Genomic DNA, 144,179 nt, shown 5'->3' with positions numbered 1-144,179 from the left:
TTTTTCCCTTGTTGCTTTCAATAATTTTTCTTTTTGTTTAATTTTTGTCAGTTTGGTTACTATGTGTCTCAGCATTTTTCTCCTTTGGTTTATCCTGCCTGGGACTTTCTGTGCTTCATAGACTTTGGTGGCTATTTCTTTTCCCATGCTAGGAAAGATTTTGACTATAATCTCTTCAAATATTTTCTTGGGTCCTTTCTCTCTCTTCTCCATCTGGGACCCCTATAATGTGAATGTTGTTGCATTTAATGTTGTCCCAGAGGTCTCGTAGGGTGTCTTCATTTATTTTCTTTCTTTCTTTCTTTTTTTTTTTTTTTTTTTTCTTTTGCGGTACGCGGGCCTCTCACTGTTGTGGCCTCTCCCGTTGCGGAGCACAGGCTCCAGACGTGCAGGCGCAGCGGCCATGGCTCACGGGCCCAGCCGCTCCGTGGCATGTGGGATCTTCCCAGACCGGGACACAAACCCGCATCCCCTGCATCGGCAGGTGGACTCTCAACCACTGCGCCACCAGGGAAGCCCCTTCATTTATTTTCATTCTTTTTCTTTATTCTGTTCCATGGTAGCGATTTCCACCTTTCTGTCTTCCAGGTCACTTATCCATTCTTCTGCCACAGTTATTCTGCTACTGATTCCTTCTAGTGTATTTTTCATTTCAGTTATTGTATTGTTCATCTCTGTTTGTTCTTTAATTCTTCTAGGTGTTTGTTCCTTAATTCTTCTAAGTCTTTGTTAAGCATTTCTTGCATATTCTCGATCTTTGCCTCCATTCTTTTTTCAAGGTCTTGGATCATCTTCACTATCATTATTCCGTATTCTTTTTCTGGAATGTTTCCTATCCCCACCTCATTTTGTTGTTTGTTTCTGGGGCTTTATCTTGTTCCTTGATCTGGTATAATGTCCTCTGCCTTTTCATTTTATCTATCTTTCTGTGAATGTGGTTTTTCTTCCACAGGCTTCAGAATTGTAGTTCTTCTTGCTTCTGCTGTCTGCTCTCTGGTGGATGAGTCTATCTTAGAGGCTTGTGCAAGCTTCCTGATGGGAAGGACTGGTGCTGGTAGAGCTGGGTTTTTGCTCTGGTGGGCAGAGCTTTTATCTGCGTGTCTGTGGATTAAATACAACTTTAATAAAAAGTTTAATCCACTTGTCTGCTGATGCATGGAGCTGGGTTCCCTCCCTGCTGGTTGTTTGGCCTGAGGTGACCCAGCACTGGAGCATACCTTGCTCTTGGTGGGGCTAATGGCGAACTCTGGGAGGGCTCATGCCAAGGAGTATTTCCCAGAACTTCTGCTGCCAGTGTCATTGTCCCCATAGTGTGCCACAGCCACTCCCCGCCTTTGCAGGAGACCCTCTAAAACTAGCAGGTAGATCTGGTCATTTGCCTACAGGGTCACTGCTCCTTCCCCTGGGTCCTGATGTGCACACTTGTTTGTGTGTGCCCTCCAAGAGTGGAAGCTCTGAGTGCAGTTGAGACCCTGAGACTCTGAGTGGAGTCACACAGACACTGGGTCCTGTGAAGCTTTGATGCTTTGTGGTTCTAGAAATCCTATAGGAGACAGTCCACAGCAGGTGAAGCTAATGCTGCCAGTGAAGGTGGTGAAGCCAAAGATCTGCAGTTCTGACTAGAGGTGCCGATGTACATACAGGACAAAATCATCTCACGTGAATGTAATTCAGGCACGTTTAAGATGAATGCAGTCATGTTAATGCCTAGCATATTCTATCTTTTGCCTCTCCACAGGGACCCCCTCTTCAGTTCCTGAGGCTCCTGTAAGTCATGTACACGGGAATGGAGAGTGGGCTCTGTCCAGTCTGAGCACTTAGTTACCATGTGTGTATCTTAGGATACTTTGTATTTTTGTGGTGGCTATTGTAACATCATCTCTTTCATTTCTGATTTATATGGGCCCTCTCTTTTTTAAAAAAACATACTACTGTTGTCTTTTATTCTTTACAGGAATTTAATAAATGTTTGATCTACTACCTTTACCCTATGTATACTTTTTGCAATGAGATTTTTACTTTTGTTTGTTTTCTTGTTACTGTCAATAACTAGTGAGACTTCTTTTAAGCTATCTTCAACATTGCTTATAAAGCTGCTTTATTAGTGATGACAGAGCTTTAATGGAAGTCATGTTCTGGTTGGAAATTAGAATGCAATGTGCCAGCAAAAAGCCCCTTTTAAGTTTATGTCTCATTACTTCGTGTTCTTTTTTTAAATTTAATTTTTATTTTTTATTGAGAAAATTTGAAATGTTTTGTTTGTTCTAAGTGTGCAGGATGTGGTTTTTTTACACTTATACATGTGTCTATACTTCTTCAGATCGTTTTCTCATGTAGGTTATGACATAATGTTGGGTAGTCTTCTCTTGGTATTCCATAGGTCTTTGGTGATTATATATTTCACATGTGTTTCTATATCTCTGTTAATCCCAATATCCTAATGTATCTAATCCTCACACCTTTCCATTTGGTGAACCATAAGTTTTTTAATGAATCTGTGACTGAATTTCTCTGTGGAAATATCTTCATTCGTTTCAATTTTTAACTAACACCTATAAGTGATATTATAGGATATGTGTCTTTTGCTGTCTGACTTAGTACAATTTGCCCAATTACGTCTAGAATCATCTATGGTGCTGCAAATGGGATTGTATCATTTTTTTCCCTAGCTAATATTCCATCTGTACAGGTACCAGTTCTTCTTTGTTCACTCACCTCTTGATGGATTTTTTGGTTGCCTCCATGTCTTGTCTATTGTAATACTGCTGCAATGCACATTTGCTTGCCTATGTCTTTCCAATTCTGTCTTCTTATGTTATAGGCCCAGGTGTGGGCCTCCTGTATCATATGGTAGCTCAGGATTTACCTTTTAAAGGCACCAGCATTCTGTTCTCATTAGTGGCTCTTTCCCGGTTACATCCCACTTAAAATAGAGGGTATGCATTTCTCCACCACACCTTCAACATTTATTGTTTGTAGTTTTCTTGCTGATGGATATTCTAACTGGTGTTAGGTGATACCTCTTTTTGGTTGAATTTGCATGTGACTCATAATACGTTGAAACTGAGCTTTAAGGCATGTCCTTTTTACTTTTTCAAACTGTGATTACAGCTTAGTTCTTCAAAGTGTTTTCTTTATTTCTTTCTTTTTTTGTTGTTATTGTTTCTATTGTATGCGGGCTTCTCATGGTTGTGGCTTCTCCCGTTGTGGAGCACAGGCTCCGGACGCACAGGCTCAGTGACCATGGCTCACAGGCCCAGCCGCTTCACGACATGTGGGATCTTCTCGGACCAGGGCATGAACCCATTTCCCCTGCATCGGCAGGGGATTCTCAACCACTGCACCACCAGGGAAGTCCCTTCAAAGTGTTTTCTAAAAGTATGTGTCACATTTTGAAATTTTTTGGCCATTATTTCCCTCAAGACATTTTGAGGGCAGGTTTCGATTACAGCCCTGTAGTATTGTTCACATGAAGTGACCATTAGTACAGGCTTTAAAGCTGCTTTTGCAGGTAAAGGCTAGGGTGTGGCAGCTGTTCTTCGTTCCCCACGCTGGTACTAGGGAAACAGACCTTCCGGCCAGTAGTCTTCTTCCGTTATAAATTAGAGTGGAATGTGCCCAGATAAACCCACAAAAGCTGATGTCTCCTTACTTTTGTTTGTTTTTTAAATTTAATTTATATTTTTATTGGAGTAACAGTCCATTGTGTACATGGACCACTTCTTCTTGGTGCATTCCTCTGCTGATGGACATTTTCATTGTTTCCAAGTGTTGGCTATGTTAAATATTGCTGGAGTGCAAGATTGTCAGCCTGTGACTTTTTGATTCTCATTTTCTCAGGTGATAGGCCCAGCAGTGGGTGTGACTGATAGACTAGTAGCTCAATGTTTACCTTTTCAAAGCACCTCCATTGTATTTTCATTAGTGGCTCTTACCATGTCCCGCTTAGAACCGAGGGTACACATTTCTCCACAAACCCTTCAGCATTTATTGTTTGCAGAATTTTTGCTAATGGCCATTCTGACTGCTGTGCTGTGACTGGATAGGTTTTTGTAATTTGGGTTTGCATGTCTTTAAAAATTCCTAAAATTCATCATTTTTCCACATCTTTTACTTTTCTGGTACAAAAAAAAGAAAAAAAGTGTGAGTACAATATAACTTTTGAAATTGTCATCTTGGAAGTTTGCCCTCGTTTGAATTTTTGTCAGTATTAGACCCCAGGATTTTTTTAGAGGGCAGGTGTCATTACAGAACTGCAAGTTTCGTGAATATTTAGTGACAATTAGCACTGGGATTAAAGCTGCTGTTGTGCGAAACGGCCACAAGGCGGCAACATTTCTCCATTCCCAAATCTGGGTACTAGGGCAGCAGAGCCTTTCTGGAAGTCGTGTTCCTAGGTTGTAAGTTAGAATGCAATGTGCCAGGAGAAAAGCCCATAAGTTTATGTCTCATTGCTTCTTTTTGGTTCAAAAATTTTTTTTCATCGGGGTAATTATTAGAATATTGTTTGTCCAGGTGTACACAATCTGGTTCATTTGTACAAGATATATGTCTATTCATGTACAGATCCTCTTCCCATGTAAAATATTACAGTACTGTTCCTTAGACCTCCCTTGCTATATAGTCAGTCTTTTTGATATATGCATATAATGTGTATTTGTATACATATGGTAACTTTAATCTTAATTTATCCATTCTGCCCACCTTTCCTTTTAGATAAGCATAGTTTACTTCTAAGTCTGTGAGTGTCTTTCTCTGTGGAAATATGTTTATTTGTGTTAGTTATTAGATAACACCTGTAAGTGGTATCATAGGATATAGGTCTTTTGCTTTCTCACTTACCTCATGTTCTGTGATTATCTCCAAGCTCATCTATGGTGCCTCAAGTAGCAGTGTTTCGTTGTTTTCCATGGCTAATATTCCACTGTGTACATGGACCAGTTCTTCTTATCCATTCATCTGTTGATGGATATTTTGGTAGCTTCCGTGTCTTGGCTATTGTGAAAATTCCTGTAGTGCAGCTGTTGCAGCTTGTCTTCTCGACTCTGGTCTTTTCAGGTGAGAGGCTCAGCAGTGGGTCTGCTGGATGGAATGGTGGCTCAATTTTTACTTTTAAACGCACCTCCATACTGTTCTCATTATTGGCTGTTACCACTTTACATCTCACCAGCAGCTAGAGGGTACACAGTTCTCTAAAACCCCTTCAGCATTTGTTGTTTATAGACTTTTGCTGATGGTCAGTCGACTGGTGTGAGTTGAAACCTTTTGTATATTATATTTGCATGAGTCTAATAATTCCTGAGATTGAGCTTTTACCCATTGTCCTTTTGTTTTAAAAGAGAGTGAGTCAAACATACCTCTTCATACTATCTTCTTGAAAAATTTGCCAGGTTTGAATTTTTTTGTCCATTCCTTACCTCAGCACAATTTTTCAGGGCAGGTGTCCTTTACAGCCCTGAGTCCTTGTGAATGTTAAGTGACCATTAGCTGTGGGTTTAAAGCCGCTCTTGTGGGAAACGGCCACAAGACGGCCGAATTTCTACATTTCCAACTCTGGGTTTTTGGGCAGAAGAGGCTTCCTAGAAATCGTGTTAGTAGGCTGAAAGTTAGAATAGAATGTGCCAGGGCACAACCCAAAGAGCTTATATCTCCTTACTTCTTGTTTGTTTTGTAAATTTAATTTTTATTAATTATCAGAGCAAATTTGATAAAAAATATTTTGTTTCTCCTAGGTGTACAGAATCTGGTTCATTATATAAATGTATCTGTCTATTCATCTTTTGATCCTTTACCGTGTAGATTATTACACAGTGTTTAGTAGACCTCTCTTGGTAATCCATAGGTATTTTGTGATTATATATTTTATATGTGTTAGTACATGTCTGTTAACCCCCATATCCTAATTCATCCATTCCTTACACATTTCCATTTCATTAAACATAATTTTGTTTTCTCAGCCCATACTTTTCTTTCTCTTGGAAATAACTTCATGGGTATCAATTTTAGGTAACATCTAGAATTGATGTCATAGGATATCTGTCTTTCAGTTTCTTTCTTCCTTCAAGTTGTGTGATTATCTCTAGGTCCTTATATGGTGGTGCAAGTGGCACTATTTCATTGTTTTCCATGGCTAATATTCCATTGTGAACATAGACCACTTCTTCTTTGTGCATTTTTCTGTTGATGGACATTTTGGTTTCTTCCAAGTCTTGGCTATGTTAAATGTTGCTGCAGTGCAGGATTGCCAGCCTGTGTCTTTTTGATTCTGGTCTGCTTAGGTGATAGGCCCATCAAAGGACCTACCAGATCACATGGTAGCTCAATTTTTAACTTTAAACACGTGGCCATTCGCTTCTCACTACTGGCTGTTACCAGTTTATCTCCCACCAGCGACTAGAGGGTACACATTTCTCTAAAACCCTTTCAGCATTCATTCTTTGTAGACTATTTTCCTGATGATCATTCTGACGGCTGTGAGGTGAACACTTCTGTAGATTGGACTTGCATGGCTTTATTAATTGCTGCTGTTGAGCATTTTTCCATTCTCTTTTACTTTTTAAAGAAAAAAAGCAAGAAAGGACAAAATGTGCATAAACTATGCCTATTGAAATTGTCTTCTTGAAATGTTGACCTGGTTTGAATTTTCTGGTCGCTTTACGACCCCAGGATTTTTTTTTGATGGCTGGTGTCATTTACAGGCCTGCAATTATTTTGAATATTAAGTGACCATTAGTGCTGCGTTTAAAGCTGCTGTTATGTGAAACGGACAGAAGGTGGCAGCATTTTTTCTTAACAAATCAGGTTACTAGGGCAACAGAGCCATACTGGAAGTTGTGTTGTAGGTTGTAAATTAGAACGGAATGTGCCAGGAAAAGCCCCTTAAGATTATGTTTCATTACTTCTTGTTCTTTTTTTAATTTAATTTTTATTTTTTATCACAGAAAATTAGATTACAATTTTTTTTTTGTTCTAGGTGTGCAAGATGTTCTTTTACACACACACACACACACACACACACACACACACACACACATATATATATTCTTCTTCAGATCCTTTTCCCATGTAGGTTATGACACAATGTTGAGTAGTTTTCTCTTGGTATGCTGTAGGTCTTTGGTGATTATATATTTTACATGTGTTTGTATATCTCTGTTAACCCCAATATTGTAATGTATCCAATCCACACAACTTTCCATTTGGTGAAACATAAGCATGTTTAATGAATCTGTGATTGCATTTCTCTGTGGAAATATCTTCATTGGTATCAATTTTTAGGTAACATCTATAAGTGATGTTAGACCTGAACGGTCTCTGAGGGGTCCCAGCTCGCCCAAGAACCGCCAAGAGTCGAGAGTCGCTGCAACACGCAAGAGGTTTATTAGGAGCCGGTGCACCGGGGTTCCTTGGTCCTCACGCAGGAGGCCGAAGAGGAACCCCCCCAAGCGGAATTACATACATTTTATAGTTTTCATTATGCAAAGTGTGGATATATCAAGGGTTTTTTCCTCATTGGTTTGTTTGTTCCTGGACCGGAGTGGGGACTTGGCTCTAGTTCCTTGATTGGTTAGCTGTTGGATGCCTGCTTTACATTTACCGGAGTGGGGGTCTTGGCTCTAGTTCCTTGATTGGTTAGCTGTTGGATGCCTACTTTACATTTACCGGAGTGGGGGTTGAGTCACATGAGTTATGGTTGGCTAGGGCGACCTTTAAACTCTGGCTTAATCATTCTTATCACCCGCCATACTGGTTTGCTGAGGTTTCATCCCCCGCCATACTTGTTTGCTCGGAGCGGTTTCTGCCCAGGGCGGGGACATTCCATTATCTTATTGCCAGCGAAAAAGCTTAAAGCTCAAAAGTATCGATAGGGAAGTAGGGGTGTAAGTATAGTTGAGGCCCTACAGTGATATGATAGGATATGTGTATTTTGCTGTCCTACTTACTACAAGTTGCATGATTACCTGTAGACCATCTATGGTGCTGCAAATGGCATTGTTGCATTTCTTTCCTTGGCTAATATTCCATCTGTACATGTACCAGTTCTTCTTTGTCCACTCATCTCTTGATGGATGTTTTGGTAGCTTCCATGTCTTGGCTGTTGTAATACTGCTAGAGTGCAAATTTGCCTGCCTGTGTCTTTCCAATTCTGTATTCTTAGGATATAGGCTGAGTACTGGGCCTCCTGGCTCATATAGTAGCTCAACGTTTACCTTTTAAAGGCACCTCCATTCTGTTCCCATTAGTGGCTCTTACCGGGTTATGTCCCACTTCAAATTGAGGGTATGCATTTCTCCACAACCTCATCAGTATTGATCGTTTGTAGTTTTTTTGCTGATGGTTATTCTGAGTGGTGTGAACTGATACTTCCTTGTGGTTGGATTTGCATGTGTCTCATAATCCCTTGAAATTGAACTTTCAGGCATGTCCTTTTATTTTTCAAACTGTTATTACAGCTGACTTCCTCAAATTGTTATCTTGAAGTATGCGCAACATTGTAAAATTTTTTGGCCTTTACATTCATCAAGACATTTTAAGGGCAGGTTTCGTTTGCAGCCCTGCAGTATTTATGCATATGAAGTGACCATTAGCACAGAATTCAAAGCTGCTGTTGCAGGTATTGTCCAGATGGTGACAGCATTTCTACATTCCCCACTCTGGTACCTAGGGAAACAGACCTTCCTTCCAGTGGTGTTCCTCAGTTATATATTAGAGTGCAGTGTGCCCTGATAAACCCCCAAAAGCTTACGTCTCCTTACTTATGTTTGGATTTTAAATTTAATTTATATTTTTTAATGGAGTAATATTCCATTGTGTACATGGACCACTTCTTCTTTGTGTATTCCTCTGTTGATGAACATTTTCGTTGCTTCCAAGTGTTGGCTATGGTAAATATAGCTGGAATGCAGTATTGCCAGCCTGTGACTTTTGATTCTTACTTTCTCAGGTGATAGGCCCAGCAGTGGGTATGCTTCATTGACTGGTAGCTCAATGTTTACCTGTTCAAAGCAACTCCATTGTGTTTTCATTAGTGGCTCTTACCACGTCCCAATTAGCACCGAGGGTATGCATTTCTCCACAACCACTTCAGCATTTATTGTTTGAAGAATTCTTGCTTATGGCCATTCTGACTGGTGTGAGCTGATAGGTTTTTGTAATTATGATTTGCATGTCTTTAATAATTCCTAATGTTCAGCATTTTTCTGTACCTTTCTCTTTTCTTTAGAAAAAAAGTGTGAGTACAATATACCTCTTGACATCCTTCTTCAAAAAAGGATGCCCTCTTTTGAATTTTTTGGCCGATTTTCGACCCCAGGATATTTTTTGAGAGCAGGTGTCATTTACATGCCTGCAATGATTGTGAATATTTCGTGACCATTAGAACTGGGTTTAAAGCTGGTGTTGTGGGAAATGGCCAAAAGGAGGCAGCATTTCTCCATTCCCAAATCTGGTTACTAGGGCAGCAGAGCCTTTCTGGAAGTCGTGTTACTAGGTTGTAAATTAGAATGGAATGTGTCAGGAAAAAGCTGCTGAATTCTCATTATGTCTCATTACTTCTTGTTCGTTGTTTTAACTTTTTTAATCGGGGTAATGATTAGAATATTTTTTGTGCTAGGTATAAACAATCTGGTTCATTTCTACATCATATATATCTATTCATGTACAGATCTTTTTCCCATCTAAAGGATTACAGACTGTTCTGTAGACCTCCCTTGCTATGTGCTCGGGTTTTTTGATATATGTACTTAATCTGTATTTGTATAGGTATGGTAAACCTAATCATAATTTATCCATTGCCACCACCTTTCCTTTTAGATATGCATATTTTGTTTTATAAGTCTGTGTGTGTTTCTCTGTGGAAATATGTCTATTTTTGTTAGTTGTTAGGTAACACCTCTAAGTGATATAGGATATATGTCTTTTGCTTTCCAACTTACCTCATGTTCTCTGATTATCTCTAGGCTCGTATATGGTACCTCAAAAAGCAGTGTTTCATTGTTTTCTATGGCTAATATTCTATTGTGTACATGGACCACTTCTTTATCTATTCATCTGTTGATGGACATTTAGGTTGCTTCCATGTCTTGGCTATTGTGAATAAGGTTGCAGTGCAGCTTTTGCAGCCTGTGTCTTCTGAATTCTAATCTTCTCAGGTGAGAATCCCAGTGGTGAGCTTGCTGGATTAAATGGTACCTCCATTTTTCTTTTAAACACAGTTCCTTTCTGTTCTAATTATTGGCTGTTACCACTTTACATCTCACCAGCAGCTAGAGGGTACACAGTTCTCTAAAACCCCTTCAGCATTTATTGTTTGTAGCCTTTTTGCTGATGGTCAGTCGACTGGTGTGATTTGAAACCTTTTTGTAGATTAGATTTCCATGAGTCTAATAATTCCTGATGTTGAGCTTTTATCCATTTTCCTTTTTTCGTAAAGGGAGTGAGTAAAACTTACCTCTTCATATTATCTTCTTGAAAATTTTGCCTCTTTTGAATTTTTTTGGCCATTCCCTACCTCAGGATATTTTTTGAGGGCAGGTGTCCTTTACAGCCCTGAGTCCTTGTGAATGTTAAGTGACCATTAGCTGTTGGTTTAAAACTGCTTTTGTGAGAAACGGCCACAAGGCGGCAGCATTTCTACATTTCCAATCTCGGTTTTTGGGCAACAGAGCCTTCCTGGAAATCATGTTAGTAGGTTGAAAATTAGAGTAGAATGTGCCAGGGCACACTCCCAAAAGCTAATATCTCCTTATCTCTTGTTTGTTTTTTAAATTTATTTTTTATATATTATCAGATCAAATTTGATAAAAATGTTTTGGTTTCAGGTGTACAGAATCTGGTTCATTATATCTATGTATCTATCTATTCATCTTTGGTTCCTTTCCCATATAGGTTATTACAGAGTGTTTAGTAGACCTTTCTTGGTATTCCATAGGCATTTTGTGATTATATATTTCATGTGTTAGTACATGTCTTTTAATCCCCATATCCTAATTCATCCATTCCTTACACCTTTCCACTTGGTTAAAAATAATTTTGTTTTCTTAATCCATGCATGTCCTTCTCTTGGAAATATGTTCGTGGGTATCAATTTTTAGGTAACACCTATAAGTGATGTCATAGGATATCTGTCTTTCGGTTTCTTTCTTACTTCAAGTTGGATGACTATGTCTAGGTCCTTCTATTGTGGTACAAACGGCACTGTTTAATTCTTTCCATGGCTAATATTCCATTGTTCAGATGGACCACTTCTTCTTTGTGTATTCATCTGTTGATGGACATTTTGTTTGCTTCCAAGTCTTGGCTGTGGTAAATATTGCTGTAGTGCAGGATTCCCAGACTGTGTCTTTTTGACTCTGGTGTTCTCAGGTAATAGGCCCAACAGTTGGGCTACCAGATCATATGGTAGCTCGATTTTTAACTTTAAATGCACTGCCATTCTCTTCTCGCTACTGGCTCTTACCAGTTTACGTCCCACCAGCAGCTAGAAGGTAAACAGCTCTCTAAAAGGCTTTCAGCATTCATTCTTTGTAGACTATTTTGCTGATGATCATTCTGACGGCTGTGAGGTGAACGTTTTTGTAGATTGGATTTGCATGGCTTTATTAGTTCCTGATATTGAGCATTGTTGCATGCATTTTTTTAAACAAAAAGAAAAATAAAAGACAAAATGTGCATAAAATATGCCTCTTGATATTGTATTTTTGAAATGTTGATGTCTTTTGAATTTTCTTGTCGATTTTCGACCCCAGGATTTTTTTGGAGGGCAGGTGTCATTACAGAACTGCAAGTTTGGTGAATATTTAGTGACTATTAGCACTAGGTTTAAAGCTGCTGTTGTGTGAAACGGCCACAAGGAGGCAGCATTTCTCCATTGCCCCATCTGACTAACAGGGCAGCAGAGCCTTTCTGGAAGTCGTGTTCCTGGTTGTAAATTAGAATGGAATGTGCCAGGAGAAACCCCCTTAAGTTTGTCTCATTACTTCTTGTTGTTTGTTTTAATTTTTTAATCTGGGTAATGATTAGAATATTGCTTTTCCAAGGTGTACACAATCTGGTTCATTTGTACATTATATATGTCTATTCATGTACAGATCCTCTTCCCATGTAAAATATTAGTGTTCCGTAGATCTCCCTTGTTATATTATCGGTCTTTTTGATATATGTGTATACTATGTATTGGTATACCTATAGTGACACTAATCTTAATTTATCCATTCCCCCCACCTTTCCTTTTAGATAAGCATAGTTTTTTCTAATTCTGTGACGGTCTTTCTGTGGAAATATGTTCATTTGTGTCAGTTGTTAGATACCGCCTATAAGTAATATCATAGGTCTTTTGCTTTCCAACTTACCTCATGTTCCGTGATTATCTCTAGGTTCATCTATGGTGCCTCAAACAGCAGTGTTTCATTGTTTCCCATGGCTAATATTCCATTGTGTAGATGGACCACTTCTTCATAATCTATTCACCTGTTGATGGACATTTTGGTTGCTTCACTGTCTTAGCTATTGTGAATAAGGCTGCAGTGCAGGTTTTGCAGCCTGTGTCTTCTGGATTCTGGTCTTCTCAGGTGAGAGGCTCAGCGGTGGGTCTGCTGGATGGAATGGTACCTCTTTTTTTACTTTTAAATGCAGCTCCTTTCTGTTCTAATTATTGGCTGTTACCACTTTACATCTCACCAGCAGCTAGAGGGTACACAGTTCTCTAAAACCCTTTCAACATTTATTGTTTGTAGACATTTTGCTGATGGTCAGTCGACTGGTGTGAGTTGAAACCTTTTTGTTGATTAGATTTTCATGAGTATAATAATTCCTGAGTTTGAGCTTTTATCCATTTTCCTTTATTTTAAAAGAGGGTGAGTCAAACTTACCTCTTCATATTATCTTCTTGAAAAACTTGCCTCTTTTGAAATTTTTTGTCCATTCCCTACCTCAGCACAATTTTTTACGGCAGGTTTCCTTTACAGCCCTGAGTCCTTGTGAATGTGAAGTGACCATTAGCTGTGGGCTTAAAGCCGCTCTTGCGAGAAACGGCCACAAGGTGGCAGCATTTCTACATTTCCAACTCTGGGTTCTTGGGCAACAGAGCTTTCCTGGAAATCCTGTTAGTAGGCTGCAAATTAGAGTGGAATGTGCCAGGGCAAACCCCCAAGAGCTTGTATCTCCTACTTCTTGTTTGTTTTTTAAATTTAATTTTTATTAATTGTTAGAGAAATTTGATTAAAAAATGTAGTTTCTCCTAGGTGTGTAGAATCTTGTTCATCATATCAATGTATCTGTCTATTCATCTTTGGATCCTTTCCCATGTAGGTTATTATAGAGTGTTGAGTAGACCTCTCTTGGTATTCCATAGGTATTTTGTGGTTATATATTTCATATGTATTAGTACATGTCTGTTAACTCCCATATCCTAATTCATCCATTCGTTACACCTTTCCATTTGGTTACACATAATTTTGTTTTCTTAATCCATGCTTTTCCTTCTCTTGGAAATAAGTTCATGGGTATCAATTTTTAGGTAACACCTATAAGTGATGTCATAGAATACCTGTCTTCCAGTTTCTTTCTTACTTCTAGTTGGGTGATTATGTCTCGGTCCTTATATGGTGGTTCAAATAGCATTGTTTAATTGTTTTCCATGCCTAATATTCCATTTTATACATGGTCCACTTCTTCTTTGTGCATTTTTCTGTTGATGGACATTTTGGTTTCTTCCAAGTCTTGGCGATGGTACATGTTGCTGCAGTACAGAATTGGCAGCCTGTGTCTTTTCCATTCTTCTCTGCTCAGTTGATAGGTGCATCAAAGGACCTACCAGATCACATGATAGCTGAATTTTTACCCTTAAACGCACCTCCATTATGTTCTCACTACTGGCTGTTACCAGTTTACATGCCCCCAGCAGCTAGAGCTTACACAGTTCTCTGAAACCCCTTCAGCATTTAGTCTTTGTAGACTTTTGGCTGAAGAACATTCTGACGGCTGTGAGGTGAACACTTCTGTAATTGAATTTGCATGGTTTATTAATTGCTGATGTTGAGAATTTTTCAATACCCTTTTATTTTAAAGAAGAAAAAGAGAAGACAAAATGTGCATAAAATATGCTTCTTGAATTTGCCTTCTTGAAATGTTGAGGTCTTTTGAATTTTCTTGTCAATTTACGACCCCAGGATTTTTTTTAATGGCAGTTGTCATTTACAGTCCTGCAATTATTTTGAATATTAAGTGACCATTAGCGCTGTTGTGTGAAATGGCCAGAAGGCAGCCGCACTTCTCCTTACCAAATCTGGTTACTAGGGCAACAGAGCCATAAAGGAAGTTGTCTTGTAGGTTGCAAATTAGAATGGAATGTGCCAGGAAAAGCCCCTTAAGTTTATGTCTCATTACTTGCTGTTCTTTTTTTAAATTTAATTTTTATTTTGTATCAGAGAAAATTTGATTACAATGTTTTGTTTGTTCTAGGTGTGCAAGATGTGGTTCTTTTACACATATACATATATCTATTCTATTTCGGATCCTTTTCCCATGTAGGTTATGACACAATGTTGAGTAGTCTTCTCTTGGTGTGCCATAGGTCTTTGGTGATTATATATTTCACATGTGTTTGTATATCTCTGTTAACCCCAATATCGTAATGTATCCAATCCTCACACCTTTCCATTTGGTGAACCATAAGTTTTCTTAATGAATCTGTGATTGCATTTCTCTGTGGAAATATCTTCATTGGTATCAATTTTTAGGTAACACCTATAAGTCATATCATAGGATATGCATCTTTCGCTATCTCACTTACTACCAGTTGCATGATTACCTCTAGACTCATCTATGGTTCTGCAAATGGCATTTATTCATTTTTCTCCTTGACTAATATTCCATCTGCAAATATACCAGTCCTTCTTGTCCACTCATCTCTTGATGGACTTTTTGGTTGTTTCCATGTCTTGGGTTTTGTAATACTGCTGCAATGCAGATTTGCCTGCCTTGTCTTTCCAACTCTGTCTTCTTAGGTTATAGGCCCAGGAGTGGGCCTGCTGGATCATATAGTATACTGCTCAATGTTTACCTTTAAAGGCACCTCCATTGTGTTCCAATTAGTGGCTCTTACCAGGTTATGTCCCACTTCAAATTAAGGGTATTCACTTCTCCACAACCCCTTCAGCATTGGTCGTTTGTACTTTTTTTTTGCTGATGGTTATTCAGAGTGGTGTGAGCTGATATCTCTATGTGGTTGGATTTACATGTGTCTAATGATCTCTGGAAATTCAGCGTTCAGACATGTATTTTTATTTTTCAAACTGTTATTACAGCTTACTTATTCAAATCGTTTTCTTGAAATATGTGTCACATTCTGAAATTGTTTGTCCTTTACCTCCATCAAGACATTATGAGGGCAGGTTTCATTTACATCCCAGCAGTACTTGTTCATATGAAGTTACCATTAGCACAGATTTTAAAGCTGCTTTTGTAGGTAAGAGCCAGAGGGCCGCAGCATTTCATAATTCTATATAATGTAATTAAACACACAATATATATTTTTTTCTTTTAAATTTCCATTGTTACTTTTGTAAAGTACAATTACAATTCAAGTTCTTTGTAATAAGTGAAATTTACAAAGATAAAAGGAAAATATAATATTTTACCATTTGTCATCCTTTCTCATTCCCTGAAATGACCAGCATACTGTGTAGCTTTCTCATTTTATCCACATGTTCTGTACATCTGGAAATTCATGTTTCTCACTGTAGAAAGACAGATTTAGCTCTCACACTTTCTAAAGGCTACATAAGAGTCTCTAGAACAAAAGTACCAAGTATTTCAGAGTTAGAATTTTAAGGGACATTCAGGTTAATTTCTCTTTTATTTTGTTGTTCTGCTAATTTGTTTTAACCCCAGAAAAATATTTTTTTAAATACGAAAAAAAACACCATTATGTTAGGGGTAAGGATTAGGGTTTATGGTACGGGATAGGGTAAGGCTTAGGGTTAGAGTATGGGGTAGGACTAAGGTTCTGGTGAGTGAATGGAATAGGGTTAGAGTTAGATTAGTGTATGGATATGGTTTAGGGTACAGGTTAGGGTACGACTATGGGTTAGGGTTAGGGTATGTATTACAGTACAGTTGAACGTTAGGGTACGGGTTAGGATTAGCGTTAGGGTATGGGTTACTGTCAGGGTACCGGTTAGAATTAAGGAATGGGTTATTGTATGGGATAGGGTTACAGTTATATTAGTGTACGGATACCATTAAGGCTACAGGTTAGGGTATGGCTATGGGTTAGGTTTAGGGTATGTATTAGGGTACGGTTTAGTGTTAAGGTATGTGTTAGGATTAGGTTATGGGTTAGGGCACGGGTTAGGATTAGGGTAAAGATTAGGGTATGGCTACAGGTTACGATTAGTATACAGGTGAGGGAAAGCATTATCGTTAGGGTACAGCTTAGGATTAGGGTACGGGTTAAGAATACGGTTAGGGTTAGTGTTAGCGCATGGGTTAGGATTAAGGTAAATATTAAGGTATGGCTATGGGTTACGGGTAATGTATGAGTGGGGAACGTGTTATTGTGAGGGTACAGGTTAGGATTAGGGTATGGTTTAGGGTTAGGTTTAAGACATACTGTTAGGGTTAGGGTTAGGGCATGGGTTAGGATTAGGGTAAAGTTTGGGTATGGCTACAGGTTACGTTTAGTGTACGGGTTAAGGAAAGGGTTATCATTAGGGTACGGGTTAGAATTAGGGCACGGGTCAGGGTTTGGGTTAAGGCTTAGGGTTAGATTTAGGGTTATGGTTAGGGCAAGGTTTAGGATTAGGGTAAAGTTTAAGGTGTGGCTATGGATTACAGTTAGTGTACGAGTCAGGGAACCTGTTATCGTGAAGGTACAGGTTAGAATTAGGGTATGGTTTAGTGCTAGGTTTAAACGTTAGGGCTCGGGTTAGGGTTAGGGCACCGGTTAGTATTAGGGTAAAGATTAGGGTATGGCTACGGCTTACCGTTAGTGTACGAGTTAGGGAAACAGTTATCGTTAGGGTATGGGTTAGGATTAGAGTACGGGTTAGGGTTAGGGCATGGGTTAGGATTAGGTTAATGATTGGGGTATTACTACATGTTAGATTTAGAGTACGGGTTAGGGTATGGGTTATTGTTAGGGTATGGGTTCGGATTAGGATGAGGGTTAAGGTTAATGTTAAGGGTTAGGGCTAGGGTTAGGGTTAGGGTTAGCACACGGGTTAGGGTTAGGTGTAGGGCACTGGTTAGGATTAGGGTAAAGATTAGGGTATGGCTGCGTGTTAGGGTTAGTGTATATGTTAGGGTATGGGTTATCATTAGGATACGTGTTAGGATTAGGGTACGGTTTAGGGTTAGGGTTAATGTTTAGGGTAGGGTTAGGGTTAGGGCATGGGTTCGGATTTGTGTAAAGATTAGGGTACGATTATGGGTTACAGTTACTGTATGGGTTAGGGAAATGGTTATCATTAGGGTATGGGTTAGGATTAGGGTAAGGGTTAGTGTTAGGGTTAATGGTTATGGTTAGTGTTAGGGTTAGGCTTAGGGCACCAGTTAGGATTAGGGTATGGCTATGGGTTATGGTTAGTGTACTGGTTAGGGAATTGGTTGTTGTTAGGGTATGGGTTAGGATTAGGGTACTGTTTAGGGTTAGGGTTAAGAGTTAGTGTTAAGTGTTAGGGTTAGGCTTAGGGTTAGGGTTAGGGCACAGTTTAGGATTAGGGTAAACATTAGTGTATGGCTACGAGTTAGGATTAGTGTACGTGTTAGCATATTGGTTATATTCTGGTACAGGTTAGGTTTAAGTTACTGGTTAGGGTTATGTTTAAGGGTTAGGGTTCGGGTTAGGGTTAGGGTTAATGGTTAGGGTTAGGGCACCGGTTAGGATTAGGGTAAACGTTAGGGTATGGCTACGGTTTATGTTTAGTGTACAGGTTAAGGAATGGGTTATCATTAGAGTACAGTTTAGGATTAGGTTACGGGTTAGGGCTAATTTTGGGGTTACGGTTAGGGTTAGTGTACAAGTTAAGATTAGGGTAAAGATTGCAGTATCGCTACGTGTTAGGGTTAGTGTACGGGGTAGGGTACTGGTTATCATTAGGGTACAGGTTAGGTTTAGGGTACAGGTTAGGGTTAAGGGTTAGTGTTAGGGTTAGTGTTAGGGTGAGGGTTAGGGTTAGGACACGCGTTACGAGTAGCGTAAAGATTAGGGTATGGCTACAGGTTACGGTTAGTGTACAAGGTAGGGAAAGTGTTATCGTTCAGGTACAGTTTAGGATTAGGTAACGTGTTAGGGTTAGGTTTAATGGTTAGGGTTAGTGTTAGGGCACTAGTTACTATTAAGGTAAAGATTAGGGTCTGGCTATGGGTTATGCTTAGTGTATGGGTTCGGGAATGGGTTATGGTTAGGGTACGGGTAGGTTAAGGGTATGGTTTAGGGTTAGGTTTTAAGGGTTAGGGGTAGGGTTAGTCTTACGCTTAGGGCACCGGTTAGGATTAGCGTAAAGATTAGTGTATGGCTACGTGTTAGGGTTAGTGTAGGTGTTAGGGTACAGGTTATCATTAGGATACAGGTTAGGGTTAGGTTTCGAGTTAGGGTTAAGTTTAATGGTTAGTTTGGGTTCGGGCACGGGTTAGGATTAGGGTAAATATTGGGGTATGGCTATGTGTTAGGGTTAGTGTGCGGGTTAGGGTGCAGTTATCGTTAGGTTAAGAGTTAGGATTAGGGTTCGAGTTAGGTTTACATTTAAGGGTTAAGGTTAGGGTTAGGGTTAGGGTTAGGACACGGGTTAGGATTAGGGTTAAGATTAGGTTATAGCTATGTGTTTTGATTAGTGTATGGGTTAGGGAAAGGGGTATCATTAGGACAAGGGTTAGGATTAGGGTACAGGTTAGTGTTAGGGTTAAGGGTTAGGATTAGCGTTAGGGTTAGAGCACAGGTTAGGATTAGGGTATAGATTAGGTTTATGGTTAGTGTTAGTGCACTGGTGAGATTTTGGGTAAAAATTGGGGTATGGCTACGTGTTAGTGTTAGTGTATGTGTTAGGGTATGGGTTATCGTTAGGGTATGAGTCAGGATTATGCTATGGGTTAGGGTAAAGGGTAATGATTAGTGTTACGTTTAAGGTTAGGGCATGGGTTAGGATTAGGATAAAGTTTAGGGTATCCCTATGGGTTACAATTAGTGTACGGGTTAGGCAACGGGTTATCTAGGGTGCAGGTTAGAATTAGGTTATGGTATAGGGTTAGGTTTAAATGTTAAATTTAGGGTTAGGGTTAGGGCACCGGTTAGGATTAGGGTAGAGATTAGGGTATGGCTACATGTTAGGGTTAGTGTACATCTTAGGCTACATGTTATCATTAGGGTACAGTTTAGGATTAGGGTATGGGTACGGGTTAGGTTTAAGGGTTATGGTTATGGTTAGGTTACAGTTTAGGATTAAGGTAAAGATTAGGGTATGGCTATGGATTACGGTTAGTGTATGGGTTAGGGAAAGGCTTATCGTTAGGGTACAGGTTAAGATTAGGATGCGGGTTAGGGTTCGGGTAAAAAGTTAGCATTAGCGTTAGGGCATGGTTTAGGTTTAGGGTAGAAATTAGGGTATAGCTACGGGTTATGGTTAGTGTATGGGTTAAGGAAAAGCTTATCGTTAGGGTATGGGTTAGGATTAGGGTACGGTTTAGGGTTAGGTTTAAGGGTTAGTGTTTTAAGTTAGGGCACAGTGTAGGATTAGGGTGAAGATTGGGGCAAGGCTACGCGTTATGGTTAGTGTATGGGTCAGGCTACGGGTTATCATTATGGTACGAGTTAGGATTAGGATAGGGGTTAGTGTTAGGGTTAAGGGTTAGGGTTAGGGTGAGGGTTAGGTTTAGGGTAATGGCACGTGTTAGGATTAGTGTAAATATTGTGGTATGGCTACATGTTAGGGTTAGCGTACATGTTAGGGTACATGTTATCTTTAGGCTACATTTTAGGATTAGGATACGGGTTAGGGTTAGGGTTAAGGGTTAGACTTAGGGTTAGGGCACGGGTTAGGATTAGGGTAAAGATTAGTGCATGGGTAGGGGTAATGGTTAGTATACGGGTTATGGAACAGTTTACCATTAGGGTACGGTTTAGGATTAGTGTACGATTTAGGGTTAGGTTTAAGGGTTAGAGTTAGGGTTAGGGTTAGGGCACCAGTTAGGATTAGGGTAAAGATTAGGGATGGCTACAGTTTACGGTTAGTGTACGGGTTAGGGAAAGGGTTATCGTTAGGGTACAGCTTAGGATTAGGGTATAGGTTAGGGTTAGGGTTAGGGTTAAGGCACAGGTTAGGATTAGGGTAAATATTAGGGTATGGCTATGGGTTACAGTTAGTGTACGGGTTACAGAATGGGTTGTTATGAGGGTATGGGTTAGGATTACGGTACGGGTTAGGATTAGGTTTAAAGCTTAGGGTAAGTTTTAGCATTAGGGCACCAGTTAAGATTAGGGTATAGATTAGGTTATGGCTATGTGTTAGGGTTAGTGTGTTAGTGTACATGTTATCTTTAGGGTACGGTTTAGGATTAGAGTATGGTTTAGGGTGAGGTTTAAGGGTTAGGTTTAGGGTTAGGCTTAGGGTTAGGGCACGGTTAGCTTTAAGGTAAAGATTAGTGCATGGGTACAGGTAACGGTTAGTGTACGTTATCACGTTATCATTAGGGTACGGTTTAGGGTTAGGATACGATTTATGGTTAGGTTTAAGGGTAAGGGTTTGGGTCAGGGATAGGGCTAATGCTAGGGATAGGGCATGGGTTAGGATTAGGTTAAAGATTAGGGTATGGCTATGGGTTACGGTTAGTGTACGGGTTAGGGAAAGGGTTATCGTTAGGGTACAGCTTAGGATTAGGATACGGTACGAGTTAGGGTTAGGGTTAAGGCACGGGTTAGGATTAAGGTAAATATTAGTGTATGGCTACAGGTTACGGTTAGTGTACAGGTTACGGAACCAGTTATTGTGAGGGTACGGGTTAGGATTAGGGTTAAGGCTTAGGGTTATGTTTAGGGTCTAGGTTAGGGCTTGGTTTAGGGTTAGGGTAAAGTTTAGGGTATGGCTACGGTTTACCGTTAGTGTACGGGTCAGGGAATTGTTATAGTTAGGGTACAGTTTAGCATTAGGGTACGGTTTAAGATTAGGTTTAAGGCTTAGGGTTAGGTCACCAGTTAGGATAAAGGTAAAGATTAGGGTATGGCTATGTGTTAAGGTTAGTGTACATGTTATGGTAAGGGTTATCTTTAGATATGGTTTGGATTAGGGTTCGGTATATGGTTAGTGTTAATGTTTAGGGTAATGTTAGAGTTAGGGTTAGGGCACTCGTTAGGAATAGTGTAAAGATTGTGATATGGCCGTGTGTTATGTTTAGTGTATGGGTTAGGGAAAGGGTTATCGTTAGGACAAGGGTTAGGATTAGGGAATGGGTTAGGGTTAAGGTTAAGGCTTTGGGTTAGGTTTAGTGTTAGGGTTAGGGTAAAGTTTAGTGTGTGGCTATGGATTACAGTTAGTGTACGGGTCATGGAACCTGTTATTGTTAGGGTATGGGTTAGAATTATGGCACAGTTTAGTGTTAGTTTTAAGGGTTAGGGTGAGAGTTAGTTCACAGGTTAATATTAGAGTAAATATTAGTGTATGGCTATGGCTTACAGTTAGTGTACGTGTTAGCAAAAATGTTATTGTTAAGGTGTGGGTTAGGGTATGGGTTTGGGTTATGGTTAGGGCATGGGTTAGGATTACGGTAATGATTGGGGTATGACTACGTGTTAGTGTTAGAGTATGGGTTAGGGTATGGGTTATCATTAGGGTACGAGTTAGGATTAGGATATGGGTTAGGGTTAGGGTTAATTGTTAGGGTTAGGGTTAGGGTTAGTGTTAGGATATGGATTAGGATTAGGGTAAAGTTTGGGGTATGGTTACGTATTAGGGTTAGCACACGTGTTAGTGTTGGGGTTGGGGTAGTCAGGGTTTGGGTTAGGGTTAGGGTACCGGTTTGGATTAAAGATTAGGATATGGTTATATGTTAAGGTTAGTGTATCGGTTAGGGTACGGGTTATCATTAGGGTATGGGTTAGGATTATTTTACGGTTAGGGTTAAGATTAATGGTTAGTGTTGGGTTAGGGCATGGGTTATGATTAGGGTAAGGAATGGGGTATGGCTATGGCTTACGGTTAGTGTACGGGTTAGGAAATGGGTTATCGTTAGTGTACGGTTTAGGATTAGGTTACAGTTTTTGGTTAAGTTTAAGGGTTAGGGTTAGAGTTAGGGTAAGGGAACTGGTTAAACTGGGGGTAAAGATTAGGGTATGGCTACGTATTAAGGTTACTGTACATGTTATGTTAGGGATTACCATTAGTGTACAGGTTAGGATTAGGGTATGGACTAGGATTAAGTAGTAGGGTTAGGTTTAGGGTATGGGTTAGGATCAGAGTAAAGATTGGGATAGGGCTACGTGTTAGGGTTAGTGTATGGATTAGGGTATGGATTATCGTTAGGCTACGGGTTTGGGGTAGGGTATGGGTTAGGGTTGGGGTTACGGCATGGGTTAAGATTAGGGTAAAGATTAGGGTATGACTATGCATTACGATTACTGTACTGGTTAGGGAAAGTGTTATCGTTACAGCACAGGTTAGAATTAGGGCATGGTTAGGCTTAGGGTTAAGGGCTAGTGTTAGGATTAGGGTTAGGGCACGGGTTAGGATTAGGGTAAAGATTAGTGCATGGGTATGGGTAATGGTTAGTGTATGGGTTACGGAACAGGTTACCATTAGGGTACGGTTTAGGATTAGGTACGATTTAGGGTTAGGTTTAAGAGTTAGGGTTAGGGTTAGGCTTACGCTTAGGGCACCAGTTAGGATTAGCATAAAGATTAGTGTATGGCTACGTGTTAGGGTTAGTGTAGGTGTTAGGGTACAGGTTATCATTAGGTTACAGGTTAGAGTTAGGTTTCTGGTTAGGGTTAGGTTTAATGGTTAGCGTTAGGGTTCGGGCACAGGTTAGGATTAGGGTAAAGATAAGGGTTTGGCTATGTTTTAGGGTTAGTGTACGGATTAGGGTATGGGTTATCGTTTAGTTAAGAGTTAGGATTAGGATTTGGGTTTGGTTTATGTTTAAGGGTTAAGGTTAGGGTTAGGGTTAGGACACGGGGTAGGATTAGGGTTAAGATTAGGTTATGGCTATGTGTTTCGATTAGTGTACGGGTTAGGGAAAGGGGTATCGATAGGACACGGGTTACAATTAGGGTACAGGTTAGTGTTAGGGTTAAGGGTTAGGATTAGCATTAGGGTTAGGGTACGGGTTAGGATTAAGGTATAGATTAGGGTTATGGTTAGTGTTAGTGCACCAGATAGATTTAGGGTAAATATTGGGCTATGGCTACGTGTTAGTGTTAGTGTACATGTTAGAGTATGGGTTATCATTAGGGTACGGGTCAGGATTATGCTACGGGTTACTGTTAAGGGTTAGGGTTAGGGTTACGTTTAAGGTTAGGGCATGGTTAGGATTAGGATAAAGAATAGGGCATTCCTACGGGTTACAGTTAGTGTATGGGTTAGGGAAAGGGTTATCATTAGGGTACGGTTTAGGTTTAGGTTATGGTGTATGGTTAGGTTTAAGTGCTAACATTAAGGTTAGTGTTAGGGCACTGGTTAGGATTAGGGTAGAGTTTAGGGTATGGCTACAGATTAGGGTTAGTGTATGTGTTAGGGTACATGTTATCATTAGGGTACAGTTTAGGATTAGCATATGGGTACGGGTTAGGTTTAAGGGTTATGGTTATGGTTAGGGCATGGTTTAGGATTAGGGTAAATATTATGGTATGGCTATGGATTACAGTTAGTGTATGGGTTAGGGAAAGGCTTATCGTTAGGGTATGGTTTAGGATTAGGGTACAGCTTAGGGTTAGGTTTAAGGGTTAGGGTTAGGTTTAGGGCACAGTGTACGATTAGGGTGAAGATTGGGGCATGGGTACACTTTATGGTTAGTGTATGGGTTAGGCTATGGGTTATCGTTATGGTACGGTTTAGGATTAATATAGGGATTAGGGTTAGGGTTAAGGGTTTGGGTTAAGTTGCGGGTTAGGTTTAGGGTTACGGCACGGGTTGGGATTAGGGTAAATATTGGGGTATGGCTACGTGTTAGGGTTAGCCTACGTGTTAGGCAACGTGTTATCTTTAGTGTACATGTTAGGATTAGGATACAGGTTAGGGTTAGGGTTAAGGGCTAGGGTTAGGTTTAGGGCATGGGTTAGTATTAGGGTAAAGATTAGGGTATGGCTATGGGTTACAGTTAGTATACAGGTTAGGGAAAGGGTTATCATTAGGGTACAGTTTAGGATTAGGGTACGGGTATGGGTTAGGGTTAGAGTTAAGGTACGGGTTAGGATTAGGGTAAAGATTAGGGTATGGTTACGTTTTAGGGTTAGTGTACGTGTTAGGGTAAGGTTTATCTCTAGGGTACGGGTTAGGATTAGGGTTTGGTTTAGCATTAGGGTTAATGTTTAGGATAATGTTAGAGTTACGGTTAGGGCTTGGGTTAGGATTAGTGTAAAGATTGTGGTTTGGCTATGTGTTATGTTTAGTGTATGGGTTAGGGAAAGGTTATCATTAGGGTGCGGGTTAAGGTTAGGGAATGGGTTAGGGTTAAGTTTAAGGCTTAGTGTTAGGTTTAGGGTTAGGGTAGGGCAAGGTTTTTAGGATTATGGTAAAGTTTAGGGTGTGGCTATGGAATACGGTTAGTGTACGAGTCATGGAACCTGTCGTAGTGAGGGTGCGTGTTAGGATTAGGGTACGGTTTAGTGCTAGGTTTAAGGGTTAGGGTTAGGGTTAGGTCACAGGTTAGTATTAGGGTAAATATTAGCATATGGCTACGGTTTACGGTTAGTGTACATGTTAGCGAAACTTATCATTAGAGTACGGGTTAGGGTAGAGTTTAGGGTTATGGTTAGGGCATGGGTTAGGATTAGGGTAATGATTGGGGTATGACTACGTGTTAGGGTCAGAGTATGAGTTAGGGTACAGGTTATCATTAGGGTATGGGTTAGGATTAGGGTATGGGTTAGGGTTAGGTTTAATGTTTAGGGTTAGTGTTAGGACATGGATTAGGATTAGGGTTAAGATTGGGGTATGATTACGTGTTAGGGTTAACAAATAGGTTAGGGTTGGGGTTAGGGGTAGGTTTAGGGTTAGGGTTAGGGTTAGGGCAATGGTTAAGATTAGGGTAAAGATTAGGATATGGCTATATGTTAGGGTCAGTGTATCGGTTTGGGAACAGGTTATCGTTAGGGTATGGGTTACGATTATTTTATGGTTAGGGTTAGGTTTAATGGTTAGTGTTGGGTTAGGGCACAGGTTATGATTAGGGTAAGGAATGGGGTATGGCTATGGCTTACGGTTAGTGTACGGGTTAGGGAATGGGTTATCGTTAGTGTACAGTTTAGGATTAGGGTATGGTTTGTGGTTAAGTTTAAGGGTTAGGGTTAGAGTTAGGGTAAGGGGATGGGTTAAAATGGGGGTAAAGATTAGGGTATGGCTACATGTTATTGTTCGTGTATGGGTCACATTAAGGATAACCATTAGGGTACAGGATAGGATTAGGGTACGGATTAGAGTTAAGTGTTAGGATTAGGGTACAGGTTAGGATTAGAACAAAGATTGGGATATGGCTACATGTTAGGGTTAGTGTATGGGTTAGGGTATGGGTTATCATTAAGGTACGGGTTAGGGTTAGGGTTCGGGTTAGGGTAGGGTTAGGGCACAGGTTAGCATTAGGGTAAAGGTTAAGGTATGGCTATGAGTTATGATTACTGACGGTTTAGGGAAAGTGTTATCATTAGGTTATGGGTTAGAATTAATGCATGGCTTAGGGTTAGAGTTAAGGGTTAGGGTTAGGGTTAGGGTTAGGGTTAGGGTTACGGCACGGGTTAGGATTACATTAAAGTTTAGTGCATGGGTATGGGTAATGGTTACTGTATGGGTTACGGAACAGGTTATCATTATGGTAGGGTTTAGGAGTAGGGTATGGTTTACGGTTAGGTTTAAGGGTTAGGGTTAGGGTTAGGGCACTGGTTAGGATTAGGGTAAAGATTAGTGCATGGGTATAGGTAACAGTTAGTGTACGGGTTATGGAATATGTTATCATTAGGGTACGGTTTAAGGTTATGTTATGGTTTAGGGTTAGGTTTAAGGGTTAGGGTGAGGGTTAGGTATAGGGCATGGGTTAGGATTAGGGTAAAGATTAGGGAATGACTATGGGTTACAGTTAGTTACTGGTTAGGCAAAGGTTTATTGATAGGGTACAGCTTAGGATTAGGGTACGGTTTAGGGTTAGGGTTAGGGTTAAGGCACGGGTTAGGATTAGAGTAAAGATTGGGATATGGCTACATGTTAGGGTTAGTGTATGGGTTAGGGTATGGAGTATCATTAGGGTATGGGTTAGGGTACTAGTTAGGGTTAGGGATTACTGCACAGGTTAAGATTAGGTTAAAGTTTAGAGTATGGCTACAAGTTACGATTACTGTACTGGTTAGGGAAAGTGTTATCATTAGGGCACGGGTTAGGGTTAGGGTTAAGGGTCAGTGTTAGGGTTAGGGCTAGAGTTACGGTTAGGTTTATGGCATGGGTTAGATTTAGGGTAAAGATGGGTGTATGACTATGTGTTAGGGTTAGTGTACAGTTAGGGTATGGGTTATCATTAGGGTACAGGTTAGGATTACTATATTGTTTAGGAATAGTGTTAAGGGTTAGGGTTGGGGTAGGGCATGGGTTACGATTTGGGTAAAGATTAGGGTATGGGTACGGGTTATGGTTAGTGTACGGCTTAGTTAAAGAGTTATCATTAGCGTACAGGTTAGGATTAGGGTAGGGTTTATGGTTAGGTTTAAGGGTTAGGGTTAGGGTTAGGGCACCGGTTAGGATTACGGTAAAGATTAGGGTATGACTACGTGTTAGTGTTAGTGTACAGGTTAGGGTATGGGTTATCATTAGGGTACGGGCTAGGATTAGGTTATGGGTTAGGGTTAGGTTAATGGTTAGGGCTAGGATTAGGGTTAGGGCTAGGGTTAGGGCACGGGTCAGGTTTTGGGTAAAGATTAGGTTATGACTAGGTGTTAGAGTTAGTGTATGGTTAGGGTACGGGTTGTCATTAGGGTACGTATTAGGATACAAGTTAGGAATAAGGTCAAGGGTTAGGATTGAGGTAGGTCATGGGTTAGGATTAGGGTAAAGATTAGGGTATGGCTATGGGTTACGAGTAGTGTATGGCTTAGGGAAAGGTTTATCATTAGAGTACGGGTTAGGATTAAGCTACTGTTTAGGTTTTGGTTTAGGGGTAGGGGTAGGGCACCAGTTAGGATTAGGCTAAATATTAGGGTATGGCTACGTGTTAGGGTTAGTGTACGTGTTAGGGTACAGTATATCGTTAGGGTACTGGTTAGTGTTAAGTTAATGGTTAAGGTTAGGGTCAGGGTAGGGTTAGGGCACGGGTTAGGATTAGTGTAAACATTGAGGTAGGGCTACATGTTAGTGTTAGTGTAAGGGATAGTGTACTGGTTATCGTTAGGGTACGGGTTAGGATTAGGATACGGGCTAGGGTAAGGGTTAAGTGTTAGGACTAGGGTTAAGGTTAGGGCATGGGTTAGGATTAGGTTAAATATTAGTGTATGGCTACAGTTTACGCTTAGTGTACGGGTTAGCGAACATGTTATCTTTAGGATACAGTTTAGGATTACAGTACGGGTTAAGATTAGGGTTAGGGTTAGTGTAAGAGCACGGGTTAGAATTAGGGTAAATATTAGGGTAATGCTATGGGTTACAGTCAGTATACGGGATAGGGAATGTGTTATCGTGAGGGTACTGGTTAGGATTAGAGTACAGTTTAGGGTTAGGTTTAAGGTTTAGGGTTAGGGTTAGGGATAGGGTTAGGGCATGGGTTAGGGTTAGGTTAATGTTTAGGGTATGGCTATGGGTTATGTTTAGTGTACGGGTTAGGGAAAGGGTTATCATTAGGGTATGGGTTAAGGTTAGGGTACGGTTTAGCATTAGAGTTAGGGCAAGGTTTAGGATTAGTATAAAGTTTAAGGTGTTGCTACGGATTACTGTTAGCATATGGGTCAGGGAACCTTTTATCGTGAGGGTACAGGTTAGGATTAGGGTACAGTTTAGTGTTAGGTTTAAGGCTTAGGGTGAGGGCAAGGGTCCTGGTTACTATTAGGGTAAAGATTAGGGTATGGCTATGGCGTGCAGTTAGTGTATGGGTTAGGGAAACTATTATCGTTAGGGTACAGGTTAGGTGTAGGTTTAGGGTTAGGGCACCAGTTAGCATTAGAATAAAGAGTAGGGCATGGCTACATAGTAGGGTTACTGTACATGTTAGGGTATGGGTTATTGTTAGGGTATGGGTTAGGACTAGGGTATGGTTTGGGGTTAGGGTTAATGTTTAGGGTAGGGTTAGGGTTAAGGTTAGGGGATGGTTTAGGATTAGTGTAAAGATTAATGTATGGCTATGGGTTACGGTTATTGTATGGGTTAGGGAAAGGGTTATCATTAGGGTATGGGTTAGGGTTAGGGTTAAGGGTTATGGTTAGTGTACGGTTAGGCTTAGGGCACCGGTTAGCATTAGGGTAAATATTAGGGTTAGGGTTAAGAGTTATGCTTAAGGGTTAGGGTTAGGTTTAGTTTTATGGTTAGGGCATGGGTTAGGATTAGGGTAAATATTAGTGTCTGGCTACGAGTCAGGATTAGTGTACGTGTTAGCGTCCGGGTTATTGTTCAGGTACAAGTTAGGTTTAGGTTATGGCTTAGGGTTATGTTTAAGGGTTATGGTATGGGTTAGGGTTAGGGTTAAGTGTTTGGGTTAGGGTTAGGGCACGGGTTTAGAATTAGGGTAAAGATTGGGATATGGCTATGCATCAGGCTTAATGTACGAATTAGGGTATGGGTTATCATTATGGTATGGGTTAGGGCTAGGGTTAAGTGTTATGGTTAAGGGTTAGGGTTAGGGCAGCGGTTAGGATTAGGGTAGAGATTAGGGTATGGTTACCTGTTAGGGTTATTGTACATGCTAGGGTACATGTTATCTTTAGGGTACAGGTTAGGATTAGTGTATGGTTTAGATTTATGTTTAAGTGTTAAAGTTAGGGCTAGGGCACTGGTTAAGTTTAGGGTAAAGATTAGTATATGGCTATGTGTTAGGGTTAGCGTACATGTTATTGTTACGGTATGGGTTAGGATTAGGGTATGGGTTAGGGTTAATTGTTACGGTTAGGGTTAGGGTTAGGGTTAGGGTTAGGGTTAGTGTTAGGGCATGGATTAGGATTAGGGTAATGATTGGGGTATGGCTACATATTAGGGTTAGTGCCTGTGTTAAGGTACAGGTTATCATTAGGGTACAAGTTAGGATTAGGGTACGGGTTTGGTTTAAGGATTAGAGTTATGGCACCAGTTTAGGATTAGGGTAGGGGTTAGGGTATGGCTATGTATTAGGGTTAGTGTACGTGTTCGGGTATGTTTTATCGTTAGCGTATGGGTTAGGATTAGGGTATGGGTTAGGGTTAGGGTTAAGGGTTAGGGTTATGGTTGGCACATGTGTTAGGATTAGGGTACAGATTAGGGTATGACTAAGAGTTACGGTTAGTGTACGGGTTAGGGAAAGGGTTATTGTTAGGGTACAGGTTAGGATTAGGATACGGGTTAGGGATAGGATAAAATGTTAGGGTTAGGGTTAGGGCATGGTTTAGGATTAGGGTAAAAATTAGGGTAAACCTCTTGGTTATGGTTAGTGTACGGATTCGGAAAGGGTTATCGTTAGGGTATGGGTTAGGATTAGGGTACGATTTAGTGTACGGTTTAAGTGTTAGGGTTAGGGTTAGGATTAGGGCAGGGTTTAGGATTATGGTAAAAATTGGGGTATGGTTACTTTTTAGGGTCACTGTACGTGTTGGGGTACAGGTTATCATTAGGTTATGGGTTAGGGTTAGGTTTAATGGTTAACATTAGGGCTCGGGCACAGGTTAGGATTAGGGTAAAGATTGGGGTATGGGTACATGTTAGGTTTAGTGTAGGTGTTAGGGTACAGGTTATCATTATGTTACGAGTTAGGGTTAGGTTTCCGGTTAGGTTTAATGGTTAGCGTTAGGGTTCTGGCACGAGTTAGGATTATGGTAAAGATTGGGGTATGGCTACACATTAGGGTTAGTGTATGTGTTAGGGTATGGGTTATTGTTAAGGTAAGGGTTAGTGTTAGGTTAATGGTTAGTGTTAGGATTAGGATTAGGGTTCGGTTTAGGGCACAGGTTAGAATTAGGTTAAACATTGGGGTATGGCTATGTGTTCGCGTTAGTGTAGTGGTTAGGGTACAGGTTATCATTAGGGAACGGTTTAGGATTAGGATTTGCACTAGGGTTAGGGTTGAGGGTTAAGGCCGGGGCTAGGGATAGGGCACGAGTTAGGATTAAGGTAAAGATCAGGGTATGGCTACAGGTTACAGTTAGTGTATGTGTTAGGGAATTGGTTATTGTTAGGGTACAGTTTAGGATTATGGTGCGGGTTAAGATTAGTGTTAGGGTTAGTGTTCGGGCACGGGGTAGGATTAGGTTAAATATTAGAGTATGGCTACGAGTTACGGTTAGTGTACGGGTCAGGGAACATGTTATCATGAGGGTACTGGTTAGGATTAGGGTACAGACTAGGGTTAGGTTTAAGGGTTACTGTTAGGGATAGGGTTAGGGCATGGGTTAGGATTAGCGGAAGTTTAGGGTATGGCTACAGGTTACTTTTAGGGTACGGGTTAGGGAAAGTGTTATCTTTAGGGTATGGGTTAAGATTAGGGTACGGGATAGGGTTAGGTTTAGGGTTAGGCTTAGGGCAAGGTTTTGGATTAGGGTAAAGTTTAAGGTGTGGCTACGGATTACAGTTAGTGTACGGGTCAGAGATCGGGTTTTTGTGAGGGCCCAGGTGAGGAATAGGTTACGGTTTAGTGTTAGGTTTAAGGGTTAGGTTTAGGGCACCGGTTAGTATTAGGGTAAAGATTAGGGTTTGGCTATGGCTTATGGTTAGTGTACGGGTTAGGGAAACTGTTATCGTAAGGGTATGGGTTAGGGTTAGGGTACGGCTTAGGGTTATGGTTAGGGCATGGGTAAGGATTAAGGTAATGATTGGGGTATGAGTACGTGTTAGGGTTAGAGTACGTGTTAGGGTATGGTTTATCGTTAGGGCATGGGTTAGAATTAGGGTATGGGTTAGGGTTAGGATTAAATGTTAGGGTTAGTGTTAGGGCATGTATTAGGATTTGGGTAAAGATTGGGGTATGGCTATGTGTTAGGGTTAGTGCTCGTGTTAAGGTATGGGTTACCGTTAGGGTACGGGTTAGGATTGGGATACAGGCTATGGTTAGGGTTAAGTGTGAGGGCTTGGGTTGGGGTTAGGGCATGGGTCAGGATTAGGGTAAAGATTAAGGTATGGCTACAGGTTACGGTTAGTGTACTGGTTAGGGAAAGGGTTATCTTTAGGGTACAGCTTTGGATTAGTGTATGTGTTAAGATTAGGTTTAGGGTTAGTGTTATGGCACGGGTTAGGATTAGGGTAACTAGTAGGGTATGGCTACAGGTTATGGTTAGTGTACGGAATATGGAATGTGTTATCATGAGGGTACGAGTTGGGATCAGGGTATGGTTTAGTGTTAGGTTTAAGGGTTACTGTTAGGTATAGGGTTAGGGTATGGGTTGGGATTAAGGTAATGTTTCTGGTATGGCTACGGGTTTCATTTAGTGTACGGGTTAGGGAAAGGGTTATCGTTAGGGTACGGGTTAAGATTAGGGTATGGTTTAGTGTTAGGGTTAAGGCATAGAGTTACTTTAGGGTTAGGGTTCGGGCAAGGTTTAAGATTACAGTAAGGTTTTGGGTGTGACTACAGATTATAATTAGTGTACGGATTAGGGAAAGTGTTATCAGTAGGGTACAGATTAGGAATAGGATACGAGTTAGGGTTAGGGTAAAAGTTTAGTGTTAGGGTTAGTGCATGATTTAGCATTAGGGTAAAGATTAGGGTATAGCCACGGTTTATGCTTTGTGTACGGGTTCGGGAAAGGGTTATTATTAGGGTATTGGTTAGGATTAGGGTACGGTTTAGGTTTAAGGGTTAGTTTTAGGGTTAGTGATAGGGCACAGTTTAGTATTAGGGTGAAGATTTGGGCATGGCTACGTGTTATGGTTAGCATATGAGTTAGGGTATGGGTTATCATTATGATACAGGTTAGGATTAGGATAGGGGTTAGGGTTAAGTGTTCGGGTTAGTGTGTGTGTTAGGTTTAGAGTTACGGCATGGGTTAGGATTAGGGTAAAGACTGGGGAATGGCTACTTGTTCGTGTTAGTGGTTAGGGTACTCGTTATCATTAGGGTATGGGTTAGGATTAGAATACAGGTTAGGGTTAGGGCATGGCTTAGTATTAGGGTAAAGGTTAGGGTATGGCTATAGATTACTGTTTGTGTACGGGTTAGGGAAAGGGCTATCATTAGGGTACAGGTTAGGGTTTAGGTTTATGGTTAGGGCACAGTTTAGGATTAGGGTAAATATTAGTGTATGGCTACGAGTCAGGATTAGTGTACATGTTAGCGTCTGGGTTATCGTTCAGGTACTAGTTAGGTTTAGGTTACGGGTTAGTGTTATGTTTAAGAGTTATGGGACAGGTTAGGGTTAGGGTTAAGATTTAGAGTTAGGGTTAGAGCATGGGTTTAGAATTAGGGTAAAGATTCGGATATGGCTATGCATCAGGGTTAATGTATGAGTTGGGGTACGGGTTATCGTTATGGTATGGGTTAGGGTTAGGGTTAAGAGTTATGGTTAAGCGTTAGGGTTAGGGTTTGGGCTAGGGCAGTGATTTGGATCTGGGTAGAGATTAGGCTATGGCTACAGCCTACGATTAGTGTATGGGTTAAGAAAACGGTTATTGTTAGGGTACAGGTTAAAATTAGGATATGGGCAGAGGAGCTTCAAGATGGAGGAAGGGTAAGATGCAGAGATCTCCTTCCTCCTCACAGAGACATCAGAAATACATCTACACGTGGAACTTCTCCTATAGAACACCCACCGAACACTGGCAGAAGACCTCACACCTCCCAAAAGGCAAGAAACCCCCCCCCCCACGTAACTGGGAAGGGAAAAATAAAAAAGAATAAACAGAGACAAAGAATAGGGACGGGACCTACACCAATGGGAGGAGCCGTGAAGGAGGAAAGATCCCCACACACTAGAAGCCCCTTCACAGGTGGAGACTGCGGGTGGCGGAGGGGGAAGCTCCAGAGCCGTGGAGGAGAGCACAGTTAACAGGGTGCAGAGGGCAAAGCGGAGAGATTCCCACACATAGAATCGGTGCCAAATGGCACTCACCAGCCCGAGAGGCTTGTCTGCTCACTGGCCGGGGAAGGCGGGGGCTGGGAGCTGAGGCTCGGGCCTCGGAGGATGGATCAAAGGGAGAGGACTTGGGTTGGCAGTGTGAACACAGCCTAAAGGGGGCTAGTGCACCACAGCTAGCCCAGAGGGAGTTGGAGAAAAAGTCTGGAGCTGCCGAAGAGGCAAGAGACTTTTTCTTGCCTCTTTGTCTCCTGGTATGAGAGGAGAGGGGATTAGGCACACCGCGTAAAGGAGGTCCAGAAATGGGCGCGGAGGTGCCAAAGAGACAGGAGACTTTTCCTTGCCTCTTTGCTTCCTTGGACGTGAGGAGAGGGGATTAAGAGCACCACGTAAAGGAACTCCAGAAACAGGCTCGAGCCGCAGCTGTTGGCACAGACAGTAGAGACAGGTGTGGGACGCTAGGATTGCTGCTGGCACCACCAAGAGGCCTGTGTGCGAGCACAGGTCGCTCTCCACACTGCCCCTTCCGGGAGCCCGTGCAGCCCACCACTGCCGGGGTCCTGGGATCCAGGGACAGCTTCCACGGGAGAACGCACGGCGTGCCTCGGGCTGGTGCAGTGTCACGCTGGCCCCTGCCACTGCAGGATCACCCCGCATCCATGCCCCTTCCTCCCCCTGGCCTGTGCCAGAGCCCCCGAATCAGCTGCTCCTTTAACCCCATCCTGTCGCTGTGAAGGGCAGATGCCCTCGGACGACCTACACGCAAAGACGGGGCCAAGTCCAAAGCTGAACCCCAGGAGCTGTGCGAACAAAGAGGAGAGGGGAAGGTCTCTCCCAGCAGCCTCAGAAGCGGCGGATTAAAGCTCCACAATAAACTTGGAGTGCCCTGCATCTGTGGAAAACCTGAATAGACAACGAATCATCCCAAGTTGAGGAGGTGGACTTTGGGAGCAAGATATACTATTATTTTCCCCTTTTTTTCTTTTTGTGAGTGTGTATGTGTGTGCTGCTGTGTGAGATTTTCTCTGTATAGCTTTGCTTTCACCATTTGTCCAAGGGTCAGACCGAACCATTTTTCTTTGTTTTTTTGAATACAATTTTTTCTTCTTAATAATTATTTTTTATTTTAATAACTATACTTTATCCTACTTTATTTTGTCTTCTCCCTTTCTTCCTTCCTTTCTTTGCTCCTTCCCTCCTTTCTTCCTTCCTTCCTCCCGTTTTTCCTCCCTTCCTTCCTCTCTTCCTTCCTCCCTTTCTTCCTCTCCTCCTTCCTTCCTTCCTTTCTTCCTTCCTTCCTTCCCTCCCTCCCTCCTTCCTTCCTTCCTTTTCATCGCTTTCTATTTTTTCTCCCTTTTATTTTGAGCCATGTGGATTAAATGCACTTGGCACGCCAGCCAGGCACCAGGGCTGTGTCTCTGAGGTGGGAGAACCAACCTCAGGACACTGGTCCACAAGAGACCTCCCAGCTCCATGCAATATCAAATGGTGAAAATGTCTCAGAGATCTCCATCTCAAAACCAAGACCCAGGTTCACCCCAGGACCAGCAATGAACAGTGCTGGACACCCTATCCCCAACAAAGAGCAAGAGAGGTCTACAGCCCCATCCATTAGCAGAGAGGCTGCCTAAAATCATAATAAGGCTACCAACATCCCCAAACACACCACCAGACGTGGACCTGCCCACCAGAAAGACAATATCTACCCTCATCCACCAGAACAGAGGCACTAGTCCCCCCAACCAGGTAACCTACCCAACCCACTGAACCAACCTTAGCCACTGGGGACAACCACCAAAAACAAGGGGAACTACGAACCTGCAGCCTGCAAAAAGGAGACCCCAAACACAGTAAGATAAGCGAAATGAGAAGACAGAAAAACACACAGCACGTGAAGGAGCAAGATAAAAACACACCAGACATAACAAATGAAGAGGAAATAGGCAGTCTACCTGAAAAAGAATTCAGAATAATGATAGTAAAGATGATTCAAAATCTTGGAAATAGAATAGACAAATTGCAAGAAACAGTTAACCAGGACCAAGAAGAAATAAAGAGGAAGCAAGCAACGATGAGCAACACAATAAATGAAATGAAAAATACTCTAGATGGGATCAATAGCAGAATAACTGAGGCAGAAGGACGGATAAGTGACCTGGAAGATAAAATAGTGGAAATAACTACTGCAGAGCAGAAGAAAGAAAAAAGAATGAAAAGAACTGAGGACAGTCTCAGAGACCTCTGGGACAACATTAAACGCACCAACATTCGAATTATAGGGGTCCCAGAAGAAGAAGAGAAAAAGAAAGGGACTGAGAAAATATTTGAAGAGATTATAGTGGAAAACTTCCCTAATGTAGGAAAGGAAATAGTCAATCAAGTCCAGAAAACACAGAGAGTCCCATACAGGATAAACCCAAGGATAAAAACGCCAAGACACATAATTATCAAACTCAAAAATTAAATACAAAGAAAACATATTAAAAGCAGCAAGGGAAAAACAACAAATAACACACAAGGGAATCCCCATAAGGCTAACATCTGATCTTTCAGCAGAAACTCTACAAGCCACAAGGGAGTGGCAGGACATATTTAAAGTGATGAAGGAAAAAAAACCTACAACCAAGATTATTCTACCCAGCAAGGATCTCATTCAGATTTGATGGAGAAATTAAAACCTTTACAGACAAGCAAAAGCTGAGAGAGTTCAGCACCACCAAACCAGCTCTACAACAAATCCTAAAGGAACTTCTCTAGGCAAGAAACACAAGAGAAGGAAAAGACCTACAAGAACAACCCGAAACAATTAAGTAAATGATAATAAGAACATACATATCGATAATTACCTTAACTGTAAATGGATTAAATGCTCCCACCAAAAGACACAGATTGGCTGAATGGATACAAAAACAAGACCCATGTATATGCTGTCTACAAGAGAACCACTTCAGACCTAGGGACACATACAGACTGAAAGTCAGGGGATGGAAAAAGATATTCCAGGCAAATGGAAATCAGAAGAAAGCTGGAGTAGTAATTCTCATATCAAACAAAATAGACTTTAAAGTAAAAACTATTACAAGAGACAAAGAAGGATACTACATAATGATCAAGGGATCGATCCATGAAGAAGATATAACAATTGTAAATATTTATGCACCCAACATAGGAGCACCTCAATACATAAGGCAAATACTAACAGTCATAAAAGGGGAAATCAACAGTAACACAATCATAGTAGGGGACTTTAACACCCCACTGTCACCAATGGACAGATCATCCAAAATGAAAATAAATAAGGAAACACAAGCTTTAAATCATATATTACACAAGATGGATTTACTTGATATTTATAGGACATTCCATCCAAAAACAACAGAATACACATTTTTCTCAAGTGCTCATGGAACATTCTCCAGGATCGATCATATATTGGGTCACAAATCTAGCCTTGGCAAATTTAAGAAAATTGAAATTGTATCAAGTATCTTTCCCGACCACAACGCTATGAGACTAGATATCAAGTACAGGAAAAGATCTGTAAAAAATACACACACATGAAGGCTAAACAATACACTACTTAATAACGAAGTGATCACTGAAGAAATCAAAGAGGAAATCAAAAAATACTTGGAAACAAATGACAATGGAGACACGACGACCCAAAACCTATGGGATACAGCAAAAGCAGTTCTAAGAGGGAAGTTTATAGCAATACAATCATACCTTAAGAAACAGGAAACATCTTGAATAAACAACCTAACTTTTCACTTAAAGCAATTAGAGAAAGAAGAACAAAAAACCCCCAAATTTAGCAGAAGGAAAGAAATCATAAAGATCAGATCAGAAATAAATGAAAAAGAAATGAAGAAAACAATAGCAAAGATCAATAAAACTAAAAGCTGGTTCTTTGAGAAGATAAATAAAATTGATAAACCATTAGCCAGACTCATCAAGAATAAAAGGGTGAAGACTCAAATCAATAGAATTAGAAATGAAAAAGGAGATGTAACAACTGACACTACAGAAATACAAAAGATTATTAGAGATTACTACAAGCAACTCGATGCCAATAAAATGGACAACCTGGAAGAAATGGACAAATTCTTAAAAATGCACAACCTGCCAAGACTGAACCAGGACAAAATAGAAAATATGAACAGACCAAACACAAGCACTGAAATTGAAACTGTGCTTTAAAATCTTCCAACAAACAAAAGCCCAGGACCAGATGGCTTCACAGGCGAATTCTATCAAACATTTAGAGAAGAGCTAACACCTATCCTTCTCAAACTCTTCCAAAAGATAGCCGACGGAGGAACACTCCCAAACTCATTCTATGAGGCCACCATCACCCTGATAGCAAAACCAGAGAGAGACATCACAAAGAAAGAAAACTACAGGCCAGTATCACTGATGAACATAGATACAAAAATCCTCAACAAAATATTAGCAAACAGAATGCAACAGCACATTAAAATGTTCATACACCATGATCAAGTGGAGTTTATTCCAGGAATGCAAGGATTATTCAATATATGCAAATCAATCAACGTGATACACCCTATCAACAAACTGAAGGAGAAAAACCATATGATCATCTCAATAGATGCAGAGAAAGCTTTTGACAAAATTCAACACTCATTTATGATAAAAACCCTGCAGAAAGTAGGCATAGAGGGAACTTTCCTCAACATAATAAAGGCCATATATGACAAACCCACAGCCAGCATCGTTCTCAATGGTGAAAAACTGAAACCATTTCCAGTAAGATCAGGAACAAGACAAGGTTGCCCACTCTCACCACTATTATTCAACATAGTTTTGGAAGTTCTAGCCACAGCAATCAGAGAAAATAAAGAAATAAAAGGAATCCAAATAGGAAAAGAAGAAATAAAGCTGTCACTGTTTGCAGATGACATGATACTATACATAGAGAATCCTAAGGATGCTACCAGAAAACTTCTGGAGCTAATCAATGAATTTGGTAAAGTTGCAGGATACAAAATTAATGCACAGAAATCTCTGGCATTCTTATACACTAATGATGAAAATTCTGAGAGTGAAATTAAGAAAACACTCCCATTTGCCATTGCAACAAAAAGAATAAAATATCTAGGAATAAACCTACCTAAGGAGACAAAAGACTTGTATGCAGAAAACTATAAGACACTGATGAAAGAAATTAAAGATGATACAAATACGTGGAGAAATATGCCATGTTCTTGGATTGCAAGAATCAACATTGTGAAAATGACTCTACTACCCAAAGCAATCTACAGATTTGATGTAATCCCTATCAAATTACTACTGGCATTTTTTACAGAACTAGAACAAAAAATTTCACAGTTTGTATGGAAACACAAAAGACCCCGAATAGCCAAAGCAAACTTGAGAATGAAAAATGGAGCTGGAGGAATCAGGCTCCCTAACTTCAGACTATACTACAAGTCTACAGTAATCAAGACAGTATGGTACTGGCACAAAAACAGAAATATAGATCAATGGAACAGGAGCGAAAGCCCAGAGATAAACCCACACACATATGGTCACCTTACCTTTGATAAAGGAGGGAAAGATATACAGTGGAGAAAAGACAGCCTCTTCAATAAGTGGTGCTGGGAAAACTGGACAGCTATCTGTAAAAGTATGAAATTAGAACATTCCCTAACACCACACACAAAAATAAACTCAAAATGGGTTAAAGACCTAAATGTAAGGCCAGACACTATCAAACTCTTAGAGGAAAACATAGGCAGAACACTCTATGACATAAATCACAGCAAGATCCTTTTTGACCCATCTCCTAGAGAAATGGAAATTAAAACAAAAATAAACAAATGGGATCCAATGAAACTTAAAAGCTTTTGCACAGCAAAGGATACCATAAACAAGACCAAAAGACAACCCTCAGAATGGGAGAAAATATTTGCAAATGAAGCAACTGACAAAGGATTAATCTCCAAAATTTATAATCAACACAGCAGCTCAATAACGAAAAAACAAACAACCCAATCCAAAAATGGACAGAAGAACTAAATAGACATTTCTCCAAAGAAGATATACAGATTGCCAACAAACACATGAAAGAATGCTCAACATCATTAATCATTAGAGAAATGCAAATCAAAACTACCATGAGATATCATCTCACACTAGTCAGATTGACCATTATCAAAAACTTTAGAAACAGTAAATGCTGGAGAGGGTGTGGAGAAAAGGGAACCCTCTTGCACTGCTGGTGGGAATGTAAAATGATACAGCCGCTATGGAGAACAGTATGGGGGTTCCTTTAAAAACTACAAATAGAACTACCATACGACCCAGCAATCCCACTACTGAGCATATACCCTGAGAAAACCATAATTCAAAAAGAGTCACGTACCAAAATGTTCATTGCAGCTCTATTTACAATAGCCAGGACACGGCAGCAACCTAAGTGTCCATCAACAGATAAATGGATAAAGAAGATGTGGCACATATATACAATGGAATATTACTCGCCAAAAAAAGAAATGAAATTGAGTTATTTGCAGTGAGGTGGGTGGACTTAGAGTCTGTCATACAGAGTGAAGTAAGTCAGACGGAGAAAAACAAATACCGTATGCTAACACATATATATGGACTCTAAGAAAAAAAATGTCATGAAGAGATTAGTGGTAGGACGGGAATAAAACAGACCTAGAACATGGACTTGAGTATATGGGGAGGGGGAAGGGTAAGTTGTGATGAAGTGAGAGAATGGCAGGGACATATATACACTACCAAATGTAAATTAGATAGCTACTGGGAAGCTGCCGCATAGAACAGGGAGATCACCTCTGTGCTTTGTGACCACCTAGAGGGGTGGGATAGGGAGGGTGGGAGAGAGGGTGATGCAAGAGGGAAGAGGTATGGGAACATATGTATATGTATAACTGATTCACTTTGTTGTAAAGGAGAAACTAACACACTATTGTAAAACAGTTTTACTCCAATAAAGATGTTAAAAAAAAGATTAGGATACTGGTTAGGATTAGAGTAAAAGGTTAGCGTTAGAGTTAGGGCACGGTTGAGTATTAGGGTAAAGATTAGGTTAGAGTTATGGGTTATGGTTAGTGTACCGGTTATGGAAAGGTTTATTGTTAGGGTAGAGTTTAGATTCGGGTAGTTTATGGTTAGGTTTAAGGGTTAGTGTTAGAGTTTGGGCACGGTTTAGGATTAGGGTGAAGATTGGGGCATGGTTACGTGTTACGTTTAGTCTATGGGTTAGGCTAAGGGTTATCGTTATGTTACGGGTTATGATTAGGATAGGGTTTAGGCTTAGGGTTAAGTCTAAGGGTTAGGGTGAGGGTTAGGTTTAGGGTTATAGCACGGGTTAGGATTCGGGTAAATATTGGGGTGTGGCTACGTGTTAGGGTACATGTTAACTTTAGGGTACATGTTAGGATTAGGATATGGGTTAGGATTAGGGTTAATGGCTACGGTTAGGGTTAGCGTTAGCACACAGGTTAGGATTATGGTAAAGATTAGAGTATGGCTACAGGTTATGGTCAGTTTACAGGTTAGGGAAAGGGTTATTATTAAAGTATGGGTTAGGATTAGGACCACTTTAGGGTTAGGTTTAAGTGTTAGTGTTAGTGTTAGGTTTAGGGCACTGGTTAGAATTCGGGTAAAGATTAGCATATGGCTACGTATTAGGGTTAGTGTATGTGTCAGGGTATGCATTATTGTTAGGTTATCGGTTAGGATTAGGGTACGGTTTAGGTTTAGGTTTAAGGGTTAGTTTTAGGGTTAGGGATAGGGCATGGTTTAGTATTATGGTGAAGATTTGGGCATGGCTACATGTTATGGTTAGCATATGAGTTAGGGTATGGGTTATCATTATGGTACAGATTAGGATAGGGGTTAGGGTTAAGTGTTCGGGTTAGGGTGAGGGTTAGGTTTAGAGTTATGGCTCAGATTAGGATTAGGGTAAAGACTGGGGAATAGCTACTTGTTCGTGTTAGTGTATGGGTTAGGGTACTGGTTATTGTTATGGTATGGTTTAGGATTAGAATACGGGTTAGGGTTAGGGATAGGGCATGGCTTAGTATGAGGGTAAAGATTAGGGTATGGCTACAGATTACTGTTAGTGTATGGGTTAGGGAAAGGGCTATCGTTAGGGTACAAATTAGGTTTAGGGTACAGGTTAGGGTTAGCGTTAGTGTTAGGGCATGGGTAGGTGTAGGGTAAATATTAGGGTATGGCTACGGGTTATGTTTGTGTACAGGTTAGGGAAACTGTTATCTTTAGGGTATGGGCTAGGGCTAGGGTTAGGGTAAGGGCACCGGTTAGGATTAGGGTAAAGATTAGGGTATGGCTATGTTTTAGGTTTACTGTACATGTTAGGGTACGGGTTATCGTTAGAGTACGGTTTAGGATTAGGGTACGGTTTAGGGTTAGGGTTAAAGTTTAGGGTAGGGTTAGGGTTAAGGTTAGGGCACAGTTTAGGATTAGTGTAAAGATTAGGGTACGGCTATGGGTTACGGTTATTGTATGGGTTAGGGAAAGAGTTATCATTAGGGTATGGGTTAGGATTAGTGTATGAGTTACTGTTAGGTTAATGGTTAGGGTTAGGGATAGGGTTAGGTTTAGGGCACGGGTTAAGATTAGGGTAAAGACTTGGGTATGTCTATGGCTTACGGTTAGTGTACGGGTTATAGAACTGGTTATCACTAGTGTACGGTTTAGGATTAGGGTACAGGTTAGGGTTAAGTTTAAGGGTTAGGTTTAGAGTTAGGGTAAGGGAACAGGTTAGGAAGGGGATAAAGATTAGGGTATGGCTATGTGTTAGGCTTAGTGTACGGGTTATGTTAGGGATTACTATTACGGTACAGGATAGGATTAGGGTACTGATTAAGGTTAAGTGTTAGGGTTAGGGTATGGGTTAGGATTAGAATAAAGATTGGGATATGGCTATGTGTTAGGGTCAGTGTATGGGTTAGGTTATCATTAGGGTATGGGTTAGAGTTAGCGTTCGGCTTAGTGTAGCGTTAGGGCACGGATTAGGATTAGGGTAAAATTAGGGAATGGCTATGAGTTACAATTACTGTACTGTTTAGGGAAAGTGTTATCGTTAGGTTACAGGTTAGAATTAGGGCACGGGTTAGGGTTAGTGTTAAGGGTTAGGGTTAGGGTTAGGGCACGGGTTAGGATTAGGTTAAAGATTAGTGCACGGGTACCGGTAACAGTTAGTGTATGGGTTACAGAACAGGTTATCTTTATGGTTCGGTTTAGGATTAGGATACAGTTTAGGGTTAGGTTTAAGGTTTAGGGTTAGGGCACAGGTTAGGATTAGGGTAAAGATTAGTGCATGGGACCGGGTATCGGTATGTGTACGGGTTATGGAACAGGTTATCGTTAGGGTACGGTTTAGGGTTAGGATACGATTTAGGTTTAGGTTTAAGGGTTAGGGTTAGGGTTAGGGCTAGGGTTAGGGATAGGGCACGGGTAAGGATTAGGGTAAAGATTAGGGTATGGCTATGGGTTACGGTTAGTGTACGGGTTAGGGAAATGGTTATCATTAGGGTACAGCTTAGGTTTATATTCCGGGTTAGGTTTAGGGTTACGGCATGGGTTAGGATTGGGGTAAATATTAGTGTATGGCTATGGGTTACGGTTAGTGTACAGGTTATGGAATGGGTTATTGTGAGGGTACGGGTTAGGATTTGGGTACGGGTTAGGATTAGGTTTAAGGCTTATTGATATGTTTAGGGTCAGGGTTAGGGCTCGGATACACATTAATGTAAAGTTTAGGGTATGGCTATGGGTTACCGTTAGTGTACGGGTCAGGGAATGGGTTATTGTGAGGCTACGGGTTAGGATTAGTGTACCATTTAGGATTAGGTTTAAGGCTTAAGTTTAGGGTTAAGGTTAGGGCACCAGTTAGGATTAGGGTAAAGATTAGGGTATGGCTACTTGTTAGGGTTAGTGTACGTGTTAGTGTAAGGGTTATTGTAGGGTACAGGTTAGGATTAGGGTTCGGTTTAGGGTTAGGGTTAATGTTTAGGGTAATGTTAGGGTTAGGGTTATGGCATGGGTTAGGATTACTGTAAAGATTGTGGTATGGCTATGGGTTACATTTAGTGTACGGGTTAGGGAAAGGGTTATCATTAGGATGCAGGTTAAGATTAGGGAACGGGTTAGGGTTAAGATTAGGGAATGATTTAGGGTTAATTTTAAGGCTTAGGGTTAGGGTTAGTGTTAGGGTTAGGGCAAGGTTTTAGGATTAGGGTAAAGTTTAGTGTGTGACTATGGATTACGGTTAGTGTATGGGTCAGGGAACCTGTTATTGTGAGGGTACACAGGTTAGTATCAGGGTAAAGATTAGCACATTGCTACTTGATAGTGTTAATGTACGTGTTAGGGTATGGGTTATCATTAGGGTACAGGTTAGGATTAGGGTACGGTTTAGGGTTAGTGTTAAATTTTAGGGTAGGTTTAGGGTTAAGGTTAGGGCACGGTTTAGGATTAGTGTAAAGATTAGGGTACGGCTATGGGTTACGGTTATTGTACAGGTTAAGGAAAGGGTTATCGTTAGGTTATGGGTTAGGATTAGGGTATGGGTTAGGGTTAGGGTTAAGCGTTATGATTAGTGTTAGGGTTAGGCTTAGGGCACTAGTTAGGATTAGCGTCAGTTTTAGGGTTAGGGTTAAGAGTTAGGTTTATGCATTAGGGTTAGGTTTAGGTTTATGGTTAGGGTATGGTTTAGGATTAGGGTAAATATTAGTGTATGGCTATGAGTCAGAATTAGTGTACGTGTTAGTGTACGTGTTATCATTTGGGTACAAGTTAGGTTTAGGTTACGGATTAGGGTTATGTTTAAGGATTATGGTATGGGTTAGGGCTAGGGTTAAGTTTTAGGGTTAGGGTTAGGGCATGAGTGTAGAATTAGGGTAAAGATTGGGATATGGCTATGCGTCAGTGTTAATGTATGAGTTAGGGTATGGGTTATTGTTATGGTACAGGTTAGGGTTAAGAGTTATGGTTAAGGGTTAGGGTTAGGGCAGAGCTTAGGATAAGGTAGAGATTAGGATATGGCTATGTCTTAGGGTTAGTGTACGTGTTAAGGTACATGTTATCATTAGGGTACAGGTTAGGATTAGGGTATGAGTTAGGGTTAGGGTTAAGCATTAGGGTTAGGTTTAGGACACGGGTTAGGATTAGGGTAAAGATTAGAGTTTGGCTACAGGTTATGGTTAGTGTACGTGTTAGAGAAAGGGTTATCGTTAGGTTACAGTTTAGGATTAGGATACAGGTTAGGGTTAGGGTAAAAGTTAGCGTTAGGGTTAGGTCACAATTTAGGATTAGTGTAAAGATTAGGGTATAGCTATGGGTTACGGTTAGTGTAAGGGTTAGGGAAAGTGTTATCGTTAGGGTATGGGTTAAAATTAGCGTACGGTTTAGGGTTAGGTTTAAGGGTTAGGGTTAGGGTTAGGGCACTGGTTAGTATTAGGGTAAAGATTCGGGTATGGTTTCAGGTTACAGTTAGTGTACTGGTTAGGGAACAGGTTAAGATTAGTGTAAAGATTATGGTATAGCAACATGTTAGGGTTAGTGTACGCATTAAGGTACGATTTATCGTTAGTGTATGGTTTAGGATTAGGGTACAGGTTAGTGTTAGGTTTTGGTTTAGGGTTAGGGCATGGGTTACGATTAGGGTAAAGATTGCGGTATGGCTATGGATTTCTGTTTTGTACTGGTTGGGGAAAGTGTTATTGTTAGTGTATGGGTTAGAATTAGGGCACGGGTTAGGGTTAGGTTTAAGGGATAGGGTTATGGTTACGGTTAGGGTTAGAGCACGGGTTAGGATTAGGGCAAAGATAAGGCTATGGCTACGGGTTACGGTTAGTATACAGGTTACGGAATGGGTTATTGTTAAAGTATGTGTTAGGATTAGGGTACGGTTTAGGGTTATGTTTAAGGGTTTAGGTCAGGGATAGATTTAGGGTTAGGGCATGGGTTAGGATTACGGTAAACATTGGGGTATGGCTATGTGTTAATGTTATTGTATGGGTTAGGGTATGGGTTATCGTTGGGGTACGGATTAGGATTAGGGTACGGGTTAGGGTTAGGTTTAAAGGTTAGTTTTAGGGTTAGGGTTAGGACATGCATTAGGAGTAGCATAAAGATTAGGTTATAGCTACAGTTTATGGTTACTGTACAAGTTAGGGAAAGTGTTATCATTCAGGTAGGGGTTTGGATTATGATACGTGTTAGGGTTAGGTTTAAGCATTATGGTTAGGTTTAAGGCACTGGTTAGTTGTAGGGTACAGATTAGGGTATTCCTACGTGTTATAGGTCGTGTATGGGTTAGGGAAAGGATTATCATTAGGGTACGGATTAGGATTAGGGTACGGATTAGGGTTAGGTTTAAGTGTTAAAGTTAGGGTTAGGGTTAGGCCACCAGTTAAGCTTAGGGTAAAAGCGTATGCCTACATGTGAGGGTTAGTGTACGTGTTATCATTAGGGTATGGGTTAGGATTAGGATAGGCATTAAGTTTAAGGGTTTGGGTTAGGGTGAGGGTTAGGTTTAGGTTAATGGCACGAGTGAGGATTAGGGTAAAGATTGGGGAATGGCTACATGTTAGTGTTAGTATATGGGTTTGGGTACGGGTTATTGTTAGGGTATGGGTTAGGATTTGGATACGGGTTAGCATTAGGGTTAAGCATTAGGAGTAGTGTTATGGTTAGGGTAAATATTAGCATATGGCTACGGGTTACGGTTAGTGTATGGTTTAGGGAATGGGTTATTGTGATGGTATGGGTTAGTATAAGTGTACGGTTTAGGGTTAGGTTTAAGGGTTAGGGTTAGGGGGGTTAGGGCACTGGTTAGTAATAGGGTAAAGATTAGGGTATTCCTATGGTTTACAGTTAGTGTACGGGTTAGGGAAAGGGTTATCGTTAGGGTACTGATTAGGATTAGGGCACGGTTAGGGTTAGGGTTAGGGTTAGGGATAGCGCACCAGTTAGGATTCGGGTGAAGGGTAGGGTATGGCTACATGTTAGTGTTAGTGTACGTGTTAGGGTATGGTTTATCTTTAGGATACTGGTTAGGGTTAGGTTTCGGTTTAGGGTTAGGGTTAATGTTTAGGGTAATGTTACAGTTACGGTTAGGGCATGGGTTAGGAATAGTGTAAAGATTGTGGTATAGCTATGTGTTAGGTTTAGTGTACGAGTTAGGGTACAGATTATTGTTAGGATATGCAATAGGATTAAGATAGGAATTAGGGTTGGGTTTAAGGTTTAGAGCTAGTGTTAGGGTTAGGGCATGGGTTAGGATTAGGATAAAGTGTAGGGTATGGCTACAGGTTAGGATTATGTTACGTGTTAGGGCATGAGTTATCATTAGGGTATGGGTTAGGAATAGGGTACTGGTTAGGGTTAGGGTTGATGTTTAGGTTTAGATTAGGGTATAGGATAGGTTTAGGATAAATATTGGGGTATGGCTACGTGTTAGGTTTAGCATACGTTAGGGTACGTTTTATTTTTAGGGTACGGGTTATGATTAGGATACGGGTTAGGGTTAAGGGCCAGTATTATGGTTAGGGATAGGTCACGTGTTAGGATTAGGGTAAAGATTACGGTATGGCTACGGGATAGGTATGGCTATGGATTACTGTTTTGTACTGGTTAGGGAAAGTGTTATCATTAGGGTATGGGTTAGAATTAGGGCACGGTTTAGGGTTAGGGTTAAGGTTATGGTTACGGTTAGGGTTAGAGCATGGGTTAGGATAAGGGTAAATATTAGGGTATGGTTACAGGTTACCTTCAGTGTATGGGTTAGGGAAAGGGTTATCGTTAAAGAATGGGTTAGGATTAAAGTACTATTTAGGGATAGGATTAAGGGTTATGGTCAGGGATAGGGTTAGATTTAGGGCATGTGTTAGGATTATGGTAAACATTGGGGTGTGGCTATGTGTTAAGGTTAGTGTACGGGTTAGGATACAGGTTATCATTAGGGTACAGGTTAGGATTATGGTACGTGTTAGGGTTACGTTTAAGGGTTACGGTTAGGGTTAGGGTTAGGGCACTGGTTAGTATTAGAGTAAAGATGAGGGTATTCCTATGGGTTACAGTTAGTGTACTGGTTAGGGAAAGGGTTATTGTTTGGGTACGGATTAAGATTAGGTTAGGGTTTAGGGTTAGGTTTAAGTGTTAAAGTTAGGGTTAGGGCACTGGTTAAGTTTAGGGTAAAGAATAGTGTATGGCTACGTGTTAGAGTTAGGGTACGTGTTAGGGTATGTTTTATCATTAGTGTACGGTTTAAATTTAGGGTACGGGTTAGGGATAAGTGTTAAGGTTTAGGGTTATCGGTGGTGCATGTGTTAGGATTAGGGTAAATATTATGGTACGGCTATGGGTTATGGTTAGTGTACAGTTTAGGGAAAAGGTTATCGTTTGTTTACAGGTTAGGATTAGGATACAGGTTAGGGAAAGGGTAAAAGGTTAGGGTTATGGCACGGTTTAGGACTAGGGTAAATATTAGGGTATACCTACAGGTTATGGTTAGTGTGTGGGTTTGGAAAATGTTATAGTTAGGGTATGGGTTAGGATTAGGGTACGGTTTAGGGTTAGGTTTAAGGGTTACGGATAGGGGTAGGGCACCATTTAGGATTAGGGTAAAGATTAGTGTATGGCTATATGTTAGGGTCAGTGTACGTGTTAGGGTATGGTTTATCATTAGTGTATGGGTTAGGATTAGGGTACGGGTTACTGTTAGGTTAATAGTTAAGATTAGGTTTAGAGTTAGGGTTAGTGTTAGGGCATGGGTTAGGATTAGTTTAAACATTGGGGTATGGCTAAATATTAGGTTTAGTTCACAGGTTAGGGTACGGGTTATCATTAGGGTATGGGTTAGGATTAGTTTATGGTTAGGGTTAGGTTTAATGGTTAATGTTGGGATAGTTCAATGGTTAGGATTAGGTTAAAGAATGGGGTATGGCTATGGCTTACGGTTAGTGTACGGGTTAGGGAATGGGTTATCGTTAGTTTATGGTTTAGGATTAGGCTACAGTTTAGAGTTAAGGTTAAGGGTTAGAGTTAGGGTAAGGGAACGGGTTAAGATGAGGGTAAAGATTAGGGTATGGCTACGTGTTAGTGTTAGTGTATGGGTTATGTTAGGGATTACCATTACGGTACAGGTGAGGATTATGGGATGGATTAGGGTTAAGTTATAGGGTTAGATTTAGGGTACGGGTTAGGATTAGAGTAAAGATTGGGATATGGCTACATGTTAGAGTTAGTGTATGGGTTAGGGTATGTGTTATCGTTATTGTACGGGTTAGGGTTAGGGCATGGGTTAGGATTATGGTAAACATTAGGGTATGGCTATGAGTTACGATTAGTGTACTGGTTGGGGAAAGCGTTATCGTTAGGGTACAGGTTTGAATTAGGGCATGTGTTAGGGTTAGGTTTAAGGGCTAGTGTTAGGATTAGGGTTAGGACACGGGATAGGATTAGGGTAAAGTCTAGTGCATGGCTACGGGTAGCAGTTAGTGTAGGGGTTACATAACAGGTTATCGTTAGGTTATGGTTTAGGATTAGGGTACGGTTTAGGGATTGGTTTAAGGGTTATGGTTAGGGTTATGGCATCTGTTAGGATTAGGGTAAAGATTAGGGTATGGCTACATGTTATGGTTAGTGTACGTGTTAGGGAAAGGGTTATCATTAGGTTAGAGTTTAACATTAGGATAGGGGTTAGGGTTAGGGTAAAAGTTTAGCGTTAGGGTAAGGGCCTAGTTTAGGATTAGGGTAAAGATTCCGTTATAGCTATGGGTTACGGTTAGTGTATGGGTTAGAGAAAGGGTTATTGTTAGGATATGGGTTAATATTAGTGTACGGTTTAGAGTTAGGTTTAAGGGTTACGATTAGGGTTAGGCTTAGGGCACTGGTTAGTATTAGGGTAAAGATTAGGTTATGGCTTCGGGTTATAGTTAGTATACGAGTTAGGGAATGGGTTAGGGTTAGTGTAAACACTATGGTATAGCTACGTGTTAGGGTTAGTGTACACTTTAAGGTGCGGTTTATCATTAGGGTATGGTTTAGGATTAGGGTACGGGTTAGGTTTAGGTTTAGGGTTAGGGTTAGGATTTGGGTAAAGATTTCAGTATGGCTATGTGTTAGGGTTAGTGTATGTGTTAGCGTATAGGTTATAATTAGGGTACGGGTTAGGATTATGGTAGGGGTTAGGCTTAGGTTTAGGGCCTGTGTTAGCCTTAGGGTAAAGCTGAGGGTATGGCTATTCGTTACTGTTTTGTTCTGCTTAGGGAAAGTGTTATCATTAGGGTATGGGTTAGAATTAGGGCACGGGTTAGGGTTAGGGTTAAGGTTATGGTTATGGCTAGGGTTAGAACACGTGTTGGGATTAGGGTAATGATTAGGGTATAGCTACGGGTTACAGTCAGTGCACGGGTTAGGGAAAGGGTTATCGTTAAGGTACAGATTAGGATTATGGTACGGTTTAGGTATAGGTTTAAGCGTTATGGTAAGGGATAGTGTTAGGGTTAGGGCATGGGTTAGGATTATGGGGTATGGCTACGTGTTAGGGTTAGTGTATGGGTTACGGTATGGGTTATCATTCGGGTACAGGTTAGGATTAGGGTACGGGTTAGGGTTAGGTTTAAGGTTTAGTGCTAGTGTTAGGGTTAGTGCTATTGTTAGGGTTAGGACACGTGTTAGGAGTAGCATAAAGATTAGGGTATAGCTACAGGTTACGGTTACTGTACAAGTTAGGGAAAGTGTTATTGATTGGATAAGGGTTAGGATTATGGTATGTGTTAAGATTAGGTTTAAGGGTTATGGTTATGGTTAGGGTTAGGGTTAGGGCACTGGTTAGTATTAGGGTAAAGTTTAGCATATTCCTATGGGTTACAGTTAGTGTACGGGTTAGGGAAAGGGTTATCATTAGGGTATGGATTAGAATTAGGGTACAGTTTATGGTTAGGTTTAAGTGTTAAAGGTACGGTTAGGGTTAGGGCACCGATTATTTTTAGGGTAAAGATTAGTGTATGGCTACGTGTTTGGGTTATTGTACATGTTATCGTTAGGGTACGGGTTTGAATTAGGGCACGTGTTAGGGCTAGGCTTAAGGGCTAGTGTTAGGATTAGGGTTAGGGCACGGGTTAGGATTAGGGTAAAGATCAGTGCATGGGTACGGGTAACAGTTACTGTAAGGGTTACATAACAGGTTATCGTTAGGTTTCGGTTTAGGATTAGGGTACGGTTTAGGGATAGGTTTAAGTGTTAGGGTTAGGGTTAGGGCATTGGTTAGGATTAGGGTATGGCTACAGGTTACAGTTAGTGTACATGTTAAGGAAAGTGTTATCGTTAGGTTACAGTTTAGGATTAGGATACGGGTTAGGGTTAGGTAAAAGATTAGCGTTAGGGTTAGGGCACAGTTTAGGATTAGGTTATAGATTAGGGTATAGCTATGGGTTATGGTTAGTGTACAGGTTAGGGAAAGAGTTATCCTTAGGATACGGGTTAAGATTAGTGTACGGTTTATGGTTAGGTTTAAGGGTTACGATTAGGGTTACAGCCCTCGTTAGTATTAGGGTAAAGCTTAGGGTATGGCTTCGGGTTACAGTTAGTGTACGAGTTAGCAAACGGGTTAGGATTAGTGTAAAGATTATGGTATAGCTACGTGTTAGGGTTAGTGTAGTCATTAGGGTATGCTTTATCGTTAGGGTACAGTTTAGGATTAGGGTATGGGTTAGGGTTAGGTTTATTGTTAGGGTTAGGGCACGGGTTACGATTAGGTTAAAGACTGCAGTATGGCTATGTGTTAGGGTTAGTGTATACATTAATGTATGGGTTATTGTTAGGTTACGCGTTAGGGTTATGGTAGGGATTAGGCTTAGGTTTAAGGCATGGGTTAGGATTAGGGCAAAGCTGAAGGTATGGCTATGGGTTACTGTTTTGTACTGGTTAGGGAAAGTGTTATCATTAGGATATGGGTTAGAATTAGGGCACGTGTTAAGTTTAGGTTTAAGGGCTAATGTTCTGGTCATGGCTAGGGTTAGAACACGGGTTAGGATTAGGGTAAAGATTAGGGTATGGCTACAGGTTACAGTCAGTGTACGGGTTAGGGAAAGGGTTATCAATAAGATACAGATTAGGATTAGGGTACGGTTTAGGGTTAGGTTTAAGGGTTATGGTCAGGGATACAGTTAGGGTTAGGCCATGTGTTAGGATTATGGTAAACATTGATCTATGGCTACGTGTTAGGGTTAGTGCATGAGTAATGAATGGTACGGGTTATCATTCGGGTACAGTTTAGGATTAGGGTACAGGTTAACGATAGGTTTAAGGGTTAGTGGTAGGACATGCGTTAGTAGCACCGTAAAGAATAGGGTATAGCTATAGGTTACGGTTACCATACAAGTTAGGGAAAGTGTTATCGTTCTCATATGGGTTAGGATTACGGTACATGTTAGGGTTAGGCTTAAGGGTTACGGTTAGGGTTAGGGTTAGGGTACTGGTTAGTATTAGGGAAAAGATTAGGTTATTCCTATGGGTTAAAATTAGTGTATGGGTTAGGGAAAGGTTTATCGTTAAGGTACGGATTAGGATTAGGGTATGGTTTAGGGTTAGTTTTAAGTGTTAAAATTAGGGTTAGGTTTAGGTCACCGGTTAAGTTTAGGGTAAAGATTAGTGTATGGCTCCGTGTTTGGGTTAGTGTACGTGTTATCATTAGGGTACAGGTTACGATTAGACTGTGGTTTAGGGTTAGTGTTAATTGTTACGGTTGGGGTTAGGGTTAGGGTTAGTGTTAGGGCATGGATTAGGATTAGGGTAATGATTGGAGTATGGCTAAATGTTAGTGTTAGTGCCCCTTTAAGGTACGTGTTATCATTAGGGTTAGGGTTAGGGTTAGGATTAGGGTACAGGTTAGGGTTGGGGTTAATGGTTAGGGTTAAGGTTAGGACACAGAATAGGATTAAGCTAAATATTGGGGTACAGCTCCATGTTAGGGTTAGTGTACGTATTAGGGTATGTGTTATCTTCAGTGTATGGTTAGGATTCGGAAACGGATTAGGGTTAGGTTCAAGGCCCAGTGTTAGAGTTAGGGTTAGGGCACATGTTATGATTAGGATAAAGATTATGGTATGGGTACGGGTTACGTTCAGTGTACGGGTTAGGGAAAGTGTTATCATTAAAGTACAGGTTAGGATTAGCATACGGTTTAGGGTTAGGTTTAAGGGTTATGGTCAGGTATAGGGTTAGGGTTAGGGCATGGGTTAGGATTATGGTAAACATTGGGGTGTGGCTATGTGTTAGGGTTAGTGCACGGGTTAGGGTATGGATTATCGTTAGTGTACAGGTTAGGATTAGGGTACGGGTTAGGGTTAGGTTTAAGGGTTAGTGTTAGGGTTAGATTTAGGACACACGTCAGGAGTAGCATAAAGATTAGGGTATAGCTACAGGTTACGGTTACTGTACAAGTTAGGGAAAGTGTTATCGTTCGGGTACGGTTTAGGATTATGGAATGTGTTAGGGTTAGGTTTAAGTGTTATGGTTACGATTAGGATTAGGGCACTCATTAGTATTATAGTAAAGATTAGAGTATTCCTACGGGTTACAGTAAGTGTGCAGGTTACGGAAAGTGTTATCATTAATGTTCAGATTAGGATTAGGATACGGTTTAGGGTTAGGTTTAAGTGTTAAAGGTAGGGTTAGGTTTAGGGCACCGGTTAAGTTTAGTGTAAAGATTAATGTATGGCTACGTGTTTGGGTTAGTGTATGTGTTATTATTAGGGTACAGGTTCACGTTAGGTTTAAGGGATGCACTTATTAGCATTAGGGTAGAGAGTACAGTGTGGATACATGTTAAGGTTAGTATATGTGTTAGGGTAGGTTTTATCATTAACGTACGGGTTAGGATTAGGGTATGGGTTAGGGATCAGTGTTAAGGGTTAGGGTTATGGTTGGCGAACGTGTTAGGATTAGGGTAAAGATTAGGGTATGGCTACAGGTTATGGTTAGTGTTTAGTTAGGGAAAGGTTATCGTTAGGTACAGGTTAGGATTAGGATACGGGTTAGGGAAAGTGTAAAAGGTTAAGGTTAGTGCACGGTTTAAGTTTAGGGTAAAGATTAGGGTACACCTACGGGTTATGGTTAGTGTATGGGTTCAGAAAGGGTTATCGTTAGGGTATGGGTTAAGATTAGGGTACAGTTTAGGGTTAGGTTTAAGGGTTAGAGATAGGGGTAGGGTTAGGGTTAGGGTTAGGGCAGTGTTTAGGATTAGGGTAGAGATTAGGCTATGGCTATGGCCTATGATTAGTGTACGGGTTAAGAAAACGGTTATCGTTAGGGTACAGGTTAAGTTTAGGATACAGGTTAGGGTTACGGTAAAAGGTTAGCGTTAGGGTTAGGGCACGGTTGAGGATTAGGGTAAATATTAGGGTAGAGCTACGGGTAATGGTTAGTGTACCTGTTATGGAAAGGGTTATTGTTAGGGTACAGGTTAGAGTTCGGGTACAGTTTAGGGTTAGGTTTAAGGGTTAGTGTTAGAGTTTGGGCATGGTTTAGGATTAGGGTGAACATCGGGGCATGTCTATGTGTTATATTTAGTATATGGGTTAGGCTAAGGGTTATCGTTATGTTACAGGTTAGGATTAGGATAGGGGTTGGGGTTATCGTTAAAGCTTAGGGTTAGGGTGAGGGTTAGGTTTAGGGTTACAGCACGGGTTAGGATTAGGGTAAATTTGGGGGTATGGCTATGTGTTAGGGTTAGCGTACGTGTTAGGGTATATGTTATCTTTAGGGTACATATTAGGATTAGGATACAGGTTAGGGTAATGGCTACAGTTAGGGTTAGCGCACGGGTTAGTATTAGGGCAAAGATTAGGGTATGGCTATGTGTTAGCTTTACTGTACGTGTTAGGTACGGGTTATCATTAGAGTACAGGTTAGGATTAGGATACGGTTTAGGGTTAGGGTTAAAGTTTAGGGTAGGGTTAGTGTTAAGGTTAGGGCACAGTTTAGGTTTAGTGTAAAGATTAGGGTACTGCTATGGGTTACAGTTATTGTACGGGTTACGGAAAGGGTTATCATTAGGGTATGGGTTAGGATTAGTGTATGGGTTAGGTTTAGGTTTAGGGGTTATGGTTAGTGTTAAGGTTAGGCTTAGGGCACCGGTTAGCATTAGGGTAAATATTAGGGTTAGGGTTAAGAGTTAGGTTTAAGGGTTAGGGTTAGGTTTAGGTTTATGGTTCGGGTACGGTTTAGGATTAGGGTAAATATTAGTGTCTGGCTATGAGTCAGGATTAGTGTACGTGTTCGCGTCAGGGTTATCGTTTGGGTACTAGTTAGGTTTAGCTTACGGGTTAAGGTTATGTTTAAGGGTTATGGTACGGGTTAAGGTTAGGGGTAAGTTTTAGAGTTAGGGTTAGGGCACGGGTTTAGAATTAGGGTAAAGATTCGGATATGGCTATTCATCAGGGTTAATGTATGAGTTAGAGTACAGTTTATCATTATGGTATGGGTTAGGGTTAGGGTTAAGGGTTATGGTTTAAGCATTAGGGTTAGGGTTAGGGCAGCTGTTAGGATTAGGGTAGAGATTAGGCTATGTCTATGGCCTACAATTAGTGTACTGGTTAGGAAAAATGTTATCATTAGGGTACAGGTTAAGTTTAGGATACGGGTTATGCTTAGTGTACCGGTTACGGAAAGAGTTATTGTTAGGGTACAGGTTAGAATTCGGGTAGGGTTTAGGGTTAGGTTTAAGGGTTAGTGTTAGAGTTTGGGCACAGTTTAGGATTAGGGTGAAGATTGGCACCTGTTTACGTGTTATGTTTAGTATACGGGTTAGGCTAAGTTTTATCTTTATGTTAAGGGTTAGGATTAGGATAGGGGTTAGGGTTAGGGTTATGTCTTAGGGTTAGGGTGAGGTTTAGGTTTAGGATTACGGCACGGGTTAGGATTGTGGTAAATTTTGGGGTATGGCTACGTGTTAGGGTTAGCGTACGTGTTAGGGTACATGTTGTCTTTAGGGTACATATTAGGATTAGGATACAGGTTAGGGTTAATGGCTATGGTTAGGGTTAGGGTTAGTGCATGGGTTAGGATTACGGTAAAGATTACAGTATGGCTACGGGTTACAGACAGTGTACGGGTTAGGGAATGGGTTATGGTTAAAGTACGGGTTAGGATTAGGGTTCGGTTTAGGGTTAGGTTTAAGGGTTAGTGTTAGGGTTAGGTTTAGGGCACCCTTTAGGATTTGGGTAAAGATTAGGGTATGGCTGCATATTAGGGTTAGTGTACGTGTCAGGGTATGGTTTATCATTAGGGTATGGGTTAGGATTATGCAATGGGTTAGGGTTTGGGTTAATGGTTAGGGTTGGGGTTAGGGCATGGGTTAGAATTAGGGTATGGGTTAGGGTTAGGGTTAAATGTTAGGGTTAGGTTTAGGGTTATTTTTAGGGCATGTATTAGGATTAGGGTAAAGATTGGGGTATGGCTACACGTTAGGTTTAGTGCCCGTGTTAAGGTATGGGTTATCATTAGGGTACGGGTTAGGATTAGGATATGGGCTATGGTTAAGGTTAAGTGTGTGGGCTTGTGTTAGGGTTAGGACACGGGTGGGGATTAGGGTAATGATTAGGGTATGGCTACAGGTTACGGTTAGTGTACCGGTTAGGGAAAGGGTTATCATTAGGGTACAGCTTTGGATTAGTGTATGTGTTAAGATTAGGTTTAAGGTTAGTGTTAGGGCACAGGTTAGGATTAGGGTAATTATTAGGGTATGGCTACAGGTTATGGTTAGTGTACAAGATAGGGAATGTGTTATCGTGAGGGTACGGGTTAGGATTAGGGTACGGTTTATCGTTAGGTTTAAAGGTTACTGTTAGGTATAGGGTTAGGGCATGCGTTGGGATTAGGGTAATGTTTCTGGTATGGCTACGGGTTACATTTAGTCTATGGGTTAGGGAAAGGGTTATCATTAGGGTATGGGTTAAGATTAGGGTACTGTTTAGTGTTAGGGTTAAGGCTTAGAGTTACTTTATGGTTAGGGTTCCGGCAAGGTTTAGGATTACGGTAAAGTTTTAGGTGTGGCTACGGATTGTGGTTAGTGTACTGATTAGGGAAAGTGTTATCGGTAGGGTACAGATTAGGAATAGGATACGAGTTAGGGTTAGGGTAAAAGTTTAGTGTTAGGGTTAGGGCATGATTTAGGCTTAGGGTAAAGATTAGGGTATAGCTATGGTTTATGGTTTGTGTACGAGTTCGGGAAAGAGTTATCATTGGGGTATTGGTTAGGATTAGGGTACAGTTTAGGGTTAGGTTTAAGGGTTAATTTTAGGGTTAGTGATAGGGCACAGTTTAGTATTAGGGTGAAGATTTGGGCATGGCTATGTGTTATGTTTAGCGTATGATTTAGGGTATGGGTTATCGTTATGGTACGGGTTAGGATTAGGATAAGTGTTAGGGTTCAGTTTTCAGGTTAAGGTGAGGGTTAGGCTTAGAGTTATGGCATGGGTTAGGATTAGGGTAAAGACTGGGGTATGGCTATGTGTTAGGTTTAGTGTACGTGTTAGGGTAAGTGTTAACTTTCTGGTACATGTTAGGATTAGGATACGGTTTAGGGTTAGGTTTAATGGCTATGGGTAGGGTTAAGGTTAGTGCACGGGATAGGATTACGGTAAAGATTACAGTATGGCTACAGGTTACGGTGAATGTATGCGTTAGGGAATGGGTTATCGTTAAAGTACGGGTTAGGATTAGGGTTCGGTTTAGGGGTAGGTTTAAGTGTTAGTGTTAGGGTTAGGTTTAGGGCACCAGTTAGGATTTGGGTAAAGATTAGGGTATGGCTACGTATTAGGGTTAGTGGACATGTCAGGGTATGGGTTATCATTAGGGTATGAGTTAGGATTAGGCTATGGGTTAGGGTTTGGGTTAATGGTTAGTTTTATGGTTAGGATTAGGTTAGGGTTTAGGATTATTGTAAAAGTTGGAGCATGGTTAGGTGGTAGTGTTAGTGTACTGGTAAGGGTATGGGTTACCTTTAGGGTATGGGATAGGATTAGGATAAGTGTTAGGGTTAGGGTTCAGGGTTCAGTCTAGGGTTAGGGTTATGGTTAGGGCACAGGCTACAATTAGGTTAAAGATTAGCATATGGCTACAGGTTAAGGTTAGTGTACGTGTTAGGGAAAGTGCTATCATTAGAGTATGGGTTAGGATTAGGATATGGGTTAGGGTTAAGTGTTAGGGCTAGTGTTAGGTTTACCGTCAGGGCACGGGTTAAGTTTAGGGTAAAGATTGGGGTATGGCTATGTTAAGCTTAGTGTAAGTTTAGTCTATGACTTGTCATTAGGGTACGGGTTAGGATTAGGATATGGGGTAGGAATAGGGTTAAGGGTTAAGCTTAGGAACACGGTATGGGTTAGAGTTAGAGTAAAGATTAGCATATGGCTATGGGTTACGGTTAATGTACGGGTTATGGAAAGGGTTATCATTAGTGTACGAGTTAGGATTAGAGTACGGTTTAGGGTTAGGTTTAACGGTTAGGGTTAGAATTAGGGGTAGGACACAGATTAGCTTTAGGGTAAAGATTAGAGTATGGCTATGAGTTAGGGTCAGTGTACGTGTTTGGGTACGGGTTATCGCTAGGGTACGGGTTAGGATTAGTGTATGGGTTACTGTTAGGTTAATGGTTAGGGTTAGGGATAGGGTTAGGGTTAGGGCACGGGTTAGGATTAAGGTAAACATTGGGGTATGGCTATGTTGTAGGGTTAGTGTACGGGTTAGGGTATGGGTTATCGTTAGGGTATGCATTAGGATTAGTTTAAGGTTAGGGTTAGGTTTAAGGGTTAGTGTAGGGTTAGGGCACGGGTTAGGATTAGGGTAAAGATTGGGGTATGTCTATGGCTTACGGTTAGTGTATGGGTTAGAAACATGTCATCATTAGTGTACAGTTTAAGATTAGGGTATGGTTTAGGTTTAAGGATTAGGTTTAGAGTTAGGGTTAGGGCAACGTTTTAGGATTAAGGTATAGTTTAGGGTGTGACTATGGATTATGGTTAGTGTACAGGTCAGGGAACCTGTTATATTGAGGGTACAGAGGTTAGTATTAGGGTAAAGATTAGTGTATGGCTACGTGATAGTGTTAATGTACATGTTAGGGTATGGGTTATGATTAGGGTACAGGTTAGGATTAGGGTACGGTTTAGGGTTAGGGTTAAAGTATCGGGTAGGTTTAGGGTTAAGGTAAGGGCACGGTTTGGGATTAGTGTAAAGATTAAGGTACGACTATGGGTTATGGTTATTGTACAGGTTAGGCAAAGGGTTATCATTAGGTTATGGGTTAGGATTAGGGTATGGGTTAGGGTTAGGATTAGGGTTAAGAGTTAGTTTTCGTTTGTTTGTTTGTTTTTAAAACATCTTTATTGGAGTATAACTGTTTTACAATAGTGTGTTAGTTTTTCCTTTACAACAAAGTGAATCAGTTATACATATACATATGTTCCCATATCTCTTCCCTCTTGCATCACCCTCTCTCCCACCCTCCCTATCCCACCCTTCTAGGTGGTCACAAAGCACAGAGGTGATCTCCTTGTGCTATGCAGCAGCTTCCCACTAGCTATCTAATTTACATTGATAGTGTATATATGTCCCTGCCACTCTCTCACTTCGTCACAGCTTACCCTTCCCCTTCCCCACATCCTCAAGTCCATGCTCTAGTAAGTCTGTGTTTTATTCCGGTCCTAACACTAATCTCTTCATGACATTTTTTTTCTTAGATTCCATATATATGTGTTAGCATACGGTATTTGTTTTTCTCCTTCTGACTTAACTTCACTCTGTATGACAGACTCCAGGTCCATCCACCTCATTATAAATAACTCAGTATCATTTCTTTTTATGGCTGAGTAATATTCCATTGTATATATGTGCCACAGCTTCTTTATCCATTCATCTGTTGATGGACACTTAGGTTGCTTCCGTGTCCTGGCTATCATAAATAGAGCTGCAATAAACATTTTGGTACATGACTATTTTTGAATTATGGTTTTCTCAGGGTATATGCCCAGTAGTGGGATTGCTGGGTCGTATGGTAGTTCTATTTGTAGTTTTTTAAGGAACCTCCATACTGTTCTCCATAGTGGCTGTATCAATTTGCATTCCCACCAGCAGTGCAAGAGGGTTCCCTTTTCTCCACACCCTCTCCAGCATTTATTGTTTCTAGAGTTTTTGATGATGGCCAATCGGACCGGTGTGAGATGATATCTCATTGTACTTTTTTTTTTTTTTTTTTTTTAATTTTTTTTTTTTTTTGCGGTAAGCGGGCCTCTCACTGTTGTGGCCTCTCCCGTTGCGGAGCACAGGCTCCGGACGTGCAGGCTCAGCGGCCATGGCTCACGGGCCCACCTGCTCCGCGGCATGTGGGATCTTCCCGGACCGGGGTACGAACCCGTGTCCCCTGCATCGGCAGGCGGATTCTCAACCACTGCGCCACCAGGGAAGCCCTCATTGTACTTTTGATTTGCATTTCTCTAATGATTAATGATGTTGAGCATCCTTTCATGTGTTTGTTAGCAATATGTATATCTTCGTTGGATGAATGTCTATTTAGTTCTTCTGCCCATTTTTGGATTGGGTTGTTTGTTTTTTCGTTATTGACCTGCATGAGTTGCTTATAAATTTTGGCGATTAATCCTTTGTCAGTTGCTTCATTTGCAAATATTTTCTCCCATTCTGAGGGTTGTCTTTTGGTCTTGTTTATGGTATCCTTTGCTGTGCAAAAGCTTTTAAGTTTCATTAGGTCCCATTTTTTATTTTTGTTTTTACTTCCATTTCTCCAGGAGATGGGTCAAAAAGGATCTTGCTGTGATTTATGTCATAGAGTGTTCTGCCTATGTTTTCCTCTAAGAGTTTGATAGTGTCTAGCCTTACATTTAGGTCTTTAACCCATTTTGAGTTTATTTTTGTATGTGGTGTTAGGGAATGTTCTAATTTCATACTTTTACATGTAGGTCTCCAGTTTTCCCAGCACCACTTATTGAAGAGGCTGTCTTTTCTCCACTGTATATCCTTCCCTCCTTTATCAAAGATAAGGTGACCATATGTGTGTGGGTTTATCTCTGGGCTTTCTATCCTGTTCCATTGATCTATATTTCTGTTTTTGTGCCAGTACCATACTGTCTTGATTACTGTGGCCTTGTAGTATAGTCTGAAGTCAGGGAGCCTGATTCCTCCAACTCAATTTTTCGTTCTCAAGATTGCTTTGGCTATTCGGGGTCTTTTGTGTTTCCATACAAACTGTGAAATTTTTTGTTCTAGTTCTGTAAAAAAATGCCAGTGGTAATTTGATAGGGATTACATTGAATCTGTAGATTGCTTTGAGTAGTAGAGTCATTTTCACAATGTTGATTCCTCCAATCCAAGAACATGGCATATTTCTCCACATATTTGTATCATCTTTAATTTCTTTCATCAGTGTCTTAGAGTTTTCTGCATACAAGTCTTTTGTCTCCTTAGGTAGGTTTATTCCTAGATATTTTATTCTTTTTGTTGCAATGGCAAATGGGAGTGTTTTCTTAATTTCACTCTCAGATTTTTCATCATTAGTGTATAAGAATGCCAGAGATTTCTGTGCGTTAATTTTGTATCCTGCAACTTTACCAAATTCATTGATTAGCTCTAGTAGTTTTCTGGTAGCATCCTTAGGATTCTCTATGTATAGTATCATGTCATCTGCAAACAGTGACAGCTTTACTTCTTCGTTTCCTATTTGGATTCCTTTTATTTCTTTTTCTTCTCTGATTGCTGTGGCTAGAACTTCCAAAACTATGTTGAATAAGAGTGGTGAGAGTGGGCAACCTTGTCTTGTTCCTGATCTTACTGGAAATGGTTTCACTTTTTCATCATTGAGAATGATGCTGGCTGTGAGTTTGTCATATATGACCTTTAATATGTTGAGGAAAGTTCCCTGTATGCCTACTTTCTGCAGGGTTCTTATCATAAATGAGTGTTGAATTTTGTCAAAAGCTTTCTCTGCATCTATTGAGATGATCATATGGTTTTTCTCCTTCAGTTTGTTGATATGGTGTATCACGTTGATTGATTTGCATATATTGAAGAATCCTTGCATTCCTGGAATAAACCCCACTTGATCATGGTGTATGATACTTTTAATGTGCTGTTGGATTCTGTTTGCTAATATTTTGTTGAGGATTTTTGCATCTATGTTCATCAGTGATATTGGCCTGTAGTTTTCTTTCTTTGTGACGTCTTTGTCTGGTTTTGGTATCAGGGTGATGGTGGCTTCATAGAATGAGTTTGGGAGTGTTCCTCCCTCGGCTATCTTTTGGAAGAGTTTGAGAAGGATAGGTGTTAGCTCTTCTCTAAATGTTTGATAGAATTCGCCTGTGAAGCCATCTGGTCCTGGGCTTTTGTTTTTTGGAAGAATTTTAAGCACAGTTTCAATTTCAGTGCTTGTGTTTGGTCTGTTCATATTTTCTATTTTGTCCTGGTTCAGTCTCGGCAGGTTGTGCATTTTTAAGAATTTGTCCATTTCTTCCAGGTTGTCCATTTTATTGGCATCGAGTTGCTTGTAGTAATCTCTAATAATCTTTTGTATTTCTGTAGTGTCAGTTGTTACATCTCCTTTTTCATTTCTAATTCTATTGATTTGAGTCTTCACCCTTTTATTCTTGATGAGTCTGGCTAATGGTTTATCAATTTTATTTATCTTCTCAAAGAACCAGCTTTTAGTTTTATTGATCTTTGCTATTGTTTTCTTCATTTCTTTTTCATTTATTTCTGATCTGATCTTTATGATTTCTTTCCTTCTGCTAAATGTGGGCGTTTTTTTGTTCTTCTTTCTCTAATTACTTTAAGTGAAAACTTAGGTTGTTTATTCGACATGTTTCCTGTTTCTTAAGGTATGATTGTATTGCTATAAACTTCCCTCTTAGAACTGCTTTTGCTGTATCCCATAGGTTTTGGGTCGTCGTGTCTCCATTGTCATTTGTTTCCAAGTATTTTTTGATTTCCTCTTTGATTTCTTCAGTGATCACTTCGTTATTAAGTAATGTATTGTTTAGCCTCCATTTGTGTGTATTTTTTTATAGATCTTTTCCTGTACTTGATATCTAGTCTCATAGCGTTGTGGTCGGGAAAGATACTTGATACAATTTCAATTTTCTTAAATTTGCCAAGGCTAGATTTGTGACCCAATATATGATCGATCCTGGAGAATGTTCCATGAGCACTTGAGAAAAATGTGTATTCTGTTGTTTTTGGATGGAATGTCCTATAAATATCAAGTAAATCCATCTTGTGTAATGTATGATTTAAAGCTTGTGTTTCCTTATTTATTTTCATTTTGGATGATCTGTCCATTGTTGAAAGTGGGGTGTTAATGTCCCCTACTATAATTGTGTTACTGTCGATTTCCTCTTTTAAGGCTGTTAGTATTTGCCTTATGTATTGAGGTGCTCCTACGTTGGGTGTGTAAATATTTACAATTGTTATATCTTCTTCATGGATTGATCCCTTGATCATTATGTAGTGTCCTTCTTTGTCTCTTGTAATAGTTTTTATTTTAAAGTCTATTTTGTTTGATATGAGAATTGCTACTCCAGCTTTCTTCTGATTTCCATTTGCATGGAATATCTTTTTCCATCCCCTTACTTTCAGTCTGTATATATCCCTAGGTTTGAAGTGGGTCTCTTGTAGCCAGCATATATATGGGTCTTGTTTTTGAATCCATTCAGCCAGTCTGTGTCTTTTGGTGGGAGCATTTAATCCATTTACATTTAAGGAAATTATAGATATGTATGTTCCTATTATCATTTACTTAATTGTTTCGGGTTGTTCTTGTAGGTCTTTTCCTTCCCTTGTGTTTCTTGCCTAGAGAAGTTCCTTTAGCGTTTGTTGTAGAGCTGGTTTGGTGGTGCTGAACTCTCTCAGCTTTTACTTCTCTGTAAAGTTTTTAATTTCTCCATCAAATCTGAATGAGATCCTTGCTGGGTAGAGTAATCTTGGTTGTAGGTTTTTTTCCTTCTTCACTTTAAATATGTATTGCCACTCCCTTCTGGCTTGTAGAGTTTCTGCTGAAAGATCAGATGTTAACCTTATGGGGATTCCCTTGTGTGTTATTTGTTGTTTTTCCCTTGCTGCTTTTAATATGTTTTCTTTGTATTTAATTTTTGAGTTTGATAATTATGTGTCTTGGCGTTTTTATCCTTGGGTTTATCCTGTATGGGACTCTCTGTGTTTTCTGGACTTGATTGACTATTTCCTTTCCTATATTAGGGAAGTTTTCCACTATAATCTCTTCAAATATTTTCTCAGTCCCTTTCTTTTTCTCTTCTTCTTCTGGGACCCCTATAATTCGAATGTTGGTGCGTTTAATGTTGTCCCAGAGGTCTCTGAGACTGTCCTCAGTTCTTTTCATTCTTTTTTCTTTCTTCGCTCTGCAGTAGTTATTTCCACTATTTTATCTTCCAGGTCACTTATCCGTCCTTCTGCCTCAGTAATTCTGCTATTGATCCCATCTAGAGTACTTTTCATTTCATTTATTGTGTTGCTCATTGTTGCTTGCTTCCTCTTTATTTCTTCTTGGTCCTGGTTAACTGTTTCTTGCAATTTGTGTATTCTATTTCCAAGATTTTGAATCATCTTTACTATCATTATTCTGAATTCTTTTTCAGGTAGACTGCCTATTTCCTCTTCATTTGTTATGTCTGGTGTGTTTTTATCTTGCTCCTTCACGTGCTGTGTGTTTTTCTGTCTTCTCATTTCGCTTATCTTACTGTGTTTGGGGTCTCCTTTTTGCACACTGCAGGTTCGTAGTTCCCCTTGTTTTTGATGGCTGTCCCCAGTGGCTAAGGTTGGTTCAGTGGGTTGGGTAGGTTCCCTGGTTGGGGGGACTAGTGCCTCTGTTCTGGTGGGTGAGGCTGGATCTTGTCTTTCTGGTGGGCAGGTTCACGTCTGGTGGTGTGTTTGGGGATGTTGGTAGCCTTGTTATGATTTTAGGCAGCCTCTCTGCTAATGGATGGGGCTGTAGACCTTCCTCGCTCTTTGTTGGGGATAGGAGGTCCAGCACTGTTCATTGCTGGTCCTTAAGTGAAGCTGGGTCTTAGTGTTGAGATGGAGATCTCTGGGAGATATTCACCATTTGATATTGCATGGAGCTGGGAGGTCTCTTGTGGACTAGTGCCTTGAGGTTGGTTCTCCCACTTCAGAGACACAGCCCTGGTGCCTGGCTGGTGCGCCAAGAGCCTTTAATCCACACAGCTCAAAATAAAAGGGAGAAAAAATAGAAAGCAATGAAAAGGAAGGAAGGAAGGAAGGAAGAAAGGAAGGAAGAAAGCAAGAAAGGAAGGAAGGAAGTTGGAGAGGAAGAAATGGAGGTGGAAGATAGGAAGGAAGGGAGGAATTAATGGAGGAAAGAAGGGCGGAAGGAAGGAAAACAACAGGGAAGGAGGGAAGAAAGGAAGGAAGAAAGAAAGGGAGAAGACAAAATAAAGTAGGATAAAGTATAGTTATTAAAATAAAAAATAATTCTTAAGAAGAAAAATTTGTATTAAAAAAAAACAGAAAAATGGGTCGGTCTACCCTAGGACAAATGGTGAAAGCAAAGCTATACAGACAAAATCTCATACAGCAGCACACACATACACACTCACAAAAAGAAAAAAAGGGGAAAATAATAGTATATCTTGCTCCCAAAGTCCACCTCCTCAACTTGGGATGATTTGTTGTCTATTCAGGTTTTCCACAGATGCAGGGCACTTCAAGTTGATTGTGGAGCTTTAATCCCCCACTTCTGAGGCTGCTGGGAGAGACCTCCCCCTCTCCTCTTTGTTCCCACAGCTCCTGGGGTTCAGCTTTGGACTTGGCCCCGCCTCTTCTTGTAGGTCATCCAAGGGCTTCTGCCCTTCACTCAGACAAGATGGGGTTAAAGGAGCAGTTGATTCGGGGGCTCTGGCTCACTCAGGCTGGGGGTGGGAGTGGCACGGGTGCGGGGTGAGTCCGCGGCAGCAGAGGCCGACGTGACCCTGCACAGGCCCATGGCGCACTGCGCGTTCTCCTGGGGAAGCTGATCCTGAATCCCGGGACCCTGGCAGTGGCGGGCTGCACAGGCTACCGGGAGGGCCAGTGTGGAGAGTGACCTGTGCTCACACACAGGCCTCTTGGTGGCGGCAGCAGCAACCTTAACATCCCACACCCGTCTCTACTGTCTGTGCCAACAGCTGCAGCTCTTGCCCATTTCTGGAACTCCTTTACGTGGTGCTCTTAATCCCCTCTCCTCGCACCCGAGGAAGCAAAGAGGCAAGAAAAAGTCTCTTGTCTCTTCGGCAGCTGCACGCCTGTTTCTGGGGCTCCTGTAAGTGGCGCACTTAATCCCCTCTCCTCGCGCCCAGGAAGCAAACAGGGAAGAAAAGGTCTCTTGCCTCTTTGGCAGCTCCAGACTTCAACAGGACTCCCTCCCGGCCAGCCGTGGCGCACTACACCTTCAGGCTGTTTTCACTCTGCCAACTCCAGACCTTTCCCTGGTATCCGACTGAAGCCCGAGCCTCAGCTCCCAGCCCCCGCCTTCCCCGGTCAGTGAGCAGACAAGCCTCTCGGCCTGGTGAGTGCCAGTCAGCACCGATCCTCTGCGGGAATCTCTCCGGTTTTCCCTCCACACCCTGTGACTGTGTTTGCCTCCGCAGCTCCAGAGCTTCCTCCTCAGCCACCCACAGTCTCTGCCCGTGAAGGGGCTTCTAGTGTGTGGGAGTCTTTCCTCCTTCACGGCTCCCTCCCACTGGTCTAGGGCCAGTCCCTATTCTTTGTCTGTGTTTATTCTTTTTTCTTTTGCCCTACCCAGGTATGTGGGGAGTTTCTTGCCTTTTGGGAATTCTGAGATCTTCTGCCAGCATTCAGTGGGTGTTTTATAGGAGAAGTTCCATGTGTAGATGTATTTCTGATGTCTCTAAGAGTTAGGTTTAGGATTAGGTTTAAGTTTATGGTTAGGGCACAGTTTAGGATTAGGGTAAATATTCGTGTATGGCTACGAGTAAGAATTAGTGTACGTGTTAGCGTACGGGTTATCATTCGGGTACAAGTTAGGTTTAGGTTACGAGTTAGGGTTATGGTTAAGGATTACAGTGTGGGTTAGGGTTAGGGTTAAGTTTTAGAGTTATGGTTATGGCATGAGTTTAGAATTAGGGTAAAGATATGGATATGGCTATGCGTCAGTGTTAATGTATGAGTTAGGGTATGTGTTATCGTTATGTTACGGGTTAGGGTTAGGGTTAAGAGTTATGGTTAAGGGTTAGGGTTAGGGTTAGGGCGGTGGTTAGGATTAGGGTAATGAATAGGGTATGGCTATGTCTTAGGGTTAGTGTACGTGTTAGGGTACATATTATCGTTAAGGTACAGGTTAGGCTCAGGGTACAAGTTAGGGTTAGGTTTAAGTGTTAGAGTTATGTTTAGGGCACAGGTTAGGATTAGGGTAAAGATTAGGATATGGCTACAGGTTATGGTTAGTGTACATGTTAGGGAAAGTTTTATCGTTAGGTTACAGTTTAGGATTAGGATATGGGTTAGGGTTAGGATAAAAGTTTAACGTTAGGGTTAGGGCATGGTATAGGATTAGTGTAAAGATTAGGGTATAGCTATGAGTTATGGTTAGTGTACGGTTAAGGAAAGTGTTATCATTAGGGTATGGCTTAAGATTATTGTACGGTTTAGGGTTAGGGTTATGGTTTATGGTTAGGGTTAGGGTTAGGGCACTGGTTAGTATTAAGATAAAGATTAGGGTATGGCTTCAGGTTACAGTTAGTGTACGGGTTAGGGAATGGGTTAAGATTAGTGTAAAGATTATTGTATAGCAACGTGTTAGGGTTAGTGTATGCATTAGGTTATGGTTTATCATTAGGGTACAGTTTAGGATTAGGGTACGGATTAGTGTTAGGTTTTGGTTTAGGATTAGGGCACGGGTTAGGATTAGGGTAAAGATTGCGGTATGGCTATGGGTTACTGTTTTGTACTGGTTAGGGAAAGTGTTATCGTTAGTGTATGGGTTAGAGTTAGGGCACGGGTTAGGGTTAGGTTTAAGGGATAGGGTTATGGTCATGGTTAGGGTTAGAGCACGAGTTAGGATTAGGGCAAAGATAAGGGTATGGCTACGGGTTATGGTTAGTATACAGGTTAGGGAATGGGTTATTGTTAAATTACATGTTAGGATTAGGGTACAGTTTAGGGTTAGGTTTAAAGGATAGGGTCAGGGATAGATTTAGGGTTAGGGCATGGGTTAGGATTATGGTAAACATTGGGGTATTGCTACGTGTTAGAGTTAGTGTACGGGTTAGAGTATGGGTTATCGTTGGGGTACAGGTTAGGATTGGGGTACAGGTTAGAGTTAGGTGTAAGGGTTAGTGTTAGGGTTAGGACACGCGTTAGGAGTAGTATAAAGATTAGGTTATAGCTACAGGTTACAGTTACTGTACAAGTTAGAGAAAGTGTTATCGTTCAGGTAAGAATTAGGATTATGATACGTGTTAGAGTTAGGTTTAAGCATTATGGTTAGGTTTCGGGCACTGGTTAGTTGTAGGGTACAGATTACGGTATTCCTACTTGTTACGGTTAGTGTATGGGTTAGGGAAAGGGTTATCATTAGGGTATGGATTAGGATTAGTGTACAGTTTAGGGTTAGGTTTAAGTGTTAACGTTAGGGTTAGGGTTAGGCCACCAGTTAAGGTTAGGGTAAAGACTAGTGTATGGCTACGTGTGAGGGTTAGTGTATGTGTTATCGTTAGGGTATGGGTTAGGATTTGGAAAGGCATTACATTTAAGGGTTTTGGTTAGGGTGAGGGTTAGGTTTAGGGTAACGGCACGGTTTAGGATTAGGGTAAAGATTGGGCATGGCTACGTGTTAGTGTTAGTGTACGGGTTCTGGTATGGGTAATTGTTAGGGTATGTGTTAGGATTAGGATACAGGTTAGTGTACGGGTTAAGGGTTAGAGATAGGTTAGGGTTAGGGTAAATATTAGCGTATGGCTGTGGGTTATGGTTAGTGTACGTGTTAGGGAACGGGTTATTGTGAGGGTATGGGTTAGGATTAGGGTACCCTTTAGGGTTAGGTTTAAAGATCAGGGTTAGGGTTAGGGTGAGTTAGGGTACTGGTTAGTATTAGGGTAAATATTAGGGTATTCCTATGGGTTTCAGTTAGTGTACGGGTTAGGGAAAGGGTTATCATTAGGGTACTGATTAGGATTAGGGCATTGTTTAGTGTTAGGTTTAAGTGTTAAAGTTAAGGTTAGGGCTAGGGCACCTGTTAAGTTCAGGGTAAAGATTAGTGTATGGCTATGTTTTAGGGTTAGTGTATGTGTTAACATTAGGTTATGGGTTAGGATTAGGATAGGCATTAAGCTTAAGGGTTTGGGTTAGGGTGAGGGTTAGGTTTACGGTAACGGCACGGGTTAGGATTAGGGTAAAGATTGGGAAATGGCTACGTGTTATTGTTAGTGTATGGTTTTGGGTATGGGTTATCATAGGGTATGGGTTACAATTAGGATAGGGGTTAGGTTTAGGGTTAAGTGTTATGGATAGAGTTAGGGTTAGGGTAAATATTAGGGTATTGCTACGCATTATGGTTAGTGTATTGGTTAGGGAACGGGTTATCATGAGGGTATGTGTTAAGATTTGTGTACAGTTTAGGGGTAGGTTTAAGGGTTAAGGTTAGGGTTAGGGATAGGGCACAAGATAGGATTAGGGTAAGGATTGTGGTATGGCTACATGTTACTGTTAGTGTACGTGTTAGGGTACGGTTTATCTTTAGGATACAGGTTAGGATTAGGTTTTGGTTTAGGGTTAGGGTTAATGTTTAGGGTAATGTTAGAGTTACGGTAAGGGCATGGGTTAGGAATAGTGTAAAGATTGTGGTATAGCTATGTGTTAGGTTTAGTGTATGAGTTAGGGTACAGGTTATCGTTAGGGTATGGAATAGGATTAAGATACGGGTTAGGGTTAGGCTTAAGGTTTAGTGCTAGTGTTAGGGTTAGGGCACAGGTTAGGATTAGGACAAAGGGTAGGGTATGGCTACGGGTTAGGGTTATGTTATGTGGTAGGGTATGGGTTATCATTAGGGTATGCTTTAAGATTAGGGTACGGGTTTTGTTTAGGGTTAATGTTTAGGGTTAAGGTTAGGGCACAGGATAGGTTTAGGATAAATATTGGGGTATGGCTACGTGTTAGGGTTAGCGTACGTGTTAGGGTATGTGTTATCTTTAGGGTGCGGGTTATGATTAGGATATGGATTAGTGTTAGGGTTAAGGGCCAGTGTTATGGTTAGGAATAGGGCATGTGTTAGGATTAGGGTAAAGATTACGGTACGGCTAAGTGTTACTTATGGCTATGGTTTACTGTTTAGTACAGGTTAGGGAAAGTGTTATCATTAGGTTATGGGTTAGAATTAGGGCACGGTTTAGGGTTAGGGTTAAGGTTATGGTTACAGTTAGGGTTAGAGCATGGGTTAGGATTTGGGTAAATATTAGGGTATGGCTACGGGTTACGGTCAGTGCAAAGGTTAGGGAAAGGGTTATCGTTAAAGAATGGGTTAGGATTAAGATACGATTTAGAGATAGGTTGAAGGGTTATGGTCAGGGATAGGGTTAGGGTTAGGGCATGGGTTAGGATTATGGTAAACATTGGGGTGTGGCTATGTGTTAGGGTTAGTGTACGGGTTAGGGTATGGTTATCGTTAGGGTACAGGTTAGGATTATGTTACATGTTCGGGTTAGGTTTAAGGGTTACGGTTAGGGTTATGGTTATGGTTATGGTTAGCATTAGGGTTAGGGTTAGGGCACTGGTTAGTATTAAGGTAAAGTTTAAGGTATTCCTATGGGTTACAGTTAGTATAGGAATTAGGGAAATGGTTATCGTTAGGGTACGGATTAGGATTAGAGTATGGTTCAGGTAAAGGTTGTTTTTTTTTTTGCGGTACACTGGCCTCTCACTGTTGTGGCCTCTCCCGTTGTGGAGCACAGGCTCTGGATGCGCAGGCTCAGCGGCCATGGCTCACGGGTCCAGCCGCTCCATGGCATGTGGGATCCTCCCGGACTGGGGCACAAACCCGTGTTCCCTGCATCGGCCGGCGGACTCTCAACCACTGTGCCACCAGGGAAGCCCTAGGTAAAGGTTTAAGTGTTAAAGTTGGGGTTAGGGTTAGGGCACGGGTTAAGTTTAGGGTAAAGACTAGTGTATGGCTACGTGTTAGGGATAGTGTACATGTTATCGTTAGAGTACTAGTTAGGATTATGGTACGTGTTAGGGTTAAGTTTAAGGGTTATGGTTATGGTTAGGGTTAGGGTTCGGGCACTGGTTAGTAGTAGGGTAGAGATTAGGGTATGGCTACGTGTTAGGGTTAGTGTATATGTTAGGGTAAGTTTTATCGTTAGCATACGGGTTAGCATTAGGGTGCAGGTTATGGATAAGTGTTAAGGTTTAGGGTAATGGTTGGCACACACGTTAGGATTAGGGTAAAGTTTAGGGTATGGCTACGGTTTACAGATAGTGCACGTGATAGGGAAATTGTTATTGTTAGGGTACAGGTTTGGATTATGATACGGGTTAGGGGAAAAGTTAAAGGTTAGGGATAGGGCACGGTTTAGGATTAAGCTAAAGTTTAGGGTATACCTACGATTTATGTTTAGTGTACAAGTTGGGAAAAGGTTATCGTTAGGGAATGGATTAGGATTAGAGTAATGAATGGGGTATGGTTACATGTTAGGATTAGTGCCCGTGTTAAGGTACTGGTTATCGTTAGGGTTAATGTTAGGATTAGGGTACAGGTTAGGGTTGGGTTTAATGATTAGGGTTAAGGTTAGGGCACAAGATAGGATTACGGTAAATATTGGGATATGGCTATATGTTAGGGTTAGTGTACGTGTTAGGGTACATGTTGTCTTCAGTGTATGGGTTAGGATTAGGATACGGATTAGGGTTTGGTTCAAGGCCCAGTGTTAGGGTTAGGGTTAGGGCACGTTTTAGGATTAGGGTAAAGATTACGGTATGGCTACGGGTTACGTTCAGTGTACGGGTTAGGGGATGGGTTATCATTAAAGTACGGGTTAGCATTAGGGTACGGTTTAGGGTTAGGTTTAAGGGTTAGTGTCAGGGATAGGGTTAGGGTTAGGTCATGGGTTAGGATTATGGTAAGCATCGGGTTGTGGCTATGTGTTAGGGTTAGTGTACGGGTTAGGGTACGGGTTATTGTTAGGGTACAGTTTAGGATTAGGATATGGGTTAGGGTTAGGTTTAAGGGTTAGGGTTAGGGTTATGGTTAGGGTTAGGGTTATGGTTACGGTTACGGTTAGGGTTACGGTTAGGGCACTAGTTAGTTTTAGAGTAAAGATTAAGGTATTCCTTCCAGATACAGTTAGTGTACAGGTTAGGGAAATGGTTATTGTTAGGGTATGGATTAGGATAAGGGTTTGGTTTAGGGTTAGGTTTAGGGTTAGGGTTAGGATTAGGGCACTGGTTAGGATTAGGGTACAGATTAGGGTATGGCTGTGTGTTAGGGTTAGTGTACGTGTTACAGTATGTTTTATCATTAGCATATGGGTTAGGATTAGGGTACGGGTTAGGGTTAAGTGTTAATGGTTAGGTTTATGGTTGGCGCACGTGTTAGGATTAGGGTAAGAATTAGGTTATGGTTACTGGTTATGGTTACTGTACGGGTTAGGGAAAACATTACCATTAGGGTACAGATTAGTATTAGGATACTGGTTAGGGAAAGGGTAAAAGGTTAGGGTTAGGTCACGGTTTAGGGTTACGGTAAAGATTAGGGTATACCTGCGGGTTATGGTTAGTGTACGGGTTCGGGAAGGGTTATCGTTAGGGTATGGTGTAGGATTAGGGTACGATTTAGGTTTAGATTTATGGTTTAGGTAGAGGGGTAGGGCACCAGTTAGGATTACGGTAAAGATTGGGGTATGGCTATGTGTTAGGGTCTGTGTAGGTGTTAGGGTATGGGTTTTCATTGGTGCATGTGTTAGGATTAGGTAACGGGTTACTGTTCGGTTAATGGTTAGGGTTAGGTTTTTGGATAGGGTTAGTGTTAGGGAATGGGTTAGGATTAGTTTAAACATTATGGTATGGCTACGTTTTAGGTTTAGTGTACAGGTTAGGGTACGTGTTATCGTTAGGGTATGGGTTAGGATTAGTTTACGGTTAGGGTTAGGTTTAATGGTTATGGTAAGGGTTAGGTCACTGGTTAGTATTAGGGTAAAGATTAGGGTATACCTACGGATTACAGTTAGTGCACAGGTTAGGGAAAGGGTTATTGTTAAGGTACGATTAGGATTAGGGTACAGTTTAGGGTTAGGTTTAAGTGTTAAAATAAGGGTTAGGGTTCAGGCACCAGTTAAGTTTAAGGTAAAGATTAGTGTATGGCTAAGTGTTTGGGTTAGTGTACGTGTTATTATTAGGGTATGGGTTACGATTAGGTTATGGGTTATGGTTAGTGTTAATTGTTACTGTTAGAGTTAGGGTTAGGGTTACTGTTAGGGCATGGATTAGGATTAGGGTAATGAATGGGGTATGGTTACCTGTTAGGATTAGTGCCCGTGTTAAGGTAAGGGTTATTGTTAGGGTTAGGGTTAGGATTAGGGTACAGGTTAAGGTTGGGGTTAATGGTTAGTGTTAAGTTTAGGGCACAGGATAGGATTAAGGTAAATATTGGGGCATACCTACATGTTAGGGTTAGTATATGTGTTAGGTTATGTGTTATCTTCAGGGTATGGGTTAGGATTAGCATAAGGATTAGGGTTAGGGTCAAGGGGCAGTGTTAGGGTTAGGGATAGGGCACGTGTTAGGATTAGGGTAAAGATTATTGTATGGGTACAGGTTATGTTCAGTGTATGGTTTAGGGAACGGGTTATCATTAAAGTACGGGTTAGGATTAGGGTACGGTTTAGGGTTAGGTTTAAGGGTTAGTGTCAGGGATAGGGTTAGGGTTAGGGCATGGGTTAGGATTATGGTAAACTTCGGGGTTTGGGTATGTTTTAGGGTTAATGTACGGGTTACGGTATGGGTTATCTTTAGGGCACAGTTAGGTTTAGGATACGGGTTAGGGTTACGGATAGGGTTAGGGTTAGTGTTACGGTTAGGGTTAGGGTTAGGGTTAGGTCACTGGTTAGTATTAGGATAAAGATTAAGGTATTCATACTGGTTACAGTTAGTGTACAGGTTAGGGAAATGGTTATCATTAGTGTATGGATTAGGATTAGGGTTTGGTTTAGGAATAGGTTTAAGTGTTAAAGTTAGGGTTAGTGTTAAGGCACTGGTTAAGTTTAGGGTAAAGATTAGTGTATGGCTATGTGTTGGGGTTAGTTTATGTGTTATTTTAAGGGTACAGTTTAGGATTTGGGTCGGAGTTCTGGTTAGGTTTAAGGTTTAGGGTTAGGGCACTGGTTAGGATTAGGGTAGAGATTAGGGTATGCTACGTGTTAGAGTTAGTGTACGTGTTAGGGTATGTTTTATCGTTAGCTATGGGTTAGGACTAGGGTTCGGGTTAGGGTTAAGTGTAAAGTCTTAGGATTATGGTTGGCATACATGTTAAGTTTTGGATAAAGATTACGGTATGGCTACGTGTTATGGTTAGTGTACAGGTTAGGGAGAACGTTATCATTAGGGTACAGATTAGTATTAGGATATGGGTTAGAGAAAGGGTAAAAGGTTAGGGTTAGGGCACGGTTTAGGATTAGGGTAAAGATTAGTGTATATCTGTGGGTTATGGTTAGTGTACACGTTCGGAAAGGGTTATCGTTAGGGTCTGGGTTAGGATTAGGGTAGAGTTTAGGTTTAGGTTTAAGGGTTAGGGATAGGGGTAGTGCACCGGTTAGGATTAGGGTAAATATTGGGGTATGGCTATGTGTTAGGGTCAGTGTAGGTGTTAGGCTATGGTTTATCATTGGTGCATGGCTTAGGATTAGGTTATGGGTTACTGTTAGGTTAATGGTTAGGTTTAGGTTTAGGGATAGGTTTAGTGTTTGGGCATGGGTTAGAATTAGGTTAAACATTGGGGTATGGCTACATTTTTGCTTTAGTGTACGGGTTAGGGTATGGGTTATTGTTAGGGTATGGGTCAGGATTAGTTTACGGTTAGGGTTATGTTTAATGGTTAGTGTTGGTTTAGAGCAAGGGTTAGGATTAGTTAAAGATTGGGGTATGGTTATGGCTCATGGTTAGTGTACGGGTTAGGGAACGGGTTAACTTTAGTGTATGGTTTAGGATTAGGGTATGGTTTAGAGTTAAGGTTAAGGGTTAGGGTTAGACTTAGGTTGAGGGAATGGGTTATGATGGGGGTAAAGATTAGGGTATGGCTACGAATTAGGGTCAGTGTATGGGTTACGTTAGGGATTTCCATTATGGGACGGATAAGTGTTAAGTGTTAGGGTTAGGTTTAGGGTACGAGTCAGGATTAGAGTAAAGATTGGGATACGGCTACATGTTAGGTTTAGTGTATGGGTTAGGGTATGGGTTATCGTTATGGTACGGGTTAGGGTTAGGGTTAGGATTAGGGTAAAGATAAGCATATGGTTATGAGTTACGATTGCTGTATTGGTTAGGAAATGTGTTATCGTTAGGGTACGGGTTTGAAGTAGGGCACGTGTTAGGGTTAGGCTTAAGGGCTAGTGTTAGGATTAGGGTTAGGGCATGCGTTAGGATTAGGGTAAAGGTTAGTGCATGGGTATGGGTAACGGTTAGTGTAAGGGTTACGTAATAGGTTATCGTTAGTTTACGGTTTAGGATTAGGGTACGGTTTAGAGATAGGTTAAAGGGTTAGGGTTAGGGTTTGGGTATCGTTTAGGATTAGGGTAAAGATTAGGGTATGGCTACAGGTTACAGTTAGTGTACGTATTCTGGAAAAGGGTATCGTTATGTTACAGTTTAACATTAGGATACGGGTTAGGGTTAGGGTAAAAGGTTAGCATTAGCTTTAGGGCACAGTTTAGGATTAGGGTAAAGATTACACTTTTCCTGTGGGTTACGGATAGTGTACTTGTTAGAGAAAGGGTTATCGTTATGATACGGTTTAATATTAGCATACCGTTTAGGATTAGGCTTACAGCTTAGAGTTAGGGTTAGGTTTAGGGAACTGGTTAGTATTAGGGTAAAGATTAGTGTATGGCTTCAGGTTACAGTTAGGGTACGAGTTAGGGAATGGGTTAGGATTAGTGTAAAGATTATGGTATAGCTACGTTTTAAGGTTAGTCTATGCATTAGGGTACGGTTTATCGTTAGGTTATGGTTTAGTATTAGTGTATGGGTTAGTGTTAGGGTTAGGTTTAGGTTTAGGTTTAGGGCATGGATCAGGATTAGGGTAAAGATTGCGGTATGCCTACATGTTAGGTTTAGTGCATGCTTTAGGGTATGAGTTATCGTTAGGTTACGGGTTAGGGTTACACTACGGGTTAGGCTTAGGTTTAGGGTATGGGTTAGGATTAGGATAAAGCTTAGGGTATGGCTATGGGTTACTCTTTTGAACTGGTTAGGGAACATTTTATCGTTAGGGTATTGGTTAGAATTAGGGCATGGTTTAGGGTTAGGGTTAAGGGTTAAGGTTACGGTTACAGTTAGGGTTAGAGCACGGGTTAGGATTAGGGGATAGATTAGGGTATGAGTACAGGTTACGGTCAGTGTACGGGTTAGGGAAAGGGTTATCGTTAAAGTACGGGTTAGCATTAGGGTACGATTTAGTGTTATGTTTAAGGGTTATGGTCAGGTCTAGGGTTAGGGTTAGGCCATGGTTTAGGATTATGGTAACCTTTGGGGTATGGCTACATGTTACGGGTAGTGTAGGGTTAGGGTACAGGTTATCATTAGGTTACAGGTTAGGATTAGGGTACGGGTTAGGGTTAGGTTTAAGGGTTAGTGTTAGGGTTAGGATTAGGAAACGTGTTAGGAGTAGTGTAAAGGTTAGGGAATAGCTACAGTTTATGGTTACTGTACAAGTTAGAGAAAGTATTATTGTTGGGATACGGTTTAGGATTATGGTAGATATTAGCGTTAGGATTAAGGGTTATGGTTAGGTTTAGTGTTAAGGCGCTGGTTAGTATTAGGGTAAAGATTAGGGTATTCCTACAGGTTACATTTAGCGTACAGGTTAGGGAAAGGGTTATCATTAAGGTACGGATTAGGATTAGGGTACGGTTTAGAATTAGGTTTAAGTGTTAAAATTTGTGTTAGAGTTTGGACACCGGTTAAGTTTAGGGTAAAGATTAGTGTATGGCTATGTGTTTGGGTTAGTGTACGTGTTATTGTTAGGGTATGGGTCACGATTAGTCTATGGTTTAGGGTTAGTGTTAATTGTTACGGTTATGGTTAAGGTTAGGGATAGTGTTAGGGCATGGGTTAGGATTAGGGTAATGAATGGGGTATGGTTACCTGTTAGGAATAGTGCCCGTGTTAAGGTACGGGGTATCGTTAGGGTTAGGGTTAGGATTAGGGTACAGGTTAAGGTTGGGGTTAATGCTTAGGGTTAAGGTTAGGGCACAGGAAAGGATTTGGGTAAATATTGGGTTATGGCTGCATGTTATGGTTAGTGTGCATGTTATGGTACATGTTATCTTCAGTGTATGGGTAAGGTTTAGGATATGGATTAGGGTTAGGGTCAAGGCCCACTGTTTAGGGTTAGGGTTAGGACTCGTGTTAGCATTAGGGTTAAGATTATGGTATGGGTACAGGTTACATTCAGTGTACGGGTTAGGGAATGGGTTATCATTAAAGTACGGGTTAGGATTAGGGTATGGTTCAGGGTTAGGATTAAGAGTTAGGGTCAGGGATAGGGTTAGGATTAGGGCATGGATTAGGATTATGGTAAGCATTGGGGTGTGGCTACGTGTGAGGGTTAGTGTACGGGTTAGGGTATGGGTTATCATTAGGGCACAGGTTAGGATTAGGGTACAGGTTAGGGTTAGCTTTAAGCGTTAGTGTTAGTGTTAGGGTTAGGGTTATGGTTACGGTTAGGGCACTGGTCAGTTTTAGAGTAAAGATTAATGTATTCCTACCAGTTACAGTTAGTATCCAGGTTAGGGAAGTGGTTATCATTAGGGTATGGATTAGGATTAGGGTACAGTTTAGGGTTAGGATTAGGGTTAGGTTTAGGGCACCGGTTAAGTTTAGGGTAAAGATTAGTGTATGGCTATATGTTTGGGTTAGTGTACGTATTATCATTAGGGTACGGATTAGCATTATGGTATGGGTTCAGGTTAGGTTAAAGGGTTAGGGGTAGGGTTAGGGCACTGGTTAGGATTAGGGTACAGATTAGGGTATGGCTACGTGTTAGGGTTTGTGTACGTGTTAGGGTATGTTTTATCATTAGCATATAGTTTAGGATTACGGTTCCGGTTAAAGTTAAGTGTTAAGGGTTAGGGTTATGGTTTATGCACATGTTACAATTAGGGTAAAGATTATGGTATGGCTATGGGTTATGGTTAGTGTATGGGTTAGGGAACACATTATTTTTAGGGTACAGATTAGTATTAGCATCCGGGTTAGGGAAAGGGTAAAAGGTTAGGTTTAGGGCACAGTTTAGGATTAGGGTAAAGATTAGAGTATACCTATTTGTTATGGTTAGTGTACGGGTTCAGAAAGGGTTATCGTTAGGGTGTGGTTTAGGTTTAGGTTTAATTGTTAGGGATAGGGGTAGGGCACCGGTTAGGACGAGGGTAAAGATTGGGGTATGGCTATGTGTTAGGGTCAGTGTATGTGTTAGAGTATGGGTTATTGTTGGTGCATGGATTACGATTAGGGTACAGGTTACTGTTAGGTTAATGATTAGCATTAGATTTAGGGATAGGGTTAGTGTTAAGGCACGGGTTAGGATTAGGTTTAACATTGGGGTATGGCTACGTTTTAGGTTTAGTGTACGGGTTAGGGCAAGGGTTATCGTTAGGGTATGGGTTAGGATTAGTTTATGGTTAGGGTTAGGTTTAATGGTTAGTGTTGGGTTAGGGCACGGGTTAGGATTAGGTTACAGAATGGGGTATGGCTATGGATTACGGTTAGTGTACGGGTGAGGGAATGGGTTATCGTTAGTGTACGTTTTAGGATTAGGGTACGTTTTAGAGTTAAGTTTAAGGATTAGGGTTAGAGTTAAGGTAAGGGAATGGGTTATGATGGGGGTAACGATTAGGGTATGGCTACATGTTAGGGCTAGTGTATGGGTTACGTTAGGGATTTCCATTAGGTTACAGGTTTGGATTATGGGACGGATAAGGGTTAAGTGTGAGGGTTAGGTTTAGGGTATGGCTTAGGATTATAGTGAAGATTGGGATATGGCTACATGTTAGGTTTAGTGTATGAGTTAGGGTATGGGTTATCATTATAGTATGGTTTAAGGTTAGAGTTAGGGCATGGGTTAGGATTAAGGTAAAGATTAATATATGGTTATGAGTTACGATTACAGTACTGGTTCGGGAAAGCGTTATCGTTAGGGTACTGGTTTGAATTAGGTCACGTGTTAGGGTTAGGCTTAAGGGTTAGTGTTAGGATTTGGTTTAGGGCACGTGTTAGGATTATGGTAAAGATTAGTGCATGGGTACGGGTAATGGTTAGTGTAGGGGTTACATAACAGGTTATCATTAGGTTATGGTTTAGGATTAGGGTACTTTTGGGGAATAGGTTTATAGGTTCAGGTTAGGTTTAGGGCATCTGTTAGGATTAGGGTAAAGATTAGGGTATGGCTACAGGTTACGGGTAGTGTACATGTTAGGGAAAGGGTTATCATTCAGTTACAGTTTAGCATTAGGATACGGATTAGGGTTAGGGTAAAAGGTTAGCCTTAGGGTTAGGGCCCAGTTTAGGATTACGGTAAAGATTAGAGTATTGCTATGGGTTACGGTTAGTATACAGGTTAGAGAAAGGGTTATTGTTAGGATACAGGTTAATATTAGCATATGGTTTAGGGTTAGGTTTAATGGTTATGGTTAGGGTTAGGGCACTGGTTAGTATTAGGGTAAAGTTTAGGGTATACCTACGGGTCACAGTTAGTGCACAGGTTAGGGAATAGGTTATCGTTAAGGTACGGATTAGGATTAGGGTATGGTTTAGTGTTAGGTTTAAGTGTTAAAATAAGGGTTAGGGTTCGGGCACCAGTTAAGTTTAGGGTAAAGATTAGTGTATGGCTACGTGTTTGGGTTAGTGTATGTGTTATCATTAGGGTACGGGTTACGATTAGGCTATGGGTTAAGGTTAGTGTTAATTGTTTCGGTTAGGGTTAGGGTTAGGGTTAGTGTTAGGGAATGGAGTAGGATTAGGGTAATGAATGGGTTATGGTTGCATGTTAGGATTAGTGCCCGTGTTAAGGTATGGGTTAGCGTTAGGTTTAGGGTTAGGATTAGGGTACAGGTTAGGGTTGGGGTTAATGGTTAGGGTTAAGTTTAGGGCACATGATAGGATTAGGGTAAATATTGGGTTATGACTACATGTTAGGGTTAGTGTACGTGTTAGGGTATGTGTTTTCTTCAGGTTATGGGTTAGGATTAGGATACAGATTAGGGTTAGGGTCCAGACCCCGTGTTATGGTTAGGGTTAGGGTACGTGTTAGGATTAGGGTAATGTTTACATTATGGCTATGTGTTACGTTCAGTGTAGGGTTAGGGAACGTGTAATTGTTAAAGTAAGGGTTAGTATTAGGGTACGGTTTAGGGTTAGGTTTAAGGGTTAGGGTCAGGGATACGGTTAGGTTTAGGACATGGGTTAGGATTATGGTTAACATCGGGGTGTGGCTATGTGTTAGGGTTAGTGTACGGGTTAGGGTACGGGTTATCGTTAGGGTACAGTTTAGGATTAGGATACGGGTTAGGGTTAGAGTTAGGTTTAAGGGTTAGGGTTACGGATAGGGTTAGGGTTAGGGTTAGGGTTAGAGCACTGGTTAGCATTAGGGTAAAGATTAAGATATTCTTACCAGTTACAGTTAGTGTACGGGTTAGGGAAATGTTTATCATTAGTGTATGGATTAGGATTAGGGTACGGTTTAGGTTTAGGTTTAAGTGTTAAAGTTAGGGTTAACATTAGGACACTGGTTAAGTTTAGGGTAAAGATTAGTGTATGGCTATGTGTTGGGGTTAGTGTACGTGTTACCATAAGGGTATGGGTTAGGATTAGGGTATGGGTTCGGGTTAGGTTTAAGGGTTAGGGTTAGGGCACTGGTTAGGATTAGGGTAGCGATTAGGGTATGGCTATGTGTTAGAGTTAGTGTACATGTTAGGTTATGTTTTTCATTAGCGTATGGGTTAGGATTAGGGTTTGGGTTAGGGCTAAGTGTAAACTGTTAGGGTTATGTTTGGCGTACATGTTAGGATTAGGGTGAAGGTTAGGGTATGGCTACTGGTTATGGTTAGTGTACAGGTTAGGGAAAAGGTTATCATTAAGGTACACATTAGTGTTAGGATACGGGTTAGAGAAATGGTAAAAGGTTAGGGTTAGGGCACGATTTAGGATTAGAGTAAAGATTAGGGTATATCTATGGGTTATGGTTAGTGCATGGGTTCGGAATGGGTTATCATTAGGGTCTGGGTTAGCATTAGGGTACGGTTTAGGGTTTGGTTTAAGGGTTAGGGATAGGGGTAGTGCACTGTTTAGGATTATGATAAATATTGGGGTATGGCTATGTGTTAGGGTCAGTGTTTGCCACCAGCCGTGGTGGGTCCTCAAAGTGCAGCAACAATCGATGAGAGAGGGTAGGGAACTGAAAGTACCAAGGTATGGGATCAGAAGGCACAAACAACTGATGGTTGCAAGGCAAATTTAATAACAAAGCATAGCCATATATATACCCCTAAAGCAGGGACTTTGCATAGTCGTTGTAAAGCAGAAACTTTGTATAACCATTGTTCTATGGAACTAGTCTTTCATCTTAGGCTTAGTCGCCACCATATCTGCATTAGCGGGTTTATCGTCTCTCGGTTTAGTCGCCACCTTATCTGCATCAGCGGGTCTATGGCTTGTTCCACAAAGGCACCAATTTCCCCTCCAGGATTGCTTTTCCTAGCTTTAGGGAACAACCAGGGACTTTCATTAACTGAGCAGGTCCCTGGAGCGATCTGGCCAAAGGCCATCTCCTTTTTTACGCTCATACCATAAATTCCAGGATGCATACCAAGGAGAGTACAATCGGGCCCTGAGGCTTATGAGGGTCTTAATGGCGCATTCCTCAGAGGGCAATGCTCGCCACAAGTGTATGTGTTAGGTATGGTTTCTCATTGGTGCACGGTTTAGGATTAGGGTATGGGTTACTGTTAAGTTAATGGTTAGGGTTAGGTTTAGGGATAGGGTTAGTGTTTGGGCATGGGTTAGGATTAAGTTAAACATTGGGGTATGGCTACGTTTTAGGTTTAGCGTATGGGTTAGGGTATGGGTTATCGTTAGGGTATGGGTTAGGATTAGTTTACGGTTAGGGTTAGGTTTAATGCTTAGCGTTGGGTTAGGGCACGGGTTAGGATTAGTTAAAGAACAGGGTATGGCTATGGCTCACGGTTTGTGTACGGGATACAGAACGGGTTACCTTTAGTGTATGGTTTAGGATTAAGGTACGGTTTAGAGTTATGGTTAAGGGTTAGGGTTGGAGTTAGGGTAAGGGAATGGGTTATGAAGGGGGTAAAGATTAGGGTATGGCTACGTGTTAGGGTTAGTGTACGGGTTACATTAGGGATTTCCATTACGTTACAGGTGAGGATTAGGGGACATATAAGGGTTAGGGTTAGGGTTAGGGTTAGGGTATGGGTTAGGATTAAAGTACAGATTGGTATACGGCTACATGTTAGGTTTAGTGTATGGGTTAGGGTATGGGTTATCGTTATGGTATGGGTTAGGGTTAAGGCATGGGTTAGGATTAGGGTAAAGATTAGGATATGGTTATTAGTTATGATTACTGTATTGGTTAGGGAATGCGTTATCATTAGGGTATGGGTTTGAATTAGGACACGTGTTAGGGTTAGGCTTAAGGACTAGTATTAGGATCAGGATTAGGGCATGCATTAGGATTAGGGTAAAGATTAGTGCATGGGTATCGGTAACGGTTACTGTAAGGGTTACGTAACAGGTTATCGTTAGGTTACAGTTTAGCATTAGGATATGGGTTAGGGTTAGGGTAAAAGGTTAGCGTTAGGGTTAGGGCACAGTTTAGGATTAGGGTAAAGATTAGAGTATTCCTATGGGTTACAGATAGTGTACGGGTTAGAGAAAAGGGTTATCATTATGATACGGGTTAATATTAGCGTACAGTTTAAGGTTAGGCTTAAGGGTTACAGTTAGGGTTAGGGTTAGGGAACTGGTTAGTATTCGGGTAAAGATTAGGGTATGGCTTCAGGTTACAGTTAGGGTACGAGTTAGGGAACGGGTTAGGATTAGTGTAAAGATTATGGTATAGCTACGTGTTAGGTTTAGTGTACGCATTAGGGTACGATTTATAATTAGGGTATGGTTTAGTATTAGTGTACGAGTTAGGGTTAGGGTTAGGTTTAGGTTTAGGGTTAGGGCACGGGTTAGGATTGGGGTAAAGATTGCGGTAGGCCTACATGTTAGGTTTAGTGTATGCTTTAGGGTATGGGTTATCGTTAGGTTACGGGTTAGAATTGCGCTCCGGGTTAGGCTTAGGTTTAGGTTATGGGTTAGGATTAAGATAAAGCTTAGGGTATGGCTACGGGTTACTGTTTTGTACTGGTTAGGGAAAGTTTTGTCATTGGGCTATTGGTTAGAATTAGGGCACGGTTTAGGGTTAGGTTTAAGGGTTAAGGTTATGGTTATGGTTAGGGTTAGAGCACAGGTAAGGATTAGGGGATAGATTAGGGTATGTGTACAGGTTATGGTCAGTATACAGGTTAGGGAAAGGGTTATCGTTAAAGTACGGGTTAGCATTAGGGTACGATTTAGGGTTATGTTTAAGGGTTATGGTCAGGGATAGGGTTAGAGTTACGGAATGGCTTAGGATTATGGTAAACTTTGGGGTATGGCTAAATCTTAGGGTTAGTGTACGGGTTAGGGTAAGGGTTATCGTTAGGGTACAGGTTAGGATTAGGGTACGGGTTAGGATTAGGTTTAAGGGTTAGGGTTAGGCTTAGGGTTAGGCTTAGGGTTAGGTTTACGTTTCGGGTTCGGGTTAGAGATAGGGCACTGGTTAGTATTAGGGTAAAGATTAAGGTATTCCTACCGGTTACTGTTAGTGTATGGGTCAGGGAAATGGTTATCGTTAGGGTACGGATTAGGATTAGGGTATGGTTTAGGGTTAGGTGTAAGTGTTAAAATTAGGGTTAGGGTTAGGGCAGCTGTTAAGTTTAGGATAAAGATTACTCTATGGCTACATGTTTGGGTTAGTGTACGTGTTATCATTAGGGTATGGGTTACGATTAGGCTATGGGTTAGGGTTAGTGTTAATTGTTATGGTTAGGGTTATAGTTAGTGTGTGTGTTAATGTACGACTTATCATTAGGGTTAGGGTTAGGATTAGGGTACAGGTTAGGGTTGGGGTTAATGGTTAGTGTTAAGGTTAAGGCACAGGATAGGATTAGGGTAAATATTGGGGTATGGCTACATGTTAGGTTTATTGTACGTGTCAGGGTATGTGTTATCATCAGGCTATGGGTTAGGAATAGTATATGGATAAGGGTTAGGGTCAAGACCCAGTGTTAGGGTTAGGGTTAGGGTATGTGTTAGGAATATAGTAAAGATTACGGTATGACTACAGCTCACGTTCAGTGTACGGGTTAGGGAATGGGTTATCGTTAAAATACAGGTTAGGATTAGGGTACGATTTAGGGCGAGGTGTAAGGGTTAGGGTCAGTGATAGTGTTAGGGTTAGGGCATGGGTTAGGATTATGTTAAACATTGGAGTGTGACTATGTGTTACGGTTGGTGTATGGGTTAGTATATGGGTTATTGTTGGGGTACAGGTTAGGATTAGGGTATGGGTTAGGGTTAGGTTTAAGGGTTAGGCTTAGGGTTAGGGTTAGGCTTATGGTTAGGGTTACGGCTCTTGTTAGTATTAGGGTAAAGGTTAAGGTATTCCTAATAGTTACAGTTAGTGTCCGGGTTAGGGAAATGCTTATCGTTAGGGTATGGATTAGGATTAGGTAACGGTTTAAGGTTAGGTTACGGTTCAGGTTCGGGTTAGGGTTACGGCTCTGGTTAGTATTAGGGTAAAGGTTAAGGTATTCCTAACAGTTACAGTTAGTGTCCGGGTTAGGGAAATGGTTATCGTTAGGGTATGGATTAGGATTAGGTAACGGTTTAAGGTTAGGTTAAAGTGTTAATTTTAGGGTTAGGGTTAAGGCACCGGTTAAGTTTAGGGTAAAGATTAGTGTATGGCTACGTGTTTGGGTTAGGGTTAGCATTAGGGCAGTTTAGGATTAGGGTAAAGTTTAGAGTATTGCTATGGGTTATGGTTAGTGTACGTGTTAGAGAAAGAGTTATTGTTAGGATGCGGGTTAATATTAGCATACGGTTTAAGGTTAGGCTTAAGGGTTACAGTTAGTGTTAGGGTTAGGGCATTGGTTAGTATTAGGGTATGGCTTCGGGTTACAGTTAGTGTACGAGTTAGGAGTAGTGTACAGATTATGGTATAGCTACGTGTTAGGGTTAGTGTACGCATGAGGGTAGGCTTTATCGTTAGGGTACAGTTTAGAATTAGTGTACGGGTTAAGGTTAGGTTTAGGATTAGGATTAGGACACGAGTTAAGATTAGGGTAAATATTGTGCTTTGCCTACGTGTTAGGTTTAGTGTATGCTTTACGGTACGGGTTATCGTTAGGTTACAGGTTACGGTTAGGCTATAGGTTAGGCTTAGGTTTTGGGTATGGGTTAGGATTAGGATAAAGCTTAGCGTATGGCTACAGGTTACTGTTTTGTACTGGCTAGGGAAAGTGTTATCCTTAAGGTATTCATTAGAATTAGGGCACGTTTTAGGGTTAGGTGTAAGGGTTAAGGTTATGGTTACAATTAGGGTTAGAGCACAGGTTAGGATTACGGTAAAGTTTAGGGTATGGTTACGGTCAGTGTACGGGTTAGGGAATGGGTTATCGTTAAAGTACGGGTTAGGATTAGGGTACAGTTTAGGGTAAGTAATAAGGGTAAGGGTCAGGGATAGGGTTAGGGTTAGGGCATGGGTTAGGATTATGGTAAACTTCGGGGTATGGGTATGTTAGGATTAGTGTACCGGTTAGGGTACGGGTTATTGTTAGGGTACAGGTTAGCATTAGGGTATGGGTTAGGGTTAGGTTTAAGGGTTAGGGTTAAGGTTATGGTTAGGGTTAGGGTTCAGGTTAGGGCACTGTTTAGTATTAGGGTAAAGACTAAGGTATTCTTACTGGTTACAGTTAGGCTAAGGGTTAGGGAAATGTTTATCGTTAGGGTAAGGATTAGTATTAGGGTATGGTCTAGGGTTAGGTTTAAGTGTTAAATTTAGGGTTAGGGTTAGGGCACTGGTTAAGTTTAGGGTAAAGATGAGTGTATGGCTACATGTTTGGGTTAGTGTACGTGTTTTCATAGGGTACAGGTTAGGATTAGGGTATAGTTTCAGGTTAGGTTTAAGGGATAGGGTTAGGGTTAAGGCACTGGTTAGGATTAGGGTAGAGATTAGGGTATGGCTACGTGTTAACGTTAGTATACTTGTTAGGGTATGTTTTATGATTAGCGTATACCTTAGGAATAGGTTTGGGGTTAGGGTTAAGTGTTAAGGGTTAGGGTTATGGTTGGCGCACGTGTTAGGATTTGGGTAAACATTAGGGTATGGCTACGGGTTATGGTTAGTGTACAGGTTAGGGAAAAAGTTATCGTTAGGGTACAGATTAGTATTATGATACTGGTTAGAGGAAGGTTGAAAGGTTAGAGTTAGGGCACGGTTTAGGATTAGGGTAAAGTTTAGGGTATACCTACGGGTTATGTTTAATGTACGGGTTCGGAAATGTTTATCATTAGGGTATGGGTTAGGATTAGGGTACGGTTTAGGGTTTGGTTTAAGGGTTAGGGATAGGGGTAGGCCACCGGTTAGGATTAGGGTAAAGATTGGGGTATGGCTATGTGTTAGGGTCAGTGTACCTGTTAGGGTATGGGTTATCGTTGGTGCACTGGTTAGTATTAGGGTATGGGTTACTGTTAGGTTAATGGTTAGGGTTAGGTTTTTGGATAGGGTTAGTGTTAGGGAACGGGTTAGGATTAGGTTAAACATTGGGGTATGGCTACATTTTAGATTTAGTGTACGGGTTAGGGTATGGGTTATTGTTAGGGTATGGGTTAGGATTAGCTTACAATTAGGGTTAGGTTTAATGATTAGTGTTGGGTTACGGCACGGGGTAGGATTAGGTTAAAGAATGGGGTATGGCTACGGCTTACGGTTAGTGTATGGGTTAGGAAACGGGTTATAGTTAGTGTACGATTTAGGATCAGGGTACGGTTTAGAGTTAAGGTTAAGGGATAGAGTTAGAGTTGGGGTAAGGGAATGGGTTATAATGGGGTAAGGATTAGGGTATGGCTACGTGTTAGGGTTAGTGTATGCATTATGTTAGGGATTTCCATTAGTGTACAGGTGAGGGTTATGGGACGGATAAGGGTTAACTGTTAGGGTTAGGTTCAACGTATGGGTTAGTATTAGAGTAAAGATTGGGATATGGCTACATGTTAGGTTTAGTGTATGGGTGAGGGTATGGGTTATCGTTATGGTATGGGTTAGGGTTAGGGTTAGGACATGGGTTAGGATTAAGGTAAAGATTACGGTAGGATTATGAGTTACGATTACAATACTGGTTAGGGAAAGCGTTATCATTAGGGTACAGGTTTGAATTAGGGCACGTGTTAGGGTTAGGCTTAAGGGCTAGTGTTAGGATTAGGGTTAGGGGAAATGTTAGGATTAGGGTAAATATTAGTTCATGGTTACGGTTAGTGTAGTGGTTATGTAACAGGCTATCATTTGGTTATGGTTTAGGATTAGGGTACGCTTTAGGAATAGGTTTAAAGGTTAGGGTTAGGCTTAGTTCATAGTTCAGGATTAGGGTAAAGAAAAGGGTATGGCTACAGGTTACGGTTAGTGTACATGTTAGGGAAAGGGTTATCGTTAGGTTATAGTTTAGCATTAGGATATGGGTTAGGGTTAGAGTAAAAGGTTAGCGTTAGGGTTACAGCACAGTTTAGGATTAGGGTAAAGATTGGAGTATTGCTATTGGTTACGGTTAGTGTACATGTTACAGAAAGGGTTATCGTTACTATACGGGTTAATATTAGTGTACGGTTTAGGGTTAGGTTTGATGGTTATGGTTAGGGTTAGGGCACTGGTTAGTATTAGGTTAAAGTTTAGGATAGTCCTACAGGTTACAGTTAGTGCACAGGTTAGGGAAAGTGATACGGTCAAGGTAAAGATTAGGATTGGGGTATGGTTTAGTGTTAAGTTTAAGTGTTAAAATTAGGATTAGCGTTCGGGCAGTGGTTAAGTTTAGGGTAAAGTTTAGTGTATGGCTATGTATTGGGGTTAGAGTACATGTTATCGTTAGGGTATGGGTTACAATCAGGCTATGCTTTAGGGTTAGTGTTAATTGTTACAGTTTGGTTTAGGGTTAGGGTTAGTGTTAGGGCATGGATTAGGAATTAGGGTAATGAATGGGGTATGGTGACATGTTAGGATTAATGCCCGTGTTAACGTATGGGTTATCCTTAGGGTTAGGGTTAGCATTAGGGTACAGGTTAGGGTTGGGGTTAATGGTTAGGGTTAAGGTTAGGGCACAGGATAGGATTAGGGTAAATATTGGGGTATGGCTACATGTTAGGCTTAGTGTACGTGTTAGGGTATGTGTTATCTTCAGTGTATGGGTTAGGATTAGGATACGGATTAGGGTTAGGGTCAAGGCCCAGTGTTAGGGTTAGGGTTAGGGCACATTTTAGGATTGGGGTAACGATTATGGTATGGCTACGGGTTACGTTCAGTGTACAGGTTAGGTAACGGGTTAGGATTAGGGTACAGTTTAGGGTTAGGATTAATGGTTAGGGTCAGGGATAGGGTTAGGATTAGGGCATGTGTTAGGATTATGGTAAATATTGGTGTGTGGCTGTTTGTTAGGGTTAGTGTACGGGTTAGGGTACAGGTTAGGGTTAGTTTAAGTCTTAGGATTAGAGTAACACTTATGGTTAGGGTTAGGGTTAGGGCACTGGTTAGTTTTAGAGTAAATATTAAGGTATTCCTACCGGTTACAGTTAGTGTAAGGGTTAGGGAAATGGTTATCATTGGGGTATGGATTAGGATTAGGGTATGGTTTAGTGTTATGTTTATGTGTTAAAGTTAGGGTTAGGCTTAGTGCACCAGTTAAGTTTAGGGTAAAGATGAGTGTATGGCTACGTGTTTTGGTTAATGAACATGTTATCGCTAGGATACGGGTTAGGATTAGTGTACGGGTTCGGGTTAAGATTAAGGGTTAGGGTTAGGGTTAGGGCACTGGTTAGGATTAGGGTAGACATTTGGGTATGGCTACGTGTTAGGGTTAGTGTACGCATTAGGGTATGTTTTATCGTTAGCATATAGGTTAGGATTAGGGTTTGGGTGAGGGTTAAGTGTTAACGGTTAGGGTTATGGTTGTTGCACATGTTTGGATTAGAGTAAAGATTAGGGTATGGCTATGGGTTATGGTCAGTGTACGGGTTAGGGAAAACGTTATCATTAGGGTACGGATTAGTATTATGATTCACGTTAGGGGAAGGGTAAAAGTTTAGGGTTAGGGCACGGTTTATGATTAAGGTAAAGATTAGGGTATACCTACGGGTTATGGTTAGTGTACGGATTCAGAAATGGTTAAGGTTAGGGTATGGTTTAGGATTAGGGTACGGTTTAGGGTTAGGTTTAAGGGTTAGGGATAGGAGTAGGGCACCAGTTAGAATTAGGGTAAAGATTGGGGTATGGCTATGTGTTAGGGTCAGTGTAAGTGTTAGGGTATGGGTTATCGTTGGTCCACGGGTTAGGATTAGGGTATGGGTTACTGTTAGGTTAATGGTTAGGGTTAGGTTTAGGGAAAGGGTTAGTGTTAGGGCATGGGTTAGGATTAGAGTAAAGATTGGGATATGGCTACATGTTAGGTTTAGTGTATGGGTTAATGAATGGGCTATCGTTATGGTATGGTTTAGGGTGAGGGTTAGGGCATGGGTTAGGATTAAGGTAAAGATTAGGATATGGTTATGAGTTACAATTAGTGTACTGGTTAGGGAAAGCATTATCGTTAGGGTACGGTTTTGAATTAGGGCACGTGTTAGGGTTAGGCTTATGGGCTAGTGTTAGGATTAGGGTTAGGGCAACGTTAGGATTAGGGTAAAGATTAGTGCATGGGTACGGGTAACAGTTAGTGTAGGGGTTACATAACAGGTTATCGTTAGTTTACGGTTTAGGATTAGGGTACGGTTTAGGAATAGGTTTAAAGGTTAGGGTTACGTTTAGGGCATCATTTAGGATTAGGGTAAAGTTTAGGGTATGGCTACAGGATACGGTTAGTGTACGTGTTAGAGAAAGGGTTATCGTTAGGTTACATTTTAACATTAGGATAAGGGTTAGGGTTAGGTTAAAACGTTGCACTAGGGTTAGGGCACACTTTAGTATTAGGGTAAAGATTAGAGTATTGCTATGGGTTACAGTTAGTGTACAGGTTAGAGAAAGGGTTATCGTTAGGCTACGGGTTAATATTAGCGTACAATTTAAGGTTAGGCTTAAGGGTTAAGGTTAGCATTAGGGTTAGGGCACTGCTTATTATTAGGGTAAAGTTTAGGGTATTCCTACGGGTTACAGTTAGTGTATAGGTTAGGGAAATAGTTATCATTAAGGTATGGATTAGGATTTGGGTATGGTTTAGGGTTAGGTTTACGTGTTAAAATTAGGGTTAGGGTTAGGGCACCGGTTAAGTTTAGGGTAAAGATTAGTGTATGGCTACGTGTTTGGGTTAGTGTACATGTTATCGTTAGGGTACGGGTTACAATTATGCTATGGGTTAGGGTTAGTGTTAATTGTTACATTTAGGGTTATGGTTAGGGTTAGTGTTAGGGCATGGTTTAGGAATTAGGGTAATGAATGGGGTATGGTTACATGTTAGGGTTATTGCCCATGTCAAGTTATGTGTTATCATTAGGGTTAGGGTTAGGATTAGGTTACAGGATAGGGTTGGGTTCAATGGTTAGGGTTAAGGTTAGAGCACAGAATAGGATTAGGGTAAATATTGGGGTATGGCTACATGTTAGGGTTACTGTACGTGTTAGGGTATGTTTTATCTTCAGGGTATGCGTTAGGATTAGGATACAGATTGGGGTTAGGGTCAAGGCCCAGTGTTAGTGTTAGGGTTAGGGTACATGTTAGTATTAGGGTAATGATTATTGTATGGCTACGGGTTACGTTCAGTGTATGGGTTAGAGAACAGGTTATCGTTAAAGTAAGGGTTAGGATTAGGCTACGGTTTAGGGTTAGGATTAAGAGTTAGGGTCAGGGATAGGGTTAGGATTATGGTAAACATCGGGGTGTGGCTATGTGTTAGGGTTAGTGTAAAGGTTAGGGTATGGGTTATCATTAGGGTACAGGTTAGGATTAGCGTATGGGTTAGGGTTAGGGGTGGGGTTAGGATTAGGGTTATGGTTAATGTTAGGGTTAGGGTTAGGGCACTGGTTAGTATGAGTGTAAAGATTAAGGTTTTCCTACCGGTTAGAGTTAGTGTAAGGGTTAGGGAAATGGTTATCGTTAGGGTATGGAATAGGATTAGGGTACGGTTTAGGGTTAGATTTAAGTTTTAAAATTACGGTTAGGGTTAGAGCACCGGTTAAGCTTAGGGTAAAGATGAGTGTATGGCTACGTGTTTGGGTTAGTGTATATGTTATCTTTAGGGTACGGGTTCGGGTTAGCTTTAATGGTTAGGGTTCGTGTTAGGGCACTGGTTAAGATTAGGGTAGAGATTAGTGTATGCCAACGTGTTAGGGTATGTTTTATCGTTAACGTATGGTTTAGGATTAGGGTTCGGTTTAGGGTTAAGTGTTAAGGTTTAGGGTTATGGTTGGCGCATGTGTTAGGATTAGGGTAAAGATTAGGGTATGGCTACGGGTTATGGTTCGTGTACGGGTTAGGGAACACGTTATCGTTAGGGTACAGATTAGTATAAGGATAAGGGTTAGGGAAAGGGTAAAAGCTTAGGGATAGGGCATGGTTTAGTTATAGGGTAAAGCTTAGGGTATACCTATGGGTTAAGTTTAGTGTACGGGTTCAGAAAAGGTTATCGTTAGGGTATGGTTTAGGATTAGGGTACGGTTTAGGGTTAGGTTTACGGGTTAGGGATAGGGGTTGGGCACCATTTAGGATTAAGGTAAAGATTTGGTATGGCTTGTGTTAGGGTCAGTGTACGTGTTAGGGTATGGGTTATCGTTGGCGCAGTGGTTAGGAGTATGATACGGGTTAATGTTAGGTTAATGGTTAGGGTTAGGTTTAGGGATAGGGTTAGTGCTAGGGCACGGGTTAGGATTAGGTTAAACATTGGGGTATGGCTACGTTTTAGGGTTAGTGTACAGGTTGTCGTTATGGTATGGGTTAGGATTAGTTTACGGTTAGGGTTAGGTGTAATGGTTAGTGTTGGGTTAGGGCACGGGTTAGGATTAGGTTAAAGAATTGGCTATGGCTACGGCTTATGGTTAGTGTACGGGTTAGCGAATGGGTTATCATTAGTGTACGGTTTAGAGTTAAGGTTAAGGGTTAGGCTTAGAGTTAGGGTAAGGGAATTTGTTACAATTGGGGTAAAAATTAAGGTATGGCTAAGTGTTAGGGTAAGTGTATGGGTTACGTTAGGGATTTCCATTAGGGTAGAGGTGAGGATCATGGGACGGATAAGAGTTAAGTGTTAGGGTTAGGTTTAGGGTACGGGTTAGGATTAGAGTAAAGATTGGGATATGGCTACATGTTAGGTTTAGTGTATGGGTTAGGGTTTGGGTTATCGTTATGGTAAGGGTTAGGGTGAGGGTTAGGTCATGGGTTAGAATTAAGGTAAAGATTAGGGTAGGATTATGAGTTACAATTACAGTACTGGTTACGGAAAGCATTATTGTTAGGGTATGGGTTTGAATTAGGGCACGTGTTAGGGTTAGGCTTAATGGCTAGTGTTAGGATTAGGGTTAGGGCACACGTTAACTTTAGGGTAAAGATCAGTGCATGGTTACGGGTAATGTTTAGTGTAGGGGTTACGTAACAGGTTATCATTAGTTTACGGTGTGGGATTAGGGTACGGTTTAGGAATAGGTTTAAAGGTTAGGGTTAGGGTTAGGGCATAGGTTAGGATTAGGGTAAAGATTAGGGTATGGCTACAGGTTACGGTTAATGTACGTGTTAGAGAAAGGGTCATCATTGGGTTACAGTTTAGCATTCGGATATGGGTTAGGGTTAGGGTAAAATGTTGCACTGGGGTTAGGGCACACTTTAGGATTAGGGTAAAGATTAGAGTATTGCTATGGGTTACGGTTAGTGTACAGGTTAGAGAAAGGGTTATCGTTAGGATACGGGTTAATATTAGCGTACTGTTTAAGATTAGGTTTAAGGGTTAAGGTTTGCGTTAGGGTTAGGGCACTGCTTAGTATTAGGGTATAGATTAGGGTATTCCTACGGGTTACAGTTAGTGTACAGGTTAGGGAAATCATTATCGTTAAGGTACGGAATGGGATTAGGGTAAGGTTTAGGGTTAGGTTTAAGTGTTAAAATTAGGGTTAGGGTTAGGGCACCGGTTAAGTTTAGCATAAAGATTAGTGTATGGCTACGTGCTTGGGTTACGTGTTATCATTAGGGTATGGGTTACAATTAGGCTGTGGATTAGGGTTAGTGTTAATTGTTATGTTTAGGGTTATGGTTAGAGTTAGTGTAAGGGCATGGATTAGGAATTAGGGTAATGAATGTGGTATGGTTACATGTTAGGGTTAGTGCCCATGTCAAGTTATGTGTTATCGTTAGGTTTAGGGTTAGGATTAGGGTACAGGATATGGTTGGGGTTAATAGTTAGGGTTAAGGTTAGTGCACAGGATAGGATTAGGGTAAATATTGGTGTATGGCTACATGTTAGGGTAACTGTACGTGTTAGTGTACATGTTATCTTCAGGGTATGGGTTAGGATTAGGATATGGATTAGGGTTAGGGTCAAGGCTCAGTGTTAGTGTTAACGTTAGAGTACGTGTTAGAATTAGGATAATGATTGTGGTATGGCTATGGATTACATTCAGTGTAAGGGTTAGGTAATGGGTTATTTTTAAATACACGTTAGGATTAGGGTACGGTTTAGGGTTAGGTTTAAGGGTTAGGGTCATGGATAGCGTTAGGCTTAGGGCATGGGTTAGGATTATGGTAAACATCAGGGTGTGGCTATGTGTTAGTGTTAGTGTACACGTTAGGGTAAGCATTATCGTTAGGGTACCAGTTAGGATTAGGGTACGGGTTAGGTTTAGGGTTAGGGTTATGGTTACAGTTACGGTCAGAGTTAGGTTTAGGGTTAGGGCACTAGTTAGTATTAGGGTAACTATTAAGGTATTCCTACCATTTACAGTTAGTGTACGGGTTAGGGAAATAGTTATCATTAGGGTACGGATTAGGATTAGGGTACTATTTAGGGTTAGGTTTAAGTGTTAAATTTAGGGTTAGTGTTAGGGCACCAGTTATGTTTAGGGTAAAGATTAGTGTATGGCTACGTGTTTGTGTTAGGGTTAGGGCACAGTTTATGATTAGGGTAAAGATTAGAGTATTACTATGGGTTACGGTTAGTGTACGGGTTAGAGAAAGGGTTATCATTAGGATAAGAGTTAATATTAGCATACAGTTTAGAGTTAGGTTTAAGGGTTACAGTTCTGGTTAGGGTTAGGGCACTGGTTAGTATTAGGGTAAAGATTAGGGTATTCCTATGGTTTACAGTTAGCGTACAGGTTAGGGAAAGTGTTATCGTTAGAATACCGGTTAATATTAGTATACAGTTTAGGGTTAGGTTTAAGGGTTACAGTTAGGGTTAAGGTTAGGGAACTGGTTAGAATCAGGGTAAAGTTTAGGGTATGGCTTCGGGTTACAGTTAGTGTACAAGTTAGGGGACGGGTTAGGAGTAGTGTAAAGATTATGCTATAGCTACGTGTTAGGGTTAGTGTACGCGTTAGGGTATGGTTTATCGTTAGGGTATGGTTTAGTGTTAGTGCACGGGTTAGGGTTAAGTTTAGGGTTAGGCTTAGGGCAGAGGTTAGGATTAGGGTAAAGATTGTGGTATGCCTACGTGTTAGGTTTAGTGTAGGCCTTACAGTATGGGTTTTCGTTAGGTTACAGGTTAGGGTTATGCTATGGGTTAGGCTTAGATTTAGGGTATGGGTTAGGATTAGGATAAAGCTTAGGGTATGGCTACGGGTTACTGTTTTGTACTGGCTAGGGAAAGTGTTATCATTAGGGTATTGGGTAGAATTAGGGCACGGTTTAGGTTTAGGGTTAAGGGTTAAGGTTATGGTTACAATTAGGGCTAGAGAACGGGTTAGGATTAGGGTAAAGATTAGGGTATGGTTACGGTCAGTGTACGGCTTAGGGAAAGGGTTCTCGTTAAAATATGGGTTCGCATTAGCGTATGATATAGGGTTAGGTTTAAGGGTTATGGTCAGTTATCGGGTTAGGATTAGGGCATGGCTTAGGATTATGGTAAACATTGGGGTGTGGTTACGCGTTAGGGTCAGTGTACGGGTTAGGGTACGGGTTATCGTTAGGGTACAGGTTAGGATTAGGGTACGGGTTAGGGTTAGGTTTAAGGATGATGGTTAGGTTTATGGTTAGGGTTACGGTTAGGGTTAGGGTTAAGGTTAGGGCAGTGGTTAGTATTCGGGTAAAGACTAAAGTACTCTTACCAGTTACAGTTAGTGTACAGCTTAGGGAAATGGTTATCATTAGGGTACGGATTAGGATTAGGGTACGGTTTAGGGTTAGGTTTAAGTGTTAAAGTTAGGGTTAGGGTTAGGGCACTGGTTAGTTTAGTGTAAACATTAGTGTATGGCTACATGTTTGGGTTAGTGTATGTGTTATCGTTAGGGTACGGGTTAGGATTAGCGTACAGGTTCGTGTTACATTTAAGTGTTAGGGTTAGGGTTAGGGCACTGGTTAGGATTAGGGTAGAAATTAAGGTATGGCTACGTGTTAGGGTTAGTGTACGTGTTAGGGTATGTTTTATCATTAGCATATGCCTTAGGATTAGGTTTTGGGTTAGGGTTAAGTGTTAAGGGTTAGGGTTATGGTTGGCGCACATGTTAGGATTTGGGTAAAGATTAGGGTATGGCTACCAGTTTTGGTTAGTGTACGGGTTAGGGAAAACGTTATCATTAGGGTACAGATTAGTATTGGGATACGGGTTAGGGGAAGGTTAAAAGGTTAGAGTTAGGGCTAGGATAAAGGTCAGTTTATACCTATGGGTTATGGTTAGTGTACGAGTTTGGAAAGGTTTATTGTTAGGGTATGGTTTAGGATTAGGGTACGGTTTAGGGTGAAGTTTAAGGGTTAGGGATAGGGGTAGGGCACCAGTTAGGATTAGGGTAAAGATTGGGGGATGGCTATGTGTTAGGGTCAGTGTACGTGTTAGGGTATGGGTTATCTTTGGTGCACTGTTTAGTATTAGGGTACGGGTTACTGTTAGGTTAATGGTTAGGGTTAGGTTTTTGGATAGGGTTAGTGTTAGGGAACGGGTTAGGATTAGGTTAAACATTGGGGTATGGCTACGTTTTAGGTTTAGTGTACGGGTTAGGGTACAGGTTATCGTTAGTGTATGGGTTAGGATTAGTTTACGGTTAGGGTTAGGTTTAATGGTTAGTGTTGGGTTTCGGCACGGGGTAGGATTAGGTTAAAGAATGGGGTATGGCTATGGCTTACGGTTAGTGTATGGGTTAGGAAACGGGTTATAGTTAGTGTATGATTTAGGATTAGGGTACGGTTTAGAGTTAAGGTTAAGGGATAGAGTTAGAGTTAGGGTAAGGGAATGGGTTACAATGGGGTAAGGATTAGGGTATGGCTACGTGTTAGGGTTAGTGTATGCGTTATGTTAGGGATTTCCATTAGGGTACAGTTGAGGATTATGGGACAGATAAGGGTTAAGTGTTAAGGTTAGGTTCAAGGTATGGGTTAGTATTAGAGTAAAGATTGGGACACGGCTACATGTTAGGTTTAGTGTATGGATTAGGGTATGGGTTATCATTATGGTATGGGTTAGGTTTAGGTTTAGGGTTAGGACATGGGTTAGGATTAAGGTAAAGAATAGGGTAGGATTATGAGTTACGATTACAGTACTGGTTAGGGAATGCGTTATCGTTAGGGTACGGGTTTGAATTAGGGCACGTGTTAGGGTTAGGCTTAAGGGCTAGTGTTAGGATTAGGGTAAATATTAGTTCATGGGTACGGTTAGTGTCGTGGTTATGTAACAGTTTATTGTTAGGTTATGGTTTAGGATTAGGGTATGCTTTAGGAATAGGTTTAAAGGTTAGGGTTAGGCTTAGTTCATAGTTCAGGATTAGGGTAAAGAAAAGGGTATGGCTACAGGTTACAGTTAGTGTACGTGTTAGGGAAAGGGTTATCATTAGGTTATAGTTTAGCATTAGGATATGGGTTAGGGTTAGAGTAAAAGGTTAGCTTTAGGGTTATGGCACAGTTTAGGATTAGGGTAAAGATTGGAGTATTGCTATGGGTTACGGTTAGTGTACATGTTACAGAAAGGGTTATTGTTACGATACGGGTTAATATTAGTGTACGGTTTAGGGTTAGGTTTAATGGTTATGGTTAGGGTTAGGGCACTGGTTAGTATTAGGGTAAAGTTTAGGATATTCCTACGGGTTACACTTAGTGCACAGGTTAGGGAAAGTGATATGGTTAAGGTACAGATTAGGATTAGGGTACGGTTTAGTTTTAAGTTTAAGTGTTAAAATTAGGATTAGCGTTCGGGCACTGGTTAAGTTTAGGGTAAATATTAGTGTATGGCTACATGTTAGGGTTAGCGTATGTGTTATCATTAGGGTACAGGTTACTATCAGGCTATGCGTTAGGGTTAGTGTTAATTGTTACGGTTAGGTTTAGTGTTAGGGTTAGTGTTAGGGCATGGATTAGAATTAGGGTAATGAATGGGGTATGGTGACATGTTAGGATTAGTGCCCGTGTTAACGTATGGGTTATCCTTAGGGTTAGGGTTAGCATTAGGGTACAGGATAGGGTTTGGGTTAATGGTTAGGGTTAAGGTTAGGGCACAGGATAGGATTAGGGTAAATATTGGGGTATGGCTACATGTTAGGCTTAGTGTACGTGTTAGGGTACGTGTTATCTTCAGTGTATGGGTTAGGATTAGGATACGGATTAGGGTTAGGGTCACGGCCCAATGTTAGGGTTAGGGTTTGGGCATATTTTAAGATTGGGGTAAAGATTACGGTATGGCTACGGGTTACGTTCAGTGTACGGGTTAGGGAACGGGTTATCGTTAAAATACGGGTTAGGATTAGGGTACAGTTTAGGGTTAGGATTAAGGGTTATGGTCAGGGATAGGGTTAGGGTTAGGGCATGGGTTAGGATTATGGTAAACTTTGCGGTGTGGGTGTGTGTTAGGGTTAGTGTACGGGTTATCATTAGGGTACAGTTTAGGATTAGGGTAGGGGTTAGTGTTAGTTTAAGTCTTAGGATTAGAGTTACAGTTATGGTTAGGGTTAGGGTTAGGGCACTGGTTAGTTTTAGGGTAAATATTAAGGTATTCCTACCGGTTACAGTTAGTGTAAGGGTTTGGGAAATGGTTATCATTAGGGTATGGATTAGGATTAGGGTATGGTTTAGTGTTATGTTTATGTGTTAAAGTTAGGGTTAGGCTTAGTGCACCAGTTAAGTTTAGGGTAAAGATGAGTGTATGGCTACCTGTTTTGGTTAGTGTACATGTTATCGCTAGAATACAGGTTAGGACTTGGGTACGAGTTTGGGTTAGGTTTAAGGGTTAGGGTTAGGGTTAGGGCACTGGTTAGGATTAGGGTAGACATTTGGGTATGGCTATGTGTTAGGGTTAGTGTACGCATTAGTGTATGTTTTATCATTAGCATATAGGTTAAGATTAGGGTTTGGGTTAGGGTTAAGTGTTAACGGTTAGGGTTATGGTTGTTGCATGTGTTAGGATTAGGGTAAAGATTAGGGTATGGCTATGGGTTATGGTTAGTGTACGGGTTAGGGAAAACGTTATCATTAGGGTACAGATTAGTAATATGGTTCGCGTTAGGTGAAGGGTAAAAGTTTAGGGTTAGGGCACGGTTTATGATTAGGGTAAAGATTAGGGTATACCTACGGGTTATGGTTAATGTACGGATTCAGAAAGGGTTATCGTTAGGGTATGGTTTAGGATTAGGGTACGGTTTAGGGTTAGGTTTAAGGGTTAGGGGTAGGAGTAGGGCACCGGTTAGGATTAGGTTAAAGATTGGGGTATGGTTATGAGTTACGATTAGTGTACTGGTTAGGGAAAGCATTATCGTTAGGATACGGGTTTGAATTAGGGCACGTGTTAGGATTAGGCTCAAGGGCTAGTGTTAGGATTAGGGTTAGGGCACACGTTAGGATTAGGGTAAAGATTAGTGCATTGGTACGGGTAACGGTTAGTGTAGGGGTTACATAACAGGTCATCATTAGTTTATGGTTTAGGATTAGGGTACGGTTTAGGAATAGGTTTAAAGGTTAGGGTTAGTGCATCATTTAGGATTAGGGTAAAGTTTAGGGTATGGCTACAGGTTATGGTTAGTGTACGTGTTAGAGAAAGGGTTATCATTAGGTTACAGTTTAGCATTAGGATACAGGTTAGGGTTAGGTTAAAATGTTGCGCTAGGGTTAGGGCACACTTTAGGATTAGGGTAAAGATTAGAGTATTGCTATGGGTTACAGTTAGTGTACAGGTTAAAGAAAGGGTTATTGTTAGCCTACAGGTTAATATTAGCGTACTATTTAATGTTAGGCATAAGGGTTAAGGTTAGCGTTAGGGTTAGGGCACTGCTTATTATTAGGGCAAAGATTAGGGTATTCCTACGGGTTACAGTTAGTGTACAGTTTAGGGAAAGAGTTATCATTAAGGTATGGATTAGTATTAGGGTATGCTTTAGGTTTAGGTTTACGGGTTAAAATTAGGGTTAGGGTTAGGGCACTGGTTAAGTTTAGGGTAAAGATTAGTGTATGGCTACGTGTTTGGGTTAGTGTACGTTTTATCGTTAGGGTACGGGTTACAATTAGGCTATGGGTTAGGGTTAGTGTTAATTGTTACGTTTAGGGTTATGGTTAGGGTTAGTGTTAGGGCATGGATTAGGAATTAGGGTAATGAATGGGGTATGGTTACATGTTAGGGTTATTGCCCATGTCAAGTTATGTGTTATCATTAGGGTTAGGGTTAGGATTAGGGTACAGGACGGGGTTGGGTTCAATGGTTAGGGTTAAGGTTAGAGCACAGGATAGGATTAGGGTAAATATTGGGGTATGTCTACATGTTAGGGTTACTGTACGTGTTAGGGTACTTTTATCTTCAGTGTATGCGTTAGGATTAGGATACAGATTGGGGTTAGGGTTAAGGCCCAGTGTTAGTGTTAGGGTTAGTGTACGTGTTAGGATTAGGGTAATGATTACGGTATGGCTACGGGTTACGTTCAGTGTATGGGTTAGGGAACAGGTTATCATTAAAGTAAGGGTTAGGATTACGCTACGGTTTAGGGTTAGGATTAAGAGTTAGGGTCAGGGATAAGGTTAGGGTTAGGCATGGGTTAGGATTATGGTAAACATCGGGGTGTGGCTATGTGTTAGGGTTAGTGTAAAGGTTAGGGTATGGGTTAACATTAGGGTACAGGTTAGGATTAGGTTATGGGTTAGGGTTAGGTTTAAGGGTTAGGGGTGGGGTTAGGGTTAGGTTTACAGTTAGGGTTAGGGTTAGTGCACAAGTTAAGTTTAGGGTAACGAGTGTATGGCTACATGTTTTGGTTAGTGTACATGTTATCGCTAGGATACGGGATAGGATTAGGGTACGGGTTCGGGTTAGGTTTAAGGGTTAGGGTTAGGGCACTGGTTAGGATTAGGGTAGACATTAGGGTATCGCTACGTTTTAGAGTTAGTGTACGTGTTAGGGTATGTTTTATCATTAGCGTATTGGTTAGGATTCAGTTTCGGGTGAGAGTTAAGTGTTAAGGGTTAGGGTTATGTTTGGCTCACGTGTTATGATTAGGGTAAAGATTAGGGTATGGCCATGGGTTATGGTTAGTGTACGGGTTAAGGAAAACGTTATCATTAGGGTACAGATTAGTATAAGGATATGGGTTAGGTAAAGGGTAAAAGGTTAGGTTTAGGGCACAGTTTAGGATTAGGCTAAAGATTAGGTTATACCTACGGGTTATGGTTAGTGTACGGGTTCTGCAAGGGTTATCGTTAGGGTCTGGGTTAGGATTAGGGTACAGTTTAGGGTTAGGTTTAAGGGTTACGGATAGGGGTAGTGCACTGGTTAGGATTAGGGTAAAGATTGAGGTATGCCTATGTGTTATGGTCAGTGTACATGTTAGGGAATGGGTTATCATTGGTGCACAGGTTAGGAGTAGGGTATGGGTTACTGAAAGGTTAATGTTTAGGGTTAGATTTAGGGATAGGGTTAGTGTTAGGTCACAGTTTAGGATTAGGTTAAACATTGGGGTATGGCTACGTTTTATGTTTAGTGTACGGGTTAGGGTACAGGGTATCATTAGGGTATTGGTTAGGATTAGTTTACGGTTAGGGTTAGGTTTAATGGTTAGTGTTGGGTTAGGGCAGGGGTTAGGAGTAGGTTAAGGAGTGGGGATTGGCTACGGCTTACAGTTACTGTATGGGTTAGGGAACAGGTTATCATTCGTGTACTGTTTAGAGTTAATGTTAAGGGTTAGGGTTAGAGTTAGGGTAAGGGAATGTGTTACGATGGGGGTAAAAATTAGGGTATGGCTAAGTGTTAGGGTAAGTGTAGTGGTTATTTTAGGAATTTCCACAAGGTTAGAGGTGAGGATTTTGGTATGGATAAGGGTTAATTGTTAGGTTTAGGTTTAGGGCACGGGTTAGGATTAAAGTAAAGATTGGGATATGGCTACATGTTAGGTTTAGTGTATGGGTTAGGGTATGGGTTATTTTTATGGTACGGGTTAGGGTGAGGGTTAGGGCATGGGTTAGGATTAAGGTAAAGATTAGGATATGGTAATGAGTTACTATTAGTATACTGGTTAGGGAAAGTGTTATCGTTAGGGTACGGGTTTGAATTAGGGCACATGTTAGGGTTAGGCTTAATGGTTAGTGTTAGGATTAGGGTTAGGGCACACATTAGGATTAGGGTATAGATTAGTGCATGGTTATGGGTAACTGTTAGTGTACGGGTTACATAACAGGTTATCATTAGGTTACGGTTTAGGATTAGGGTACAGTTTAGGAATAGGTTTAAAGGTTATGGTTAGGGTTAGGGCATCGGTTAGTATTAGGGTAAAGATTAGGGTATGGCTACAGGTTACAGTTAGTGTAAGTGTTAGGGAAAGGGTTATCGTTAGGTTACAGTTTAGCATTAGAATTCGGGTTAGGGTTAGGTTTAGGGTTAGGGCACGGGTTACGATTAGGGTAAAGATTGCGGTATGGCTATGTGTTAGGATTAGTGTATGCATTAGGGTATGGGTTATCATTTCAGGTTAGGGTTACGCTACGGGTTAGGCTTAGATTTAGGGTATGAGTTAGGATTAGGATAAAGCTTAGGGTATGGCTACGGGTTACTGTTTTGTACTGGCTAGGGAAAGTGTTATTGTTAGGGTATTGGTTAGAAATACCGCACAGTTTAGGGTTAGGGTTAAGGGTTAAAGTTGGTTATGATTAGGGTTAGAGCACGGGTTAGGATTAGAGTAAAAATTAGTGTACCGTTATGGTCAGTGTACGGATAGGAAAGAGTTATCGTTAAAGTACGGATTAGCATTAGCATACGATTTAGGGTTATGTTTAATGGTTATGGTCAGGTATAGGGTTAGGTTTAGGGCATGGATTAGGATTATGTTAAACATTGGAGTATGGTTATGTGTTAGGGTTAGTGTATGGGTTAGGGTTAGGTTTAAGGGTTAGTGTTAGGGTTAGGAAACACGTTAGGAGTATCTTAAAGATTAGGGTATAGCTACAGGTTACAGTTACTGTACAAGTTAGGGTAAGTATTATCGTTCGGGTACATTTTAGATTTATGGTACATGTTAGGGTTAGGTTTAAGGGTTACAGGTAGGGTTAGGATTAGGGCATCGGTTACGATTAGTGTACAGATTAGGGTGTGGTTACAGGTTATGCTTAGTGTACATGTTAGGGAAAGGGTTATCATTAGGTTATAGTATAGCTTTAGGATACGGGTTACGGTTAGGGTAAAATCTTAGCATTAGGGTTAGGGCACTGTTAAGGTTTAAGGTAAAGATTAGGGTATTCCTACGGGCTACAGTTAGTGCACAGGTTAGGGAAAGTGTTATCGTTAAGGTACGGATTAGGATTAGGGTACGGATTAGTGTTAGGTTTAAGTGTTAAAATTAGGGTTCGGGTTAGGCCACAGTTAAGTTTAGGGTAAAGATTAGTGTATGGCTACATGTTTGGGTTAGTGTGCATGTTATCATTAGGGTACGGGTTAGGATTAGGGTACGTGTTTGGGTTAGGTTTAATGGTTAGGGTTAGGGCACTGGTTAAGATTAGGTTAGAGATTAGGGTATGGTTACGTGTTAGGGTTAGTGTATGTGTTAATGTATGTTTTAGTGTTAGTGTATGGGTTAGGATTAGGTTTCGGGTTAGGGTTAAGTGTTAAGGGTTAAGGTTATTGTTGGTGCACGTGTTAGGATTAGGGTAGAGATTAGGGTATGGCTACCAGTTATGGTTAGTGTACGGCTTAGGGAAAACGTTATCGTTAAGGTACAGATTAGTATAAGGATACGGATTAGGGAAAGGGTAAAAGGTTAGAGTTAGGGCACATTTTAGGATTACGGTAAAGATTAGGTTATACCTATGGGTTATGGTTAGTGTACGGGTTCGGAAAGGGTTATCATTATGGTATGGTTTAGGATCAGGGTACAGTTTAGGTTTAGGTTTAAGGGTTAGGGATAGGGATACGGCACCATTTAGGATTAGGGTAAGGATTGGGGTATGGCTATGTGTTAGGGTCTGTGTACGTGTTAGGGTAGAGGTTATCGTTTGTGCATGAGTTAGGCGTAGGGTACGGGTTTCTGTTAGGTTAATTGTTAGGGTTAAGTTTAGGGATAGGTTTAGTGTTAGGGCGCGGGTTAGGATTAGGTTAAACATGGGGGTATGGTTTCATTTTAGGTTTAGTGTACGGGTTAGGGTACGGGTTATCGTTAGGTTATGGGTTAGGATTAGTTTAGGGTTAGGTTTAATGGTTAGTGTTGGGTTAGGGCACGGGTTAAGATTAGGTTAAAGAATGGGTTATGGCTATGGCTTATGGTTAGTTTAGGGGTTTGGGAACGGGTTATCATTAGTGTATGGTTTAGAGTTAAGATCAAGGGTTATGGTTAGAGTTAGGGTAAGGGAATGGGTTATGATGGGGGTAAAGATTAGGGTATGGCTACGTGTTAAGGTTAGTGTATGGGTTGTGTTAGGGATTTCCATTAGGCTACAGGTGAAAATTATGGGACGGAAAAGGGTTAGGTGTTAGGGTTAGGTTTAGGGTACGGGTTAGGATTAGAGTAAAGATTGGGATATGGCTACATGTTAGGTTTACTGTATGGGTTAAGATATGGGTTATCGTTATGGTATGTGTTAGGGTTAGGGTTAGGGCATGCATTAGGATTAAGGTAAAAATTAGAATATGTTTATGAGTTATGATTACAGTACTGGTTAGGGAAAGCGTTATCGCTAGAGTACGGGTTTGAATTAGGGCACGTGTTATGGTTAGGCTTAAGGGCTAGTGTTAGGATTAGGGTTACGGCAGAAGTTAGGATTAAGGTAAAATTAGTGCATGGTTATGGGTAATGGTTAGTGTAGGGGTTATGTAACAGGTTATCATTAAGTTACGGTTTAGGATTAGGGTATGGTTTAGGAATAGATTTAAAGGTTAGGGTTAAGGTTAGGGCATTGGTTAGAATTAGGTTAAAGATTACGGTATGGCTACAGGTTACGGTTAGTGTACGTGTTACAGAAAGGGTTATCATTAGGTTACAGTTTAACTTTAGGATTCAGGTTAGGGTTAGGGTAAAAGGTTGCGTTAGGGTTAGGGCACAGTTTAGGGTTAGGGTATAGATTAGAGTATTACTATGGGTTACGGTTAGTGTACAGTTTAGGGAAAGGGGTATCGTTAGGATCTGGGTTAATATTAGTGGACGGTTTAGGGATAGGGTTAATGGTTATGATTAGGGTTAGGGCACTGGTTAGTATTAGGGTAAAGATTAGGGTATTCTTATGGGTTACAGTTAGTGTACACTTTAGAGAAAGGGTTATCATTAAGGTACACATTAGGATTAGGGTACAGTTTAGTGTTAGTTTTAAAATTAGCGTTAAGGTTAGAGCACCGGTTAAGTTTAGGGTAAATATTAGTGTATGGCTACGTGTTTGAGTTAGTGTATGTGTTATTGTTAGGGCACGGTTTATGATTAGGCTATGGGGTAGGCTTAGTGTTAATTGTTACGGTTAGGTTATGGTTAGGGTTAGTGTTAGTGCATGGATTGGGATTAGGGTAATGAATGGGTTATGGTTACATGTTAAGGTTAGTGCCCATGTTAAGGTATGGGTTATCGCTAGGGTTAGGATTAGGGTAGAGGTTAGGGTTGGGGTTAATGGTTAGGGTTAAGGTTAGGGCACAGGATAGGATTAGGGTAAATATTGGGGTATGGCTACATGTTAGGGTTAGTGTACGTTTTAGGGTACGTGTTATCTTCAGGGTATGGGTTAGGATTAGTATACGGATTATGGTTAGGGTGAAGCCCAGTGTTAGGGTTTGGGTTAGGGCACGTGTTAGGATTAGGGTAACGATTATGGTACGGCTACGGGTTATGTTGAGTGTACGGGTTAGGAAATGGGTTATCGTTAAAGTACGAGTTAAGATTAGGGTATGGTTTAGGGTTAGGATTATGGTAAACATCAGGGTGTGGCTATGTGATAGGGTTAGTGTACAGGTTAGGGTAGGGGTTATCATTATGGTACAGGTTAGGATTAAGATACAGGTTAGGTTTAGGGTTAGGGTTAGGTTTAGGATTAGGGTTACGGTTACGGTTAGGGTTAGGATTAGGGTTAGGGCACTGGATAGTATTAGGGTAAGGATTAAGGTATTCCTACCGGTTACAGTGAATGTACGGGTTAGGGAAATGGTTATCGTTAGGGTATGGATTAGGATTAGGGTACAGTTTAGGGTTAGGTTTAAGTGTTAAAGTTAGGTTTAGGGTTAAGACACCGGTTAAGTTTAGGGTAAATAAGAGTGTATGGCTACGTGTTTGGGTTAGTGTACGTGTTATCGTTTGGGTACGGGTTAGGATTATGGTACGGGTTAGGTAGGGTTAGGGCACTGGTTAGGATTAGGGTAGATATAAGGGTATGGTTACGTGTTAAGGTTATTGTACGTGTTAGGGTGTGTTTTATCATTAGTGTTTGGTTTAGGATTAGTGTTCGGATTTTGGTTAAGTGTTAAGAGTTAAGGTTAGGGTTGGCACACGTATTACTATTAGACTAAAGATTAGGGTATGGCTACCAGTTATGTTTAGTGTACGGGTTAGGGAAAACGTTATCGTTAGGGTACAGATTAGTATAAGGTTACGGGTTAGGGAAAGGGAAAAAGGTTAGAGTTATGGCACGGTTTAGGATTAGTTTAAGGTATACCTACGGGTTATGTTTAGTGTACGGGATCGGAAAGGGTTATTGTTAGGGTATGGTTTAGGATGAGCGTGCGGTTTAGGGTTAGGTTTAAGGTTTAGGGATAGGGGTAAGGCACTGGTTAGGATTAGAGTAAAGATTGGGGTATGGCTATGTGTTAGGGTCATTGTACGTGTTAGGATATGGGTTATCATTGGTGCATGGGTTAGGAGTAGGGTATGGATTACTGTTAGGTTAATGGTTAGGGTTAGGTTTATGGATAGGGTTAGTGTTTGCACACAGGTTAGGATTATGTTAAACATTTGTGTATGGCTATGTTTAAGGTTTAGTGTACAGGTTAGGGTACAGGTTATAGTTAGAGTATGGGTTAGGATTAGTTTATGGTTAGGTTTAGGTTTAATGGTTAAGGTTGGGTTAGGGAATGGGTTAGGGTTAGGTTAAAGAATGGGGTATGGCTACGGCTTACAGTTAGTGTACGGGTTAGGGAATGGGTTATCGTTAGTGTACGGTTTAGAGCTAAGATCAAGGTTTAGGGTTAGAGTTAGGGTAAGGGAATGGGTTACGATGGGGGTAAAGATTAGTGTTAGGTTTAGGGCACCGGTTATGTTTATGGTAAAGATTAGTGTATGGCTACATGTTTGGTTTAGTGTCCATGTTATCGTTAGAGTATAGGTTACGATTAGGCTATGGGTTAGGTTTAGTGTTAATTGTTACGGTTAGGGTTAGGGTAAGGGTTAGTGTTAGGGCATGGATTCTGATTAGGATAATGCTTGAGGTATGGCTACATGTTAGGGTTAGGGCCAAAATTAAGATATGGGTTATCGTTAGGGTTAGGGTTAGGATTAGGTTAAAGATTGCATTATGGCTATGTGTAAGTGTTAGTGTATGTGTTAGCGTATGGGTTATCGTTAATGTACCGGTTAGGGTTACGGTATGGGTTAGGCTTAGGGTTTGGGCACGGGTCAGGATTAGGGTATAGCTAGGGTATGGCTATGAGTTACTGTTTTGTACTGGTTAGGGAAAATGTTATCGTTAGTTTATGGGTTAGAATTAGGGCACAGGTTAGGGTTAGGTTTAAGGGTGAAGGTTGTGGTTACGGTTAGGGTTAGAGCACGGGTTTGGATTAGGGTAAAGATTAGGGTATAGCTACAGACTATGGTCAGTGTACGGGTTAGGGAAAGGGTTATCGTTAATGTACTCTTTAGAATTAGGGTACAATTTAGGGTTAGGTTTAAGAGTTATGGTCAGGGATAGGGTTAGGGTTAGGGCATGGGTTAGGATTATGGTAAAAATTGGTGTATGGCTACGTGTTTCCGTTAGTGTATGGATTATGGTATGGGTTATCGTTCGGATACAGGTTAGGATTAGTGTACGGGTTAAGGTTAGGTTTAAGGGTTAGTTTTAGGGTTAGGGTTAGGACACGCATTAGGAGTAGCATAAAGATTAGGGTATAGTTACAGGTTACAGTTACCGTACAAGTATGGGAAAGTGTTATCATGCTGATATGGGTTAGGATTATGGTACCTGTTAGGGTTAGGTTTAAGGGTTACGGTTAGGGTTACGGTTAGGGTTAGGGCATTGGTTAGTATTAGGGTAAAGATTAGTGTATTCCTATGTGTTACACTTAGTGTACGTGTTAGGGAAAGGGTTATCGTTAGGGTACGGATTAGGAATATGTTACAGTTTAGGGTTCGGTTTAAGTGTTAAAGGCAGGGTTAGGGTTAGGCACCGGTTAATTTTAGGGTAAAGATTAGTGTATGGCTACGTGTTAGGGTTAGTGTACGTGTTATCATTTGGGTACGGGTTAGGATTGGGCTACGGGTTCACATTAGGTTTGAGGGTTATGGTTAGGGCACTGGTTAGGATTAGGGTAGAGAGTAGGGTGTAGCTATGTGTTAGGGTTAGTGTATGTGTTAGGATATGTTTTATTGTTATTGTATGGGTTAGGATTAGGGTATGGGTTAGGGTTAAGTGTTAAGGTTTAGGGTTATTGTTGGGGCATGTGTTAGGATTAGGTTAAAGATTAGGGTATGGCTACGGGTTACGGTTAGTGTACGTGTAAGGGAAAGGTTATTTTTAGGGTACAGGTTAGGATTAGGATACAGCTTAGGGAAATGGTAAAAGGTTAGGTTTAGGGCATGGTTTTGGATTAGGGTAAAGATTAGGGTATACCTATGGGTTATGGTTAGTGTACGGGTTCGGAAATGTTTATCGTTAGGGTATGGGTTAGGATTAGGGTACTGTTTAGGGTTAGGTTTAAGGGTTAGGTATAGGTGTAGGGCACTGGTAAGGATTAGGGTATAGGTTAGGGTATGGCTATGTGTTAGGGTCAGTGCACTTGTTAGGGTATGGGTTATCATTAGTGTACGGGTTAGATTAGGGTACGGGTTACTGTTAGGTTAATGGTTAGGGTTAGGATTAGGGAAAGGGTTAGAGTTAGGGCACGGGTTAGGATTAGGTTAAACATTGGGGTATGGCTACGTTTTTGTTTTAGTGTATGGGTTAGGGTATGGGTTATCCTTATGCTATGGGTTAGGGTTAGGTTTAGGGCATGGGTTAGGATTAGGGTAAAGATTATGGTATGGTTATGATTTACGATTACTGTACTGGTAAGGAAAGTGTTATCGTTAGGGTATGGGTTTGAATAAGGGCACGTGTTAGGGTTAGGCTTAAGGGCTAGTGTTAGGATTAGGTTAAGGGCACGGGTTAGGATTAGGGTAAAGATTAGTGCAAGGGTACAGGTAACGGTTAGTGTAGGGTTAATGTAACAGGTTATCATTAGGTTATGGTTTAGGATTAGGGTACGGTTTAGAGGTAGGTTTAAGGGTTAGTATTAGGGTTAGGGCATCAGTTGGGTTAAAGATTAGGGTATGGCTACATGTTACGGTTAGTTTACATGTTAGGAAAAGGGTTATTGTTATGTTTCACTTTAGCTTTAGGATATGGGTTACGGTTAGGGTAAAAGGTTAGCATTCGGGATAGGGTACAGGTTAGGATTAGGGTAAAGGTTAGAGTATTGTTATCAGTTATGGTTATTGTATGGTTTAGAGAAAGGGTTATCGATAGAATGCAGTTTAAGTTTAGCGTACGGTTTAGGTTTAGGTTTAAGGGTTACGGTTAGGGTTAGGGTTAGGGCACTGGTTAGTATTAGGGTAAAGATTAGGGTATGGCTTCGTGTTACAGTTAGTATACAAATTAGGGAATGGGTTAGAATTGGTGTAAAGATTATGGTATAGCTATGTGTTAGGGTTAGTGTACACATTAGGGTATGGTTTATTGTTAGGCTACAGCTTAGGATTAGGGTATGGGTTAGTGTTATTTTTCGGGTTAGGGTTAGGGCACGGGTTAGGATTAGGGTTAGGGTTAGGGTTAGGGTTAGGGCACTGGTTAGTTTTAGGGTAAAGATTATTGTATTTTTATGGGTTACAGTTAGTGTACGAGTTTGGGAAAGGGTTATCGTTAAGGTATGGATTACGATTAGTGTACAGTTTAGGGTTAGGTTTAAGTGTTAAAATTAGAGTTAGGGTTAGGGCACCGGTTAACTTTAGGGTAAAGATTAGTGCATGGGTATGTGTTTGGGTTAGTGTACATGTTATCGTTAGGGTACGGGTTATGATTAGGCTATGGTTTAGGCTTAGTGTTAATTGTTACGTTTAGGGTTAGCATAAAGGTTAGTGGTAGGGCATGGATTAGGATTAGGCTAATGATTGGGATACAGCTACATTTTATGGTTAGTGCCCCTGTTAAGATATGGGTTTTCATTAGGGTTAGGGTTAGGATTAGGTTACTGGTTAGGGTTAGGGTTAAGGGCTAGTGTTAGGTTTAGGGTTAGGGCATGTGTGAAGTTTAAGGTAAAGATTCGCATATGGCTAAGGGTTACATTCTGAGTACAGGTTAGGGAACGGGTTATCATTAACGTATGGGTTATGATTAGGGTATGGGTTAGGGTTAGCTTTAAGGGTTAGTGTTAGGGTTATGATTAGGAGACATATTAGGAGTAGCGTAATGATTAGGGTATAGCTACAGGGTACGGTATCTGTACAAGTTAGGGAAAGTGTTATCGTTCAGGTGTGGGTTAGGATTATGGTACGTGTTAGGGTTATGTTTAAGGGTAACGGTTAGGGTTAGGGGTAGGATTACAGTTAGGGCACTGGTTAGTATTAGGGTAAAGATTAGGGTATTCCTATGTGTTACAGTTAGTGTACGGATTAGCGAAATGGTTAGGGTTAGGGTATGGATTAGGATTATGGTACGGTTTAGGGTTACGTTTAAGTATTAAAGGTAGCTTTAGGTTTAGGGTACTGGTTACGTTTAGGGTAAAAATTAGTGTATGGCTACTTGTTAGGGTTAGTGTACGAGTTATTGTTAGGGTACAGGATAGGATTTGGGTACGGGTTTGGGTTAAGTTTAAGGGTTAGGGTTAGGGTTACGGCACTGCTTAGGATTAGGGTAGAGCTTAGGGTATGGCTATGTGTTAGGGTTAATGTACGTGTTATTGTATGTTTTATCATTAGCGTACGGGTTAGGATTAGGGTACTGGTTAGGGTTAAGTGTTAAGGGTTAGGGTTATGGTTGGCACATGTGTTAGGATTAGGGTAAAGTTTCGGGTATGTTTATGGGTTACGGTTAGTGTACGGGTTATGGAAAATGTTATCGTTAGGGTACAGGTTAGGATTAGGATACAGGTTAGGGAAAGGGTAAAAGATTAGGGTTAGGGCACAGTTTAGGGTTAGGTAAATATTAGGGTATACCTACGGGTTACGGTTTGTGTACGGGTTTTGAAAGGGTTATCATTAGGGTATGGGTTAGGATTAGGGTACGGTTTAGGGTTAGGTTTAAAGGTAAGGGATAGGGGTAGGGCATCAGTTAGGATTAGGGTAAAGAATAGGATATATCTATGTGTTAGGGTCAGTGTATGTGTTTGGATACGGGTTATCGTTAGTGTACACGTTAAGATTAGGGTATGGGTTACTATTAGGTTAATGGTTAGTGTTAGGTTTAGGAGTAGGGTTAGTGTTAGCGCAAAGGTTAGGATTAACGTAAGTATTGCCGTATGTTTACGTTTTAGGTTTAGTGTATGGGTTAGTGTACAGGTTATCATTAGTATATGGGTTAGGATTAATTTAGGGTTAGGGTTAGGTTTAATGGTTAGTGTTGTTGGGATAGGGCACAGGTTAGGATTAGGTTAAAGAATGGGGTATGGTTATGGCTTACGGTTAGTGTATGGGTTAGGGTTAGAGTTAGGGTTAGGGCACTGGTTAGTTTTAGGGTAAAGATTAGGGTATTCTTACTGGTTACAGTTATTGTACGAGTTTGCAAAAGGTTTATCGTTAAGGTATGGATTACGATTAGGGTACGGTTTAAGGTTAGGTTTAAGTGTTAAAATAAGGGTTAGGGATAGGGCACCTGTTAAGTTTAGTTTTAAGATTAGTGTATGGCTACGTGTTTGGGTTAGAGTACGTGCTATAGTTAGGGTACGGGTTACGATTAGGCTATGGGTTAGGGTTAGTGTTAATTGTTATGGTTAAGGTTAGTGTTAGTGTTAGGGCATGGATTAGGATTAGGGTAATGATTGGGGAATGGCTACATGTTAGGGTTAGCTTACATGTTAGGGTACGTGTTATCTTTAGGGTATGGGTTAGGATTAGGATACAGATTCGGGTTAGGTTTAAGGGCCAGTGTGAGGGTTAGGGTTAGAGCACATGTTAGGGTTAGGGTAAAGATTACAGTATGGCTACGGGTTACGTTCAGTGTACGAGATAGGGAACGGGTTATCGTTAAAGTACAGGTTACGATTAGAGTATGGGTTCGCGTTAGGTTTAAGGGTTAGGATTAGGGCACTGGTTTAGTTTATGGTAAAGATTAGTGTATAGCTATGTGTTATGGTTAGTGTACGTGTTAGGGTATGTTTTGTTGTTAGCGTACGGGTTAAGATTAGGGTACGGATTAGGGTTAAGGGTTAGGGTTATGGTTGGCACACATGTTAGGTTTAGGGTAAAGATTAGTGTATGGCTATGGGTTATGGTTAGTGTACGGGTTAGGGAAAGGTTATCGTTAGGGTACAGGTTAGGATTAGGATATGGGTTAGGGAAAGGTTAAAAGTTTAGATTTAGGGCACGGGTTAGGGTTAGGTTAAAGATTAGGGTATACCTACGGGTTATGGTTAGTGTACGCATCCAGTAATGGTTATCGTTAGGGTATGGGTTAGGATTAGTTTACGGTTTAGTGTTAGGTTTAATGTTTAGGAATGGGGTAGGGAATGGGTAAGGATTAGGGTAAAGGTTAGGGTATGGCTATTTGTTAGGATCAGTGTACGTGTTAGGGTATGGGTTATCGTTAGTGTACTGGTTAGGATTAGGGTATGGGTTACTGTTAGGTTAATGGTTAGGGTTAGGTTTAGGGGTAGGGTTAGTGTTAGGACATGGGTTAGGATTAGGTTAAACATTGGAGTATGGCTATATTTTAGGTTTAGTGTACAGGTTAGGGTATGGGTTATCGTTAGGTTATGGGTTAGGATTAGTTTATGGTTAGTGTTAGGTTTAATGGTTAGTGTTGGCTTAGGGCAGGGGTTACGATTAGGTTAAAGAATGGTGTATGGCTATGGCTTATGGTTAGTGTACGGGATAGGGAACGGGTTATCATTAGTGTACGGTTTAGGATTAGGGTATGGTTTAATGTTAAGTTTAAGGGTTAGGGTTAGAGTTAGGGTAAGGGAATGGGTTACAATGGCGGTATCGATAATTGTATGGCTACGTGTCAAGCTTAGTGTATGGGTTACGTTAGGGATTTCCATTAGGGTACAGGTGAGGATTATGATACGGTTTAGTGTTAAGTGCTAGGGTATCTTTAGGGTATGCATTAGGATTTGAGTAAAGATTGGGATATGGCTACATGTTAAGGTTAGTGTATGGGTTAGGGTATGGGTTATCGTTATGCTACTGGTTATGGTTACGGTTAGGGCACTAGTTAGTATTAGGGTAAAGATTAGGGTATACCTTCGGGTTACATTTAGTATACGAGTTAGGGAACGGGTTAGGATTAGTGTAAAGATTATGGCATAGCTACGTGTTAGGGTTAGTGTACGTTTCAGGGTACAGTTTATCGTTAAGGTACGGTTTAGGATTAGGGTACAGGTAAGGGTTAGTTTTCGTGTTAGAGTTAGGGCACGGGTTAGGATTACTGTAAAGATTGTGGTATGGCTACATGTTCGGGTTAGTGTATGCGTTAGCATATGGTTTATCATTAGGGTACGGGTTAGGGTTATGGTACGGGTTAAGCTTAGGTTGAGGGCATGGGTTAGATTTAGGGTATAGCTTACGGTATGTGTATGGGTTACTGTTTTGTACTCATTAGGGAAAGTGTTATCATTAGGGGATGGGTTAGAATTAGGGCATGGGTTAGGGTTTGGGTTAAAGGTTAAGGTTATGGTTATGGCTAGGATTAGAGCACGGGTTAGGATTAGGGTAAAGCCTTTTTTTTTTCAGTTTGGTTTCCCTTTTTATACTCCATTAACCCACAGAACAAGGTAGGCAGAACCCCTGTCTTGTGGGGAGCAAGTGGTCCAGAGGACATGGATACGATAATTAGAGAAAACCCGTAGCCACTCCTTATGAAGCTTTGGAAATGAACAGTGACGGTTGTTAGAATATACCTTGGGAGAGACTGGAGTGGGTCCCCAGCAGGACCCAATAGAGACAGCCATCCCAGTGACGGGCGACATCAAAAGCTCTGCATCCACTGACATGTTGCTACAGGCTATGGTCAGTTTATGGTTAGGGAAAGTGTTATCGTTAAATTACGGGTTAGGATTAGGGTCCGATTTAGGGTTAGGTTTAAGGGTTGTGGTCAGGGATAGGGCTAGGGTTAGGGCATGGGTTCGGATTATGGTAAACATTGGGGTATGGCTATGTGTTAGGGTTAGTGTACGGGTTAGGGTATGGGTTATCGTTAGGGCAAAGTTTAGGATTAGGGTACGGGTTAGGGTTAGGTTTAAGGGTTAGTGTTAGGGGTAGAGTTAGGACACACGTTAGGATTAGCGTAAAGATTAGGGTATAGCTACAGGTTGCATTTACAGTACAAGTTAGGGAAAGTGTAATCATTCTGATACATTTAGGATTATGGTACCCTAGGTTTAGGTTTAAGGTTTATGGTTATGGTTAGGGTTAGGGTTAGGGCACTGGTTACTATTAGGGTAAAGATTAGGGTATTCCTATGGATTACAGTTACTGTACAGGTTAGGGAAAGGGTTATCGTTAAGGTACGGTTTACTATTAGGATACGTTTTAGAGTTAGGTTTAAGTGTTAAAATTAGGGTTAGGGTTAGGTCACCGGTTAAGTTTAGGGTAAAGATATGTGTATGGCTACATGTTTGGGTTAGTGTACATGTTATCATTAGGGTACGGGTTACGATTAGTCTATGGTTTAGGGTTAGTGTTAATTGTTACGGTTAGGTTTAGGGTAAGGGTTAGTGGTAGGGCATGGATTAGGATTACGGTAATGATTGGGGTATGGCTACATGTTATGGTTAGTGCCCGTGTTAAGTTATGGGTTATCATTAGGGTTAGGGTTAGGTTTAGTTTACTGGTTAGGGTTAGGGTTAATGGTTACGGTTAAGTTTAGGGCACAGGATATGATTAGGGTAAATATTGGGGGTATGGCTACATGTTAGGGTTAGTGTACATGTTAAGGTACATGTTATCTTTAGGGTACGTGTTACGATTACAATACGGATTAGGGTTAGGGTTAAGGGCCAGTGTTAGGGTTAGGGTTAGTGCACATGTGAGGTTTAAGGTAAAGATTACGGTATGGCTAAGTGTTACGTTCAGTGTACGGGTTAGGGAATGAGTTATCATTAAAGTACGGGTTAGGATTAGGTTACGGGTTAGGGTTACGTTTAAGGTTAGTGTTAGGGTTAGGATTAGGACACGCATTGTGAGTAGCATAATGATTAGGCTATAGCTACAGGTTAGGGTTACTGCACAAGTTAGGGAAAGTGTTATCGTTTGGGTACGGTTTAGGATTATGGTATGTGTTAGGGTTAGGTTTAAGGGTTATGGTTAGGGTTAGGGTTAGGGCACTGGTTAGTATTAGGGTAAAGATTAATGTATTCCTATGGGTTACAGTTAGTGTACGGGTTAGGGAAAGGGTTATCATTTGTGTATGGATTAGGATTAGGGTACGGTTTATGCTTAGGTTTAAGTGTTAACGTTAGGGTTAGGGTTAGGGCACTGGTTAAGTTTAGGGTAAAGATTAGTGTATGGTTACGTGTTAGGGTTAGTGTACATGTTATCATTAGGGTACAGGTTAGGATTAAGGTACAGGTTCACGTTAGATTTAGGGTTAGGGCACTGGTTACAATTAGGGTAGAGATTAGAGTATGGCTACGTGTTAGGGTGAGTGTACTTGTTAGGGTATGTGTTAACATTAGCGTACAATTTAGGATTAGGTTACGGGTTAGGCATAAGTGTTCAGTGTTAGGGTTATGGTTGGCACACATGTTAGAATTAAGGTAAAGATTAGGGTATGACTATAGGTTACCTTTACTGTATGGGTTAGGGAAAAGGTTATCATTAGGTTACAGGTTAGGATTAGGATACAGGTTAGGGAAGGGGTAAGAGGTTAGGGTTAGGGCATGCTTTAGGATTAGGGTATACCTATGGGTTATGGTTAGTGTATGGGTTCGGAAAGGATTATCATTAGGGTATGGGTTAGGATTAAGATACGGTTTAGGGTTAGTTTTAAGGTTTACGGATAGGGGTAGGGCACCGGTTAGGATTAGGGTAAAGATTAGGGTATGGCTATGTGTTAGGGTCACTGTATGCATTAGGGTATAGGTTATCGTTAGTGTATGGGTTAGGATTAGGTTATGGGTTATGGTTAGGTTAATTGTTAAGGTTAGGTTTAGGGATAGGGTTAGTGTTAGGGCACGGGTTAGGATTAGGTTAAACATTGGGGTATGGCTACGTTTTAGGTTTAGTGTACAGGTTAGGGTACGGGTTATCATTAGGGTATGGGTTAGGAGTAGTTTACTGTTAGGGTTAGGTTAATGGTTAGTGTTAGGTTAGGTCATGGGTAAGGATTAGGTTAAAATATGGGATATGGCTATGGCTTACCGTTACTGTACGGTTAGGGAATGGGTTATCACTAGTGTATGGTTTAGGATTTGGGTATGCTTTAGAGTTAAGTTTAAGAGTTAGGTTTAGAGTTAGGGTAAGAAAATGGGTTACGATGTGCGTAAAGATTAGGGTATGGCTACATGTTAGGGTTAGTGTACGTGTTACTTTAGGAATTACCATTAGGGTATAGGTGAGGATTATGGGACGGATTAGGGTTAAGTGTTAGCTTTAGGTTTTAGGTATGGGTTAGCATTAGAGTAAAGATTGGGATTTGGCTACATGTTAGCATTAGAGTATGGGTTAGGGTATGGGTTATCTTTATGGTACTGGTTAGGGTTAGGGTTAGGGCATGGGTTAGGATTAGGGTAAAGTTTAGGATATGGTTATGAGTTATGATTACTGTACTGTTTAGGGAAAGCGTTATTGTTAGGGTATGGGTTTGAATTAGGTCATGTGTTAGGGTTAGGCTTAAAGGCTAGTGTTAGGATTAGGGTTAGGGCACACATTAGTATTAGGGTAAAGATTAGTGCATGGATACGGGTAACAGTTAGTGTAGGGGTTATGTAACGGGTTATCATTAGTTTACGGTTTAGGATTAGGATACAGCTTAGGGATAGGTTTAAGTGTTAGGGTTAGGGCTAGGGCATCAGTTAGGATTAGGGCTAAGATTAGGGTATGGCTACAGGTTATGGTTAGTGTACGTGTTATGGAAAGGGTTATCATTATGTTAGAGTATAGGATTAGGATGTGTTAGGGTAAAAGTTTAGCTTTAGGGTTATGGTACAGTGTAGGATTAGGGTAAAGATTAGGGTGTAGCTATGGGTTATGGTTAGTGTACGGGTTAGGGAAAGGGTTATCGTTAGGATACGGGTTAAGATAAGCGTATGGTTTAGGGTTAGGTATAAGGGTTAATGTTAGGGTTAGGGTTAGGGCACTGGTTTGTATTAGGTTCAAGGTTAGTGTATGTCTTCGGGTTACAGTTAGTGTACGACTTAGGGATCGGGTTGGGATTAGTGTAAATATTATGATATAGCTACCTGTTAGGGTTAGTGTACGCATTAGGGTACAGTTTATCGTTAAGGTACAGTTTAGGAATAGGGTACAGGTTAGGGTTAGGTTAGGGCATGGGTTAGGATTAGGGTAAAAATTGCAGTATGCCTACATGTTAGGTTTAGTGTATGCGTTAGGGTATGGGTTATCGTTAGGTTACGGGTTAGTCTTAGGTTTAGGGTATGGGTTAGGATTATGGTAAAGCTTAGTGTATGCCTATGGGTTGCTGTTTTGTACTGGTTAGGGAAAGTGTTATTGTTAAAGTCTTGGTTAGAATTGGGGCACAGATTATGGTTTGGGTTAAGGGTTAAGGTTATGGTTATGGTTAGGGTTACAGCATGGGTTAGGATTAGGTTAAAGATTAGGGTGTGGCTATGGGTTATGGTCAGTGAATTTGTTAGGGAAAGGGTTATTGTTAAACTACAGTTTAGGATTAGGGTATGATTTAGAGTTAGGTTTAAGGGTTATGGTCAGGGATAGGATTAGTGTTAGGGTTAGGGCATGGGTTAGGATTATGGTAAACATTAGAGTTTGGTTACGTGTTAGGGTTAGTGTATGGGTTAGGATATGGGTTAGGGTTAGAGTTAGGATTACGTTTAGGTTTAGGACATGCATTAGGAGTAGCGTAAAGATTAGGGTATAGCTACAGGTTACTGTTACTGTACAAGTTAGGGAAAGTGTTATTGTTTGGGAACGGGTTAGGATTGTGGTACATGTTAGGGTTAAGTTTAAGGGTTACGGTTAGGGTTAGGCTTAGGGTTAGGGCCCTGGTTAGTATTAGGGTAAAGATTAGGGTATTCCTATTGGTTACAGTTAGTGTAGGGGTTAGAGAAAGGGTTATCGTTAGGGTACAGATTAGGGTTAGGGTATGGTTTAGGATTAGGTTTAAGTGGTAAAGGTAAGGTTAGGGCCAGGGCACCGGTTAAGTTTAGGGTAAAGATTAGTGTATGGCTACGTGTTAGGGTTAGTGTATGTGTTATCGTTAGGTTACAGGTAAGGATTGGGGTACAGGTACACTTTATGTTTAAGGGTTAGGGTTAGGGTTAGGGAATCGGTTAACTTTAGGGTAAGGATTAGTGTATGGCTATGTGTTAGGTTTATTGTACGTGTTATTGTTAGGGTACGGGTTAGGATTAGGGTATGGGTTCGGGCTAGGTTTAAGGGTTAGGGTTAGGGCACTGGTTAGGATTAGGTTAGAGATTAGGTTATGGCTATGGGTTAGGGTTAGTGTATGTGTTAGGGATAGGGTTATCATTAGGATACAGGGTTTAGGGTTAGGTTTAAGGGTTATGGTTAGGCTTAGGGTTAGGGCCCTGGTTAGTATTAGGGGAAAGATTAGGGTATTCCTATTGGTTACAGTTAGTGTAGGGGTTAGGGAAAGGGTTATCGTTAGGGTACGGATTAGGATTAGGGTATGGTTTAGGATTAGGTTTAAGTGGTAAAGGTAAGGTTAGGGCCAGGGCACCAGTTAAGTTTAGGGTAAAGATTAGTGTATGGCTATGTGTTAGGGTTAGTGTATGTGTTATCGTTAGGATACAGGTAAGGATTGGGGTACGGGGTCGCATTATGTTTAAGGGTTAGGGTTAGGGTTAGGGAATCGGTTAACTTTAGTGTAGGGATTAGTGTATGGCTACGTGTTATGTTTATTGTACGTGTTATTGTTAGGGTACGGGTTAGGATTAGGGTATGGGTTCGGGTTAGGTTTAAGGGTTAGGGTTAGGTCACTGGTTAGGATTAGGTTAGAGATTAGGTTATGGCTATGGGTTAGGGTTAGTGTACATGTTAGGGATAGGGTTATCATTAGGATACAAGTTAAATTTAGCATACGGTTTAGGGTTAGGTTTAAGGGTTATGGTTAGGTTTATGGTTAGGGCACTGGTTAGTATTAGGGGAAAGATTAGGGTATGGCTTCAGGCTACAGGTAGTGTACGAGTTAGGGAATGGGTTAGGATTAGTGTAAATATTATGGTATAGCTTCGTGTTAGGGTTAGTGTATGCATTAGGGTACAGTTTATTGTTATGGTACGGTTTAGAATTAGGGTACAGGATAGCGTTAGGTTTAGGGTTAGGGTTAGGGCACGGGTTATGATTAGGGTAAAGATTGCAGTATGGCTACATGTTAGGGTTAGTGTATGCATTAGTGTATGGGTTAGGTTTATGGTATGGGTTAGGCTTAGGTTTAGGGCACGGGTTCTGATTAGGGTAAATCTTAGGGTATAGCTATGGACTACTGTTTCGTACTGGTTAGGGAAAGTGTTATCATTAGGGTATGAGTTAGAATTAGGGTACGGTTTAGGGTTTCAGCTTAAGTGTTAAGATTATGGTTATGGTTAGGTTTAGAGCACGGGTTAGGATTAGGGTAAAGCTTAGGGTATGGCTACGGGTTACGGTCTGTGTACGGGTTAGGGAAAGGGTTATCATTAAAATATGGGTTAGGATTGTGGTACAATTTAGGTTTAGGTTTAAGGGTTATGATCACGGATAGGGTTAGGGTCAGCGCATGGGTTACAATTACGGTAAATTTTAGGGTATGGCTACCTGTTAGGGTTTGTGTACGGGTTAGGATATGGGTTATCGTTAGAGTACTGGTTAGTTTTAGGGTATGAGTTAGGGTTAGATTTAAGGTTTATTGTTAGGGTTCGTGTTAGGACACGCATTAGTAGTAGCGTAAAGTTTAGTGTATACCTACGGGTTATGGTTACTGTACAAGTTAGGGAAAGTGTTATACGTATGGGTTATGGTTAGTTTACAGGTTAGGGAAAAGTTTATTGTTAGTGTACAGGTTAGGATTAGGATACAGGTTAGGGAAAGGGTAAAAGGTTAAGGTTACTGTTAGGTTAATGCTTAGGGTTAGGTTTAGGGATAGGGTTAGTGTTAGGGCATGGGTTAGAATTAGGTAAAACATTGGGGTATGGCTACGTTTTAAGTTTACTGTATGGGTCAGGGTATGAGTTATCGTTAGGGTATGGGTTAGGATTAGTTTATGGTTAGGGTTAGGTTTAATGGTTAGTGTTGGGTAAGGGCACGGGTTAGGATTAGGTTAAAGAATGGGGTATGGCTGTGGCTTACAGTTAGTGTACGAGTTAGAGAACCGTTTATCGTTAGTGTAAGGTTTAGGAAAAGGGTACGGTTTAGAGTTAAGGTTAAGGGTTAGGGTAAGGGAATGGTTTACAATGGGGGTAAAGATTAGGGTATGGCTATGTGTTAGGGTTAGTGTACGGGTTATGTTAGGGATTACCATTAGGGTACAGGTGAGGATTATGTGATGGATTAGGGTTAAGTGTTAGGTTTATGTTTTAGGGTACGGGTTAGGATTAGAGTAAATATTGGGATATGGTTACATGTTAGGTTTAGTGTACGGGTTAGGGTACAAGTTATTGTTATGGTACGGGTTAGTGTTAGGGTTAGGGCATGTGTTAGGATTAGGTAAAGATTAGGGTAGGATTATGAGTTACGATTACAGTACTGGTTAGGGAAAGCGTTATCGTTAGGGTATGGGTTTGAATTAGGGCACGTGTTAGCATTAGGCTTAAGGGCTAGTGTTAGGATTAGGGTTAGGGCATGCATTAGGATTAGGGTAAAAATTAGTGCATGGGTACGGTGAACCATTAGTGTAGGGTTTACATATCAGGTTATCGTTAGGTTACAGTTTAGGATTAGGGTACCATTTAGGGATAGGTTTAAGGCTTAGGGTTAGGGTTAGGGCAGCGGTTAGGATTAGGGTAAAGATTAGGGTATGACTACAGGTTATGGTTAGTGTACGTGTAAGGGAAAGTGTTATTGTTAGGTTACAATTTAGGATTAGGATACAGGTTAGGGTTACGGTAAAAGGTTTGCATTAGGGTTAGGACAGAGTTTAGGATTTGGGTATAACTATGGGTTATGGTTAGTGTACGGGTTATGGAAAGGGTTATCGTTAGGATACGGGTTAAGATTAGGGTACGGATTAGGGTTAGGTTTAAGGGTTATGGTTAGGGCACTGGTTAGTATTAGGATAAAGATTATGGTATGGCTTCAGGTTAGAGTTAGTGTACGAGGTATGGTATGGGTTATCGTTAGGGTATGGTTTAGAATTAGTGCACGGATTAGGGTTAGGTTTAAGGGTTAAAGGTAGGGTTAGGGTTAGAGTTAGAGCACGGGTTAGGATTAGGGTAAAGATTAGGATATGGCTATGGGTTACAGACAGTGTACGGGTTAGGGAAAATGTTATCCTTAAAGTACAGGTTAGGATTAAGGTACAATTTGGGGTTAGGTTTAAGAGTTATGGTCAGGGATAGGGTTAGGGTTAGGTCATGGGTTAGGATTATGGTAAACATTGGGGTATGGCTACATGTTAGGGTTAGTGTACGGGTTATGGTACGGGTTATCGTTATGATACATTTTAGTATTAGGGTACGGGTTAGGGGTAGGCTAAAGGGTTAGTGTTAGGTTTAGTATTAGGACACATATTAGGAGTAGCATAAAGATTAGGGTATAGCTACAGGTTACGGTTACTGTACAAGGTAGGGTAAATGTTATCATTCTGATACAAGTTAGGATTATGGTATATGTTAGGGTAATGTTTAAGGGTTACAGTTAGGGTTAGGATTAGGGTTAGGGCACAGGTTAGTAGTAGGGTAAAGATTAGGGATTCCTTTGGGTTACATTTAGTGTACAGGTTAGGGAAAGTGTTATTGTTAAGGTATGGATTAGGATTAGGGTATGGTCTAGGGTTAGGTTTAAGTGTTAAAGGTAGGGTTAGGCTTAGGGCACCAGTTAAGATTAGGGTAAAGATTAATGTATGGCTAAGTGTTAGGATTAGTTTATGTGTTATCGTTAGGGTACAGGTTACGATTGCAGTACGGGTTTGGGTTAGGTTTAATGGTTAGGGTTAGGGTTAGGGCACTGGTTAGGATTAGGGTAGGGAGTAGGGTTTAGCTACATGTTAGGGTTAGTGTACGTGTTAGGGTATGCTTTATCATTAGCGTATGGGTTAGGATTAGGTTACGGGTTAGGATTAGGTTTAAGGCTTAGGGATAGGGGTAGGGCACTGGTAAGGATTCGGGTAAAGATTACGGTATGGTTATGTGTTAGGGCCAGCGTACGTGTTAGGGTATGGGTTATTGTTAGCGTACAGGTTAAGATTAGTGTACGAGTTACTGTTAGGTTAGTGTTTAGGGTTAGGGTTAGGAATAATGTTAGTGTTAGGGCCCAAGGTAGGTTTAGGTTAAACATTGATGTATGGCTATGTTTTAGGTTTAGTGTAGGGGTTAGGCTACGGGTTATCATTAGGGTGTGTGTTAGGATTAGTTTACGGTTAGGGTTAGGTTTACTGGTTAGTGTTGGGTTAGGGCACGGGTTAGGATTAGGTTAAAGAATGGGTTATGGCTATGGCTTATGGTTAGTGTACAGGTTAGGGAACCAGTTATCGTTAGTGTACGGTTTAGGATTAGGGTACCATTTAGAGTTAAGTTTAAGGGTTATGGTTAGAGTTAGGATAAGGGAATGGTTTACGATGGTGGTTAAGATTAGGGTATGGCTACGTGTTAGGTTTAGTATACAGGTTACGTTAGGGTTTACCATTAGGGTACAGGTGAGGGTTATGGGACGGATTAGTGTTAAGTGTTACGGTTAGGGTTAGGGTACAGGTTAGGATTAGAGTAAAGATTGGGATATGCCTACATGTTAGGGTTAGTGTATGGGGTAGGGTTTGGGTTATCATCATGGTATGGGTTAGGGTTAGGGTTAGGTCATGGGTTAGGTTTAGGATGAAGATTAGGGTATGGCTATGAGTTATGATTACTGTACTGGTTAGGGAAAGTGTTATCGTTAGGGTACAGGTTTGAATTAGGGCACGTGTTAGGGTTAGGGTTAAGGGCTAGTGTTAGGATTAGGGTTAGGGCACGGGTTAGGATTAGGGTAAAGATTAGTGCATGGGTACGGGTAACGGTTAGTGTAGGGGTTAGGTAACAGGTTGTTTTTAGGTTATGGCTTATGATTAGGGTATGGTTTAGGGATAGGTTTAAGGGTTAGGATTAGGGTTAGGGCATCGGTTAGGATTAGGGTAAAGATTAGGGTATGGCTACAGGTTACAGTTAGTGTACGTGTTAGGGAAAGGGTTGTTATTTGGATATGCGTTAAGATTAGCATACGGTTTAGGATTAGGTTTAGGTTTAGGTTTAGGGCACTGGTTAATATTAGGGTAAAGATTAGAGTATGGCTTCTAGCTACAGGTAGTGTATGTGTTAGGGAATTGGTTAGGATTAGTGTAAATATTATGGTATAGATACGTGTTAGGGTTAGTGTACACGTTAGGGTATGGTATATTGTTAGGGTATGGTTTAGGATTAGGGTACAGGTTAGGGTTCGGTTTAGGGTTAGGGTTAGGGAACGGTTTAGTTGTAGGGTAAAGTTTGCGCTATGGCTACCTATTAGGGTTAGTGTATGCGTTAGGGTATGGGTTATCATTAGGTTATGCGTTAGGATTACCGTACGGGTTAGGCTTAGGTTTAGGGCATGGGTTAGGATTAGGGTAAAGCTTAGGGTATGGCTATGGGTCACTGTTTTGTACTGGTTAGGGAAAGTGTTATCGTTAGCATATGGGTTCAAATTAAGGCACGGGTTAGTATTAAGTTTAAGGGTTAAGGTTATGGTTACAGTTACAGTTAGAGCACGGGTTACGATTAGGGTAAAGATTAGGGTATGGCTATGGGTTATGGACAGTGTATGGGATAGGGAAAGTGTTATAGTTAAAGTTTGGGTTAGGATTAGGGTATGATTTAGGGTTAGGTTTAAGGGTTATGGTCAGAGATAGGGTTAGGGTTAGGGCCTGTGTTAGGATTATGGTAAACATTGGGGTATGGCTACGTGTTAGGGTTAGTGTACGGGTTAGGGTACGGGTTATCGTTAAGGTACAGGTTAGGATTAGGGTACGGGTTAACGTTAGGTTTAAGGGTTACTGTTAGGGTTAGGGTTAGGACACGCATTAAGAGTATCATAAAGATTAGGGTATAGCCACAGTTTACGGTTACTGTACAAGTTAGGGAAATTGTTAGTGTTGTGGTACAGGTGAGGATTATGGTACCTGTTAGGGTTAGCTTTAAGGGTTACGGTTAGGGGTAGGGTTAGGGTTTGGGCACTGGTTAGTTTTACGGTAAAGATTAGGGTATGCCTACGGGTTTCAGTTAGTGTACAGGTTAGGGAAATGGTTATCATTAAGGTACAGATTAGGATTAGGGTACGGTTTAGGGTTAGGTTTAAGTGTTAAAATTAGGGTTAGGGTTAGGGCACTGGTTAAGTTTAGGGTAAAGATTAGTGTCTGGCTATGTGTTTGGAGTAGTGTACGATTTATCGTTAGGGTACGGGTTACAATTAGGCTATGGGTTAGGGTTAGTGTTAATTGTTATGGTTAGAGTTAGGGTTAGGGTTAGGGTTAGTGTTAGAGCATGGATTGGGATTAATGTAATGATTTGGGTATGGCTACATATTATGGTTAATGCCCGTGTTAAGGTACGGTTTATCGTTATGTTTAGGGTTAGGATTAGGTAACTGGTTAGGGTTAGGATTAATGATTAGGGTCAAGTTTAGGGCACAGGATAGGATTAGGGTAAATATTGGGGTATGGCTACATGTTATGGTTAGCATATGTGTTAGGGTACATGATATGTTTAGGGTACAGGTTACGATTAGGATATGGTTTAGGGTTAGGGTTAAGGGCCAATATTAGGGATTGGGATAGGGCACGTGTGAGATTTAATGTAAAGGTTTTGGCATGGCTACGGGTTACATTCAATGTATGGGTAAGGGAATGTGTTATCATTAAATTATGAGTTAGGATTAGGGTACAGTTTATGGTTAGGTTTAAGGGTTAGGGTTAGGGTTAGGGTTAGGGCACTAGTTAGTATTATGGTTAAGATTAAGGTATTCCTACCGGTTACAGTTAGTGTATGGGTTAGGGAAATGGTTATTCTTAGGGTATGGATTAGGATTAGGGAACGGTTTAGGGTTAGGTTTAAGGGTTAAAGTTAGGGTTAGGGTTATGGCACCGGTTAAGTTTAGGGTAAAGATTAGGGTATGGATACGTGTTTGGGTTAGTGTATGTGTTATCATAAGGGTACGGGTTAGGATTAGGGTATGGTTTTGGGTTAGGTTTAACGGTTAGCATTAGGGTTACGGCACTGGTTAAGATTAAGGTAGAGATTAGGGTATGGCTACGTGTTAGGGTTAGTGTACGTGTTCGGGTATGTTTTATCGTTAGTGTATGGTTTAGGATAAAGTTTTCGGGTAGGGTTAAGTGTTAAGGGTTAGGGTTATGGTTGGCGCACGTGTTAGTATTAGGGTAAAGATTAGGGTATGGCTATGGGTTACAGATAGCGTACGGGTTAGGGAAAACGTTATTGTTATGGTACAGATTAGTATTAGGATATGGGTTAGGGAAAGGGTAAAAGGTTAGGGTTAGGGCACGGTTTAGGATTAGGGTAAAGATTAGGGTATACCTATGCGTTATGGTCAGTGTACAGGTTCCGAAAGGCTTATCATTAGGGTATGGTTTGGGATTAGGGTACGGTTTAGGGTTAGGTTTAAAGGTTAGGGATAGGGTTAGGGCACGGGTTAGGATTAGGGTAAAGACTGTGATACGGCTATGTGTTAGGGGCAGTGTACGTGTTAGGGTATGGTTTATTGTTGGTGCACAGGTTAGGATTAGGGTACGGGTGAGTGTTAGGTTAATGGTTAGGGTTGGGTTTAGGGATAGGGTTAGTGTTAGGACATGGGTTTGGATTAGGTTAAACATTGGGGTATGGCTACGTTTTAGGTAGCCATACCTAAAACGGGTGAGCGTACGGGTTATCATTAGCGTATAGGTTAGGTTTAGTTTAGGTTAGGGTTAGTTTTAATGGTTAGTGTTGGGTTAGGGCACGGGTTAGGATTAGGTTAAAGTATGGAGTATGGCCATGGCTTACTGTTAGTCTATGGGTTAGGGAACGGGTTATCAATTGTGTACGGTTTAGGATTAGGGTATGGTTTAGAGTTAAGTTTAAGAGTTAGTGTTAGATTTAGGGTAAGGGAATGGGTTACGATGGGGGTAAAGATTAGGGTATGGCTACGTGTTAGGGTTAGTGAACGGGTTACGTTAGGGATTTCTCTTAGGGTACATGTGAGGATTATGGGATGGATAAGGGTTAAGTGTTAGGGTTAGGTTTAGGTTATGGGTTAGGATGAGAGTAAATATTGGGATATGGCTACATGTTACGTTTAGTTTATGTGTTAGGGTATGGGTTATCATTACGTTATGGGTTAGGGTTAGGTTTAGGGCATGGGTTAAGATTAGGGTAAAGATTAGGATATGGTTATGAGTTACGATTATTGTATTAGTTAGAGAAAGCGTTATCGTTCGGGTACGGGTTTGAATTAGGGCACATGTTAGGGTTAGGCTTAAGGGCTAGTGTTAGGATTAGGGTTAGGGCACATGTTATGATTCGGGTAAAGTTTAGTGCATGGATACGGGTAATGGTTAGTGTAGGGGTTATGTAACAGGTTATCATTAGGTTACGGTTTAGGATTGAGGTATGGTTTAGGGATAGGTTTAAGGGTTCAGGTTAGGGTTAGGGCATCGTTTAGGATTAGCGTGAAGATTAGGGTATGGCTACAGGTTACATTTAGTGTACGTGTTAGGGAAAGGGGTATGGTTATGTTACAGTTTAGCATTAGGATACGGGTTAGGTTTAGGGTAAGAGGTTAACGTTAGGGTTAGGGCACAGTTTAGGATTAGGGTAAAGATTAGAGTATTGCTATGGGTTACAGTTAGTGTACAGGTTAGGGAAAGGGTTATCGTTACAATACGGGTTAAGATAAGCATATCGGTTAGGCTTAGGTTTAAGGGTTAGGGTTAGGGTTAGGGTTAGGGCACTGGTTATTATTAGGATAAATATTGGGGTATGGCTTCGTGTTACAGTTAGTGTACGACTTAGGGAACGGCTTAGGTTTAGTGTAAAGATTATGGTATAGGTACGTGTTAAGGTTAGTGTATGGGTTAGGGTATGTTTTATCATTAGGGTACGGTTTAGGGTTAGGTTTAGGGTTAGGGTTAAGTTACGGGTTAGGTTTAGGCTAAAGATTGCAGTATGGCTACATGTTAGGTTTAGTGTATGTGTTAGGATATGGGTTATCGTTAGGTTATGGATTAGGGTTATGGTATGGGTTAGGCCTAGGTTTAGGGTACAGGTTAGGATTAGGATAAAGCTTAGTGTATGGCTACGGGTTATTGTTCTGTACTGGTTAGGGAAAGTGTTATAATTTGGGTATTGTTTAGAATTAGAGCATGGTTTAGTGTTAGGTTTAAGCGTTAAAGTTATAGTTATGGTTAGGGTTAGAGCATGAGTTAGGATTAGGGGAAAGATTAGGGTATGGCTATGGGTTATGGTCAGTGTACGGGTTAGGGAAAGGGTTATCGTTAATGTACGGGTTAGCATTATGGTACAATTTAGGGTTATGTTTAAGGTTTTGGTCAGGGATAGGGTTACGGTTAGGGCATGGATTAGGATTATGGTAAACATTGGGGTGTGTCTATGTTTTACGGTTAGTGTATTGGTTAAAGTACAGGTTATCGTTAGGGTACAGGTTAGGATTAGGGTAGGGGTTAGGGTTAGGTTTAAATGTTAGTGTTAGGTTTAGGGTTAGAAAACGCATTAGGAGTAGTGTTAAGATTAGGGTATAGCTACAGATTACGGATACTGTACAAGTTAGGGAAAGTATTATCGTTGGGGAAGGTTTAGGATTATGGTACGTGTTAGGTTTAGGTTTAAGGGTTATGGCTAGGTTTAGGGTTAGGGCACTGGTTCGTATTAGGGTAAATATTAGGGAATTCCTATGGGTTACAGTTAGTATACAGGTTAGGGAAAAGGTTATTGTTAAGTTACGGATTCGGATTAGGGTACGGTTTAGGGTTAGGTTTAAGTGTTAAATTAGGGTTAGGGTTCTGGCACCAGTTAAGTTTAGGGTAAAGATTAGTGTATGGCTACGTGTTTGGGTTGGTGTATGTGTTAGGGTATGTTTTATCATTAGCGTATGGGTTAGGGTTAGGGTACGGGTTAAGTTAAGTGCTAACGGTTTGGGTTATGGTTGGCACACGTGTTAAGATTAGGGTAAAGATTAGTATATGGCTATGGGTTACGGTTAGTGTACAGGTTAGGGAAAACTTTATCGTTAGGGTACAGATTAATTAGTATTAGGTTATGGGTTAGGGAAAGGGTAAAAGGTTAGGGTTACGGCACAGTTTAGTATTAGGGTAAAGATTAGGGTATTCCTATGGGTTATGGTTAGTGTACCGGTTTGGAAATGGTTATCATTAGGGTATGGGTTAAGATTAGGTTACGGTTTAGGGTTAGGTTTAAGGGTTAGGGATAGGGGTAGGGCACCGGTTAGGATTAGGGTAAAAATTGGGGTATGGCCATGTGTTAGGGTCAATGTACATGTTAGGGTATGGTTTATCGTAGGTGCACGGGTTAGGATTAGTGTATGGGTTACTCTTAGGTTAATAGTTAGGGTTAGGTTTAGGGATAGGGTTAGTGTTAAGGTACAGGTTAGGATTAGGTTAAACATTGGGGTATGACTACATTTTAGGTTTAATGTATGGGTTAGGGTATGGGTTATCGTTAGTGTCTGCATTAGGATTAGTTTATGGTTAGGGTTAGGTTTAATGGTTACTGCTGTTTCAGGGCACGGGTTAGGATTAGGTTAAAGAATGGGGTATACCTATGGCTTACAGTTAGTGTACGAAATAGGGAAAGGGTTATCATTAGTGTATGGTTTAGGATTAGGTTACGGTTTAGAGTTAAGTTTAAGAGTTAGGGTTATATTTAGGGTAATGGAATGGGTTACAATGAGGGTAAATATTACGGTATGGCTACGTGTGGGTTAGGATTAGGATATGGGTTATGGTTAGCGTTAATGGTTAGGGTTAGGGTTAGGGTTAGGGTTAGGTCATGGGTTAGGATTATGTTAAAAATTGGGGTATGGTTACATGTTAGGGTTAGTGTACGGGTTAGGGTATGGGTTATCGTTAGGGTCCAGGTTAGGTTTAGTATGTGGGTTAGGGTTAGGGTTAAGCATCAGGGTTCAGATTAGGGCACGGGTTAGGATTAGGGTAAAGGTTAAGGTATGGCTATGTGTTAGGGTTAGTGTACGTGTTTGGGTACGGGTTATCATTAGGGTCCTGGTAAGTGTTAGGTTAATGGCTAGGGTTAGGTTTAGGGTTAGGGTTAGGGCATTGGTTAGGATTAGGGTAAACATTGGTGTATGGCTATGATTTGGGGTTAGATTATGGGTTAGGGTGTGGGTTATCATTAGGGTATGGGTTAGCATTAGGGTATGGGTTAAGGTTAGGTTTAATTGTTAGGGTTTGACTTAGAGTTAGGCTTAGGGCACTGGTTAGGATTAGGGTAGAGATTAGCGTATGACTACGTGTTAATGTTAGTGTACGTGTTAGGGTATGTTTTATTGTTAGAGTACGGGTTAGGGTTAGGGTTAAGGACCAGGGTTAGTATTAGGGTTAGGCCACAGGTTAGGATTAGGGTAAAGATTACAGTACAGCTATGGTTTACAGTCAGTGTACAGGTTAGCGAACGGGTTATCATTAAACAATGGGTTAGGATTAGGGTACGGTTTAGGGTTAGGTTTAAGAGTTAGGGATAGGTTAGGGTTAGGGCACTGGTTCGGATTCGGTGAAGATTAAGGTATGGCTATGTGTTAGAGTTTTTGTACGTGTTAGGGTATGGGTTGTCATTAGGGTATGGGTTAGGATTAGGGTACAGGTTAGGGTTAGGATTAGGGCATGGTTTAAGGCATGGGTTAGGATTATGATAAAAATTAGGATATGGTTATATGTTAGCATTAGTGTACGGGTTCGGGTACGGGTTGTCATTAGGGTATGGGTAAGGATTAGGATATGGGTTAGGAATATGGTTAAGTGTTAGCGTTAGTGGTAGGGCATGGGTTAGGATTAGGGTATAGATTAGTGCATGGCTATGGGTAACAGTTAGTGTATGGGTTACGTAACAGGTTAATGTTAGCATACGGTTTAGGATTAGAGCACGGTTTATGGTTAGGTTTAAGGGTTAGGGTTAGGGCACCAGTTAGGATTAGGGTAAACCTTAGGGTATGGCTACATGTTAGGGTTAGTGTACGTGTTAGAGTATGGGTTATCATTAGGGTACGGGCTAGGATTAGGTTACGGGTTAGGGTTAGGTTAATGGTTAGGGTTAGGATTAGTGTTAGGGTACGGGTTAGGGTACAGGTTAGGTTTCGGGTAAAGATTGGGTATGGCTACGTGTTATTGTAACTGTACGGTTAGGGTACGGGTTGTCTATAGGGTACAGGTTAGAATTACAATACGGGTTAGGAATAGGTTTAAGGGTTAGGCTTGGGGTAGAGCATGGGTTAGTATTAGGGTAAAGATTAGGGTATGGCTACAGGTTACGGTTAGTGTACAGCTTAGAGAAAGGATTATCATTAGAGTACAGTTTAGGATTCAGGTACGGTTTAGGGATAGCTTTAAGGGTTAGGTTTAGGGCTAGGAGTAGGGCACCAGTTAGGATTATGGTAAAGATTAGGGTATGGCTACATGTTAGCGTTAGTGTACGTGTTAGGGTACAGGTTATCGTTAGGGTACGTGTTAGTGTTAAGTTAATGGTTAGGGTTAGGTTTAGGGCACGGGTTAGGATTAGGTTAAACATTGTGGTATGGCTACATGTTAGGGTTAGCGTATGGGTTAGGGTACGGGTTATCATTAGGGAACGGGTTAGGATTAGAATACGATCTAGGGTTAGTGTTGAGAGTTAGGGCTAGGGGTAGGTATAGGGCACAGGTTAGGATTAGGGTAAACATTGGTGTATGGCTACGTGTTAGGATTAGTGTACGGGGTAGGGTATGGGTTATCGTTAGGGTACGGGTTAAGATTAGGATCCCGGTTAGCATTAGGTTTAAGGGTTAGGGCTAACGTTAGGGTTAGTGTTAGGGCATTTATTAGGATTAGGGTAAAGTTTGGCATATGGCTACGTGTTATGGTTAGGCCCGTGTTAAGGTACAGGTTATCATTAGGGTATGGGTTAGAATTCACCTACGGATTAGGGTTAGGTTTAAGGGTTAGGGTTAGGGCACTGGTTAGGATTATGGTAGAGATTAGGATATGGCTATGTGTTAGGATTAGTGTACATATTAGAATATGTTTTATCATTAGCGTACGGGTTAGGATTAGGGAACGGGTTAGGGTTAGCATTAAAGGTTAGGGTTATGGTTGGCACACATGTTAGGAATAGGGTAAAGATTAAGGTATGGCTATGGTTTACGGTTAGTGTACAGGTTGGGAAAGGGTTATCGTTAGAGTACAGGTTAGGATTAGGGTACGGTTTAGGGTTAGGTTTAAGGAATAGGTTTAGGGTTATGGGAGGGCACCGGTTAGGATTAGGGTAAAGATTAGTGTATGGTTATGTGTTAAGATTAGTGTACGTGTTAGGGTACGGGTTATCGTTAGGGTATGTGTTAGAGTTAGGTTAATGGTTTGGGTAATGGTTAGCGTTAGGGTTAGGGCACGGGTTAGGATTAAGGTAAACATTGGAGTATGGCTACGTGTTAGGGTTAGCACATGGGTTATGGTTGGGGTTAGTGGTAGGGTTAGGTTTAGGGTTAGGGTTAGGGCACTGGTTAGGTTTAGGGTTAAAATTCGGATATGGCTACTTGTTAGGGTTAGCTTATGGGTTAGGGTATGGGTTATCATTAGGGTAAGGGTTAGGATTATTTTATGGTTAGGGTTAGGTTCAATGGTTACTGTTGGGTTAGGGTACGGGTTAAGATTAGGGTAAGGAATGGGGTATGGCTATGGCTTACAGTTAGTGTACTTGTTAGGGAACAGGTTATCATTAGTGTACGGTTTAGTCTTAGTGTACGGTTTGTGGTTAAGTTTAAGGGTTAGGGTTAGAGTTAGGTTAAGGGAACAGGTTAGCATGGGGGTAAAGACTAGGGTATGGTTACATGTTAAGGTTAGTGTATGCATTATGTTAGGGATTAGCATTAGCGTACAGGTTAGGATTACTGTATGGATTAGGGTTAAGTGTTAGGGTTAGGTTTAGGGTACGGGTTAGGATTAGAGTAAACTTTGGGATATGGCTACGTGTTAGGGTTAGTGTATGGGTTCGGGTACAGGTTATTGTTAGGGTATGGGTTAGGGTTAGAGTACGGGTTAGGGTTAGGTTTAGGGCACTGGTTAGGATTAGGGTAAAGATTAGGGTATGGCTATAAGTTACGATTACTGTACTGGTAAGGGAAAGTGTTATCGTTAGTGTATGGTTTAGAATTAGGGCACGGGTTAGGGTTAGGGTTAAGGGCTAGTGTTATGGTTAGGGTTAGGGTTAGGGCATGGGTTAGGATTAAGATAAAGATTAGTGCATGGGTACGGGTAATGGTTAGTGTACGGGTTATGTAACAGGTTATAGTTAGGGTAAGGTTTAGGATTAGAGTACGATTTACAGTTAGGTTTAAGGGTTAGGGTTAGGGTTAGGGTTAGGGCACCGGTCAGGATTACGGTAAAGATGAGGGTATGGCTACTTGTTAGGGTTAGTGTACATGTTAGACTATGGGTTATCATTAGAGTATGGGCTAGGATTAGGTTACGGGTTAGGATTAGGTTAAGAGTTAGTTTTAGGATTAGGGTTAGGATTAGTGTTAGGGCACGGGTTAGGTTTCGGGTAAAGATTGGGGTATGGCTACATGTTAGGGTTAGTGTACGGTTAGGGTTTGTCATTAGGATCCTAATGACAGATTGCCATTAGGGTACGGGTTAGGATTAGGGTACAGGTTAGGATTAGTATACGGGTTAGGAATAGGGTTAAGGGTTAGGGTTGGGGTATGGCATGGGTTAGGATTAGGATAAAGATTAGGGCATGGCTACGGGTTACGGTTAGTGTACGGCTCAGGGAAAGGTTTATCTTTAGAGTACAGGTTAGGATTAGGGTACGGTTTAGGGTTAGGTTTAAGCGTTAGATTTAGGGTTAGGAGTATGGCACCGGTTATGTTTAGGGTAAATACTAGGGTATGGCTACGTGTTAGGGTTAGTGTACGTGTTCGGGTACATGTTATCGTTAGGGTATGGGTTAGTGTTAGGTTAATGGGTAGGGGTAGGGTTAGGGCTAATGCACGTGTTAGGTTTAGGATAAACATTGGGATATGGCTACGTGTTAGGGTTAGTGTACGGGTTAGTGTATGGGTTATTGTTAGGGTATGGGTTAAGATTAGGATACAGGCTAGGCTTAGGGTTGAAGGTTAGGGCTAGGGTTAGAGTTAGGGCACGGGTTAGGATTAGGGTAAAGATTAGGGTATGGCTATGGGTTAAGTTCATTGTATGGGTCAGGGAAAGGGTTATTGTTAGCATACGGGTTAAGATTAGGTACAGGTTAGGGTTAAGACTTAGGGTTAGGTTTAAGGTTAGGGTTAGGGCAAGGTTTAGGATTAGGGTAAAGATTAGGGTATGGCTACACGTTACAGTTAGTGTACGGGTTAGGGAAAGGGTTATCGTTAGGGTACAGTTTAGGATTAGGGTACGGTTTAAGATTAGGTTTAGGGTTAGTGTTACAGCATGGGTTAGAATTAGGACAAATATTAGAGTATGTCTACAGGTTATGGTTAGTGTATGGTTTAGGGAAAGTGTTATCTTGAGTTTACGTGTTTGGATTAGGGTAGGTTTAGGGTACGTTTAAGGGTTACTGTTAGGGAAAGGGTTATGGCAAGGTTTAGGATTAGGGTAAAGATTAGGGTATGGCTGCGGCTTACAGTTAGTGTACGGGTTAGGGAAACTGTTATCATTATGGTACGGGTTAGGATTAGGGTACGGGTTAGGGTTAGGTTTAGGGTTATGGTTAGGTCATGGGTTAGGACTAGGGTAATGATTGGGGTATGACTACGTGTTAGGGTTAGATTACAGGTTAGGGTATGGGTTATCATTAGGGTACAGGTTCGGTTTAGGATAAGAGTTAGGGTTAATATTAAGGGTTAGGGCTCATGTTAGGGTTAGGGTTAGCACAGGGGTTAGGGTTAGGGGTTGGGGTAGGGTTAGGGTTAGGGTTACAGCGCCAGTTAGGATTAGGGTAACGATTAGGGTAATGCTACATGTTAGTGGTAGTGTATGTGTTAGGGTATAGGTTATCTTTAGGGTACAGGTTACCATTAGGTTTTGGTTTAGGGTTAGGGTTAATGTTTAGGGTAATGTTAGAGTTACATTTAGGGCACGTGTTTGGATTAGTTTAATGATTGTGGTATGCCTATGTGTTAGGTTTGGTGTACGGGTTAGGGTACAGGTTATCGTTAGGGTATGGAATAAGATTAAGACACGGGTTAGGGTTCGGTTTAAGGGCTAGGGCTAGTGTTAGGGTTAGGGCATGGGTTAGGATTAGGATAATGAGTAGTGTATTGCTACGGGTTAGGATTACATTACCTGTTAGGGTATGGGTTATCATTATGGTGAGGGTAGGGTTAGTGTTAATGGTTAGGGTTAAGATTAGGCCACAAGATAGGATTAGGGTAAATATTGGAGTATGGCTACATGTTAGCATTAGCATAGGTGTTACGGTACGTGTTATCCTTAGGGTACAGGTTAGGATTAGGATACGAATTAGGGGTAGCATTAAGGGCCAGGGTTAGTGTTAGGGCACGTGTTAGGATTAGGGTAAAGATTACGGTGTGGTTACGGTTTACGGTCAGGGAATGGGTTATCATTAAAGTACGGGTTAGGATTAGGGTACGGTTTAAGTTTAGGGTAAGGGTTAGTGTCAGGTATAGGGTTAGGTTTAGGGCATGGGTTAGGATTATGGTAAACATTGGGGTGTGTCTACGGGTTATGGGTTAGGGTAGAGGTTATCGTTAGGGTACAGTTTAGGATTATGGTACGGGTTAGTACTAGTTTTAAGGGTTAGTGTTAAGGTTAGGGTTAGGACACGCATTAGGAGTAGCATATAGATTAGGGTATAGCTACAGGTTATGGTTACTGTACAAGTTAGGGAAAGTGTTATCATTTGGCTATGGGTTAGGTTTATGGTACTTGTTAGGGTTAGGTTTAAGGGTTAAGGTTAGGGTTAAGGTTAGCTTTAGGGCACTGGTTAGTATTAAGATAAAGATTAGGGTATCCCTATGGGTTACAGTTAGTGTATGGATTAGGGAAAGGGTTATCGTTCGGTTACGGATTAGGATTAGGGTACGGTTTAGGGTTAGGTTTAAGTGTTAATATTAGGGTTAGGGTTAGGGTAACAGTTAAGTTTAGTGTAAAGATTAGTGTATGGCTACGTGTTAGGGATAGTGTATGTGTTATCGTTAGGGTACGGGTTAGGATTAGGGTACGGGTTCGGGTTAGGTTTAAGGGTTAGGGTTAGGTGTAGTGTTAAGGTACCGCTTAGGATTAGGGTAGAGATTAGGGTATGGCTACGTGTTAGGGTAAGTGTACATTTAGGGTATGCTTTATCATTAGCGTACAGATTAGTATTAGGGTACGTGTTCGAGTTATGGTTGGCACACGTGTTAAGATTAGGGTATAAATTAGGGTATGGTTATGGGTTACGGTTAGTCTATGGGTTAGGGAAAGTGTTATCATTAGGGTACAGTTTAGGAGTAGGGTACGGGTTAAGTTTAGTGTTAGGTTTAGTGTTAAGTGACGGGTTAGGATTAGGGTAAATATTAGAGTATGGCTATGGGTTATGGTTAGTGTATGGCTTATGGAATGTGTTATAGTGAGGATACAGGTTAGGATTAGGGTAAAGTTTAGGGTAAGGCTACTGGTTACATTTAGTGTATGGGTTAGGGAAACGGTTATCGTTAGGGTACAGGTTAGGATTAGGATACGGGTTAAGGTTAGGGTTAAGGGTTAGAGTTAGGGTTAGGGTTAGGTCATGGGTTAGGTTTAGGGTAAAGATTAGGGTATTCCTACGGGTTACAGTTAGTGTATGGGTTAGGGAAAGGTTTATTGTTAGTTTATAGATTAGGATTAGGGTATGGTTTAGGGTTAGGTTTATGTGTTAAAATTAGGGTTAGGGTTAGGTCACCGGTTAAGTTTAGGGTAAACATTAGTGTATGGCTATGTGTTAGGGTTAGTGTATGTGTTATCATTAGGGTACGGGTTAGGATTAGGGTATGGGGTAGAGTTAGGGTTATTTGTTACCGTTAGGGTTAGGGTTAGGGTTAGTTTTAGGGCATGCATTAGGATTAGGGTAATTATTGGGGTATGGCTACATGTTAGGGTTAGTGCCCGTGTTAAGATATGGGTTATCGTTAGGGTACGAGTTAGGAATAGGGTACGGGTTTGGGTTAGGTTTAAGATTTAGGGTTAGGGTTAGGGCACTGGTTAGGATTAGGGTACGGATTTGGGTATGGTTACCTCTTAGTGTTATTGTACGTGTTAGGGTATGTTTTATTGTTAGCGTATGGGCTAGGATTCGGGTACGGATTAGGGTTAGGTTTAAGGGTTAGGGTTATGGTTGGCGCACATGTTAGGATTAGGGTATAGATTAGGGTATGGCTATGGGTTATGCTTAGTGGATGGGTTAGGGAAAGTGTTATCATTAGGGTACAGTTTAGGATTAGATTACAGGTTAGGGATAGCGTAAAAGGTTAGGATTAGGACACAGTTTAGGAATAGGGTAAAGATTAGGGTATACCTATGGGTTATGGTTAGTGTACAGGTTCGGAAAGTGTTATTGTTAGGGTATGGGTTAGGATCAGGGTACGATTTAGGGTTAGATTTAAGTGTTAGGGTTAGGGTACATTTTAGGATTAGGGTGAAGATTGGGGCATGGCTACGTGTTATGGTTAGTGTACGGGTTAGGGTATGGGTTATCATTATGGCACGGCTTAAGATTAGGATATGGGTTAAGGTTAAGTGTTAGGGCTAGGATTAGGGTTAGGGTTAGGGCATGGGTTAGGATTAGGGTAAAGATTAGGGTATGGCTACAGGTTATGGTTAGTGTACGGGTTAGGGAAAGGGTTATCATTTGGGTACAGTTTAGGATTAGGGTACAGTTTAGGGTTAGGTTTACAGTTAGGGAATGGGTTAGGTTTAGGGTAAATATTAGGGTATGGGTACGGGTTATGGTTAGTGTACGGGTTAGGGAATGTGTTATCGTGAGGGTATGGGTTAGGATTAGATTACGGTTGAAGGTTATGTTTAAGAGTTCGGGTTAGGGATAGGGCACCGGTTAGGATTAGGGTAAAGATTAGTGTATGGCTACGTGTTATTGTTAGTGTAAATGTTAGGGTATGGGCTATCTTTAGGGTACGGGTTAGGATTAGGTTTTGGTTTAGGGTTAGGGTTAATGTTTAGGGCAATTTTAGAGTTAGGGTTAGAGCACGGGTTAGGATTAGTGTAAAGATTCTGGTATGGCTATGTTTTAGTTTCAGTGTACAGGTTATGGTACAGGTTATCGTTAGGGTATGGAATAGGATTAACATACGGATTAGGGTTAGGTTTAAATGTTAGGGCTAGTGTTTGGGTTAGGGCATGGTTTAGGATTAGGATAAAGTGTAGGTTATGGCTACGGGTTAGGGTTACTTCACATGTTAGGGTTCGGGTTATCAATAGTGTACAGGTTAGGATTAGGGTAAGAGTTAGGTTTAGGGTTAATTCTTAGGGTCAAGTTTAGGGCACAGGATAGGATTAGGGTGAATATTGGGGTATGGCTATGTGTTAGGTTTAGTGTACATGTTCGGGTACGTGTTATCTTCAGGGTATGGGTTAGGATTAGGATATGGGTTAGGGTTAGGGTTAAGGGACAGGGTTAGTGTTAGGGTTAGGCCACGGGTTAGGATTAGGGTAAAGATTATGGTATGGCTATGGTTTACAGTCAGTGTACAGGTTAGGGAATGGGTTATCATTAAAGTACAGGTTAGGATTAAGGTATGGTTTAGGGTTAGGTTTAAGAGTTAGGGATAGGGTTAGGGTTAGGGCACTGGTTAGGATTCAGTGAAGATTAAGGTATGGCTATGTGTTAGGGTATGGGTTATCGTTAGGGTATGGGTTAGGATTAGGGTACGTGTTAGGGTTAAGGTTAATGGTTAGGGTTAGAGTTGGGGCACGGGTTAGGGCACGGCTTAGGATTATGGTTAAAAATTGGAATATGGTTACGTGTTTAGGTTAGTGTACGGGTTAGGGTATGGGTTGTCATTAGGGTACGGGTAAGGATTAGGATACGGGTTAGGAATACGGTTAAGTGTTAGGGTTAGGGGTAGGGCATGGGTTAGGATTAGGGTAAAGATTAGTGCATGGCTATGGGTAACAGTGTATGGGTTATGTAACAGGTTATCATTAGTGTACGGTTTAGGATTAGAGTATGGTTTAGGGTTAGGTTTAAGGGTTAGGGTTAGCGCACCAGTTAGGATTAGAGTAAACATTAGGGTATGGCTATGTGTTAGGGATAGTGTACATGTTATGGTACAGGTTATCATTAGGGTATGGGCTAGGATTAGGTTACGGGTTAGGGTTAAGTTAATGGTTAGTGTTAGGATTAGGGTTAGGGTTAGGGTTAGTGCACAGGTTAGGTTTTGGATAAAGATTGGGTATGGCTACGTGTTATTGTTACTGTACGGTTAGGGTACGGGTTGTCAATAGGGTACATGTTAGGATTAGGGTACGGGTTAGGATTAGTATACGGGTTAGGAATAGGGTTACAGTTTAGGCTTGGGGTAGGGAATGGGTTAGTATTAGGGTAAAGATAAGGGTATGGCTACGGGTTACGGTTAGTGTACGGCTTAGGGAAAGGATTACCATTAGCCTACAGTTTAGGATTAGGGTACTGTTTAGGGTTAGGTTTACTTTTTGTGTGTGTGGTACGTGGGCCTCTCACTGTTGTGGCATCTCTTGTTGCGGAGCACAGGCTCCTGACACACAGGCTCAGTGGCCATGGCTCCTGGGTCCAGCCGCTCCGCGGCATGTGGGATCTTCCCAGACCGGTGCACAAACCAGTGTCTCCTGCATCCACAGGCGGATTCTCAACCACTGCGCCAACAGGGAAGCCCCTAGGGTTAGGTTTAAAGGTTAGGTTTAGTGGTAGGGGTAGGGCACCGGTTAGGATTATGGTCAATATTAGGGTATGGCTACGTGTTAGCATTAGTGTATGTGTTAGGGTAAAGGTTAACATTAGGGTACGTGTTAGTGTTAGGTTAATGGTTAGGGTTAAGTTTAGGGCACGGGATAAGATTAGGTTAAACATTGGGGTAGGGCTACATGTTAGGGTTAGTGTATGGGTTATCATTAGGGAATGGGTTAGGATTAGAATAGGATCTAGGGTTAGTGTTGAGAGTTTGGGCTAGGGCTAGGTATAGGGCACGGTTTAGGATTAGGGTAAAGATTAGGGAATGGCTATGGGTTACGGTTAGTGTACGGATTAGGGAAAGGGTTATTGTTAGGGTACAGCTTAGGATTAGGGTACAGGTTAAGATTAGTGTTAGGGTTAATGTTAGGGCATGGGTTAGGATTAGGGTAAATATTAGAGTATGGGTATGGGTTACGGTTAGTGTACGGGTTATGGAACGTGTTATCGTGAGGGTACAGGTTAGGATTAGGGAACCGATTAGGGTTAGGTTTAAGGGTTATTGTTAGGGATAGGGTTAGAGCACGGGTTAGGATTAGGGCAAAGATAAGGCTATGGCTACGGGTTATGGTTAGTATACAGGTTAGGGAACAGGTTATTGTTAAAGTATGTGTTAGGATTAGGGTACAGTTTAGGGTTTGGGTCAGGGATAGATTTAGGGTTAGGGCATGGGTTAGGATTATGGTAAACATTGGGGTATGGCTATGTGTTAGTGTTATTGTACGGGTCAGGGTATGGGTTATCATTGGGGTACAGGTTAGGATTAGGGTATGGCTTAGGGTTAGGTTTAAAGGTTAGTTTTAGGGTTAGGGTTAGGACACGCATTAGGAGTAGCATAAAGATTAGGTTATAGCTAAAGTTTATGGTCACTGTACAAGTTAGGGAAAGTGTTATCATTTGGGTACGGGTTTGGATTATGATACATGTTAGGGTTAGGTTTAAGCATTATGGTTAGGTTTAAGGCACTGGTTAGTTGTAGGGTACAGATTAGGGTATTCCTACGTGTTATAGATCGTGTATGGGTTAGGGAAAGGGTTATCATTAGGGTACGGATTAGGATTAGGGTACGGTTTAGGGTTAGGTTTAAGTGTTAAAGTTAGGGTTAGGGTTAGGCCACCAGTTAAGTTTAGGGTAAAGACTAGCATATAGCTACATGTGAGGGTTAGTGTACGTGTTATCATTAGGGTATAGGTTAGGATTCGGATAGGCATTAAGTTTAAGGGTTTGGGTTAGGGTGAGGGTTAGGTTTAGGGTAATGGCACGAGTGAGGATTAGGTTAAAGATTGGGGAATGGCTACATGTTAGTGTTAGTGTATGGGTTCGGGTACGGATTATTGTTAGGGTATGGGTTAGGATTTGGATACGGGTTAGCGTTAGGGTTAAGCTAGGAGTAGTGTTAGGAGTAGTGTTATCGTTAGGGTAAATATTAGCATATGGCTATGGGTTACGGTTAGTGTATGGTTTAGGGAACGGGTCATTGTGATGGTATGGGTTAGGATAAGTGTACGGTTTAGGGTTAGGTTTAAGGGTTAGGGTTAGGGTTGGGGGGGTTAGGGCACTGGTTAGTAATAGGGTAAAGATTAGGATATTCCTATGGTTTACAGTTAGTGTACAGGTTAGGGAAAGGCTTATCGTTAGGGTACTGATTAGGATTAGGGCACGGTTAGGGTTAGGGTTAGGGTTAGGGATAGGGCACCAGTTAGGATTAGGGTAAAGATTAGGGTATGGCTACATGTTAGTGTTAGTGTACGTGTTAGGGTACGGTTTATCTTTAGGATACTGGTTAGGATTAAGTTTCAGTTTACGGTTATGGTTAATGTTTAGGGTAATGTTACAGTTACAGTTAGGGCTATCTATGTGTTAGGTTTAGTGTACGAGTTAGGGTACGGATTATTGTTAGGGTATGCAATAGTATTAAGATAGGAGTTAGGGTTAGGTTTAAGGTTTAGGGCTAGTGTTAGGGTTAGGGCATGGGTTACGATTAGGATAAAGTGTAGGGTATGGCTACAGGTTAGGATTACTTACGTGTTAGGGCATGAGTTATCATTAGGGTACGGGTTAGGAATAGGGTACTGGTTAGGGTTAGGGTTGATGTTTAGGGTTAAGATTAGGGTATAGGATAGGATTAGGATAAATATTGGGCTATGGCTACGTGTTAGGGTTAGCATACGTTAGGGTACATTTTATCTTTAGGGTATGGGTTATGATTAGGATACGGTTTAGGGTTAAGGGCCAGTATTATGGTTAGGGATAGGTCATGTGTTAGGATTAGGGTAAAGATTACGGTATGGCTATGGGATAGGTATGTCTATGGGTTACTGTTTTTTACTGGTTAAGGAAAGTGTTATCGTTAGGGTATGGGTTAGAATTAGGGCACGGTTTAGGGTTAGGGTTAAGGTTATGGTTATGGCTAGGGTTAGAACACGTGTTGGGATTAGGGTAAATATTAGGGTATACCTACGTGTTATGGTTAGTGTGTGGGTTTGGAAAATGTTATAGTTAGGGTATGGGTTATGATTAGGGTACAGTTTAGGGTTAGGTTTAAGGTTTACGGATAGGGGTAGGGCACCGGTTGGGATTAGGGTAAAGATTAGTGTATGGCTATATGTTAGGGTCAGTGTACATGTTAGGGTATGGTTTATCATTAGTGTATGGGTTAGGATTAGGGTATGGGTTACTGTTATGTTAATAGTTAGGGTTAGGTTTAGAGAGAGGGTTTGTGTTAGGGCATGGGTTAGGATTAGTTTAAACATTGGGGTATGGCTAAATATTAGGTTTAGTTCACAGGTTACGGTACGGGTTATCGTTAGGGTATGGGTTAGGATTAGTTTATGGTTAAGGTTAGGTTTAATGGTTAGTGTTGGGATAGTTCAATGGTTAGGATTGGGTTAAAGAATGGGGTATGGCTATGGCTTAGGGTTAGTGTACCCATTAGGGAACGGGTTATCGTTAGTGTATGGTTTAGGATTAGGGTACGGTTTAGAGTTAAGGTTAAGGGTTAGGGTTAGAGTTAGGGTAAGGGAATGGGTTAAGATGAGGGTAAAGATTAGGGTATGGCTACGTGTTAGTGTTAGTGTATGGGTTATGTTAGGGATTACCATTAGGGTACAAGTGAGGATTATGGGATGGATTAGGGTTAAGTTTTAGGGTTAGGTTTAGGGTACAGGTTAGGATTAGAGTAAAGATTCGGATATGGCTACATGTTAGAGTTAGTGTATGGGTTAGGGTATGTGTTATCATTATTGTATGGGTTAGGGTTAGGGCATGGGTTAGGATTATGGTAAACATTAGGGTATGGCTATGAGTTACGATTAGTGTACTGGTTGGGGAAGGCGTTATCGTTAGGGTACAGCTTTGAATTAGGGCACGTGTTAGGGTTAGGCTTAAGGGCTAGTGTTAGGATTAGGGTTAGGACATGGGATAGGATTAGGGTAAAGTCTAGTGCATGGCTACTGGTAGCAGTTAGTGTAGGGGTTACATAACAGGTTATCATTAGGTTATGGTTTAGGATTAGGGTACGGTTTTGGGATAGGTTTAAGGGTTATGGTTAGGGTTATGGCATCTGTTAGGATTAGGGTAAAGATTAGGGTATGGCTACAGGTTACGGTTAGTGTACGTGTTAGGGAAAGGGTTATCATTAGGTTAGAGTTTAACATTAGGATAGGGGTTAGGGTTACGGACAAGTATAGTGTTAGGGTAAGGGCCTAGTTTAGGATTAGGGTAAAGATTAGGTTATAGCTATGGGTTATGGTTAGTGTACGGGTTAGAGAAAGGGTTATTGTTAGGATATGGGTTAATATTAGTGTACGGTTTAGAGTTAGGTTTAAGGGTTATGATTAGGGTTAGGCTTAGGGCACTGTTTAGTATTAGGGTAAAGATTAGGTTATGGCTTCAGGTTATAGTTAGTATATGAGTTAGGGAATGGGTTAGGATTAGTGTAAAGACTATGGTATAGTTACGTGATAGGGTTAGTGTACACTTTAAGGTACGGTTTATCGTTAGGGTACGGTTTAGGATTAGGGTAAGGGTTAGGTTTAGGGTTAGGGTTAGGGCACGGGTTAGGATTAGGGTAAAGATTGCAGTATGGCTACGTGTTAGGGTTAGTGTATGCGTTAGTGTATGGGTTATCATTAGGGTATGGGTTAGGATTATGGTAGGGGTTAGGCTTAGGTTTAGGGCCCGTGTTAGCCTTAGGGTAAAGCTGAGGGTATGGCTATGGGTTACTGTTTTGTACTGCTTAGGGAAAGTGTTATCGTTAGGGTATGGGTGGGAATTAGGGCACGGGTTAGGGTTAGGGTTAAGGTTATGGTTACAGCTAGGGTTAGAACACATGTTAGTATTAGGGTAATGATTAGGGTACAGCTATGGGTTACGGTCAGTGCACGGATTAGGGGAAGGGTTATCGCTAAGGTACGGATTAGGATTATGGTACGATTTAGGTATAGGTTTAAGCGTTATGGTAAGGGATAGTGTTAGGTTTAGGGCATGGGTTAGGATTATGGTAAACATTGGGATATGGCTACGTGTTAGGGTTAGTGTATGGGTTACGGTATGGGTTATCATTCGGGTGCAGGTTAGGATTAGGGTACGGGTTAGGGTTAGGTTTAAGGGTTAGTGCTAGTGTAAGGGTTAGTGCTATTGTTAGGGTTAGGACACGTGTTAGGAGTAGCGTAAAGATTAGGGTGTAGCTACAGGTTATGGTTACTGTACAAGTTAGGGAAAGTGTTATTGATTGGATAAGGGTTAGGATT

The sequence above is a fragment of the Kogia breviceps genome, chromosome 13 (assembly GCF_026419965.1).
Source record: "Kogia breviceps isolate mKogBre1 chromosome 13, mKogBre1 haplotype 1, whole genome shotgun sequence".
In the NCBI taxonomy this organism is placed as follows: Eukaryota; Metazoa; Chordata; class Mammalia; order Artiodactyla; family Physeteridae; genus Kogia; species Kogia breviceps.
The sequence above is the reverse complement of the archived record's forward strand: the minus strand, read 5'-3'. Positions refer to the sequence as shown.